The sequence below is a fragment of the Cinclus cinclus genome, chromosome 10, assembly GCF_963662255.1.
Source record: "Cinclus cinclus chromosome 10, bCinCin1.1, whole genome shotgun sequence".
In the NCBI taxonomy this organism is placed as follows: domain Eukaryota; kingdom Metazoa; phylum Chordata; class Aves; order Passeriformes; family Cinclidae; genus Cinclus; species Cinclus cinclus.
The window spans coordinates 15,938,649-16,063,271 of NC_085055.1; the positions used below are offsets into that span (position 1 = coordinate 15,938,649).

General features: G+C 40.0%; 3 protein-coding genes across 3 annotated transcripts; 1 reads left to right on the forward strand and 2 right to left on the reverse strand.

Moving 5' to 3' along the window:
• Positions 1–27,539: 27,539 nt before the first annotated feature.
• On the forward strand, positions 27,540–71,446 carry SPHKAP (SPHK1 interactor, AKAP domain containing). Its single transcript, XM_062499336.1, has 10 exons — positions 27,540–27,623; positions 33,737–33,847; positions 52,823–52,882; positions 55,714–55,848; positions 58,253–58,508; positions 58,777–62,503; positions 65,711–65,989; positions 68,960–69,012; positions 69,097–69,281; positions 71,303–71,446. The coding sequence occupies exons 1-10, from the start codon at positions 27,540–27,542 to the stop codon at positions 71,444–71,446; spliced, it is 5,034 nt and encodes a 1,677-aa protein (XP_062355320.1).
• An 8,142-nt stretch (positions 71,447–79,588) lies between these two features.
• On the reverse strand, positions 79,589–97,378 carry DAW1 (dynein assembly factor with WD repeats 1). Its single transcript, XM_062499268.1, has 13 exons — positions 97,339–97,378; positions 95,858–95,930; positions 94,515–94,659; positions 91,241–91,299; positions 90,460–90,582; positions 88,801–88,900; positions 86,931–87,038; positions 86,121–86,227; positions 83,702–83,804; positions 83,224–83,338; positions 82,039–82,115; positions 79,986–80,148; positions 79,589–79,623 (listed from the first exon to the last, which is right to left on the reverse strand). The coding sequence occupies exons 1-13, from the start codon at positions 97,376–97,378 to the stop codon at positions 79,589–79,591; spliced, it is 1,248 nt and encodes a 415-aa protein (XP_062355252.1).
• A 10,727-nt stretch (positions 97,379–108,105) lies between these two features.
• CCL20 (C-C motif chemokine ligand 20) lies at positions 108,106–109,823 on the reverse strand. The gene is made up of 4 exons (XM_062499460.1): positions 109,653–109,823; positions 109,308–109,422; positions 108,509–108,586; positions 108,106–108,235 (listed from the first exon to the last, which is right to left on the reverse strand). Exons 1-4 carry the CDS (start codon positions 109,732–109,734, stop codon positions 108,208–108,210), a joined length of 303 nt encoding a protein of 100 aa, XP_062355444.1. The 5' UTR covers positions 109,735–109,823; the 3' UTR covers positions 108,106–108,207.
• Positions 109,824–124,623: the final 14,800 nt, after the last annotated feature.

Genomic DNA, 124,623 nt, shown 5'->3' on the forward strand with positions numbered 1-124,623 from the left:
AACCAGCACTCCCTGCACATGCTGGGCACAGAGTCTGGGCTCTGTAGATCTCTGTACCTAGATATAATACTATATATCTAACTCTATATCTAACATTGCCATGCATCAAACACATTCTGCATGGACTAATCAAGTGCATGGTGCATTTTCAGTTACCAAAATCTTTCCCCACCCTGTGTGGCTTCCAGCATGGGCACTGCAGGAAGACCTGGGGGTTTCAGCAGTCAGGGGCCACAGGGGAGCTCAACACAGCAGTTCTTGTTGGACTGAAAGCCCAATATACAGAGATACTGGACAAATGGTGAATCCACACAGAATTAACAGTCTGGGGAGAGTCCAAGGAAAAAATCATTAACACACACATCTAGAAATGACTCCTGACAATGCTCCAGGGGAACCAACCACCCATTTGACTGGTTTCACTTTCACCTGATCTATTCAGGCACCTTTCACACTTTTCTGACAAAGGACTCAGACAGAGGAAGTTGTGCACAGCTTCCTCCAAGTGAACAGGTGGCTGTTAACTCAGCTACACACCTAATGGGTAAAGGTTATCAAACGAGGGTGATCTTTGAATATATAGTCTGCTAATTAGAACAGTAATACAGAAAATTAAAAAACAGGGTCTAATATGCTTCACTAGGCTCAGAGCCATAAAAGGTGATGCTTCTGTCACCTCAGACAGCCTCAGATAGCAAACCCCATATTCCAATGCTGAAGTTACTCTATTGTGTGTAAGATTTTAAGAATCAATGACATACAAAAATACCAGAAAGGGAACAAAATTCACCTGAGAAAATACAGCCTTCACTGCACTCCATACTCCCAAGCTAATTATCCACTTTGTTCAAAGGATGTTTCTATTTACATATTGTATCTTTGAGCCTCCAGTTATAAATCTATGAGGCCAAGTAATGAATTTTCAATTAAATTCAATTTATCAAGATTTAAATTTAGTACTACACCAAATATGCGCACAAACATACTCCAAATGCAAAACAACCTGTAAATATTAGCTTTGCAGAGCAGTTTTCTGTATGAAACCATATAACTGGCAGACAAAATTTTACTACACCACAAAATATGAACTATAGCTTAAAAGCCACAAAATGCCATCTCCTGATTTTCACATTGGAATATCATAATCAAAACAGTGTAAGAAATATATTTTTATAATTTAATAGTTTAGTAACAGAGATCCTTTAACCAGAATTGAAATTTAATAGCATTATTCACCTGGATCAATTTTTAACATAACACCTACACAGAAAGGGCCCAATCCTTCCTTCACATTAGTTTACTGTACAATGTCAGAACCAAACTCTTAATTTATAGCAGCACAAGAAGTTAATCTCATGGGAGAACTCACTGAAGTGTGATCTGCTGTTCTGCTAATATAGTTGGGGTTTGTTGGTGTTTTTCTTCAAATAAACAAAATTAATTTCCATTTTTTTCACATTGCATACAGCAACTGGTACTGGCAAAAACCTAAAGAACTCAGCAGGTTCATATTGTAGTATCAGTGTAATTAATACACTCATTCAGTGTAGCTAAAGTCATTCCTTACTGATGGCTTCCCAGCCACTCCCAAGAGTATCCTGTGATCCCACAGTAATTTTCAGTGACTGACTATCTATAAATTTCCAGCTGTTATCTAAACCAAATTTCTTAAGACTCTGAGAACCCCTAAGTACTGTGGTCTGCAAGGACAGCAGACCTTCATAATGCTTTAAATGTAACCACAAATAAAAAATACGAAAATAGAAAATTAGACCTAGAAAACCCCTAGCCATCACCAAACTAGGACTCATTAAATATTTACTGCATGTTTGCTCATTCTGGGTGTGCTTAACCATGCCAGAAATATTTGTAATTTTGTCCTCCACAAATTCCCAAAATACACCATGAACAAAATATCTCTCAAACTATTACAACTTGCCTTCTAAAAGCCCTCCAAAAAGCTGGGGGGTGAGAATAATTTTTCAAAATTTTTCATTAAAGGGAGAAAAGGGTTTTTTTTACCTACTCCTCTTCCAATCATGAGCAATTCATCCAATTCAAGTGAAGTTGCATGGCGTATCCACATGAAACACTCACTTATTTCTCAAATATGATGATTCCCTAGATGAATCTTCAATTACCTTTTTAAATGAGGCATCTCTCTGACTCCAGCTAATTGTGCTTTTAGGAATTAGAAGTCAGACACATAGCAGAAGTACATGTAGCTTGCTTCATTTTTATTACATTTTATTTCTATTTCCTATATCAAAATGTAAATAACCTAAACACTGAAGTGCAAATTCACTGACATAAGTCAAAAAGCATATCATGAAAAACAGATTTATGGAATGAAATGCCTGCCTTCACACGCAGTTATATGATCGTAATTTTAATTTTTTCTCATAAATCTGAAAATTATTTCTGGATGTCATCAAGCTCTAAACACTCCCATCTTCTCCCCAAATCAAGATATGCTCTTTCTGTTCAGAACTATAAATGAAATTGCCTTTGCCTGCTTGAAACCTTTCCAAAGTGTGCCTTATTGCTAGTTATCTGTCTTTTTCCTGGGTTTCCCTACTAACAAAATTTCATTCAAAAGTGCTTCTGCCCTTACAGATTTAGGCTCTGATGCAGTCCTGGTCTCATGGATATCTCAAAAATTTATCATGCAACTTTAACAAGCCTACTGAGAAAATACAGTGGATTATAGGTGTGGTGGTCATGTTATTTAAATTTCCTCAGAACACAGAGTAGGTCTGAACTATGATAAAAGGGCAGTGCAGAGGGGCTTTCATGCCTGTGTACCTATTAGAGTGGAAATACACATTTCAGTTTAACAACTGGTATTTATGATTCTGGAAATACCATTAGCTACTATGGTGATGAAAATTGATTTCACGGTAATTTTGAAACTTTTAACTCCATAGGATTTTGTACGTGACTGTAGGCATCTGTTTACAGCCTCCCCTCCTGCAGCTATTTAAACAACTGTACATGGTAATTTAGCAGCCTAAAGTATGAAAAACATGAAAGGTCAGACTTCCACATTTATTTAAGTCCTTCTGATTTGTAAAAAGGTAGTTAGCTTTTTGTTATTCTCTTGCAAATTCAGCCAGAGATGTTCAAAATGAGATTGAAGGACTGAAGATATTTTTATTTTTTTTACCAATAGTAACTGTCTTGCTCTTTTCATACACCTGTATTTTATTGTCAGCACATCCTGTCATTTATTCAAATATATTGCATGACAAATTTCTCACATTGCATCTCATGAATATATAATCCACTCAGAAAACTAGCACACAGCAGTTGGCATACTCTTAGATGAAAAATCTACCAAAAAAGTAAAGCTTTTTACTCCTTTGCATTTTAATTGTATGTTCATACCACCTATGCAATTTTTATGCTTCAATAGCAATCTTACAAGGCACAGAACACTATAGCTACAGACAGCCCTATCAAATAAAACATTTTGCATTATCAGTTACGTTGGTACTTGAATTTTATTTTTCAGACTCTTTTTTGACCTCTTTCATATTTTCTTTTCTACCTGCCTATTGACATGAAGGAAAAATGGATAGTTGTTATTGATAGCTACTACAAGATCTGTTTAGTAAGTCTTTTGACTTGACCTCTTTTTCGAGGGACATACAAAATATATTACCTATTTAAAGTCTAACTGCTCTCAGCACTTGAAAATTTCACCCAGGAGAACAGCCAAAAATAAGAAGCCTGAGGGAAACACTACATTGGAGGATGGCAGCTAGAATTTAGATAAAAATTTCCAAAAATAATTTAGCAATGAAAAATGCCGGTGATTTTCAGGAAGATTCAGAATTCCAGATCATATTTTCATTACTTATTCAGAATAATCTAAAAATTCTACATGTATTCTGAAAACAGAGCTGAGCCTTATGACCACAGCCTTTTAAGTGAGCAGCAGCATTCCGAACAACCTCTGGAGCTGCAGGAAGGGCCAAGAGCAATCACATAGCAGTTTTACAGTATATTCTCTCAGCTCATGGGACATTAGGTTTGGATGCTCAGAGAACAGGGGAAGCAAAATCATTTTTTTCATCTTTTTCAAAAAACCCAGGGCAGTATAGATGAACTCAAAGAGTGTGTTTGGGAATGTGTCACCTTCTGTCTACTCTACATGCATCATCACCTTCAGATGCCTAAAAGATTTCAGTTAATGCTCACATGATGGCTCATTGCCTACCAGCTGGTTATTATTACCAGCTTCTAGCCCTGTTCTGAATAAAATGAGTTCATTACTTTTGACCTAAGAGGAACTGCATGGCTCAGTTTATGGAATAATACAGTTGAGATCAGCTGGAACACTCAGTTATAGCAGCTCTCTAGTTTACTGGAATGAGAGGGACAACAAACTATTCAGAATTTCAAAAATATGTGATCAACTTACTATTCTTGATTTATCTTTCAGAATTTAAATGCTATCTCCTAGTCTTTTCACTTCCCTCATCTTATCCAGGCACGCAGGTAGGCTGAAAATAGAGTGAAGGTTGAGAGCTAGAGAGAGATGGGCAGACAGACAAGGTTTAAATATTAAACTTGCCTTTTAACTCAAAAAAATGAGGTTATCTTCAGAAAAAATTCTCTTTGTAGTTGCAGATATGTACACAGATGAAAAATAAATCATCTCGCACCCACGCCCTATGGCAATGAGCTGCATCTATTAAATGGGGAGCTGTGTCACCAGTCTGGAGTGAAGCAACAAACAACTGTTCATTCTCTTGACTACATTCAACAACTGTCTTGGCCAGACCATCTTTCTCTAAAGCTCCTGGCCATTGTCAGTAAGAATCTTGTCGGCCAGATCTGTCCTGATATAAATTAAAGTAAGTCATGCTACTTACTTGTTGCAACACATTATGACACCGGTTGTGGTTTGTTGACTGAGGGCGCTTTAGACACAGCCCAAGTACCCATCTCAAAGGGAACAGGACTTTGACAGAAAAAAACTTTGCAACTGTAAAAAACTCCAAATCTAAATCAAATCAAAGCAACAAACAAAACAAACAAGGTACTGGACAACAAACATTGTCTGAAACACTAACATACAAAAGGTAACAACATAATCCTCAATGCAGTCAATTTAACCAGTGCAATTCTACAAGCAAAACGCACCTGGAATTTTGGGTAAAAGAGGTGTCCCTCTATAGTGTCAGTGCTCAACCAATCTACTAAGCAACAACACAAAGAGAATTATGCAACCTCATCAATAACCTGACTGCACAAGGTCATTGTTTATGCACAATAATCAAACACAGCCAACTGCAATATCCATTTTGGTAAACAAACATCTAGTAGACAAATATAAACCATGTTAGGTGGCTTATATTTTTAAAACTTTTCAGTAAGTACAGGACAACCATGTAGACCCCTTTAGTAGTCATTGGAAAAGGGATATAGTTTAATTGTAAAGGACTAACTAAACATCCATCAAAGCAGTAACCTGTGTGCACACACCAACTGCACAGCAAACATGGATGCGGAGGATACACAGAGGTTCACCCTAAAATACTTCTTGATTAACACTAGTGTCCAAAGTATTAGGTGCTCCTTGTCCTAACTGCATCAATTTTTTTTTTTTATTATCGAAAAGAGATGGTCCCTGTACTCAGGACTTGACAACATTGTATTTATTCTGGAAATATTATGCTTATACCTAGAAAATGCCAAAATGCAGACAGGTTTTTGATCCTGCTTTTGCAACATGCTAAGCTTTCCACCTCTGTGCTTTTAATTAGGAGAGTTTTGTACAAGGCAGCTAAAGGACAAGTAAAGAGAAGTGGAAAGAAAAATGCTGTTTCCTCCAGTCTCCTACAATATCGATCTATTCCTGAAAATACCATCCACTTACAGGGTCAGTACAGAGTTGTAGAGTTCCTGAGACAAACCGAGTCATTCATAAGCAGATTTTTTGGGGAGAGTTTTTCACAACAACATAACATCAAATCGGCTAAAGCACAGAATCTTAGAAAGCACGGAATCTTCTGAGCTGGAAGAGATCTCTTGAGAGCACTTAGTTCTGCTCAGCAGTGTCAGCTAGAGCAGGTTGTGCAGGACCATGTCCAGATGGGGTTTGGAATATCTCACAGAATGGCTGAAATCTAATCAAAGTCCTAGTATAAGTTTGGCTCCTGATTTTCAGGAGTTAACTGACATATTTTCTTAGGAGACAGTTTAGTTTGGTGCTATTGTTTCACAGTTTCTGTCAGTTCAAACTAACAGCTGTGCAGCAGTTTCTTCTGATTCTTTTCCCAACAGAAGGGCTGACTAATTATTTTTAAGCAGCCCTATGGGTTTTTATAAAAGTTGAAATCAGCAAAATCTTAACTGGAATAGTCTGAACCCTTAAAACATAAAAATATTGTATTCTCTGGCCATAACCTTCTGTCATCAAGTATGGGAACAGTGTCCTAGGCTGACACATAAAAGACAGCTAACTAAAATGCCACAGTATTCTCTTCCTGTTGTCAATTTATATCTAAAAGCTGAGAGAAAAATACACTCCTAGTGACAGCTTTGAAACGAGTCAATGTGTGACAGTAATCAGTTCTCTTCTGTCAAGTTGGATTCCAGGAAAAAGAATAGGTTTTTTTAGGCTATGTGCCAACATTGTCAAGGAATAAGAACAAAGGCACAAAGCAGTACTTGGCTAAATCACTCAGAAATAAAGACTATTGGCTTTCAGTGAAGAGGGGTGCTGGCTACCTGAGAAAAGGATAATTCTGGTAGATTGTGAAGAAGTCAAGTTGTAATGGCTGGCTCAAAGAAGGGCTCTGAAATGGAAGCAGCCATAGAAGAACATATGTCTGTGCAACAGGTTTGTGGGGTTTTTGCAGGATGACAGAAACAGAAAAGAAAAATTTACTAATGCAAAAACAAACAAAAAAAAAGAGAATAAATTAAATTATGTGGGGAAAATCAGAGGGCTCCACATCATCTACAAGGATATGATAAAAATCAAACAGAGAAGCAGTACATTGGTAATGTCAGTGCTATCTGCTGGAGTGAGTGAGCATTGAATGGCAGGGTCTATGATAGAAAAATGAGGCAAAAACCTCTCCTATCTTTTCCTGTCTCAGAGCCCTTCCCTTTTGTCAAATCCCAAGAGCAAGAAATCTGAAATTAGAGAGTAGAAAACCTGTTTTAAACTTCTGGAGTGACAACATCACTGAGAGAAAATGGTAATTTCCTTTCTTAGTGCCCTAGTGAAGGTCTGTCTGCCCTTCCCCTTCACAACAGAAGCAAAACATTTTAACCATACTGAAGAAGCTGTTCTGCAAACCCAGGCATATGAGTGTGAAAACCATATTTGTCAAGCAAATTGATGGGCTTTAATCCGTAACCAAAATGCAGCCTAAGAGACAGGTGTCTCTTCAGCAGCTTCACAGAAATCCAAGACCTCTGGAGACCATCAAGTCCAACCCCCCTGCTGGGCTGTTGAGTCTCTATTGCCTCAGCTTCTCTACATTTGAAACCCAACACTTCTCTTTGCTTTGATTCACCTTTAACTTTAGTGAGCATGATGTAGCTGTTAGCCTTTCTGTCTCTTATGTCACTTCACGTGTTGGCAGAAGGTGCAACCCATATCCTTAGCACAAAATCTTGAGATATTTGAAAATTAAGATGAAACTTCTCCCCCTTGGTTATGGGGAAGTCACCAAAAACAAACCCTTCAGGTTTCAGGTAGCTTTTCTTCACAACAAAAAGTGTTGATTCGGTCAGTAAATGATGCTGTGCCTCTGGCCAAAGTTGGTTAAGAAATTTCTGCACTATAAATTGGAACAGAGAACAAAACCTGATTTTATATATAAAATAATTCTCTCCGCATGCCCCAGGCCCTTCCAAAACTCACTAAACTGCACAATTTGATGATGATGTGCCAGCTAAAGGGAATAGCAAGGTGTAGAAAAGGCAAAGGAATTATGTATTTACAGAAACACTGAATCTTTATTGCAGAAAAAAATAAAAATGTGTCCCAAATACGGATTTACTGTCCTTGCTCCCTGCCCTTCCTCTTTGTCTTTGAATTCACACAAAAAAACCTGAATAGGGCATTGACTAAAGAGCAGGGAATCACCATACATGAGGCAAGCTTTCAGCAGCATTTGTAGATTTGTATAAAATGTTCTTGCCATAGTTTTACTGCTGAATTCCTGTTGAGCAGTTTGCTCAGTAACCAACACAAGCACGATACTCATCAACTAACAGGACAGGGCAGACCTTGGGCTTTGACTTTGAGACTAATCTTCCTGAAAACAAATCTCAGCAGAAGTGGAATCTTGCCAGCAACTACAAGGCAATGCCAGTTGTCTCCAGCCCTCCAACTTTCACACCTGAGGCAAAAGGACTCCTGCCAAACGCAGGAGGCTCTGAGTTCAAAACAATCTTTGCACCGCGCATCTATCACTTAGGATTCAAGTACTTCTAAACGCTCCTTTAATGACTAGAGACCAATGCTAATCATTTGCACTGCGCAGATTCTCTGTCATGGTTTTCCAAACATGACAGATACCGAGCCTGAACGCACTCTGCATTTTCCTGGAAAGAAAAAGCAAACAAACCAGGAAAAGTTTGCTGCAAGTAACCAAATAAAATAGTCTGAATGAGCTCAAAACAAGACGTAAGTTGTAGTTAACTCGAGGCTTCTTCTCTAAGTGCTCGAGTGTCACATCTGACAAGTCAGAAAGAAACCCCCGTCATTTCAATCACATGGTTTACGGGGCTGGGGCGCCAGGAGCATCCTGACATTCCTAAGGAGGATTCGGCAAGGATCGCCCGCGTCTCTCGGGAGTCAACGAGCAGTGCTCCTCGCTGTCACGTCCGTTCCCACACCGCAGCCAGAGCACAACGCCAGCAACTTCTGCAGCCGTCCTGAACTCCGGCAGCCGCCGCCTCCATCTCTCCGGCGAACAGCTCCCGACCGCCCGCGCCTCCCGCATGTCCCGGCCGGGCACCGCCTGCCAGGCAGCGGCTCGCAGGTGCGAGGAGCGCCGGGCACGGCGCTGCCCCGCGGGGGGGGGGGGGGGGGGGGACGGGACGGCGCTCGCCGGGGCTCCCGGGGCCCGAGGCACCGCGCGGAGCCCCGCACCGCCCCGGGGAGCGCAGGGCCCCGCGGGGCCCGGCCGCGAGGGAGGGCCGGGGGAGGCGGCGGGGCGGGCGTGGGGAGGAGTGAGGCGGAGGGCAGGGCCGGGAGGCGCCGCAGCGCCGTGGGACGCGCCGTGGCTGCCCCGACACGGCCGGAGCGGAGGGTCCCGCTGCCTTCGCCGCCGCCATGGCCGGGCGCCCCCCGCCCGCCGCCCCCAGGTAGGGCCCGCGCCCCTCCCCGCGCGCCGCCGCCTGCGCGCTCCGGGCCGCGCCGCTCGGGGCCGCGCCGCCGCCGGGGCCGCCGGGTGAGTATCGGCGCCGAGCGCCCCGCCCGGGATCTCCGCGGCGCGGGAGCCCCCGGCCTGAGAACGGTCGCGGAGGAGCCGCGCTTGGGGTGTGCGGTGCCCGCGGCGGAGCGGAGCCGCCGCCGGGCGCGGACGGGCTCCGGGAATTCGCGTGCGGCTGCGGAAGGGCGGGCGGCACGCTGCACCTGCCTGGAGGTGGTCGGTCACCCGTGCCGCTTTGCCCCTACCCTAAAGCAGGTATTAGAGGGCTTTTCTTACGACAGAGAGACAAAATAGACATTGTCATCTAAATGTGCTCTGACAGCTGCTTTTCATGCCGTAGCATCTCGAGAGAGTCGGTAAGTTAATTAGTGCTAATGATACCTTTAGGATGTTGTGCTTAAATCACTTCGACGCGCGTCCACTACCAGGTAAATCAGATTGTTTCACGATGAAAGGAAAACCTTAAATATATATATATATATATGTATATATATCACTGTATTTCTGTTATCCTGGCTCCACCAAACGTGCATTTATAGCGGTCATGAACAGCCGATTAGCACAAAACTTCCTGCAAGACGGAAATGGATGCACGCGTAGCAGGAGCCTACCGGAGATGCAAGATGCGGTTAAGCATAATTTTCAACAATCACAAGTAAATTGCATTTTGATAGAAGCAGGCAGACAGAAGTATTATAGAAATGGTACCATTTAATGCTATCATAGATAAAAACCATGTGTTGTCGATTATTACAAGTCGTTTTGGTTTAGTTGCTCCCAGTACAATATCTAAATGAGTTGCAAAAAAACAATAGAAATAAAGTTTAGAGAACGCACAGCCTTAAAAGAGATAGGGTGAAACGATGTATAACGACCTAAACAGGCAAGAGCAACTACTTTGGGGGAGGGAGAGACAATGACACCTGAGTGGGTGATAATTACTTTTAGAAGAAATTGCTTCTATTTACTAGAAGGAAACAAAAAGCTTTAAAGGAATCCCTTAGAGAGACTGGATTGAATAGTGTTTCATATCAATAAATATTTACTGACCAAAGCTTAATAATGATTTTGCATTTTGATCTGAATTGTCTGATCTAGAAATAGTCCTTCCCAATTTTTCCCTGTAGCATTTTAGAGTGAAATGAAAAGATTTTAGCTTTGTATTTTTTGCTATTAAACATGGCAAGTAATTTTTAAATGCAGTTTTTACACTGTGAAAAACAAAGATTAGAGTAACTTTAGTATTTTATGGGAAGTCACAATCTGAGAGACTTTTAAGTTATCTGATACAACGTCTTGTATTTCACACTCTACAAAAATTGGGCAGAATGCTGTCTTTACCGCAAGATAAACAGACATTCCAACAAGATAGTCTTCAAGGTATCAAGAACTGGACAAGCTGCTGCTTTCCTTGCCTATAGTCTTGTTCTCATTGTTACAGATTTACCTTCTCATATGCCTGCAGCCGTCTTCCAACTCTGCCATTATTGCTAAGCTTTTTGTCACTGTGTTTAGGAACTGAGGAAACCAGTCCTACTCCGTTTCCAGAGCTCTACCATCTGGTCATCTCTTCACCTCTGCTATAGGCCTATTAACCCAGATAGAATTGCCTATTTCTGTAGCAAGGCAAAGGCTAATCTTATTTATGTGAGCAAGGTACCTCTTTCATCTTCCTGTGGAGTGATTCTCTCTTCAGAGCTTAAGCAGGTCAGACTTCCCTACACCAAGAACTACTTTTCTCTCTTTCTTACCTCCTGAGGCTCACTGTTGACAGCTGCTTGTTATTTGTTAGTCAAGGTAACCCTTTCTTTGCTGAAGCTTTAATTTTAACCTTTCTCCCTGTGAATAAGGATCACAGGGCTCCAGGAAGGGTGACCAGAACAGCTAGTAGTTTATTCAGTTATTCCCATCTTCACCAGGAAACCTTGGGGGGGGGGGGGGGGGGGGGAAAGCACGTCTGGGAAGCCACAGGACAGGTAACTTATCATACAACTTCAGCTCATTATGCCCACTACACAATACTTAGGCAACTTTTAATTGAGATTTAGTTAGAGCAGCTGTTGAGAAATACAAACTTGGAATGTCAGCATTTAGGAGTTAGCTTTACTGACCTCACCAAAGAAAGTCTTCACCATCAAACTATTATAAATCAAAGGTATTTTTCATTTTCTTTACAGAATCACTTGAGGCATTAACCTGTTTCTGTGGCTGTTTATGCCTTATCTTAGTCACCTACACACATCTTCCTAAATCAAGGGCACAGCTCTGCCCACTTGCTGACTGTTACGCATCACCATCACTCCCAGAGTTCAACAAAATCTCAGGGTGCACATCAATTCCTGCTCAGTACCTTCCCTTCCTTTGGCTTCCATAGCAAAAGGCAAAACCATAAGCCCTGGGTTGGGGTGCCAGCAGTCACTGCAGAGCAGAGCAGGCAAGTGGCCTTCAGGCTTCCACTGATAATTTAGCATTTGCAGCAGCAGCTTCTTGCAGTGAACACTTAGCCTGGGAGTCAGATGAGCAGCTGCAGAGAACTGCACAGAACTGGCCACTTTTTCTTCAAGCAGCTAAAAGACATTTTGGATGCATGTTCCAGCTGGGAAGCTGGAAATGTATAAGGATTTGTTATTTGGGGGTTTTGTTTGTTTGTGGTGGCTGGTTTTTGTTTGGTGGGTTTTTTTTAGGGAGGAGGATAAAACACCCCCACGTTAAAAACTTAAATATACCAGCTTGCACTTTGCCTCATCGGGTGAGAAATGGAAGGAAAATCCTTGAACTTTTTACATATGAGGCAGGAACTTCCTCATTTCTGGCCCCCTGTGTTAGTGACTGCTGCACAGCTGCTTAAGGGCATACAACCACCCCCTTCAGTAAAACTGCAGTTTCTCTGCTCAAGCTTACAAAACCAAACCTATAAACATATGCAGTTTTTGGCTAATTGTGTCTCTGAAAGAAATCTTGGCTGCCAAATAAGTGTCTTCCAACATGTCTTTTGGACTGGCACCTGCTTTCAACCCACCTTTTGTGTAAATACTAGAAAGACATGGAGGAATTAAAAGTGCTCTTCAATTCAGAATCGAAAACAGCAGTGGAGCTCAGAAGCAACATTAGACTAAATAGTAATTCAGATAAATTAAAGTGCCTGTACACTCAACAGAGATGAGAAGTAGCAGGTTTTAAAATTTAAAAAGTGAAAAGACAAGCCCAAAGGAAATCTGGCTATTTCTGAGAGCTTGCTCTGTGCGTAATGAAAAAAAACATTGTATCACCAACGCAAAATGACGTTTGGTACATCTCTGAAATACCTGGTGCAACACGTAGTGCAAGAAGAATGGCTAGGAAAAGCCTTTCTAGTTTTACAGGATCCTGATGGGAAATGAAGCACTGTTTACATTTGATGAACATGCTAGGGCTGGCCACAGATATAAAGAGGTAAGTTAAAATAGTTAAAGCTGAGAAGACATCCAAGAGCAGTGGCTGTATCAGAGCTTCCTTACAGGCAGCAGGTATGTGGCACACACTCAGTGCCACTGGAACATACACAGTGATACTGTCAGAGACAGAGCTGGCAGCTGCTCTTATGCTCCAGCAAAGCAGCCCGGATCTTGTATAACAGAGAAAACAGATTTGGTGGCTTGGAACTAAGATGCTTTTAGGAATTAGTGAAATAAAACTTTTGCCCTTTAAGGAGACAAGGTTGCAGGCAAAAATCTTCACAACAACCATGGACTAAGCTACAGATAATTAATTTGAATAAATCATTAAAGATAAGAGAACACCAACAAAAATAAACAGAAAGGCAAAACACAAATGGAAATAAATACAGAAAATTTATTCTGAAAAATTATGAGTGATGAGTGAAGTTGTATAAGTGAAGAGGAACAATAGCAATGTTTGGTGGAACTGACCACATAGACCACATCTTACAGGTCTATTCTCCGCATTTTTTCACCTTTATGAGTAGAGGAAAACCAAATGAATGACAAATCTTATTTAAAAGAAAGAGAGCAAATAAAGCCTGTGAACAATTGAGTAATGTCAGAGCTCCCATTATCAGGAAACTACATGCATTAGAGCAGCAGCTGGCATCACATATGAGGATGAAATTTATTTTTCTGCACTCATGCAGAACTAGTGCTGCAGCCCAACCAGAGGAATCTGTTTAATACATGCTGGGTATGCTTTTTATTTGCAAGTTAGCAGATGATTGTACCAGATATTATGAGTGGAGCAGCCAGAAAAATTACCTGGTAAGTCTCAATATTTACTAACTTCTTCCAATGCTAGTTTGAGTCTCAGTGGTTGGAATTCCTGAAATGACATGCTGTGCCCTGTTTTTATGGGCAGTTACTAGAAGCAGTTCACTCACCTGGCTAACCTGTGTTGTCAAACATAGGCAAAATTCTCAGAGATGCTTTTCTTCCCTGAGGTCAGGGGAGAAAAACAATCAGCAAAAACCATAAGGAACCTAAAATTCTCAAAGGTCATAGGATTGTGCATGAGGAATCTAATCCCTTGAGGAATGGGACTGAAGGTGAAGGGAGGAGGGAGACTTTTAGAAGTAGTAAAGAACTTCACTATAGAATTTCCATGCTTTGTTTCACTAACCCACTTGCACACTACAGTGACCAAACCACACTGCTTATGTCCAGGCTCAGTATCTCCACTTCTTCCTTATTTAACCAATTCCATCTGTTTTGAACTCTTTAATCCTGCCTACCCTAGCCTCCCGCATAAATTTATCACTGTTTTCCTGAAAATATCCATTAATCTCCTCATTCAGCTCTGACTCTAATCCTGTGCATCCCTTCTCCCCTTTGTGACTGCAGTAGTTGCAGTAGTGTCAGTCTCTCTGTTCACAGTCTGCCTGTGCATACCAACCCTTCTTTCAGTCCTCTCCTTCTCCAGTCAGACTTGAGAAATACTAACAACTATCAGTGATAATTTGGAACATCCATATTCTGTAGCTATGCTGCTCATTTTTTATATGATTTAGGTTATGACCTCCTCCCAGTAATCATTGTAGGCAGACTCACTAACTCATTAGGGTTTTGTCATCTCCTTCCTCAGCCCTACATTAATCACTTTACTCCTTCTCGCTAACTAGCTGAGAAAGCAGGGAGCAGGAAGGCATAGACTCTTGAGAACCTTTAATTGCACTATGGATAATGAACCCTGGTCACTCCTCATGCAGCTCTCCTACCCTAAACTTGAGTGTAGGAACACCCTCTAAAGAACAGTATTTTAAGCTATGATTGGCACCTGAACAGCCAGAAGTCACATATGCGGACAGCAGTGAGGTGTGCCAGAGGTGCTGATGAGCAGGAACAGGCTGAGAGGAAAGCTGAGAGGGCTCCCTCCTCTGAGGATACCAGCCTGGGATGGCAGGATCCCAGCAGTGTTCTCTCCAGGCTCACTGCCCTGTATTACACTCACTGCAGCCACTCTCAAACACAGTATTGACTTATTTCAGTGGAGAAGTGGCTTCAACATGAAGGACCAGGCATGCAAGCACTAACAGCCATGTAATTTCGAGCATTCACGCAGAAGTCCAGCAGGCAGCTTTAGTTTTTTCTCAGAAGAAGGAAAATTAATTAAACTTCTACATCAAAACAATAGGTTTAATTGGCAACTCACTGGATAAATGCAGCAGCAGCTCCTCTTCTCCTGGTGTGTTGTACAGGCTCTTGGCTGTGCTCTCTGGGGAGAAGCAGGCAGGGGAAGCCTGCCTGGCACTCACAGGGATGAGGCACTTTGAAAAGATTCACATCTCTCAGGATCCCAGTGCCAGAAATTTGTGGGGGTTGCTTCCCAATTTTTTAACAATTTTGCTTATCAGTGGATTTATCAGTGCTTCAGACTACACACACAGTACAGCTTTCCTTCCTCTGCTTCACTGAAACAGACAGAAAAAGATCATATGGTGTATTTCTGGCTTTCTTTTAACCAGAACTACGGAGTTAGCATGTGCAGATTAACATTACAATATCTGGGATTTATTTGCTTCCTAGAATAAATTTTAAAACTTTTTTTCAGTCTTGTCAACCTTTGGATTGTTGTCATTAATCTCTTTAGTTTCTCTCAGTAATTTTCTTCACTTGAAGACATGCCTGGTTGTTATTATTAAGTATCTGGCTACTGCAAGTGTCCACAAAACACAATAGGTAGACAGTTTTTTGTGGTAATTATGTTGAGACGGACATAACTGACACCATCACCAGTCTTTTGTTAAAAACTTTTCATGCCTTCTTTCAGGAAACTGACTCCTTTTCTTACAAGCAGCTCCACACACCACTGACTCCTTCCCTCCTCTCTGCAAGTTTCCTTCTACCTGACTGGCTAACCCCAACCCACCCCTTACCCAGCCACCTAACCCTGTCTGTCCCTCACACAGCATCTCCTCACCTCATCTGTCCCTTGTACAGACACGTCCCTTCCTCCCCATGGCACAGCCAGCACACTCCATCCCAAACTGCAGCAGGCTCTGAGTCTCAAGCTCCAGCTGCAACTTGTGGCCAGCTACCCCACTCTTTTATAACAGCCACCCTCACTGGGCAGGCAAGGCTGTTTCTACTCCTTGGTAATCAGTACAGCTGCAATTCATTGTGAAAAATTGCCTTCTGCACTATCCTTACAAACTATTCTCCTACACTTATAAGCTATTCTCCTACAGTTTCTATCAAAGTTGTGTTTCCTCTTGGTAGTGTGGTACTCATGTAGTCCCTGTGGGATTGCATAGTTACCAGAGTTTCAAATACAGGCATTCTGTCAGCAGTGGAGCTGAGTGGTTCTTCAGAATATTAACGGGAGAAAGTAATGGTGTCTCCTAGTTTCCAGAACTGTGTTTAAATTAGGTTCCAATCCGTTTCCCCTAAGATGCATTTATAACCATCTGTGCTATTTCAGTTTGAAAAGGGAAGAGATCAAATCAGCAGGGTAATGTTTCAACAACAGACTTAGAGTTGTTCCTCTTCTATGTTGTCAGGGCAGTGTCCTCCTTCTCAGTGAAAAATGTGTATTACCACCGTAGACACCTAATAAAAATGAACAGGTCATTTATTTTTAAAAGTAAAACATTTGCGTGCTGCGGTGTTGAAATGAAAACCTGTTATCCTCACATAAACTCTGGAATAAGGCCTTCACCCTCAACTGGGGGAAAAAATTGCTTCTTGAGTGTTTAAAAATACAGAAGTAATAGCACAGCTCTTAGGGAGCTTAGTTATATGATCACATTGTATCTGCCAAGACCTTCAATCCTAAACATAATACATACCATAAATTCAGTGAAATCCAATGGGTCACATTATTCACATGCCCAAAGGTAGCATACCTGTATCAGTGTTTGCATGACGTAATTTAAATGTTAGTATAGCTGTTAAATACAGAGTTTTGGTACTCTTACAAATATACCCATACTTCTCAGGTTTTAGAAATCTGTGCATTATGGAACATTGCAGTGCACATGACTAGAAGAGAGAGGTGTCCCTTGGTACTAGCAACAGCAGCATATTTTTGTTTCATAAAAGAAAAATTAACTCATGGGTAAGTAGGTATTTGTTGAGTGCAACAGGTGATTTTCTGATTCAGAAGGAAAGGCTTTTAAGGCATCACATATAAGAAAAATGACTACTGAAAAAACATAGTGACAGACCATAAACAAGTAATACAAACACAAATACTAGCCCTAGTCCAGTAATGAAACAAACAAAGAGGCTGTAGGGCTGGGTTTACTTTGCATAGGTTGTTTTTGCATACACAGAATCAGACCTCTGTGTTACCTGTGTTCTTGTGTAGCTGCAGTCATTACAGTGACCCCCACTAATGAAACAGTAGGAATTGGGCGAAACCTGGATTTCAGAGAATACTTCTGGTTTTGTTCTGCTGAATTGAAAGAGCTTAGTGTTGATCAGAATAAAATTTAAACACACCCAAAGGCATGAAGCAAGTGGCAACCTCTGCTCTTAATGAAGTTAATAGGAAGAGCTGGTTTATATTTTTTTTTTCTTTAGGCGTAAGTGAAGGAATACTTATTTGGCAAGTACTCACCAAATCACGCTGCAGGCAGTGATAAAGTTGTCTGAGAGCTTAACCTCAGTTCAGTCTATGGTGTAGATGGTCCTGCTGGACCTTGTGCATCCCAGTGGGAACAAGTCAACTGTGTCAAGCCCAGGTATCACAGCAGTTTCATAATTCATCTGAAGTTCATTGCAAAGCAGTGGCAGTTTATCTACATCATGTCACCAAGGAATTAATTAAATTAATAACACATTGACCTGATTCACTGTTAGACTCCCAAAGATCATGTCCCATGTTCACTATAGAGAGTATGAAAGGTTGTAGATTTTAGAGGGTAGAAAGAAGTATTCATCTTGCCAAAAAAGCTCAATCAGAGTTTCTTGCATGAAATCTCATGCTTTTTTTAAGCTGGTGTAAGTGAGGAAAAAGTTGTGAATGTTGCCTTCACCTACTGCCCAATCCCCTTAATCACATTACAGTACATGGAAAAAAGAAAGTTTCACAAACTGAAGCAAGTTAAACCAAATACAATGTTCTCAGAATCTTGACAGCATGGCACAAAAGCATATTTTATCATATTAAAAGCCAAGTTGATTAGAAGCAGCTTTATTTTGTTCACATCTCTGACAATGTTATCATGCTTTTTAAAAAAAAAAAACTTTTAAGTGGATGAGTTTTGAGACTTTTTCTGTCTGATCACAGATTGTACTCATTGACATACTCATACAGCATCAAAATTGAAAAGGTTTGTCTTTGGGATATTAGTAGAAAATCTGAATTGTTCAAGAATATTTCAAGTATGTAAAATACGCTAAAATAAGATTTGTTGTGAATAAGCAAAGACAAAATGTATTCTTTGGCATTAAAATAAGCAGAATGTACCCTGACATTTTAACTAGATAAGTTTATGCATATAACTGCAGGTGGTCATAGAAACAATACTGGATTAAAGAGATTAGGAAATTTCTGTGAATATTTCAGATGAAAACACTTATTTTTAGACTGTTGTTTTACTTTTCTAGTATCATTAGTCAAGGTAAAAACATATTGTTTTCTGAACTCTATTATAATCCTAGACAATGTTTTAGAAGGTTTAGAAGGAATCTAACCAACTTGGCTTTCATGCAAATTAAAAAGGGCTGGGAAACAGAAAGGAGTTAAAGAAATAAGTACATGCACTAGAAAAAATACATGTGCTGGATAGGTACTTTTGAATGTACTTTATATACTGTTAAGGTAAAATATTTGCAATTATCAAATTGAGTTTAGTAGGGACCAATATCATGACTACATAGAGTGATTTTGACCAGTTATTTTTTTAATGTATGGATATGTTGGTATAGGTGCTTGACCAAAGGAGCTAATTACAACAGGCTACAAATCTCCTTCATTTTACAGCTGTAGAAATGATGTTACAAGTGGACAGTGTTATTACTGAGAACAGAGGAAGAAGAGCAGACTCTCCTTAGCAGAATATCAGCCAAATCTCCCGGCCTTGCCTACAACAGCAAAATCTTGGTTCTCTTGTAACCACAAGAGAAGAAGGGATGAATTCAAGCACTTGGGTTCAGAACACCTCCTTAAATCTTTTCTGCCAAACAGAAGAACGAAATGTCTGGTGGCTTCCAAAATACCTGCAAGCACCATTGTGTTGAGGGTGAGACTAATCTGGCTTTTTCACTTGAAGCCCTCCCTGCTTCATGACTGAGCATTCACACAGACTGACCTGGTTATTTATTTGCTGGTAGGAGGGATTGCTCTGCAGTGTCACTGTCCCTGTGTCATAAAAGGCATGGTATGACACTGGTTCAGTCAGTGCATGCCTTACAGATGCCTGATAATAGGAATTCCTGAATTCCTGATCACCTCACCATATTTATCTCCCTCTGCTTTGATTGACTTAGGTCACAGAAATGCTTCTCTCCCCTATCTGCCCCCCCCACCCCCCCCAAAAAAAAAAGTTGTCATGCTTTACTGATCAGTTCTGTGGCTTCCCAGTGTGGAGTCTTCAGGCTTTTGGAATAAATATTTTGTTATAGTTTCCTATAGTACTCAGAGACATTAACTTCTGTGATATGGAAAGGTGCAGCTTCACTACACTGAAGTAAATTCTCATGGTTTGTAATAAAGAACACTGTACATCATGATACTATAAGCACATGGCTTATCATATGCATACTTTTCTGTTTCCAAGACCTCAAGCTGTTCCATAATTCAAATTCTGTGTTGAAAAATCTGGTTTTCTGGTATCAGTAGTCCATTTTCACTAACAGTTTTGCCCTTTATGTTTTTAAAAGTAGCTGAAAATGATACTACAAAAGTGGGAAATTCCCAAGCTCCTATCTTAAATATCTGTATTTAGGTACCGACAGGACCCTTTTCTTAATCTCTTAATTCCAAAGCCAGATTTATTATTTCTCTGGAGAGATGGTACAAAGAATTTCAGAAAGTCTGCTGAATATTAGGAAAATGCCATTCAAAAGATGAAAGTGATGTTCACCTTCTGATCATGTGCATAATCCTGACTACCTACCACATTTCAATTATGCTTGTACAGTCTATTTGATTTGTAATCAATCTAAAAAGGAAACCACACGAATAGCTAGCACGTTGTGATTAGCTACACGCATTTTCTATTCAAATAAAATCATGACATAGGCATTTACTTCTAAGTTATGAATGTCTTCATCCCATTACTCTTCCCTTCAGAAATATTCAATATCTGTCTTGAATATAATCGCTGAAAAGCTTTTATAAATTAAATCTGAGATCTTTAGAGGATTGCCTTTAGAAAAAGTTCTCAGACAGTGAAATACTTGTTTGCATGTGCTGTGCTTTGAGGCTTGTTTTGTCAGTATTTTACTGTTGTTGCTCTGATGCTCCAAATGAGAATCACATTTGTTGGTGACAAAAGCTGGTTGAGAAGCTTGACTGTGATGTTTGGCTATATAATATAAATGGGATGCCTAAAATACTTAATTAATGAGTTAAGGCAAGATTTACATCCTCCACATAAAAACAGTTGTGTCTTCCTGTGTCGTGTTGCACTGCTTGTCCTGAAATGCCCAGCTGACAGTTTGTGCACAGCAAAAGGATGAGAGGAGCAGGCAGTGAACACAAGTAATTTGTTAGATACAAGAAAAATACAAAACAGGCTGTGAAAAATTACCCAGCGATTTATGGCATGAAAGCCTAATTTTCAATGTCTTTGATTTTATCCTGAAAAGTGCTGAGAATTTCTATTTCTAGTTGAAATCTGTGGGAGCTGCTTGCACATTTGTTATGTATTTAAATTGGACCAAATTTCACCAGTTTCCAGCTGTGTCACAATGTTTTTTTCTGGTCTTCTTAAAGGAGAATCAGATAACATCATAGATTTGCACTATTACATTGTGCTGCACTAACAACATATCCTATATTAAGATGGCATTGCCATCAAAATTGCAGAAATAATATAAATTTCTTAATAAATACACAGTCATGAACATTTTTGCTAGAATGGAAAAACAATTATTTCCTCTTTTGTTCTCCTTTCCACAGCACAAGGACTAGTAACATTGTACAGTACACCTCCATATGCTAAGTGAATAAGGATTTTTTTTTGTGGGACATCTTTTTAAGAATATTTCAGATTTTATGTTGGTCTTTTTCTGACTTAGTACACTTAAATAGTAGCAATTCCACTGCCTTGCTGTAGAGGAGATGAGACTGCCTTATTCTGATGTTTCTGTGGTTCCTGTGCCTATATCTCTCTAAAATCGTGTTCCCAATCAGCACTGCTCACTTAAGTTTTTTGTGTACAGACTAATTGCTCAAAGAATCCTTCCTTTAACAAGACTTCTTATCTTTCCTGCAGTCAAACCCTCAGCAGAGCCTTAGTTTCCCACTGGCTGGCACTCCAGACCTGAGTACAGACTCCCTGCTTTTGGGGCAGAAAAGCTTTCTCAGTTGTCTTTCAGTCCATCTCCATAAGGTAAAGTCCTTTAGCCTTCCTTGCATTTAAGCGTCTGTTCCTTAATCTTTTCCAAGTCAGTCATTCTTCTTCATCAGACCTTGCTGGTCCCCAGTTGTTGATCCAGGTTGTCTTTTCATACCTTCTAGAACACCCTCCACCTCCAGAACTCAGCAGAAGTTCCTGTTAGCTGTGGGCATTTCCCACCAGAAGAGATCTCACAATTCCTCCTGTTCTTTCCTGTAGTTTCCTCTGACTAAGATCCAAGGCTGTTCTTTCTGGAAGGTTTCCTTAGTAAGCAGCTATTCTTAACAGCATAACAAAGGTCCATCTAGAATTGTCTTAAAGCCATGTCACATCCAGGTAGAGGTGGGGACAAAAAAGGCAGGATGCCTGTCAGCTGTGTGCAAAAGCCAGTTTTATATTGGGTTGACTCTCTGTCAGTAAATTACTGAAATACAGTTAACCATCAAAACCCACCAGCCCAATCATCTGTCATTCAGCTCCTGAGTGCCAACTCTTTGATTTGATTGTCAGCTCTCTGAACTGAATATATCCTGCCATAGCTATTGGATGTGGAGGAGTTTGGCAGATTTGTACATAGAGCCTTGTTATTTTATCTTTAGTAATTCAGTCAGTAAACTCAGGAAGGAAGGAATATTTCTAAGTAGATCATAAAAAATTAGTCAGTTTTGTTTACATGTATTCTTCAGTAAAACTTGTCTGTTCTTTTATTATTTTTTAAAAACATGATCTGAAGGCTGATGATTGCTACTGCTTACAGAGACTTACAGATTTATTTACTGGTTTAATTTGGAGCAGAATAAAGGTCATTCAGGGCTCTTTGGGCATTGTGAAGTGTACCCCAGCATGGGTTGTCTTTTCTCTGCATCTGTTTTTCATCAGCATGTAGTTAAAGACCTGGTCTTTTGGCAGTTGTATCACTGATAGAAATGAAATGTAAATCAAGAGGGCCCAACAGACACTATGAAATGAGCAATCTGAATATAAAGCATTTAAACTTCCAGTCTTTTTAGTGTGCTGATCTGTAAAACCCAATCCTGTACCTGTCAGATTGCACAGACAGTGAAGGGAAGTATTCAGTATTTTTGTTTCCAGAGAAGCCAATAGCAACCGTGGGAGACTGAAACAAGTTTGTGAATACCTTACATGATGTGGTCCTGATATTGCCAGTGATTATATTCTGTGCTTGAACTCCAAATCCATAACAAAATCAGAAAGACATTTGTTTGAGGTATTTATAGAGAGTCTGTTTGACTAACCATCTGTGATCTGATTGAAGTATACACATTGTCCAGACTGAATGAAAACCATTTATATGGATTAGAATGGTAATTTTGACACTCTTACATATAAAGACTTTGCTCCTAGTGACTTTACTGACCTGTTTACTTGCAAAGGTAAATTTTATAACTGCAAAATTTGAAAGCATGAGGAAAGAGTATGACTAGTCTGTCCACTTCAAAAAGGCTTTGAAGGTAAGAGATGCTGTTTGAACACTGCATGCCTTTCAAAACTGCTTCTTGCTTAGGGTGTGGATTAAGCTGGCTGCCTTCCTCAGTTGCTTAGTAGCTTTTGGGTTTATTTGGGAAGGTAGAAGTAAGAAGATGCTAAGGTACTTTGCTCTGCTTTCACTTCTCTTATATTTCTATTTCAAAATGAGTTTCATCCTTGTTTTGTTGTTCATGATGTTCACTACAAATATTAGCAGAACACCAGAAATGTAGCTCACTGTAGTCTGGCGTTAATTACACTGAGAAACCTCGCTGTGTTCATTCATTTGCTTCCTTCAAGATTATTCTTTTCATGGGTCAGTACATTTTCTGTTCAAAATGCCAAGATTAGGAGTCATAATGAAAAGAGGAAAAGCAGCAGGCTGTAGTATGATTGATTAAATATATATATATGTAATGGTCACTTATTATTTATTGAGATTGCTCCTTAGGAATGATTATTGAAAAGCAAGTTTTGGGAAGCTGGCAGTGCTTGTTCAAGATGGCAGGAAATTGAAGTTTCTGATATTGTTTCACAAGATTAATTTTCTTTAGTGATAACCTGGGGAATTCTTTAAATTACCTCATCTTAGTTGATGTAGCACCATCTGCCACATCTGCAATGGAGATAATTATTTTTAGGAGCAGATGTGGGTTTTTTGATTAAGTCTTGAGTCATCGAGGTCAGTATTTTTGAATTATTTAACATAGGAAAGATGAAGCAATTCGTTTGCGTTTTGGACAGTAATACACGATGTGTTATTATGACAGTGATATAAATCTCATAGCTATTTACTACAGTCCTCTAATTTCCAGGAAACTTTTTTGTATACTTTGCGAATGCATATAGCTTGTAGGAAAAAAATTATCAGTTACAATTCATGAATCAGTAAGACAGCACCTGGTGACACGAGTGTGGAGACTTTGTTAATGTAAAGGCCAAAGTGAAAATGGTGCACTTAGCACTGCATCTTAGGTCCAGGTTACCAACTTCAGTTTCAAAAGCTGAATTATAGATTAGGATCTTTCACACCAAAAGAAAACTCTCAAAATGAGCCATCCCTTAACAGAGATTGCTTGCTGTGCCTGTGACTTTTTGTGATACCTCCTCAGATGAGCACATCTAGCATTTTCCTTGACATTCTAAACAAGGGAGCCAAGAAGACTTGAGAACTGAGACCTAAAAACTCCAACAGCTTTCTTTATCTTGTAGTGAAAAGGCTCCAATCTGTGCCAGATTTCCTGAAAGTCCAGCACTTGTGTAAGCTTTTAATGTGAAGTAAGGAGCACAGTATGTGAATGCAGATCTGTCACTTGATGATGAGCTGGCTACATCTCTGCAAGTTTCTCTCTGTTTCCTGCTATTGAGGAACTAATGAGAGCAGAAGCTTCTCAAAGCCAGAATAGTTTTATCTCTGGAGAGGTAATGAAAAATAGGTTTATATTACTGCCTTTGCTACAGAGGATGGCAGAGCTGTATGGCCTGAGGAGGGTCTCTTGAGAAAACACCTGTTGAAAATGAAAGCTTAGAAAGGGTACCCATGGGATAAAACGAGGAAACTTTGTCCTAACTGAGAGTTGAGATAATTGAAAAAGAGATGTTGAAAAGCTAAATCCGTGTTCCATGTTGGAAGAAAGACTGGTGCCCCTGAAGGTATCTATGCAGCACCTCATACTGCACCTCCCTGAGTTATGGAAGACTCACATTTGTGGTACTGAATTCCCAGCCTGCAGAAGCACAGCTGGGGGCTCATTTTCCCATCAGTTTGCATTGCTGCAAATGTCCTTTGTGCCACTCCTAGGGGGGTTCATGTACCTGACTGACCAGAAGGAGCGGGTTTCCCTACGCTGCTTCTAGAAACTATGTAGCCGTAAACTCCATAAGGAAGAGCCTGTGGAGTCTAAAACTGAATGTAGCTCTCCTACTCTGACACTTCTTTGTTAAAATTTTTCGGCATTCCAGTGACTGAACCCTAACCCTGAAGCTGTTTGCAGGCGGTGGGAGCCCAGAGTTCCTGTCCCTGGCACAATTCAGGAGTTGAACTGCAGTGCAGCATGAGAATAGTTCTGCTCTACAGTTACCAAACAGGAGATGGGAACCCAAGACAAAAAGAGAAGCTCTGAAAGTGTTAGAGATACTTGTAAATGTATTGTGCCTTGTCCTGTGAAACATGGTTGCTGATTTTTTCCTGTGCTCCAAGTAATCAGCTGGATGTGAAATACAACTCTGAGGACTGGGATAGGTGATGAGAGGATTTAGGTTTACCAAATTTTGGGAACACCAAAGGCTGTTGGGTTTCCAGTCTGAACTTTAGTCTCAGTGGGAGCCTAGTCTCATGTAAAATATTTAATGGCATTTATTTCAGTTGTCATGTGTTTTTAACAAGTATTTCTATATTTGCCAATGAAAAGTGGGCTTATTTTGAAAAGAACACAGATTTTAAGGGATTAAGAAGCTTTTACAGATCATTTCACTTTCCGCATGACTTGGAGGAGAGCTTTACTTCTGTATGGGACATGTCATGTGCTAGCCCTTGCTGAAATACTGTCCAGAGATACCACAGATTTCTTGATACTCCAGAATGTGACTCTTCAGCTCTATGCGTTAATGTGATATTCTGTTTCTACTGTTAAATTAAGTTCCAAAGAAGGCCTTCAGGTAGTTGTCAAATTATCTTTCTTGCTGTTAGACTCGGCAACACTCGGGCACCGAAGTTCAGTTCCCTGCAGACCGTGGAACTGAGAGCAGATAGTCATCATCAGCCCATCAGCTCCCTGTGGCAGGGCCCCTCAGTCTCGGCAGTACAACAGGCCTTGTACTCCAACCTGCAGGTCAGCCTTGATTGCAGAGGTGATGCACCTTATAAACAGAGGCAGTGCACAGCTTCTGCTGGGAGTGGTGAGTTCTACCTCGTCCAAAGGCTGCATCTCAATGTGGGCTTATCAAGGAGGATACTTAACTTACATAAGATTTCACCATCTGAATATGAGGTTCCTACTTTAAATGGAGATAGAAAGCCAAAATTTACTTCATGTGTTTAATTTCCCTCATTCTGTTACAGAACTCAGTATAAGGCTTATAAAATGTCATTTTGCTGTGTCAAATGCCAGAATTACTGCCCAGAAATATTACTGTGTATCTCTATCATCTGAGCAATGAAGCAGAGTTTTGTAAACAGGCAAAAGTCTTCTTTCTAAGTACAAGTGATGCTGGTATCTTCCAGAATACCAAGTAAGACACTTTCCAAGCGAAGTCAATTAACCCTCTGGTCTCTCTTGTCCATCTGTATTCAGTCCTCCCATGTGATCCATGAACCTTCCCCCCCAGCTAGCAATTAACAAGTCCTAAATTAGTTTTATATATTTTGTTCAGTTTTCGAGTTCCAGCACATCTAGATACTTACAGAACTTAAAGTTCCTTTCCAGTGGAAATGCATATATTCATAGGTAGTCCTAAGCAGTATCAGGTGAAAGGTGCATGCCTGAATCTTTAAGGGAAAGGTAGCCTTAATCATGCTTGGCTCTGAATTCCAGAAAAAAAGTAAGTGTGAATGGCCTCCTTTTAACATACTGGTTTAAGGTGACTGAGGAAAACTACTTTAGGTTTGGGCACAGCAGGAGGTTGCACGTGGGCTGTTGTCCCATTGGAACCAATGAGAGATTATTACTTGAGCCATGGTGACCTTGTCACTCTATGGTCCATCGCAACATGTTCCATCTATCCCCATAGGTGACTTGCAATAATTAAAAGCACTCCAAAGACCCAGTCTGGGAAGCAGAACATGATTGTGTAGGATACTTTAGCCCTAGTACGTTCCCAGATAAATCGTCCTTTAGCACATGTGGCCTTTAACTGTGATCATGTCATGACGAGAAGGAGAAGCTTCATTAATTCTGGACCAATGTAATTATTATACAATGGAAGATCTTTGAAGACTGGCCTGAACTGTTCCAAAAGAAAAGTGTGAGGGTTGGTTCTTGCTGTGTGTGCAAATAATTTGGCTGGAGGAACTAGTTTTTATGGTTTTGTGCTTTGTGTCTGCGCAGTCCCAAAGTAAATATATTTGTTGTGTACCACTGAACCACAAAACAGAATATGTGCATGACTTACCTTAGCCCTGAACCTACAGTGTATAGAGCTGTTCCATCTGGATTACAGAATGCTGCCTCTCCTGTTGTGTTCTTTACTTTGTAATCATTGCCCCTTTACTTCTGTCCTGGCAGGTAAAAATGCAGCAAATATTTCTGTTGTTTACCAAGCAGAATTGATGCAGCAAGTATTTAATTTGCTGCTCCAAGCTGCCTGCTTGTGAAAACAGGCTAGTACCACTTTTTACAGTGGCATTCAAGACAGACAGGTCTGGTTGTAGGCAGGTCTGGTTTTATGCTTTCCTCTAGTCTTCAAAAGACATCAGTCTGTTATTTTATATCCAAAGTGTGTAGCTCAGGATATTCTTCCAAAAACTGAAAACTAAAAATAAATAGACTAATAACATCAGCTAGGAGAATACAAATAGCATCTAGTATTCTAAGTTACATCTCTTTACTGACCTGTGTTTTGGTGTTGAGTTATTTATGTAGCTGAGTCACTGGAAAGATTTTTGGGGGCTTGTTTCTTTTTTGTTCTTCAGCAACTTTGAATCTCCACTGATGCATGAAGTCCCAGAGCGCCAAGGCAGCAGCACAGACAGCTCTGCAAGCAGTTTGGGAAGCTCTGTCACAGCATGTAAGAAGGTAACTTTTAAGTTTATCTTATATTCAAAGTCTAGTATATATATATATAGCTTTGCTTTTTAGCTTTCAACTTTAGTGAGGAATATAAAATTTAAGTGATACTTAGAAAAGGTTTGATACAGAAAAATAACTTAATGGTGGTGTTATAGTATCTTGCAAGTTTTGTCTGCCTGGTCTATACTTGTCTGGTCCCAAAATACATTATACATATTTTGGAGGTAAACTCCCATTGAACATTTCTAATTTACCTCATTATCTGACATTTCAGTATATGAAATAAAAGCAGTGCATAGCACAAATACCTTCAGGACTGCTCTGGAATAAATGACAAGTTTCTGGGACCCAGACAGAACTTTGCATCTCTCAGTCAATGCAATGGAGGGTCCTTCATGAAAAAACTTTGACTGGAATGGTTTCTACAAAAAGAGATGGTACAGACTGCTATTATTGTTTTCTAAAACAAGGAAACAGGTTTATATGTAATAATTTAATTTAGAGCATGTGGAGGGAATAAAGTGACACATCTCTGTGTATGTATGTCATTAGGAGAGGTTGAATGTCATTTTGTGCATGTAGCTAATTTCAGTACAACTGATAATACAAAGGTGAAGACCTTTTTATGGCAGTACAGTCTGAGGGAAGGGGACACTACCAGAGACTACTGAAGAGGACAGGCTGTCTTCCACATCTCACTTTGCATTAAACCTCAGAGCTCTACTGTCTCACACAGGCATAATTCTAGAGCTGAAAATAGCATTCTTTTAAACTTTTACAGTTCATTCAGTCCTCTCATAATTCTGACTTTTAATAATGCTTTCCTTCTGGGTTTGGAGTTTTTTTGTTTGTTATATGTAAGAAGAGTGAAGGATAAAACATGTAGATGTTAAAGATTTATTTTCCTTATACTGAAAACTGCACACAGAAATTTTGTTAGATATAATATCATTGATACAGAAAGAGAACTCGATAAGACATGTATGCTGGGACTGGGCTTCCTCACCCCAACATGGCTAAAAGATAAAGTGTCAATATTTCATTTGATCAAAGTGTTCATTTGCAAAATAATACTTGGTTTTTAAAAATGCTGCTGACTGTAATTGGAATCCTCATATAGGCAGAAAATTACTGTGTGGGAAAACATTTTAAATTTTTATTTAATCTCAGAGTTGTTTACATTATGTAAGAGTGAAGGACAGTGGCACAGCACTAAGTCCCACCACTGCCTTTACAAAAAAAAGGCTCCTGCTTGGTCATGTTCAGAAGTATCACTTTATTTTAAAGGGTAGCCTGTATCACATGGTTGAGAGCTGCTTCACCTGTCCAATCCCATACATTTGAGCTGTTCATTTTAAAATAAGTCCATTTTATGATTGTCAGCACTCTAAAAGAAGTTGTTCTCTTCTGACAATAGTTCTGACAAACAGCAGGATGTTTTGGACTTCTTTACACCACTGTCAGAGAAAGTTTACTTTTTGTGTGTGTGGAAAAGGGTGAAGAATTCTCTTCTAGCCTGTGTTAGGTGATTTTGAAGTTAAATGTGTAATTGGTGGTGGAGTGAAATGCTGTGGGGTCCTGCTGCAAGGGAACAGTTTAAGCAGTTGACTTGCGGGTTTGAGTAATTATATTTGGCATGAATAGCTCCTGTCAGAAACCATATGAGATGTAGCCTGTTACTACACAGACCAACCTAAACAAATGCAGAAGATGTGCCCCTTGATATCTCGTTTTATTCTGTATGTCCCACTTTCCTATCTTTTTTTGATGAGTAGTAATTAACCAAAGCAATTAAGATGTTCAGTCACGAAGACACAGATGTTTCATTTGTGGAGCAGAGCCTTTTTAATGCTGTCTCCGTTATAGATATTTACTGTATTTTAATGCCTTGTGATCTAAATCAGGGAGCAGGAAGCTGTTACACTAAACTCATATGCAGTATTTTCCTCTGGGAAAGAGTGACTTTTCTAATACACACTCTGCTAGAGACTGATTTAGTTCATTGATTCACAACACACTGAGTAATGCTGACGGCTGAGTCTCTAGATGAGAGTGGGAAACTTTTTTTTAGAACCATGAATTACTGCTGATTTCACATTTAGTGCATGATGCAGATTCATCCTGAATTATTTTCTGAGTGTGATGATCCTGCTCCAAACCAGATATACAGCAGTATAGTGTGTGTGCAGCTGTCACATGAGTATGGTCAATGAATCAAATTCTGCTTTCAGTTTTCAGATGATAGCAAAAATCTTAACAATGTGTCAGTGGGATTGGCCCTGCACTTGTCTTAATTAAATAAGAATGAAGAATGAAGAGAAGTACAGGACAGGAAGATAAAAATTTGGCAAGTGATACTGTTTGCCTTAAAGTGCAGGACTGCAGACTGACAGCTCAAGAAGAGGGTTAGTTTTCTTGCCATTTGGGACAGATCACCTCAGTGTATTTTGAAAAAATGTTTAAATGCAAGAATGGCAGTGGTAATATGCTGGTAGAGATACAAAGAACACCAGTTCTCACATTGCTTTTGATTAATTAACTAGCTCTGTTAATTTAGATTGACTCCTTCAAGCTCATACACTTTTGATCATAGCAGTCATATATTATTTTACTATAAGAAGTTAAGTATGTTCTTTTAAAAGCATGAATATACCATCAAATTTTCATGCATGTGCAAACTCCCACTTTGTCTAAACACATGAACCTGTTTAACAGGGAGAATTGCCTCACAATAGCAAGAGGCTGTAAGAAGTATTCCATTTATTCTTACCATATATGTGTCTTTGTCCACAATAATACTGTCTGTTACCAAAGAAATATGCCCAAAAGTTCACATGGCTTCTAGAGATACATTTTTGCACAGCAGGTGTGTGTAACCCTACCTGTTACCAGCATTGCAGGGTGGCCCAAATTATCTTTCCTCCACAGAAGTAAAACGGGAAAGCTCTGAACAGTATCACGTCTAGAATGGTCCTAATGCAAGAACTTGTGTTTCATAAGATGGAGTTTAACCTGATCCAAGGTTTACCCCTCACTCCTGCCACCACTGACTCAAACCTCCATCTCCTGAGCACCACTCAGACCTGCGTAAAACCAGACCATGTGCAAGACACCTCTGGCACACATTCCTGCATTCCCCCATTCCCACGGAACTCTTTTCAGAGTAGTTTCTGGGGCCATTTCCGTATGATTTTGAGCCAACCTCTGTTCCTTAGATCTGACCAGCTGACCTCTGCCAGCTTCTGCTGTGTGGACTCAAGCATATCTGGTTCTATTTTTCACCTGTCTTGTACAAATCCAAATTGTCGTGAATTATTTTCCGCAGCCTACAGTATTAAAAATGTTACACCTATTCACCCCTCTTTGCACTTCTGGATACATCCTCAAGTGTGTGTGCAGAGCTCCTCACACACAGGAGAGCAGAGTCTGGCCCAGGGAAAATGTAATCCTACCAATGGTGTTCATCTGCTTGAGGTTGCTTGGAAACCACATGCTGTGCAAAACTTCCATGTAGTAATTTCTACCCCTGACTTCAAAGTCTGTTATGAAAAGATGCATACAAAAATTTAAATGCAATATAAAGCCTTGGAACTTATAAACCACCCTGGAGTGACTCAAGCTTGGCAATTGTGACCTGACCTGACCAGACCAAGACATTTGGTCAGGAGAGTTATTCCTCTGCTGCTGCTTTACCAGTATTTGCTTCCTGATAAAAACATTCTCTGAAAGGAAGTTAGAGCTACCAAAGTGGGTGAAGTGTGGACTTCCCATCTCATTTCATGGGTTTATCATGCACAATATACATCTGCTATGATCGAGCTGCTCCAAAATGCACACCAGACAAAGACAAGTAGCACCAAGGATATCTGCAGCTTGTTTCTGCATGACAAATTTCTGCCTATCACAGTTTCTTAGAAACTGTCAGAATTTTGGGAAAGAAAGATCCAAAGTGATTAAGGTTGAAGAAAAATTCACTGTGATCTTTAAGGAAATGAAACAAGATTGCTTGTTACAGCAAAAGCTGTTTGAGCTAAAAAGACCTCTTTCTTGTGTATGCAAAATTTTAACAGGTTATTAGAACTTCAGCCCTTGAGGATGAGAATGTCTAGAATCTAATTAAATCTGAAATCACATATGTATGTGAGTGTGTTGTGTGGTTTTGTATATGTTCAATTCTATGTTGTCTTCATAAAGCTCAGAGAATGGTAATTTTTCAGAAAGAGCAAAATAATGCTGTATTCTAGATTTTGCCAATCTGTTCATAATGCTCCAAGATTTCCTCAAAAAAAAAAAACCAAACCCACACAACAGTTTATTACACTAACAGGAAATTGTTTCTTTGGGATATGAAGTATATTATTTTCCCCATCTAATCTCAGAGTTAGTTACGATGGCAGGAATGTTTTTGCACTGAGATGGGAGGTTATAAAATTTATTGAGTGCAGAGTGGTTGCATTGGTAAGCAAGATTAGCTAGCAGCCCCCAGGAAGATGCTGGTGTTCATGTGAAGCATTCATGAGCCTTTGGCATTCTCAGAAGAAAGTCTTTGGGCACAGTACTTCCTCTGAGTATTTTGTGAACCTTAAATTTGAATTTTAAAGCTCTTTGGAAGAAAACCCATGGTTAGGCTGATGTACTGAGAAACAACCACAAAGGTGGAAAGTCTCCATGGAGAGCACCAGAGAAGGGCACTGAAGCAATCCAAGCTCAGGGATTGCAGTGTTCCCCATTACCTCCTCATCCTCCCCTGCTGACTTTCATTCAGCAATCAGTATAATACAGGGAGTGAAATATTAGCAGTGTAACTGACTTTCTACCAGAACGATAAAAATGAGACTGGGTGTTAGTTTGTGGGTGGTAATAAGCTTCTGGATGCCCTCAAGTATTAGGAAACTGTGTCAACTGGCCAGATGAGCTTTCCACAGTCATTCATCTTCCCTGAGAAGTGAGAAGGCCCCACAAGTTCTTCTCACTTCCCTTGCTAAGGAAGGGATCTAGGCTTAGAGATCAGGTGTTCTTGAAGTAGGACAAATGTGTGTCAATACCAAATATGCAGTCAAGTAAAGGAAAGTACTGTAGATAGATTTTCTTTCCCTAGGTATAGCAACAATTTTATATTTTTAAATATCGTTATTAAAAGTGCAAAAATTAGAGTTCAGGCTGTTTCTATGTAATACAAGAATTGCAAGAAGTAAAAATATAAAATACACATCTATTTCACTAGCATACTTCTTAACATTGCTGCCTAGGGAAGATGATAAGCTATAGAAAATGTTCTGTAAGTAGCACCAATGGTGCACCAATATTTTTCCTGCTGTTCCCTAGCTGCTTTAAAGATACTAATGGTCTCTCTTCTTCATGGTAGAATATTAGTACAGAGGCAGAAAGTAAAGAATTCAGTTTAATGTTAGCAGGAGATTCACAGACTGGCTTTGCCTCTTTAAAGTCTGCAGATCTCTGTAGCCCCATTTTGGTTTTGTTTGAGTGGAGGCTGTGGCACAAGCTCTAGGGCTAAGTCAAGACAGAGATTAAACACAAAGGTTTGGTCTCAGGGTGCTGACTGGCATCAGGACTCATTACAGAAGGCCCAAAGTACTCCAGCTTCTCAGAAAACAGAAAAATTTGTTTTAGAAGGAGTTTGGAGCCTTGGAAGTCCCAGAAATGAGGCTGCTGACAGACTGAATAGTGCTGATCTGCTGTGGGGAGAGATACAGTCAGTCATAAAGGCTGCAAATTTGTGTATTCTGGTGTAATTGAATAATTAGTTTTCCTAAAATGTCTGTTTATCACTTTAACACAGAACAAAACTCATAGCAATATTTTCCAATAAAAATACTGGATTTGGGCATTTCCTTCGAGTGTCTATCTCCAAAGAGTCCCAGTTCTGGAAGAAAATAGGCTCGTACTTTAGGGGATATGTAAGTGATGTGACTAAAGGTGCAGTAAATGGACCAAACCAAACAGGTCTGTCTCGTCCATCTTTCTCCCCCCACCCTGTTCCAAACAATTTTGTCAAGAAAATTTCCGTTGAGTTACAACAGTAAGATTCAGGCCCCCAAAGCACAATAGCACTCAGAAAGAACTGTAATTATTTTAACTGTTTTTAACTATTTTAACAGATTCTCTGCAGCAACAGTCTGCTAGAATCAACAGACTACTGGCTGCAGAATCAGAGGACACCATGCCAAATTGGCTTTGTAGAAGACAAGTTGGAAAGCAACTGTACATCAGTAAGTACTCACTGCCATCTCCTCTGGAGAAAAGTTCCTTCAGATTTACTTGGGTAGGGTGTGGGGCTGACAACAGTACATGTTAAACTAAGAAAAGTCTGTAATTTCCAGTTTTCTTTTAAAAGCAAACATATAAACTAAAAATACAGACTTCTATACAGAGTGCATTAATAAAGACTACTGCAGAGGTTTCCCCACATTTGGCTTTCACACTTTGGTGGCTCTCTATATTTTTTTATTTTCATAATCTGCAACTCTCAAGAAAAAAAAATAAACCAAAGAGAAAATTATTCCAAACCATAACTTGTTAAGTGGCAGGTAAAGAGCAGATGTTTAAAAGGCTGCTCAATGTTCCTGGAAGCAGAGAGACACAATTAAGGAGAAAAAGCTTTTTCCATGTTAGATGAGGGGAAGCTGCTGAAGAGCTCAAACAGAATTGTTTTGCACTTGAAATTAAATTCCAGTCTCATTATTGTGGGTTATAATGCTATTAAGACCAGGTTTTGTTTAACAATGTGCATGAAGAAATAGGAGTTATGTTGCTTTATAAACTGTCTACATGAAACTGGATGGAAATATATGGCTATGTTTTTAATAGTTTTTTACTTGATGGAGGACTCAGAAGAGCAGATCTTTCCTCAGAATGCTATTCTCTGGTCTCAGTGAGAAAGAAGGGCTTTAGAAAAGATCAGCTTTATCTCAAACACACTGCCTGTGCTGCACACAGCCTAAAGACCAGCTGAGGGCTCTCATGGAGTCATCTGGGATTCCCTCAAGGACATGGACATTCAGGCCCAGCTGATGAAGCCAGACTGCTGCTGCCAGGAAACTGAACCTCCATCCCATGGTGGCTTCATGCCTGGGGTGATGCAGAGTGCCTGAGAGCAGCAGGAGTGACATCTAGGTCAGAGGTTATTTGGCTTAGTTCAGTCATACTTAGCGCCGGTCTATCAGTTTCCACAAAACAAAGTGAGCAAAACACACAACCCACTCCCAGTGTGCAAGCGAGCAACCTTACAAGGTGAGAACCTGAACAGGTTCTTAACCAGAGCAGGTTCATCAGGCAGGTAATCTGTGGTATCCTTGTTTTTTCATATAGGAAGGGATTACTTTTAATGCAAAACATACTTACTACAGTCACTTGATTTTACTATTTAGTATTTAATATTCTAAAAATAAGGCTTATTTCCTCTGAGGAAATTATTACCTCAAATAATAATATAAGAATTAATTATGGCTTGCTTTTTGACCTGTTGAGCTTTGACTTTTTTGCTCAATTTTGCATAGAATCTTAGAGGAAATTATCTCTGATAGGCTGGACATACCAAGCAAAGCTAAGTCGTTACAGAAAGACGATGCCATTGCTAACTTCTTTATTTCAGGCAACATTTTCTGATTTTACCATGCTGTCTGCTTTAAAATGTTAAACTGCCTCAAAGAGCTTTTTCCTCTGCACCATCATTATTATAAGGGTTTTTTTTAATCTTTGGAGGATATGTGTCTAATTGCTACACATTTCATTAAACTTACTTCAATTAACAGTGGTACTGTTTAGCAGCAGTTTACCACTGAGATTAGGATACATAGTTTCCTGCTAATATGATCAGGTAGTATTTTGAAAGTAGTTTAATTATGCATGTCTTGTTTTGTTTGTTTCTACAGAATGAGAGCTTAATCAAAATCCACCTAATAGAATAAAATGCATGGATTTGTGAGACATAATCATGCATAAGCTCCACAAACTGATTTATAAATGCAATTAAAATTTCTGTAATGTGACATTCTTCTTACCCCATGGAGTGACCTCACAAAATAACAGTAGTTTCACATAAAAATATATTTTTGCTTAGTTCACTATTTATAGTTTTTTTCTAGCACTGGACTCTCCTAAAGCACAGTCTCTTCATCTTGCACTCAGAAATGTCAATTATGATTTTATCTTAGCAGTTGCTAAGATTTAACACTTTTCTTCGCAATATTTCTACAGTATCTCCTTGTTTAAGGTGGTATTGCCACACTGCTAAAGATGTATCTTAATTTTCTTTTAGGAATTCCTCACGAACATGGTCATGAAACTGTTATTTAGGAAAAAAACAGGATACAAAACTAAATGAAGGGGGAATAAAAGGTGGTATAGTCCTGCAGGATATTTGGCATTAATTTGGTTCAAGATTCTCGTAAGTGAATTTTCAATAAATTCTCCAGCCTTTCATGCTCCAGGCCAGCAAAAAGCCATTAGAAATTATATTTGCACTGAAAAAAAAATTCTCTCAAAATGGACCCAGACTTCAGTGATCTCCTCACAAAATCATCACACCCCAGTGGCTCTTTGTATGACCATCCTTTCCCAGTATGGGGACTGGGAGAAAGACATTCCCACTCCACAAAGCCTAACACGGAATTGTCCTTGAGAAGCACTGATGCAGGAAGGTAGAACCTCTCCTTCCCAACCAGCGTGCCTTTTTAAAAGGGACAGTGGATTTCCAGACTGGCAAAAATCCTACAAACTGCTTGTCAAATATCTTGGAATAGCAGGAACTTTGCACCCCTAAATGGCAGTGATGGATATGGAAGGTGGAAAATACCTGCTGTTCAATTAAAACAAAGCACTAAGAAACAGTGCTCATTTCTTACTTAGCATAACAAGATAACACCTCTTAAAGAGTAAGGATGTGGCAAGGGCTCATTTTGAATTGTTTTATATCTTCTTAAAGCTGAGCAAAAAAACTGGATTTGCAGGCAGATGGATGAGAGAACAGTTTCAATAAAGTGTTAAATGTTTTGAAATATTTTTGAAATAGTCCAGCAGCTTTTCCATTTGCAAGTGCTCCTACTCTGTAACTACAGAAATGCTCACTCAGGAATGTTCCTAATGCATGCTGTATGTATAGATATAGGCAGTGGGATATTGGTTAGATCCAGCCCAAGGGAGCAGTGGGAATACATGGCCAGAGCAGAGGGAAAGGACAAGGACAGCAGCCCAAACTTCAGTCGCATTCAGCCATGGCAAAACACCTCTAATTGTTGGCTGCTTTTTTGTGCCCCTGTGCCATTGGCGCTTTTTGGGAAGTGGTCTGTTGATGATGGTGATGAAGGCACAAAGGAGAGTGGAAGACTGTGACTGAGGGAGTGGGACAGTGGAGACAGAAGCAACCACTAGGTGGGCTTATGCCACTAGGAAAAACCCTAATCCATCTGCAGCGCAGAAGGAGAAATAATTACAGTTGAGGGTTGTAATCTGGTTATTTTAGTGCAGGAGAACATACCCAGCCTAGGAGACAAACTTGAGCTTTTCAAAGAATGCTTCACCTTAGTGAAGTGACAAGTGAGAGAGAAACCAGATCATTACCAAAGCAAAGAAGTGACGTGATGATGGATCATATGGTGTGGGTGTCTCTCACTAACATAGTGAAGAATGTCACTTTGCTATCAGAGCAGCTGGATTTTCAGAACCAGTTGCTTGCCTTGCAACTGCATGGCTTTGCTGTCCTAGCAGGTATTTCAGCATTATCACTTTCATTGCAGTTTAGCCATCAAGCTTTCAAACTTCAGGAGGAGGTTAAGGATGCCATTATGCACTAATTTGAGCTGGTCAAATCAGGGCTTCTGTGGTCTCACCTCCTCCTCCAGCTCCTGCTTCATCTCATTTACTGCCCTGGCATTTGTACAAATGCACGGTAAATAATTTCAGAGAGAAAAGTAACTGTGAAATTAAGAAATTAGTTTTTCTAGCCAAGTCTTCCTTGAATCATCTCACCACATTGTGAGATAAATGCCAGTGCTCACTCAAGGGATGGAACAAAAACATCCAGGAAACAGTTCCCACAAATTAATTCAAACTGAATGATAACATATGCAGAAAGGAAAAATCTCTGGCAAGGTGTATTTTGATGATACAAAGGACAGCAGCTTTCACTTGAATTAAAATAGATTATGAGTAGTTTTCAATCCTTTCTTCACCAAGTCTTTTTAAAGATATGGCACTACATGTCTTTTGATGCTTAGGTACAAATACACAGATTTTATTTTTTTTTTTGCATTAATCCTTGATACTAGATTACATCCTTGCTAACAATACCTTGCTAACAATAGTGCAGATACTGTGTCAGGAACATTTTCTATCCCTTAGTCAGGGCCCCTGTATCCCATATGTTCTTCAGAGTGTCCAAAGAATGAGAGCATGCACTCACTGAAGAGTGATGGTGTAGTCTTACAGGAGCTCAGAAAGAAGGCTTATTCCCAGGGCCAGTAGTAGTCAACAAGGCTTTTTACTCAGGTAAGTACAGAAGTGCAATATTGAATCCCAAAGGAAGAGATTTTTGTTTGTTGGCTCGTTTTAAAACAAAGCCATGTTCCTGAATAGTGACCATGCACAGCTGAAACAGGTGCTGTGTTTTACTGTGTTTGAGTGAAGTTTTACAGTTCCTAGCTAACATAGCAAAGTCCTACTTTCCTGCCTAAAACCACCAGACCTACGTACTAAGACCTTTTTCCTCCCTCAGGAGATTGCTTGCACACCCCAGCACTATGTCATAGACAGGGAATTACAAGGGTGTTTATTTTACCTTTCACTTCGTAATTATTCAACCATCTTCAGGAACAGCATTGTCTCTTTCAGAAATCAAAATCTATTTGTTGCTTTCCAGATCTAAACCATAATTACTGGAGATATTTTAGGCTTAAGTCTCATCTCCCTATTCAGCTTGACGTTACCTTAATTACATCCTGACGAGGTGCAGGAATCAACAGCAGCAGGCTAAATTGTGGCATTGAGTTGTAGTCCTTCCTCAGGCATGTGTGGGTGTTCATGCTGCTGTGGTAAGGAGTTGTACCTTCCAGAGAGCCCCTCTCTGGCTAGCACAGGGAAATAAAACCCCTCCTCTTCACCAGTGGCTCTCTACCTTATGGAGCTCAGTGCAGGCAGACTGAGTACTTGCTTAAAAGGCCACTGAAAGGATTACTTGTATAATCTGTAAAACATGTTTTTCATTTTCTGCTCTTGTACATGGCTCTGAAAAATACATCTTCACATATGAGCTAATGTTAAGACAGAATTAAAATATGCCCTTAAAGGGTTGCACTTCCACATTTTCAGTACCACACGTATATCCTACAGCAGTCAAAAGCTGCCTCATGAATTCCAGAATGTGGAAGACTAACAATAGATTTTCTTCTCTTTCCTGTCACTTCAGGCTTGTGACAGTCTTTAATCTTCGGTCTAGATCTGTCCTCTTCTTTCCTGTCCCTCCGTGGTAGTCTCACACTGCAGTGTTTTTTTATCTGTGCTTAAGAGAAGCGGATGCTTAACCTTAGTCTGACAAAACTATAAATAAGCACTGGGAGGATCAAGCATGGCATTGCAGCTGTATCCTCTCCAGCATTCCACTCTAGCTTATTCTCAGTGCCTCCATGACCTGCTTTATCAAGAAATGAGATTCTTACACTGCCTCCAGAGTGGACATCTGTGACTGTGCTGCTGTTACAACCACAGGCTCCCTCTAATATGAATTGCAGGCTGAGGTTCACAGAAATTTGTTAAACATTAAGTATACAGGGCACTGGAGAGAGTAGATGGTGCATGTGGCATAAATATTTATTGGAATATTTTCTCTAAGTCATAAGTGGCAATTAATTACATGAAACCCAAAGGAATAAGCTTTAATGGGAAGAAAATATTCACAGCTGGTTTTGAAGCAATGGATTATGAAGAGATAACTTGGGAAGATTCATTAATGCAGCCCAGCCATTAAAATAGGGATAGTCTCTAAAATATCAAGAACCATAAATCTACCAAGTCATTTGTGATAAGCACTTTCTGAAGAATAATTTGAACTAAATTTCAAACACATTATTGCTAAAAATGCTCGAAGGAGAGGAGTGCAACATATCCTTCTGACAACATATAAGGTGTACCTAAAAGAGAATTACGCTGGGCTGGGGAGACAAGGGAAAGTCATGTCAGGACCTTATTTAGGTGAGTTTCAGTGGCTCATACAGGAGATGCACTCAGTTGTCTCCTTTGGAAACATTCCATTAGGGCCTGCAAGAAGAGTGATTGGAAACCTTTTCTCATGTTAGATAGCAATTGTGCAGCTCACAGGAGAGGCTTTTACATGAAAACTGAAAGGAGTAATGTGGCTTTTGTGACCATCCCAATGAAAATATAGGGCAAGAATGGGAAATAGACTTCCTCCATTCCTCCACTCACAGCTAGAGATGGAAATTGCCTCTCTCAATCATGCAAAGGACCACACAACAGAAGGAAAGCTCAGATCTCATTTCAAATTAATGTTTCCTCAACCTGCCTTGCATCCTGTTGTAATTTTGGGCAGAGAAACTGTCAGTAGAGTTCCATGGTCCTACTTCAGCACAAATGGATTTTTTGATGGTAGGCTGATGACTTTGGTGAGATAAGGAAGGTACCTTATACCACTGTACACCACTGAGAGATACCTGTCATGAAGTTTTTTGAGTTATTTGCAGTACAGAAGATGGGCCTGAGCTGCTTCATACTCTGAGGTTACCACTGTGTGCAGTGCTGGAAGTAATTTCATTCACAGTGGCTAGTGTGGGGCTATGTTCTGGATTTCTTCTGAACACAGGGTTGATAATAGAGAGATGCTTTTGCTATTCCTGAGCAGGGCTTGCACATAATTAAGTCCTTTTCCCTTGTAATGCCCCCACCAGTGAGTTCACTTGGGTGCAGAGCAGGCTGGGACAGCAGACCCCCACTGGCCCAAGGGATGTTCCCTAGATGTGACATCATGCTCAGCACAGAAAGCAGGGGGGACAAGGAGAAAGAGGGGACAGAAATTCTCCCACCTGTATAATAGTGCTGCTTCACATTTTCATTCATGCAAATCCTTTTGCAAGCAGCTAGAGGGCATATCTAGTAGTTCCAAACTAATATTTTAATTTCTACATTTCACAGCTGGTTCGTCAGCCGCAATCATTTTGGCAAGATGGAAATTAATGCAAGACAAGCACTGCATCCAAATGCTAATGGATGATTAGCTCTGTCTTCTAAAAACTTTTTTTTTTAATTCTGAGTCACTATCAGGCTATTTCAAACATCTCATATAAGACCTATTCCAGCTCAAGATCCTCTTTAACCATTTAAATACAAAAGTCACATTTTACAGTGCATGGAGGAGAGAGCTGCATCTCTCATTCCAAGTCTCCTATCTACTAAAAATGTGCACTCTGCATATTAGTGATAACTACTAATGACCCCAAAAGAAGTGATGAGAGTCAATGGCAGTGAAAATAAGTCATCAGAATTTGTTCAGTGGAGGAAAGGAAATTGTAATCTAAAAACAAATACCTGCAACAGAAAAGCAACAATTTCCTTATTTCATAAAAATATTGCAGATCTTCACAAAAATATGTCAATCCTTAAAGCTATATACACAGTATATATATATATATATATATATATTTATATTTATATGTATGCTATATACACAGTATATACTTCTTCAGTAGATACTTACCTGTATGCTCAAGAAAAGGAGACATTTTCGGAAGTTCCCTCACTGCATTCTTACATCCCAAGACAGCACACCAATTCAATAGCAAGGCATGAAACAAAATCCTGCCTGCTTCCCAAAACTACTCCGAGGTGCAGTAATAGAAGGCAAAATAATAGTAATGATTAAATAACAAAAAAGGTAGGAAGAACACTCTGGAGGAACACTCTGAATATTATTACCTGAAACCCACACATTTCAGCTAGAAGTTTGGTAATGGTTGATATCTCTCTTTCCCAGAAATTACAGGAAAGTGTCTTTTCCATTACATGCTTTGTAATGGCAGTGTCACAAGCCTCACTGCTCTGCATGAAGGCATTTTAAAGACTACTATAAAACCAGAAGGAAGGTGAATAAAGCTGACACGTTGGGCATTATGAAACCATATGCAAAAAAAAAGCCACATGCACGTTCCTGCTTCAGATAATCCTCATCTTCATGTGTGTGTGTGTGTGTGTGTGTGTGTGACTGCACAGTTACATCTTTAAATAGCTGAGAAATCTGAGTGGGTGCAGGAGCTGTGTGCCCCCAGGCAGGGTTTCTAATTGCTCTGCTCCAGCTGAGGCTGCTGCTGGCTGTGGCAGCAGAGCTCCTGAGTGAAATGAGCAGTTGTTTATCACACAGATAAACACACAAGCCCGGTGACAGAGTGAGAGCTTGAAGAGCATAGCAGGTTGGAAGTTGTTCTGCACAGCTTTGTGCTCTCAGTGTGGAACCTTAGATTCCACTGTAGGTTGCACCTAACTGCAGCTGAGTGTTTTGCCACAGGTGTTCTCTTCTCCAAAGAGCTTCTGTTGGGACCTTGTGTAGACAAAGGGTGTGTCATGTGCCCTGTGAACTGAAAGATGCACTGCAGCTGTCCATACAACATCTGTAAGTTAGAGAGCTAACAGAAATCACCACCCATTTCAGGGTCACTGAAATTACCAAAAACACCCCTCCTTATTGTACTGCAGGAACCTAGCTCAGGCTGAGATTTCCAGGTCCATTTCCAAAAAGATCCAACCCAATCCTCAAGCAGATGCCAATATTTCTCATCTCTTTGGTCTTTTGCAAACAGACTGGAAACTATGGAAGCCCAGCCTTGAATCATCAGCCTTGAAGTCATATTTTTAAAGTAATTTTTTGTAAGTATATGGGAAGAATTTGTATCAAATTCACCAAATTAATTTTTCCAGTTAAAATCCCTTTATTTACTATGAGACTTTAAAGAATTTCCCCATTTGCTTCTTGAACAGTGTATTTGGCTAAGCAAAGTCCTTCCAGATCCACACATGCACCTGCACCCTTTTTGTTTTTTAGTTCCCTTAAAGTGCTTGAAGAACTCCGTGAGAGGAAATTATATAGCTTTACTATTTTATACTGGATTGAGGAATTCAGTAAAACAGACCTCAACTGGGGAAAGACCTAAATCTGTCCAAAAATACATGTGATTAGGCATTCTCCCAAAGCAGCTGTGGGTTTGTGTCAATAAAGTAATTTGACAAACTCGTTGAGTTAGATTTAAATTAGTTTAATTTTTCTAAAGAATCAAGAGAACACCTGCGATTACAGCCTAAGTATAGATGCATTATTATGGTTTCTCATTGCCTGTTTACCAACAAAAATAATTTCAGGCTCAAATAAAATAGTAAAATAAAACTTTTGAGCTTACTGGTTCCTACAGGTTTTATGAATAGAGATGAAACTGAGGAACTGTAAGGGTGTGAACTCAAACCTTTCTTACACAACAGAGAAAGCAGACAGAGCTACACTTTTAATAAAGTCTACTGAGAGGAGAGTGGCAGTGGCAGAGCTTACACATCAATATGCTGAAAAGTTAGCCTTAAAATGGTAACAAGCAGATAAGCAGACTTTTCTAATCTCAGCACTCACACAGCCAGTCAGACAAACAGCTGTTTTCCAGACTGAATCATAAGCACAAGAACCTGTACCATTCCTTCTTTTTCAAGTATTCTTGCTGCCTTAGAGCTCTATCTATTTATAAACTGTCTAACTGCTGGGGCAGAGATGCCCTGAAATTTGTAGAGCATGCATGAGCAGACAGATGCTGTGCACGTCCAGTGCAGGAGAAATGGGGGTCAGTCCCAAAAGGTTTGATTAAAAATGACAGAAACCATCAGTGTCACCAAACTGTATCCATCACAAAGCTGTAATTTCTGTTGCTTGTAACAGTGGTCAGCAGTAGCTCGAGATTTTGTATGCTGAATATAAATTCTGTGAATGGAAGGGTGAAACAATTCTTTTCAAGGGGAGAAAACACGATGGTATTGGTATAAAAATTTAATTTTATGAGCCAGGAAGCAGGAAAGAGGACTGGGGCCAGGATGGGCCTGGTGAAGAAAAGGAAGAGCTGAGGAAATTACCCGGATCAGTTAGATTTTGCAGTCCTAATTTCTTATGGTGTATAATGGTGCATATTTATCATACAAGTGAGCTCAATCAAAACCCATCATCAGACCTGCATGCTTCCTCCCTTAATTCTCACCCCATCCTCTGAAAAGCAGAGAGAACTTACAGAATTATCTGCTTTTAGTGAAGAATTTTTTAATCAGAGGAGAAAAGGGACCTGTTTATAATCTAGAGACAATAGTTTCTGATCTACTGGATACAGTCCTGAAATCCCTTCACAGAAAGCTTTGAGTAGAGATTTATCAGGAAGAGATTCATAAGGTGTGACAACCATGGAGCTGCTGACTTTCCCTGCTGTCCTGCAAAGTGCCACCTCCCTGTTCCTCCTTCCCCCAAATGTATTCCATAATAAAAGGCACCTAAGCCTGGGAGACTGCAAAATACATCAGACCTATCCCACTGTGTGAAAAACAGAACACAAATGAGATACATGGTCTGAACTATTATTCATACTAACATTTCACATTAAAAGATGGGGATGGAACATGCTGTGTATTATAATGAAATGATAAGTATAATTAGAGTAGTAGAGGCAAGTGAGGAAGAACTAGCTCAGTTTAAAAACTCAAAACCAAATACACTGTTCCAGATATTGGTGTTTTAGCCACTGATCTGAGACCTGAATCTGGTTGTATAATGCACAATTGACTTTTTCTATCTGCTGACAGCTCCACTTACACCTTGGTAATTCCTGCTCATCCTGACACCCCAGAGACCTGGAGCAGGCAGAACCTGAGTCTGATCCGTCTCTCACAGGCACTGCTATGGCGTATTTTCACTTGACATCTTTGTTTAGCAAAATCATTTGCATTTTTTAATTAGGCTTAGCCACACTGACTTCCTCATCTTTCTCAAGTACTGAAAAATCCTGTAGAGCATCACAGAACAGTTTGCTGTGCACAGATAAGCAGAATGGATTTAAGTGCTTATAATGCTTTAATCTTGTTTTGTGCTTCTGCATGTCACATAAATGTCTTTGAGAAAAATAATTGATTTTTATAGTAGTTCAGAGCAATGCTGTACCAAATAAAAGTATCTAGGTGTGTTAAAGACATTAAACAAATACTCAACTGTCCCAGAAATTTGAGCATTCATTTAGTAATGTACCATCAGTGTTCTCTTTTCTGTAAATCAAACATCATCATAATTTCCTGCTTTAGTTGCTTACAGGATTAAAGAATTCATCTGTTTGTCTCTGTAACCTGCAGGCAGTTGTATTTCTTGGTTTACCAAAACCAGCCTGGGCAGAGACTGCCAAGACAATCAGAATTTGGGGCTGCAGGGAGTCAGCCTTCCACCTTGGTTTCATTGTTAAATGGCTTGTTTTTTGAAACCATCAAATAGTTTATATTCTTTGGTGCCTTTGGTACAGTGTTTTTAGCCAGTGATGGTTTCAGTCATTTTAAACAAGACCTTTTGGGATTTCCCTCTGTTTCTGCTGAGTTATTTAGCAGAGTCTGGCCTATAATTAACCACAACAGTTAAAACTTTATTGCATCATTGCATTTTGGCAGTTTAAAGTTTCAACAGTTTCTATGAAATCTTTTCCCTGGAAGCGTCTAAAATTCGGAAGTCCTGTTTTACGACGTTTTGTCCTTTTTTTTCTGGAGCAGCCTGGTCACTGACACATGTCTGCAGACTGTGCTTGTGTTTCAGTAACAGGCCCACCCTGCTGAGCAGGAGGGCAGAGGAGGCAGGAAAAGGATAAGGTGCAGGGCTGGCTTCTGAGCAACCCACAAACTGATTTCAAGTTACTACTTATTATTTTGCTCATGAACAAATTCTCCTTTAAAAATACATTGCACTTCCTGCAACAGTCTGATGGAACCATAATTTTTCCATACCAACAATTTTCAAATTAAGGAAATGGAAAAAAGTCAATATTAACTTGAACAAAGCTAAATGATGGTATCAATTATGGTTTATTGGTTTATATTAATCTTTTTTTTTTATTTGGACTGGCCTTGAAATCAGATCTGTTAACTGTCACAGTTATATTATCTAGTCCTCTGAGATTCTATTTAACGTTTAAATGGAAACAGAAAGAAAATAAATAAGCATAAGACCTATCAAAAATATTAAGAAGATTAATGCAGGCATATAAGGTTGTACAGAAATGTACATTAACTCTTTAGTCTTGCACAAGCAGCAATAATTTCTATTCATTCTGCAATAAAAATTCCTTTTGATGCCAGTCTATAAATAAAAGTGGTGACAGGAAAAAAATTAACTTTGTAATGGTAATGGGGAGACAAGCAAAGGGTAGAAATATTAGGCTGGTTGTTGTTCCTGGCTTTGATGGGTGCAAAGTGATTTCTGTGAAGGAAGTTTTACACCCAACATGTGCATATTCATTGGGGCAGTCAGAGAGTGGTCGATAGCAAGATTCCCATCAAATGCAGTGAATTTGACCAAGAGCACAAATGTCTGAGGATGCAGTGTAGGGAGACTTGTACTCTTCAAAGCCTGAGTCACAGAGAAAACCTGACAGCACCTTTTCAGCACATGAATCAGAACTATATTGTAGAATTTATACTGAGAGCTGGAGCCATAGAGGCTTCAAATATCAGTTATGAAAGTTTTCTTTTAGTAAATAATTGTGGTGAAGTGACCAAAGCCACAAGCTTCCAAAAAAAGTTTGCAGTCAGCCTCCTTTCACACAAGTCCTACCAGACATAGATGATAAAAAACTGCTCAGATCTTCAAAACTATTAGATTGATTCCTTATTAGCTAATAGATGATTTTATGCGACATTTTAGAACATTTATATAGAAACCATCATTTCACAGGTATTTGGTTTTTATCTTTCTAAAAAAATGGTGCTTGAAACTCTGTTGGAATTACAAGAGTTAAGAAATTGCAATTTTAAAGAACAGAGACGTCAGCGATTAGGGGACCTTACAGACAGTACACGTGTATGTACTATCAATTAAATATGTATATATCTACACACAGGTTTATATCCATATATCACAAGTAGTCCAAGGTTTTTTATTTAGCCATCACATTAGCATAAATAAGACAAGTGAAAATAAATGCAAAGTTCTATTTGGGAGCTTTGCAGATCAGCATTTTGCTAGCCATCAAAACAAATGCTCCTGTCACACTAACTGGCTGTGTGGATACAATCTGCTGGAAAAGACATTTTTTGCCATCCTAATACAAGTCAAAAATACATGAGTGATTCGGGTCATTTTCAAAGAGACAAAGCTCACAGCAGATTTCTGGACAGAATCTGGCATGCTGCCACTCCTTTGATATTTTCTGTGGGTTACAGTTTACTTTGGCTCACAAGTACAGGGTAAAACAATATTTTTTCCTCAGGCTTTTGCTGACTTCAGCTCCTGAGGGAGCCCATCATGCACCTGTAGGTTCTCTGAAATAGTCATCATTTCAGTGAGCAATGCCTTGGAGCAGCTCTATTCTGTTATTGTGCTGTGGGGAAATTACAGTGATCTAACCTTTCTAGAGCCAGGAGACTCAGATTAGGTCTAATAGAAGTTTAGAGCAACTGTATTGTTTTTCTACTTTGCAGAGATGAAATTAGGATGAGAATAGGCTCAGAATTAGAAGTCTGCCATCCTATCACAGAGTTATTGCTAAGAGCAGAAATTATTGTGGTCAAAGATTCCATTAAATCTTTAAAACAGCTGTCACAGCAATCACAGTTGATGTAAAATTCAATCACCCCCTTCACAAACTGTACCTTCACAGTCCTACATTTAAAAAGGGATAAAGTGTTCTGAATAATAGTGTATAAGAAACAGCACACACCCTGAGAATAAACAATATCTAACCAAAATATGGAGGGAAAACAACATGGAAGTAAAATGCCAAGCCTTTAGTATTTCAAAGGATAATGCTAAGTAATAATCATAATGTCATTGCACTGGTGTAAGATGCATGTCACTCACAAGCAACAAGGCAAGATGCAAAGAAGTGCAGCAAGGTGCATGTTAATTTAAAAGTGGCACTGGGAGAACTGCATACCTGGTCACCCAGACCAGGACAGAGAGGGCACAGCTGGCTGTCCTGACACACAGCTGCCTTCTGCTCCTGCCACTGCATTCTGGTCAGCAACAGAGGGTAACATTTAAAGGGGACAAAATCACTGCTGAGGGCATGGGAGGAGCTCTGACTGCGAGGGAAGCACAGTCTGATGCTGCCTCTCCTGCTCTGGAGCTGCAGTTGCTGCTGCAGTTCTCTGCCTGAGGACTGCATTCCCACCAGCACTTAGCAGCTGGTTTTTCAAATAAGAACTACCTTCAGTCCTGGGCTCAGCAGTGGCTCACCTTCTCATATCAGTTGTATCCTGCACATCCTCAGGTTTAGGCATTTACACTGTTTTAACTTGGCACCCAGAAACTGCCTGCTCAGAACTACTTTCTCCTGAGATCTCTCCTGGGACCTTTTTCACTTCTGTTTGTAGGAAATTAAACATGAGTTTTATGGGCAGATAGAAGAGCAGTCCCAAAAATGTTCTCCCTCTAAGTGTCTCGTGGGGTGTCTGAATTGGCACCTGGCATGAATTAACTCAGTGATGTGTCCAGAGGAGGATGGGAAAAGCAGAACAGCACACTCTGGGAGATAGAGATTCTATAAGCTCATTTTCTAGACAGCATTTACATCCTGGCATACCAACCAGGACAGCACAGAGCATGGAGAGTTCTACACAGTTCTGCTGCAAATCCAAACATCTGCACAGACATTTAGCCTCTCTGAGGTGTATGGCACCAAAGCCAGCCTGCTGGTGACACCTAGGCCAAAGCTGAGGATCAGATGGATGGGGGCAGTGGTGGAATGACAGGGATGAAGCAGTTTGTGTCACCCGCATAAAGTCCTGCTACCACTTTGATAGTCTATTTAACTGTGTTGTCCTAATCCAGCTATTGATGGATTAGAAACTAAGAAACTGTGTTTAGGAGTGTTCTCTAGGTTATAAAGTCATGGGCTCACATGTTAGAAAATGGCAGATACAAAGGACTCTGATTCTACATAATTTTCCCCCTTTTTGCAGCTTTCTATTCACGGAATCAGGCAGGAATACTGCATTGCATAAATGTGGACATAGGAGGTAAAATTCAGGTTGCACAAGCCATCTGTATATAGTTCTCATTTTTGAGTCTTGTCTCTTCATTTTAACTTCCTTTCTTTTAAAATAGATACTGAAATTTTTGGGAGGGTGGTATAATGTTGATGTATTTGATTTTATGGGGGAAAAAAGCCCACCTCCTGCAGCACTTCAAGCAAGTGTTGACCGTAGTCCTTCACAGCATGGAACACAGGACTGTGGCTCTCACTTTGCTTGCCAGGTTAACTATATCCTAAGGCCATTTGTCAGTGAGGAAAATAAACTGTGTTTACTTTACATCCTTAAATACTTTATAAAAAAGAATTTCTTAATATATAGTTCTTTAAGAAGTGAGGTGTCTGCATAATTTCTACGCCAACTCAAGAGCAGATGGTCAGGAGTTCACTGATGTATAGAATTTACCCCATGCACTTCTTACCAGTCATAGAAATTATCATGCAAAATACAGAAGAAAAGCCACGAACAAAGTTTCTCTATTTTCTTATTATACGATCCTGAAAAGTAAAGACTTCTTCAAGAGCTCAGCAAGTTAGTGTTTATAACCTGCCTGGAGCTATCCTAGTAGAAATGCCTGGAGGGTTTGATGAGAGGAAGTTTGGGGGTCACACCCAGATCTGTGCTATTGATACAAGAATCTGCATAGTGCAGAAGTTGCTATTAACAGTGTGCCTGTACATTAAATGGTTTAGGAACATGTAGCATCCTGCTTTGTTCTACATTTCAGTGCATTGGTACATTTTCACCAAAAGAACAGCACTTTTCTCTCTTGAGCAAATGGGGTTTCTAAACTTGGAAAAACTACTGAACCAAAAGTAGATACTGGCATCTACCCGGGTTGTGGGTGACTATCTCGCTGTGTAAAGCCTGAATTTGGGTGGTGGCATGTTTCCTTTTTGTATTACGCAACACCATTTAAATTTTGTTGTTTTCTCCCTCCAAAATAAGTATTGCCTAAGACAGAAAAAAAGGTGATGATATGAAGTTTCTCTATGGTTTTCAGACAGTAGATCAGTGTAAGTGGAAAGCAGACACATTTTTGGAACTGAAAAGGTGTTTGTGGGAAGTCAAGGATGTGAAGTGTAAAGAAGTGGCTGGGAAAGGATTGACATTTAAAGATACCTTGATGAGGAGAACGTTGGGTTACAGCTAAACTAAGCTGCATCTGACAAAAAGAAAAAAAAAAAATCAGAATTACACTGAGGTTAGCAAATCCTGACCTGAACTTGGCTCTTCCTTCATAATTTATGCAGTATTTCCATCCTAAAGATTATTAATTGTTCTCTAGTGTTGTTTTGCCTTGTTTTGATGGAGGTGTCCCTGATAATTACTAGAAGTTAATCAAGCAATGCAAGCTAATGAGAGCTTAAAACTTGTATCATGTAAGCAGAAAACAGGGAGAGATTTTTCATAATAGATCATTTTGTCTTTGAGCACCATTGTGAAGTACCTCCAACAAAAATATCCTACAGTGAACTTCCTAGAAGGAAACAGTAGTGCAGAGCAGGCCAGGATGGAACTGTAGAGATAATTTATGGTTACAGTACCTCCCCATCTAGTCCTGCCCCCTGCTCACAGCAAAGGGAAAAAATAGATGAGTTTGTCAGTGTCATTCACCACTGTAAAACTGTTTTTGTTTAAAACTGCCTCTAATTAAAACTACAAAATACACAGAACAGGAAATGCTAAAAGACTGCATTGGAAGCGTAATAAATCAATATCAATGGAATTTGACAAATGTGTTTGGAAACAGGATTCAGTACTGCTGCAGGTTTTATAGTGCAAGTTCATTTGGTTCTGAAAATCAAATTAAAAAATTTAAAAAGAAAGAAAGATAATGTGACTTAAAATACTAGATATTCCTGCTTGTCCTGAGGTTTCTTCTGTTGAGGTATTAGTGAGTTACGTGCCATATACACCTGAGATGATGATTGTTTTGGCTGCTTGGAGAGGGCCTGGCTTTAGGATGGCAGTCAGTGTCGCTGGTAGCAGTGCCAGTGCTCATCACAGCAAAGACATGAGCCCTCATCCCATGGAGGCAGCAAACCAAGGTTTATCAGAGAATCAGGTGTTTGGCTGGAACGTCCCTGAAGACACAACTGCTCCTGTGTAGTTTTTTCACAACACTCCTCAGTAACAGCTCTACCTTCAACATCGGGTGACCATGCTGGAGAGGACTTGAAACTGGCCCCAGATGTCCTACACTCTTGCCCTGGTGTCTAATTAATGGTTCCCTAAGCAAACACACCTCCATGCAGACTCATACCTCATATTGTGGGCAAGTTCATGTGCAAATCAAGAGTGCAATTTTTTAATGCTTTTTGGTAACTACCTATTGTTGGTATGTGAAATGCTTACATGTGGAAACCCAGTAGAAAGTCAGAGAAGTGTTTGTCTAGTCAACTGTAATGTGTTTAGGACATTACATAACCACCATACTACGGTGCTAGAGGGTATTTTTAATATTTTGCAGCTTAGAAATTTTTATAACTATTTCTTTTAAGTTCAGCGGGTGATAGTGGCATATTCTGATTGTTAACATTATCAGGCACAGAAGTATTTTTACTAAAATTGTAAAAGGGCTGGAAAATATGTTTGTAAGTTCATGTAAAGATGACATTAAACTATTTAAAAGGGCAAAAAGCTTTCTTCTTCACTGGGTTTTGGTTTTGTTTTTTGGGTTTTATTTTGGTTTGGTTTTTTTTTTTTTGTTTTTTTTTGGTTTATAATGGGAGCACTGGCTAGATCTTTCCATCTGCTGTGCTGGCTGTTACTGCAGATGGCCATAATCTGTACATATGGCATGTGCATATATAAACTGAAATCAGGGTTGTCTTGGTGTAAAAGCAGGCACACAAGAGGAGCTTGGGTGCCTAACACAACAGTGTTGAAGGGGATAATTTAGAGCATTTTCTATGGGATATTTACATGGAATTAGGGCAAGTATTTCCTCTCCACTGAAAATGAAGCAAAAAAAATATCACTCAGCTCTTATATTAAATTTTGGATCTGCATCTTGTTTGGAATCAGGTGTTGGTTTCAGCTGCGCCTTGAATTTGTGTTAGGTTTTGGGTGAGATGAGGACAAGGCCAAACGCTCATAAACTTCACAGTCAGCCTAGTTTTGGAGTCCCTGCTTCTAACTCAGAGGTGAAGGAGGGATTTCCTCATTAGAAAATGGCCTTCCAGTAAGCATGTAATAAAATATAAGTCTTCAGATATTAAATGGTCTTTAGATCTGAAGTTTCTGTTGAAATCAATCTCACTACTATTAAAGAGTCTCTGAAACTCAGAATAATGAAAGAAGTGGCAAAAACCCTTGTCATCAAAGGTAGAACTTTCTGGTGAATCAGGTGCTCACCAGGCAGGGAAGCTGTTCTGCATCTGTGGTTCCCAGTTAGCAGTGCTCAAAACTGAATACTGGCTCACAAACCAAGTTTAAAAAATTATTTTCATAAAGTTTTAAACTTCTCATAGACATTCTGGAAAGTTAGGAAGAATACTGCAATATTTATGTGGTGTGCAGCAAAACTGTAAAAGCAACTCACAATTGCACTTAGAAAACATTTAGCAACAAGTGCCTGAAAAGAAGTCATCATTGGAAAAGCAAGTTATGAAGAATTTATTAGATATATAATCAAATGTATTTTTAACATTTCCTCTACCATAACTAATACCCTCTGTATTACAGTTTAGTTGCAGCATTTGCTCCTGTATCAGACAATCCAATTATCAGCACAGATAAAGTAAAGACTCATTCCCTTTTCCCCTCCTTTCTTAGCATCTACTCTGCTGTTCTCTTTTCTAACATTTCTGCCTTTCTTGTACTAGGAAACAGCTTCACAGATTCAGCTACAAGGCTAGAAAATGAAAGTATAGTGACTTTAAAAGGGTTGCTGCTACAGCTTTATAAAGTGTTTTTTTTTCCTTTTCCTCTCATTACAGGTTTGTTTTGTGAATTTAGATGCCAACAGAGATGATTGCAGTGATGAGCGAGTGAAACAGGTAACTGTTTAGGTCCTAAAATCATGCACAATGGATCTATTTAGGCCCACCAGTAAAAATACAGATTAAAATTCTATTAAAAAATCAAAGCCAACCCTAGATTTTCAAATGCTACAGAGAACAATGCATAAGGAATTGGAAATTGTCTCAACACTGAACTATGCTACCTAGCATTTCTTATTCCCATCCCAGAAGTTTGTAATGGATTGTTGCAGTCTGAATTCACAACAGTTATATGAGTAGATTTCTTGCTTTTATCAGAGAAGTGAACATGGACATGCCATACATCTTCTTTTTTTTTTTTTTTAATTTGGTATAATACTACATAAAAAGAGTTTCTGGTGTCCTGCTCTGCCACCAGGTTCTGACTTATGTCCTACTGCCAAAAGCCTCTGAGAATCTTCCACTTATCTAGGTCTTGTTCAGCTGAGCTGTCTTAGTCAAACTACACATTATGTGCTCTTCAGTAGGAGGGCTAGAATTGAAGGTATGTTTGATCTAACTGAAAGTTACAAGGGTAGGAAAAAAAGAAATTTTTTAAAAGCAATAAAAACCTAGGTTATTTTACAAGTACTGAAACAAAGTACATCATAATATGATATTTAAAACATACCATTCCAGAAGAAGAAAAAAAACAAACTTAAATCTGCAGAAGTCACATTTTAAAGAAAGAGCTTGGTGTCAGTTTTGTGCTTACATCTTCCTTTACCAGCTCCTTTTCATCATCCTGGCTCAGTGCCCATGTTTGACACACCAGTACAGAAGAAATATGTAGTGGGTGAACACAGGTAGGATCTCCTGACAGTACCCAGGGAGTTCCTGGGTTAAACCATTAGAGTTCATTTGCTGGAAACACTTTTAGCTCATAGAACAACCAGTACTGGCACCTTGATGCCTCCTGCAAGTCGTTTGTTAGCAAGGAACAGTTTTTTGATGCAGTTTTCTGCATCCTGGATCTGTGAAAATTCAGTTGTCAAAAATAAATATGGCATTTTACAGCAAAATTATTTTTCTCTTGAATCAGCAGGTTAACTGTGCAGAACAGCTTGAGAGGTTTTACATTACTGAAGCCACAGAAGCGCTGGTTGTTTTCTAAAATGCTGTGGTTTTGTTCTTGTTTACAGTTTTTGTTGAAAAACAAAAGCTATAACTGGAAACACCATAAGTTTCTCCCTCAGTCTTAGAACTAGACATCTGTTCTTACTTTTCAATGTACGTAATAAAAATTCCCTACTAGCACAGGTGCTTTGCATTTATTCTTTTTTCCAAGAGGAAACTCCCTCATCCCTATTTTTGTATGTATTAAGCAGGTTTTGTAAATTAGCATTGAGTGGTATGGAATTTTATACAATACACTGGTGTGGTGGAAATATTTCTTAGAAGAATTTTGAAGATGTTAGCACAGTTGTTGTTCATATGAAATATATAACTATTTACCAGCAGGTACTTAATTTACTAATAGGTACTGTTAGGATTTTGTATTACTGATTGAACCTTGGAATGGGTTAAATTGGGGGATTTGTGTAAAATAACTATGCTTCCAGACTTTTTTTTTTCCTGAAGAAAAGGTAAAGAAGTGAAGTAAAAGATATATAAAATGCCATAATTTCCTACCTAAGAAATCTGATAAAATGTGGCAATTTTGGCAGTAGAAAAATAGATACTTCAGGACATATTTGTGATAACAGAAAGGTTATAATTTGAAAAAAAAAAAAGACATCTTTTTTATGCTACAGTGAAACATCAAACTGAATTGAACCACTGAATTCAATTATGTCACATAAAAATACTTAGTCTCATCTGAAGATCAGTCCCTTGAAAAGTGAACAGTTTCCCAATATTGATTGACCTTTTCTATGCCAGAAAGTTTTATTGTATCTAATTCAATCCAAGGAAAAATAACAGTACCGCAAGCTTAGTATTTTGAGGATGGAAAGGAAAAACAGCAAAGTGTTGTTGCCTTGGTTAGTAACTAAAGCAGATGGCTGGGTACCCAAATCTGCACTCCCTCAAGGGCTTTGCCACATGTTCTGCACTAACACATGGGCCATGGTGGTGCAGAAAATGGAGGTAGTATTTACTCTGCTCCTGCTCTAAGGGGTCAAGCCGTGGTTCTCTGTTCACAGAGCAAGGACACCAAGATCCTTGGCAGAGAGAGCTGCACTCTCAGAGCAGGTGTTGTCTTTTTGGCCTGGCCTTTGTACACAAAGGAGCACAAATGTCCCCCGCATGTGCTGGGGACAGTACAGATCTTTTCTATAGCATCACTGATGCTGTGACTATTACTGCTTTTGCCTCTAATAAATACATAACATGTAGGGAGTGACAGTCTCATTACAAATGGAAGGTTGTGAAGGTATGCAGTGTAACATCAAAGAAAGGTACATTTCATGTATCTCCAATATTTTTACTGTTCCATGTTTAGCATCGCATTGATTTGGTTGGCAGTTTCCAGGTAACTTCCACTGTTTTTTTCTAGTCATATGCCTGGAGGAAAACAGGAAGATTTGCCCTGTTAATTACCATACCTACTGAAGCTTTTATGTTTCAGACCATGAGAGAGACACTGCTTTCACAGTCTAATTAACTCATATGTAATAGGAAGTATTTAGATGCACCATCCAATCAAAATATTTAGCATGTGGCAATGTGAGGGATGGCAGATTGTCCTGCTGGACACTTGAGCAAAAGTTTACACTGTCATCCTTGTCCTGTCTGGTATCTCAGAGTAAGCTTTCTAAAAGATGCGTATAAGTGATATACCATTTAATATTTATGAGTATAACTGCAACTTCATTACCTGAGAGCAAAATCTCTTTTTCATACTACAGAAGTTGATCAGTGTCTCACCCAATCTCCCCAAACTCATCAGTTCGATGAATGTGCAGCCACCAAAGGAAAATGAAATAGTCCTGCTGAGTGGATTGACATCAGGAAACCTGCAGGCCGATTATGAGGTTCCCCAGGTAGGAGTCAAACTTGTCTTTAAGATCACATGAAGGATATGAAGGATGGAATTTGGAAAATGGGAAGAGGACCCTGAAAGATCTAAGATCAGTCTGAGATGAGTGGAAGTTGCAGACATACAAACAACAGCCTTTGTCAGACAGATTGAAGTGTGTGGTGCATGGTGGGGGGACACACACCATGTACACAAAGATAGCTGAGAGATCCTGGTATTCCATCTGGATCCTGCAGATGTCTGGGTTGCAGTTTGTAATGCTTTAGGGCACATTAGCACTTGATCCTTCAGGGGAGACAGGAATTGGTAGCAGAGATGACTGATTTGTAAGCCCAGATTTCAAGGACAGCAGAGGGAGAAAGGAAAGAGGTGACACTTCTGTTCGTAGAGCTGGGCCAGGGCACAGCTCCTACAGACTCCTAGTGATCTTGCCACTTCCCACTTTCATTCCCAATTCATCTTCACCTCTCAACTTCATTGAAACTGCAGAGTTACCCTGGAGTACAAAACTGTCTCAACAAATTTAAAATGTGGACCGGTATTTCCAGGTTTGTCTGCTGCAGATAAGGAAAACAGGAAACTTTTTTTTTCACTGAAATTACCTTGTTTACAAAAGCTTTATTGAAGCAGACCCTGTGACAGCCATATGGCAAAGATCACTGAATTTTATGGTGTACCAATAAACTGATCATTATTACCTGGTTAGTGAGCTTTCTTGCCACTCACAACCAATGGCTGAATTTAGAAATGTTTAACAAATGCAAGCACAAGGCTGTGGTGGGAGCGATGGAGCTCCAAACCCCACATCCCAAGATGTTGCAATACACACAGGGATGGTCTGAGACCCAAACAAGGTAACTGAAATACCCAAGTCACCCCCATCTCCACAAGCCTACAGACACTGAGACTGGCAGCCCTCTCATAGAGAGTGGAGGCAAGAGACAATCGGGAACTAAATAAATTTCTGTTGAGTAAAGCTTTGCATTGAGACTGGATGAGATTTATTGGCCAGATATGCCAGAGTTATCCTATTGTTTGGCTTTCAGACAAAATAATTTGTAAGGTGACTGGCAGAGTTTTTGTAAAAGAATTTTTATGCTGCTCCCCCTCAAGCCGTTTTCACAAGTACAACCCCACAAACTGTGGACTGGGGAAAAAACAGGGGAATGTCTGATCTAAGGCTGCATCTGTTTTTCTTAACATTTTTCACAATACGGTGCATGCTCAAGCCTCATTCAATTTCATAGCAGCTATCTAATCTATCATTTCTGTTTTAACTCACTAATTTATCTGGTTTTCTGTTCAGACACATTTTTTAGGTGGAAAGAAAGAGCAAGATAATAAACATGTTAATCTAGCATAACACTCATCCCACTCTTTATTAGTAGATCTTTGGTTTGCATTCACAGTCAAAGACAAAAGGTCCAGGATGGGGTCACCTTCCTATGTTAGATGCTGTGCAAATGCCCAGGGGGTCCAGGGTATCTTCTGCACAGAGTAAAGCTTCTGCCTCAATCCAATCCAAAGTTGGTCCCACCCAAGCTGGTTCTTTCCTGGGAGCCTGAGTTCAAAGCACAACAACACAAGCTGCAAATTTGGCTTTAGTTCAGGGTACATCCATACAAGCATGGTCCCATGCAGAGACATCAACTCATCTCTGTTGTATAAATGTCCAACTGTTTTAATATCAGTAAAATGAAGATAACAAGAGTTCTTCCTCTCAGTTTCTGTGCAGCTTTCAACTCAATTGTACAGCTCCTCTAGAGAAGGCAGTTTTATATAAAGGCTGAGCACACTGTGCGCTGGAGCCCCATTTCCAGTGGGAGCTTGTATCAATTGCCTGAGATAATGGGGCTTTGGACAAAGAGGGAATGAGAGGAAGAGCAGCAAAGAAACAAAATAAAACACTATTTAAAAATGGTCTGTTGGAACATCTAACGGTGACCTGCTCTTCACAGTCTTATCAGCTAGCATTTACATGTCTGTCTTCAAACAAGCATTGCAACAGAAATGACCCTGAGAAGGAATTCATGCCCACAAACAATTCCCTCCAGAGAGGTAATACCAGGTAGTGTGAGGCCATTAATAACAGCATGCCAGATGACTAACATCAAATAAGTGTCTTTCATTAAAACAACAAATTGATTGGAAACAAACAAATTTCCACAAAATTGCCAAGTATTGCCTGTGGTACAGCTAGGTTTTCTACTAAAACACTTGTATAACAAAAGCTGTCAGTCCAAGAAGTCTTATTTTGGCATACATGTAACTGCACGCTGTTACTAACATTGAAATGACAAATCATGTTGCATCTTCGCAACAGAACATTCCCGAGATATTTATAGACAGGGGAGCTTAAAATAAGTTTTATTTTTTAATTTAATAACTGTGATTCTTTTCCCCTCCAGTGTCCTTGGTTGGCAGATGTCTGCTTGGTTCAGTGTGCGAGGGGGGACAGGAGGAACAGTGCAAGCTGCATCATTTTTGAAATAAACAAGTTTCTGATTGGACTTGAGCTCGTTCAGGAAAGGCAGCTGCAGACAGAAACTCGTGTCCTAAAGCCTGAGGATGACACAAACTGCTCTGTGTCCTCAATAGAAGAAGATTTCCTCACAGCCTCCGAGCACCTTGAGGATGACAACGAGGCTGATGAATATAAAACTGGTAAAAGCAGGGGGACTGAGCATCATTCTGCTGTTATTCATACTGCAAAACAGCTATAGCAGTGCTCACAGAAATTGCACTTAGTGTTACTTCAAGCATATGTAATTTAGAAAATGAACAGCCATTCATATTTTTAAATTTTTGTTCAAAGACAAGATATATGGCTGTGCAGTACTTTCACAGAGCAGTAATGGAGTACAAAGTCGCACAGCTCTTTTAAAAGTCACAAGTTATTTGGCAAAAGCTAATTTTTTCTTTTCCTCAACAGGTCATGAAAAATTAAATGTTTCAGAAGCATCTTCAGATGTCAAAAAAAATAAAGGAAAGGGATTTGAAAACATTCACTATAGAAAAGCTAGGTTGCCATTCATTCTTGAAGGGAACTGCATTAGTAAAGATAATACAGCTACTCAGGTCTCTGAAACTGTAAGTGTTGTGTCTGAAGATGGTATCTCACAACCTGAAGATAAGTCAGACCAGGAAATACTGTGGCGGAAGGAATTAGCTGAAAAAGGTACTTCATCATTTAGTACTACTAATTTGACTGGTGGGGTTGAAAACTCAGCGCTCATGTTAGAAGATGTATATGTAACCAAAATGGCTAAAGAGGAGCTGGAACCTCAGGGTGACCCCACAACAAAACACAGCAGCAAGACAGACGGGGAGGACTGTGAAGGTATCAGGAAAACTGATGCTCCCTCCCAGAATGAGCAGGCAACCACAGGTCAGTACGCCACAAATTTAGCAGAATCTGTTCTGCAGGATGCATTCATTAGACTGTCACAGTCTCGACCCAGTTTCAGTGAGGAGGCTGCAGTCAGCATCTCTGTAGGAAGCTCCTGTAAGTCAGAAGATGGATCTGGTTCCCGATCATGGAATGAACTTCCAAAGATCGTCATAGTGCAAAGTCCAGACAGTTCTGAGAATGTACCTGACTGGCCAGGGTCTGCCTTCCCCAGCCTGAGCCACTGGGCTGAGGCAGAAAGCCCTGCTGAAGTTTCAGATGACTTTGAGGAAGAACATTCAAACGGACATGACCAAAGTGCCCTGGAAGTGGCTCTGGCTTGTGCAGCCACTGTCATTGGAACCATTTCCAGCCCCCAGGCTGCAGAAAAATTCCGCCAGAACCAGGAAGTCACAGACTCGAGAAGTGGAGTGGTTGCTAATGAAGAGGTGCACACAGCATCCTCCCAGCTCCTTGATGACTGTACTGGCACGGAATACTCGTTCCCATCTGCGCTCTGTGGCATGACTCAAGTAGCAAGTGCTGTAGCCATCTGTGGCCTGGGGGAAACTAAGGAGGAGAAGTACCCTGCAGCTTCCAGTGGACTTCTGTCTGCTGCTCAGGCCTCTGCAGCCATTACTCTGCATTGCAGCTTAGCTGTTGGAAGCAGCATGGAGAAGCTGAATGAGAGCATTGCGGAGGCGCTTCTCAAAGAGGCATCTGTAATTCTGACAAAACCCAACACATACAAAAATGTAGGGCATTTTATGGAATGTATAAATGGGAAAATTATTGAAACAGCAGCAAAACCACGTGTTCCACGCACTGATGGAATAATCAGGGATGAACTTGCACAAAACTTATCCAATATTATTCTACGTCATTCTATGGAAGAGGTTAGGAAGAAGAGACGGCTACAAGCCCATTCAGAGGATGGCTCAAGTACACAAGATATTTTCACAGAGACTGCAAACGAGTTGCTTTTTAATGTAATGTATTTCACTTGCAAGAAGATGAACGACATAAGGCAAGTTGAAGAGTGTTCTCCTCTCTTTTCTGAGGGCACAAAAGCAGAGAAAGTAACAAGAGCAGAAGGATGGCCAACACTGGCAACAGCATGTGAAACTTCACACAGCCCCCTTGATCCTTCTGCTGCTAAGCCATTTGGTACATCCTACAGCAGCAGTACGAGCAAAGATCTTGAAAAGGTCACAAGCACTTGTGAGAGTAATATCAAAGACGTCAGTAGCAATGAAGGTTCCACACTGAATTCAGAACCAAGTGGAGATACAGAGCATTACACACTTGGTGCAAAAACATCTCCCAAGAAGAGATACCTGAAAAGAACTGCACGAGACTGTTACAAATCCCAAAATCAGAGTAACAACTATCAGAAGAAAGACTACAAATCATTTTCAGACAGAGAAAATACCTTTGCAAACAGTGAATGCAGGCACGGTGTTCAAGAACAGCTGTCTTCCAGTGCCACCATAAATACAGAAAATCAAGCCAAGATTAAGTGTGATTCTGTGCTAAATAATGATATTCAACTTAGCTTGTCTTTGTTAGGAAACCATGTCTTGCTTCCTTCTCAGCCTGTGCTACAGGTGAAAAATTCAAGGGACAAATATTGTATAACAGATTTTGCAGAAGAATTGGCAGAAACAGTTGTCTCTATGGCAACAGAAATAGCTGCCATTTGTCTAGAAAATTCAAATGGCAAGCAACCCTGGTTCTGTGCATGGAAGAGAGGCAATGAGTATCTGGTGACTCAGAGTTTATCATGCAGAACCATGAAAAGGAAGAAGGAAACCCACACCAATGGTTCTGTGGTTCGGAAGCACAGGGCACCTCGGCTTAGTGAGATCAAAAGGAAAACAGATGAGCATCCTGAGCTAAAGGAAAAATTGATGAATCGGGTAGTGGATGAATCTATAAGCCTTGAGGATGCACCAGATTCGGTCAACCTCTTTGCGAATGAAGTGGCTGCCAAGATCATGAACCTCACTGAACTCTCCATGGTCGATAGCATCTGGCAAGGTCCAAACCACCCCAGGAACAGACTGCACTGTGAAAGGTGGAGCCGAGCCAAGGCCTCAAGCTGTGAGAGCATACCAGAGGAGGACTCAGATTCCAAAGCCTCTTTCAATACCCTCGGCCTCATGAACAGCTTTGGTCACTCTCTGAGCCAGACAAGTTCTGTCTCAAAGCAGTCTAGTTGTGAAAGCATTACAGATGAATTTTCAAGATTTATGGTGAACCAGATGGAAAACGAAGGAAGAGGTTTTGATTTATTACTGGATTATTATGCAGGAAAAAATGCAAACAATATCTTAACTTCTGCCTTGCAGCAGGTAGCCAAGAAAAATGGCCATCTTAATGTACGACCAAGTTGCCCATCCAAACAGTCCAGCACAGAAAGTATAACAGAAGAGTTTTATAGGTATATGCTAAGAGAAATCGAAAAGGAAAATAAAGATAATCCATCATCTCGGAATTCAAAGGACTGGTGTGGCAGCTTGCTGGCACCCTCTCTACGGTCACCTTTCTGCTTTAGGCAGTCGTCGATGCCAGACAGTAGATCCTCAGGCTCTAGGCTCACAGTGAACGTCCCAATTAAAGCAAATTCCTTAGATGGGTTTGCCCACCATCGCCAGGATTCCTTAAGTGTGCAGCCTGTCAGTACCGTGGCTTCTGCAGGGCTCTGCAAGTCTGACTCGTGCCTGTACCAGAGAGGCAAGACTGACCAGATCACAGACATGCTGATCCACGAGACGTGGGCCAGCTCTATTGAGTCTCTGATGCGCAAGAACAAAATCATAGCAGATGAGGCAGAGGCTCCAGAGGCGGACCAGTTTTACAGTGATTCTCCACCACATGTGGAACAATATGCAAAAAGACTGGCTGCAAATATTGTTGAAAGTGGTAAAAGTTTAATTGTTGTCCAGCAGGACTCCTTTGATTATACAAGCCGAGAGCATGTGCTGGAAAGCAAACATCCCCAAAGCACAACCCAGATACAGCCCAAACCCAAAATGGAGGAAGTAAATTTGGATGAGAAAAAAGAGCACGTGAAGAGCTCTGGAAGCCTCCCTGCAGGACAACTCAGGGAAGTGCCTTTAATTCAGATAGAAACTGATCAACGAGATGAGCCAGATAAAGATTCAGAGTCAGCTTCATGTGGCCCATTGGGAAAGGGGCATCAAAGCAAAGAAAAGCCTCCAGAAGCTTTGGATGGGAAACAGATGGTTTCCAGTTCCCCAGTAAATAGGTAAGTGACAAAACAGCAAATCAGCACACTGCTTTGGTCTTTGGTTTATTTTCCGAGCAAAAGTTATTTTGATGAAGAAGGTAAGAGTGGTACTTTTAAAGAAACAAGCAGACTAAGTTTCGACAAGTTTTCTTTTGGCATAAAATCACCCAATCGTGTCACAGTGCTACTTTCTGGAGAAAATTATATTGAATATCAATGGCATCCTAGTTTTAAGATTTAAATCTAATACTGCACAGACAAGTTCTATCTCTACAGACATTTAAGTCTCCCATAAGACAGGAAAGATGGACAAAAGCTTAAATTTTATTTAGCACAGGCTGATATCTGAACTAAAAAAATAGATAAATAAAAATCAGTGTTAGTGTATAACAGAAGATAGCAGGATTTGACCTGTTCTTTGCTATGCTTGTTGCAAGTAACCTTTTGTGTACCTGGAAACAAGACCAGACTTCTGAGAGCTTGAAGCTTAACTTTGTGTTTACAGTCTAGAGCTACAAGTAAAAAATCTTTAGTGAAGGAAATAAAAGAATAAAAGTATCCCTAACCTCTTAGTTCAAGACTTCTCTGGGAGAGTTTAGATAAGGAAAAGAAGAGCATTTTATTTTAATGTCATTTCATGGAGTTTACATCACAGCTTACCACCCTCTCCTTACAGCTGTACTCCTTTTGTAAGGCTTGCTTTTGTCAAGATAAAGTGTGAGCCAGCATGAGAGTGCACTGCAAATGTAGAGGATCCTGTAGGTGCTCTGAGGTGAAGGGAATGCTTCAGGGCATTGCCTGTTTATCACTACTTCATTGTATCTGTTACTTTAGTGGTATCTGAACTGCCAGGCTCTTGGAGCACTGCAGCACCCCGTGATCTCAGAGTGGCAGAAAGAGTACAGGTGCTGGTGTTAGAAACTATTTTGTAGCTCATTTTATTCTAGGCAGTGCTGTGTTTCAGCATTTGACAAAGCTCTTCTTGAAGTGATAAAGCACAAGTGCTTTCTTGCTTGAAGTGAGAAAGTAGATTGTAAGTACTTCCCTGTGTATGGCAGCAATTAGTTGGATAATTACTGTGGTGTCACTAATCTTTCCTACTGACTCCTCCCCCACTGCCTTCCTCTTCCTTAAAATGCAACCTGCTTTTAGTAAGATAAATTTAGAAATACACCTATTTGGAATCTTGACTGTTTGAAAATGAAGTTATTTTTGCAGTTTACAAGGCCTTTCATATTTTTTCCTCTGCCTTTGAAGCATGCCTTTCCAACCATGGCTGTGACATTTAAAGCAATAGGTTTGGAAGGGCAGAATTAGTAAGCAGAGGCTACACCTGCATGAGCATCTTGGCTCAGCAATGCCATGCAGTTCTGGTTCAACTTGCCTCTATTTCTGTGCTTCAGCCTCATTTGCAGCATGAACTGCAGAGTTCTTCCTAAGCAATCTCAAATAGAATCTGCTCAAATGCTCTCCAGATGTGCTCGTATCCCCGCTGGGAAGGCAGAGCCTCTAGAGGTTCTTCACACAGATCTGAACCATTTGTGGCATGGCTGTCTGGACTAAGTCTTGGCTGAAGTGAAAACCTAAAAATATATATAATATAGCTATAAAAGCATCAGTAGAAATTACTTTGATCCATTCCTACTGCATGAAATTACTTGCTAGTTCAGATACAGGTACATAGGAGTCCAGGCAGAATATCAAGCAGACATAGAGTCAGTTAAGGAAAAAAAAAAAGTGCCATCCAGGCCTTCAGCGATGAAAAAAAAAGCTGTTTCTTATATGTAGGCAGTGCAACAGAGCCAGTCCTGTCACAGTTACACAGAAACTGTTCCAAGTGACTGTTCACAAGTGTGGAACTGTCAGTTCAAGCATCACTGGTGTGAGATGTAATTGCATAATCAACCAAACAAAACCCAAAATGCCAAGAAATATCACCCACACAGATCTCTAGCGTTTTGGACCAAGTATCAGGAGCTGCCTGTCCTGTAGTAAGAGTTAACACCTCTGCCCTGTGGCCTGGCTGCTCAGTGCCCATGTGTCAGAGAGTGCAGGGGCAGAGTCCTGAGGCTCAGGGCACAGGGGTTTGGCAGAGCTGACTGCTAGGGGGACCAGAGCCCCAGGCAAGCAAGTCCCATTCTCCCTGCTCAGGCTGCATCTCTGTCATCAGCATTAATGCAGCAACTTCTGAGAGTGAGAGCTTGGCAAAAAGAGATACAATGATATTGTCTCCGTTTTTGCCTAATCAAGGTAATTACTCAGGAGCAGGAGAATTTCTGATGCGATCTCCTGCTTTAACTGAAGGCAGGTGCCTTAACCATAACTACAGATAAAGATCTGAAAGCAAGAACTTCTCTAGAGAGATCCTGCAGAGGATTGTCAGTAGAGAACACACTATTGCTTTAATCCCTAAATTGTAAATGCAGAATATCCAGTGGAACTACAGTTTTGCTTTACATGTCATTCTGGCACTACAGTGAGATAATTGTTGGAGGGATTGGTGGTTATTTTTCTTTGCATCGAAAGCCCAGTTTAGCTCTAAAAACTTTGGGGATTTTTTTGCAAAAGTGTAGTTTCTTTTTTTTGTTCCTATATGTGTTTGTGAGAACGTGCGTACATATATATGGCATACACACGTGACATACGTCAAGTGTGCAGAATTAAAAAGCATTTTTCACTTAACCCTGTACTTTCTAAATTCAATCTGGCTCCCATCTTCAGTCTGGTTTCTGACTGTTGCAATATTTTGTCCTTCCCCAGCCTAAGCAGTGAAGGTCCTAAGTACACAGCACACTCAGAATCGTTAGTGATTCACAGCCCACAGTGCTTCCCTATTTTCACTTCTTTTGGATCTACAATTCTAACAAAATAAAAAACACTGTCAAGAAACTTATTCACCCACTAGCAGGACAGGGATTTAGCAGCAATATATATTTCCAAGAAATGCCGTCATTCTGCAGTACTGCATACCACATATTTCAACCACTGCTTGACTGAGGTGCATTAAGCAATAAACCTTTACAGTGATCAGATTTCTTTATACACGCTAAATCTTTTTGTACAGGCTAAAACTTTTCTATGCATGCTTAAATCTAGGGTTTGTGTTTATTTATAGCAGTCATAAGAAAGTCATTTTTTTAAGAGCATCTCAGGCCATATGTTCTACTGGACTCTCTGCATAAATTATAAGCTTGTCTAATCTTTTGCATGTCTATAATTCTGCAGCTTGGTTGACTTTAATGAGCAGCATTGGCTGAATATTAGTGGCAGTAGTTTGTCTGCCTATATTACAATATCAATGTGCCTTCCCTATCACCCTGCCAGCACCAGTCCTCAGAGCAGATCGAATGCTGAAATCATAGAAGAGACGAAAGCAGCTGAAGAATTTCCAGCCCATCTCAGCAGCAGTGAAGAAAGCACTGGCAGCTGGTCCCAGCTTGCCAACGATGAGGACAATCCTGATGACACCAGCAGCTACCTGCAGCTCAGTGAGCGCTCCCTGAGGTACCCACGTTGTGTCTCCTCACTGTACAGTGTGGTCTGCCCACCAAGCCTACCCTGCATCAGCAGGGAGAAGCAACATGTTGCTCGAGATTTACTCAGAATGCTGTAAAGAATGTCTAATGGTAGACTTTATATCTCTATCTTTTAATAAGGGAAAAAACGTCACCCAAGTTCTGATTCTCAGCCAGGTCTTTTTATTATTGGTGGCTAGCTTGATTTGGACAAAGGAAAAACCTCCTGGCACCACTGAAGTGTCTATGTCCTACAGCAAAAAGGCCACTGGACAAGTTAATTGCTACAGTCTTTTTTATTTATTTGCTGTTGTTTGCATAATGTTAATTTTGGCACCTCCTTAGCCAAGATTGACAAGAACACCATTCCTACCAGAAATCTATGCACTGAGAACAAAAGATTGAGCCCTGATCTGCTTAGACTGGCACAGGGACACAAATTAACAGCGGATGACAAATTTTTCCCTGACTAGACATAAATTCAAGAGCTCCTACTGCTGTGTTCTGATTTTGTTCCAATTCAAGTCAGGACAAATGTTTGAAAATGTTACTTAGTCTTTAGAGTTCATATAGAGTGATGGTAGTTTGATTTCAGCCCTTTCACAGCATCAAACTGAGTAAGGTTTTTCCTTCACATGCTCTTTTTAAAGACTATGTTTTAAAATACTATAAAGTCATTACATCTTTCTCTTGAGTATTAGGATGACAAGGAGGGAAGACATTATGGTAATGGAGCAGGGGAAAAAAAAGAGTCTCTGTCAGAGAAGCATTGTTGGCTGGCTGAAATTACTGAACAAAACATGGCTGTCAGTGCAGCTGAACATTCTTCCTGTTGTTACAGTACCAACCTTTAACAAAGTCCTTGATCTGAGCTGAAATATTGCACCTTTCAGCTCTGCACTGGAACAGAAATTGCTACAGCAAGTCTGAATGCATGGCATATTGACAATGTCTCAGAACACCCTGATGGGGAAAGGAATTGTCTAATCAATCCTTCCAATGTAGGGGAAAATACTATAAGTTGTTTTTTTCAGTAAAAATTAAGTGGCTCACTGTGACTTGCCACATAGAATTTGTTCATGGTAATTGACTTGCAACCAGCAAATTCACAACCTGTCCATGAGACTATTACAATATCTGCATAAACATTCACTGTCACATTTATAATGATGTTATAAAGTGAACTGGTAATATTTTTCCCAAATATCTTCAAGTTTGCTGCTTCATCCGTGTGATGAAGCTGAAGAGAATACTTCTGTGTATTTTTGGTCCCAACAAGCATTGGCTTTCATTAAAATCTCAGTCTTTCAGAGTAGTCAGAAACACGTTGGGCCGTCTCTGTACCTGTGGGTTCCATCAGATCCCAAACAGTATTTGGGGTATGATTTAATACACTGACACTGCTGCTGGTTACCCAGGTGGACTCACCCTACAGGTAAGTGTATGATGGGCAGCCAGTGCCTTGCTTAACTCCCCGTATTCAGAGGGGGCTGGATCTTTGCAGGTTTCTTGCAGGACATCTCTGTACCTGCTAGCCCTTCTTTCCAAGGACTCAGGCAGACTCGGTTTTTGAGGCCAAGTGTTCATTGCAGAAGCCATTCACAAGAAGAGTCCACTTTTTCCCCCTCCAATTTACAACATCTTGATGCACTTGATACATGCTCAATCTAGAACTATTTGAATAAAAACCTCATTACTTTGAGCAGACCAGTGTGCTTCATTCAGGGAACCACTTGCTGAGTGCAATTGATTTTTATGGAACAGGGCTCCTCCCCACTTTGTTTTGTACAGAAATAAATTTTTAGAAGATGTATGGAGACATGTTCAGCACAGCTTGGCACTAATACTTAAACTTTTGCTTTGTCAGCAATGGCAACAGCAGTACAACTAGCAGTCTTGGCATTATGGACCTGGAAATTTATCAGGAGAACGTGGCATCTTCTCCTATGATTAAGTAAGTAGTCACTGAAGTGAGACTTGATGTTTAGTCCAATTTTAATTGCAAATCATTTACGCCACTAAAACCGTGCCAAGCCCTGCTTTGCACCTGGTGCTGTGCCTGCCCATGGTTTCAGAAAAAAGCACATGCAGGTGTCTGTGCAGAGTGAGGGCACCAGACAGTGAAAAACTACAGGAAAACCCAGTCAGGTGGATCTCTTGAGAACCCAGACCTATCAGCCATCCTGTCTAGAAGACAGGTCTCTGTGGTATCAGTTTTCTATCTTTGAACCTTCTTTTCTGAATAACTTCAGATATTATCAAAACTCTACTGCAATTCCAAGGAAGGTCAAACAAATAAGGATTAATTAAATGCAATTTTAAAAAAGCCCAACAGCATTCTTTCCAATAATAATAACAGTAATAATTTGGCCCACAGTACATCTTACCTATTTCTGGGAATTTTTCTACTGAACACACAATTTAATTATCAAGAGATGTGCAAGTACATCCTGCCTCAAGATCCTGGTACAACCTGCCAGCTGGTGAATGTCATTATGCAGCCAGGGCACAGCCACTGCACAAACATACAGACTGTACATCCCATCCTGAACATGGCAACTTCCTGAAGTCAGTGACATCAGAAAATTCTCACAGCAAAATGCAGACATTGGAAATTCAGCATTTCCACCCAGGTTATGAGACTTGCTGTGTCTTACCATAATGTCGTTTGCTTGTCATTTTATGAACTGTAAAGATACACAGATCCTGGTGAAACTTAATACATGACATAACTAATACAAGTACTTCATCCTGGTACAGAAAAATGCTGCAGTAATTTTTTTCCTGATTCACAGATTAAATAATGAAATATATTCAGCATTTTGTTGTTTCATCCTATTAACCTTCTTCTTCCAGTTTTCTAGGTCTTGCATTGAGGGAGAAGTTTATTCATCATGAAGCAATGTTGTAGGCTGTTCCTAAGTATGACTAATAAGCTTTGTTGTTGTTTGTTTCTAAGTGAATTAGTAGAAGAAAAGGTTTTCCTTAAAGAACAGACAGAAAACACTGAGGGTAAGTTGAACCATATCAATTAAAATATATAGTTTGAAGATAACACAAGTAATTGCACAGTAACTGGTGGGATTGTTTTTCCAGAAAGTACTTCTGAGCTTTCAGTGGGAACAGCCAACTGTCAAAAGGACCTCCTGGTGATAAACTTTGATCTGGAACCAGAGTGCCCCGACGTGGAGCTGCGAGCCACCCTGCAGTGGATAGCTGCTTCTGAACTTGGAATTCCAACTATCTATTTTAAGAAATCTCAGGAAAACAGAATTGGAAAGGTAGTGTTTGCAGAACTGGGCATACTATTAATGTCTACATAACTGTAGCAGTTATGGTTTATTGAAGTTATTGAGCTTAAAAGCAGATGCAAAAACATCTTCATTACAGCAAGATGGCAATGCTACTGTATATGAGAGAAAGGAATGAGAGCACAGGTATCAGAACTTAAGGTATGTGAAATACGTAGTAGATTGTCTATGGCATAAGAAAATGTCACCATGAGACCTTCTCCAAAGTCTCTATAGCATGCTTTGACAAATCTGTTCACTTTTTCATATCAATACTAATTAAATACTAATGCCCAGGCAGAATTAACAGTCCTTTATGTGGCTGCATTTGAAAGGCTGCACATCAAGTTTAAGTACAAAGGGTCAAAAAATAAAAATGAAAAACATTTGTGTGTAGTCATCACATGTACAGTGTTCTGCTACTTGGTCACTATAATGTGAGACATTGTTTGGACTCAAGATTTTCAGTCCTTATGCTGGTTCTGCCTTGCCCATAACACCAATTACAGCAGCCTCAGGTCAGTCTGAACTTGTGCCTGGCTGCTCATAAATTGCTCCAGCTGGGGATACAGCTTGTGAGAGCTGAAGTCTCTTTCCAGAGGAAGTGGACAGACACAGATCACTGAGAAATCCCCTGAGGTGTTAGTCCAGGCCAGAGCCAGGAGCAACACTGAAGTCCTAAACAGCCACAAGAAGTCCAAACTCTTTCTATTCCTGAATGATCAGCTGCTGCTCCTTTGTAGACCCCACCAAGTACCAATGACAGCATTTCAGGAAAGACCAAAAGAGACCCATTGCCAAGTTCAGCAAGTCAGCTTAAGCTTTAAGACTTAAAAGTATGTTAGTATTTAAGTAAATTAATGAAAAAAGTATTACAAATCAGTATTTTGGTCTCTTATGGGAAGATCATTTTGAGTAGCAGAGATATTGTTTGATTTTCTTGAGTACATGCATTTTGGAATCATAAACATAATTTAAAATGCATTCAACAGCAACAGTCCAAATTGCATCTAATTAAAGAAACAGCTGTCAGCTTTACCCATGTGCTTTGGCAAACAGTTAATTCAATTGCAAAAATACACTAGAGAATAATGAAGCACATCCTGCCTACAACAGTGTTCATGGAAATCACGTGCCTATTAAGTATCATTAAAATACATATTAAAAGTTTAGGCTGCAGTATGTAAATAGCAAACAGTTACACTAACTAGAGACACAATCTTTTATGCTTTAAAACTAAAAACAGAAGGAGCAAACTAATTATTGTGAAATTCAAAGAAGTGAAAAGCTTTGATTTTCATTTGTGTTTCAAAAGAAAAAGGCACCAGATGGATGACCCTGTGAAGCCCATTATTAAGTACCAAGTGGACAAAACTCAGGATTTTTTTTTTTTTACAGCTGCTTAAGAATATATATTTGAACTCTGGTTTCTCTGGAAATTAAAAAAAGGGCAAATACAGATACTATGTTTAAAACACAACTGTGATAAATGTCTTCATGTGACAAAATTTTACACAAAATTTCCTCTCACCAGTACTATTTGAATATCTAAAATACTATGGGATGTATATATGGAAATACAGAAAACTAAATATGAAGTAAAATACAGCTAGTGGTAATGCAAAAATATTTTTTAAGATGGATAATCACACATCAGTTATTTTGACAATGAGTTGTTGATGACATGGCGAATAGTGATCCTTTATCAAACTGACTTCGTCTGTTTTTACTTTCATTGCAATAAATAAGAAATAATTGACAGAAGCAGTTAATTTAGAAAATGTCATGAGAGCCCATCAGTTTTTGGGGAGCTATGGAACTTGAGAAATGAAGTTTTTATAAATAGTAAGAACATTGATGTTGCTGTGCACTGAATGGTGTCCACTGCCTCATAGAGCTGTGCATTTACAAAGAGCAGGCCAACAGGAGTTTGTGTGTATGCATTCCACAAAACCTTAGGAAACGTTCACCAAATCCCACGTGTATTTCATTGTGGTTTTTTTTTAATTTAGTTTCTAGATGTCGTGCAGTTAGTGCAGCGGAAGTCCTGGAAAGTGGGGGACATCTTCCAAGCCGTGGTGCAATACTGCAAGCTCAGCGAGGAGCACAGAGAGAGCACACCCAGCTTGTTTGACTGGCTGCTTGAATTGGGTTAACAAGGTTCCCTGGTTCAGCCTCTCTGGTTTATTCCAGTTTAAATAAGCAGTGGTTTGTGTAATGCTCTGATTTCTGAACATCACTGAATAAAGTGTGCAAAGATGTACAAACTCTACAAGAACAGCACAAGTCCGTGCCACAACTGACCCAGGAGCAAAGTGAACCCGAATTTATTGTGTCTTTCTGTGTCGTGAGGGACTCTTGACATGTTGTGCTATAGGATGCACTGTACTATGAGGGGATGGATTTTTAGCCTTCTGAATTAATGATCTACACAGCAGAGGCTTAATTATCTAATATATTCCATTTTCATCAATTTGATTAGGGTAAAATGAGATAGTACCCTAGCATTCAGTTTTTAAAAAACACTGGTATTTGTTCAGTTTAACTGTTAGAAGCAGAGTGTGTTTCAGAATGCCTAGTGACACCTTGTCCCTAGATAAGTGGTATTGATGGGTTTTTGAGATCCCCATAATATGCTAAGGGGTAAAAGCTTTTGAACACTTAACACCTTTGCAGTTAGACAACACAATAAAAAGCTGCTGAAAACACATTTTAATTTCTTCCCATGTGTTTATTTCTCTTCCATAGCTGTTCCTGATTCCTGCAACCTTCCCAAAGAAATAAAATCCAGTCTCTGTTACTTTCCTAAAGAACTGATTCCTTTTCCGTGGGAAGCAGTGCAGTTCAGGACAGCTACACCAGCTAGATTCCTGCACACAGCTCTGTGAGCCAGGGCAGCAGTTCTCAAGCCCTGTCCCACCCCAGCCCTGTGACCTTGGGCGAGTCATTTCACCTCTGTGCCTCAGTGTCCCTGCCTGGCAAAAGGGAATCATGATAGTACAGTTGTTACTTAAAGTGCTGCTGCTGAAAGCACTTTGTAACATCCTACACATCAGTTAAAAGCAGTGAAAAAGTACCATTTTAATTTTAGTGTAATTGAATAAACTGTTAATGAGATGAAGAAATGCATATCTGAAAAGAACACCATCTTGTCCTAAGAATCTCAGTGTTAATTTTTGTAACTTACAAGAAAGCAAAATGTTTGTTAAAATTTCAGCAGACGTGTTCATTTTGAAGATAATTGTTGGACTATATGTGAGAGTTCACATTCCTTTAACATTTCTATAATTGTTTGATAAGATGTACTCTGCTATCGTCCTGTTGAGATCATCTGTTGGTATCATGCACTTAGTAATACATTCTCTTGACTCTGCCAAAGAGACTGGGTGTGAATTTAAAGGTAAAAACAACTTATGACATCACAGCTCTTCTGCAATTTGTTATTTTGAGAATACTTTTCATCTCTTCTACCCAAATAGTGGAATACCTGCCTGCTTTTCCCAAAAAAAAAAAATATATATATATTTAAGAGAAGTTTTATTTTCCGTAAAACAGTATATGCTTCTGTAATATTTCTTGAAAAAAACCCTATCCTTTTGCACTAAGTATTTTTGAAAATTTTGAAGTAGTTTTAAATAATTTATTAAAAAGAGCCATATTCTCAGTTTTATCTTTAAAACCATTACAAAACTTGCATGAATGCATCACTCATTTGTTACAAAATGCAAATTGTTCGTGAGTCAAAATCTAATGTGGAACATTAAATAACATGAGTAATTCTCAATCTACTCTGCCATATAAACAGAACAGGAGAGATCACTTTAGACTCAAAGGTCAATTTATTGCAAACACTGAGCATAACTGGAGTCACTGGGGCAACCCCTAAGAACTGCTGAGCATCTGTAACTCCCGCTAACATGAGTGGCAAATGAGAATGCTCAGCATTTCTGAGGCTGAGAGCTAATGAAAAGCACCAAGAATTATAGACTTAAAGTGCTTTGTTTGAGTTAATAAATGGGAAAGTGTATTTATTTTTAAACCAAATACAGTTAGTTGTCAGTATACATTTTTTTTGTTGTGATAGAATAAATGTTTACAAAGCACAAATATCATGACAGAATTGTAACAGTGTGATGCAGTTTATCTGTACAGTAGTTCTTAATGTTGCAGTTTACTCAGAAATAAATTTATGTTATGATGTGTGTCCTCTTTGCCTTCCTAAAAGGTTCACAAATGAGCTATGGATTTTTTGACCTATGAAATATTTGCCTGCCGCCCCTGAAGCTTCTCAAACTTTGCTTCGCAATGACAAATCTGATCCATGGCTCTGACCAAAACAAGCCAGAGCAAGGTCCAGGTCCTGCCTCAGTGCCAAAGCTACTCAGGTTCCACAATTCGTTTAAGAGATAAAAGGCTAAACATAATATTCTTAGTATCACAATAAAATAAAAGAGAAATTATACCCTAATTGCCCAGAATAACTCCCAATGTACAAACCTCTATTAGTGCTCACTCTGGCTGATTTCAGTACCTGCAAAAGGGAGCAGAAGGGTGGGGAGACAGAAGTTCAGGAGTTTCCTCTCCTTGTGTGTGTGTGAGTTCACAGGGACAGTTACTGAAATATTGCCTAGATACCACAGGTATTTCTACTGCTACACAGAAAAGGAAACCATCACTTCACTGGCTAAATCAGAAAAGCATTTGCCCATTCTTAATATTTTTCAGTTTTTTAAAAGTGGGTATTAAATACACTTAAATGAGAACAACATACAGCCATAGGTAAAAATCTCCCTCTACATGAGCATGATGCAGGTTTTTAACAACACTGGGGGTGGTTGCTCACTATCTTTCTTGATAAAAACTAGGATACAACAAATTAAAATCATACGAACCAGATTGAAAGTAAACAACAAGAGAAGTTATCAAATGAGAAGATGCAAGACTTTTACACAAGTTCAAGTGGGAGCTGGAGAGTTCTGGCAGGAGATGTCTGGGGGATGCCCTGGCCATCAGAGGCCCCCCACAGGAGCAGCAGCCACAGCTGCAGTGCTCCCCTTCCTGGAGGCAGCTTCAAGGGAAGGCGCTTTGCCACGCCAGGGTTGATTCTACCACCCACATAATGAAGAGGTATAGATCTGATACTCTTCAAAAAGGAATTCCACTGTATTTTAATTAGATATTTTAAAACTTCATTTTTAATGTTGCGTTTGTGTAGTGTTGAGGTTACTAGAAGATGAAAAACTATACCTCAATTTTCTTCATACCTCTTAAGATTTTTATTGTCTTCAAGTAAATCAACCATTTATAGTCTGTGATAAAAATAGTCACCTGTTGGATTCAGTAGGTAACTTTTCTGAAGAGGCCGGTTTTACAGTTGCTCTTGTCCTGTTTCATGCAGGGCTGCATTACAGAAAAGCGTAGGAATGTCACTGTGAATCCTGAACTTTTCAAAACAGAGGGGAAAAAGCCACCAGTCCATCGAAATAAAGAACCCAGATGGCCTACTTAAATAAACTAAATTGCAGCTCAGAAGGAAAGCACATCCATACTTAACCAATTTAAGAAGTTGAGTCAAAGCGATTCCTGAGCCTTTGCCACATATGAGCAAACCTGTAACACCACTATTCTGGTTTTCCCAACCCACTCTGAACCCAGTCATCACAAGGAACAGGCCCTCAGAAGGCAACTTGCAACTGTGCAGTATTTGGTAAAACAGACAGTTATATTAGACAGCTGGACTATCAGACCAATCAAAACAATTTGTTGCTGGCTGTGTCCTCCTCCCAGCTTCAGCTGAGAAGTAGACAGTAAAGTGCAGCAAATCAGAAAACAGAAGCAGGATATATCTCTGCATTCTTTCACTAACTACCCAGGAAATTGTGAGTGATCCCACTGAAGGAGACAAAAAATGAAATTCATTCAAAATGCCACCTTTAAAATATAAGTGGGAGTGAGTATTACTGTCATCACCTATTCAGGAAGAATTTGAGTCTCACATGTCACAAATCCAAGTACTCATCATGTAAATGATGGAAATCCATTCATGGATTTCATGGAAATACCCAATACATGGAAATCCCCAATACATGGAAATCCCCATCCTTGTGAAATGTATGTTCTGTCCTTGAGCCGTTACATGACACAAACTTCTTTCCCAGAAAAACAGAATTGCATATTCACAGACGTTTATTCTGAAAGTATTTCAAAGGTCTAAAGGACAGAAAGAATACAGGAGATATGATTTCTACAGTGACAAGCCTTATTAAAGCACTTCAGGGCTCTCCTGAGGTAAGGCTCTCTTTCCTTTTCAGTAAAGTCACAGGAAACCAAATTTGCCAGCATTTCAGGGTAATGCTGAAAGCTGCATCTCACTCCAACCACACAGTGACTAAAGTAGCACTTGGATAGTATAAGGTAGGCAGATTTTAGAAGTTCCAGGTAATAGAGGTAGAACATACATATTCACCATTTTGGCTGAGGGACTAAAGTGGAATCAAAGGGATAAAGCTGCTGCCAGACCCACAGAATGGTTCCAGGAAGATACATTTGTGTGATATATTCCTAATGCATACCTCTATAATTTATTAAATCCACATATGGGTAAACCAAGGTGCAGAGAACCTAACATCAAAGCATTCACAGAGAGTATCCAGAGTACTACTGAAGTTCTTAGAAGGCACCAAGCCAGCACCCTTTCCAGCAGTGCTGTGAACCACACCAGATGTGAAACATATTTCACATATGAGCCAGAAACTTAGATAACAGCCTGAGAAGCAGTTCTACACACTTAATCTAGGAAAAATCAGAAATAGAACCCAGATGGCCTGCCAGTCCAATGCTTACTGTATGAAACCTCAACTCTGTATGAGTATTTTTGCAAAATTAGGATGAGAGCTTGAAGCCAAAAGCTATTACAGACATCTGATTCACTAGCATAGTATAAGGAAAAAATCAGAACTAAAGAGGCAACAGGAAGAAAATAAAATTAAAAGATTAAGGGTTTGGGGTCAGAATATAGTTCTTAATCACAGTCCAAAGAATATTTTGTACTTTGTGATAGTTCACAGCAAGTCAAATTTCAGTTTTTAACTATGCAGCAGTAGTTGCATACATCTCATTATAGTAGTTCTCCTCCATTTTTGTCAGCTGGAAATCTCCCAAGTCTCAGGTGCCATCAATATAGGGACACTGGGCAATTCTAAACCAACATGTAACAGCACTGCACTTCCTGGCCCTTTCAATTCCAGCATACTGAGAGACATTTTGGACATCCAAAGGTTTTGCACAAAAACGCGGGAAGCACCACAGGCATTACTGAGATTTGTGTCAGCCACTTTGCTAACTGGTGAAATTCCATTTTAAATTATCTTTAAAATTATTTTTACAATTCCATTTTAAATTATCTGCAACTCTCTGCTCACTTCTCCCACAGCACAGCACTACTTGAAATAACCAGGAAATCTGCCAAGTGATGACAGGCACTTTTGTTTCTTCATTTACACACAAGGGTGCTGGCAAGCACTCAGAGGTAGTCACAACACATCAGCTTTAGTAACTTTCTACTAAATTTAACAACACTTAGAATTCCACAACCAGAGATACAGAATATAAACAAAATATCTCTAAGTTCATTCTCTGCTGTCCACTTACTTTCTCCCTCTTTGCCTCTTCATCCTTCTTTCAAGTCGGCTGGAGATGAGTCAGTTCTGCTCCTTCACTATGCCTGCAAAGAGCAACTGCACTTCCAAGTGCTCTCAGGAAGTGGAGCCAGCTCTGCACAGGTGGAACCTATTGATAATTTCTGGGGGAGTGTAACGGTTTAAGGTTTGTCAATTGTAATACATTTATCTTTTGTTGTGAAATATGATTAGGAGTAAAACTAAAGTAGGCTTAAAACTTTAAAAGGGAATAAAGAAAAAAAAAACTTTATTAACAACACAAAGAATAATAATAAATTTAGAACAGATTTTTAGACCAGTTCCTCTTTCCTCCTTTGTTACAGCTTAACAACATACAGGGACACTTCAGTCAATTCCTTACTTAAATAATCTTTTTCAGTTCACTTTTGGGAAAGGAGTTTCTTTTTGTTTAGCTATAAGGATCTTTTACAAAGAGAGGAAATAGCCAGTTCTTGACTCTACTTTTTTATGATTAACAGCTGCCTGGGATCTGCTATCATGAATTTCCTCCTACTTTATTTTTTAAAACTGAGTTGCCGGCCATGTTAAAAAAGTCATGGGGTATTACTTTTAAGGATGAGTTACTCAAAGGCAAAAGTTCTCTTTAGTTTACTTCTCTTTGTTCATACTTTGTTTCCAGGAAGAGAGATCCCCCTCTTTTTTTCCGGGCATAGGATTTTTCAAACACTTTACACCTTGCTTCACCCCCCATGCCTTTCTTTTTTGTCATGGTTTAAAGGATTTTTTTCGTGAAGTACAGTTCACCCCTATAACTTACAAAAAGATATTTTAGCCAACCTTCATGGCATCTCCTCATTCGCCTTCCATTTAGAAACTTAGCTTTTACTTCATTGACTTTGGTGTATCCTTTCTGTTCTTCTCCCTCTCACCCAAGGAAAGATGAAAGTCTGTAAGCCTTATCTGAGCATTGGGGAAAAAAAATTAAAATCTCAGACAGAAGTTTCAGGGCTGGGCCAGGCCCTGCTGGAGCTGTGTCAGGAGCTCAGGCCGTCCAGGCCACGCTGGGGGAGCCGGATGAAAACTGCAAAGTCTGTCCAGAGGAGAAATGGGTGCCAAGGCTGTGTCTCCATGGCTTTCTGCCAGCTCCAGCCACAGCCCGGGGGTTCTCCCTCTGCCCTGCCCAGCACACAAAGCCCTGGGGGCTCTCCCGAACCGGGTCCGGCTGCCTCCCCCCAGCCCGTGAGGGCGGCCGGGCAGGGCCCCCCGAGCCGCGGGAACACCGGGAAAGGGAGAGAATCCCAGCAATGGGCTCTGCTCCCCTTGGCCACTGGGACCCCTGGTTAAAGATGGGGCCCAGCAGCCTCCGGAGCTGCTCCCGCCTGGGCCGCATTGGAAAAGGGCCCGAGCCAGGTCAGTGTACTTCATAGACGGCCAGAAATGAAAGAGACCTTTCCCGGAGTTTGCTTGTTTCAAATGGGATTCACGGAGCAAACAGACTTTTCCAATTGGTTTTTCAGGCTGCCAACAAGTGAACCAGCCTCCAATTGGTCCCATCAATCCACAGAGGAAGTTTTCATGGAGAAAAAAATTCCTAGTGTGCCCTCTCCCCAAGGTAAAACCAGCACAGGGAGGTAAGCCTGGCTAAAACCTCAATGTATCCTGGTAAATTACTTGCAGGAGTTTCTCATCCACTTCTCAGTTTATGTCAGGATCCTTGGCTTCCAGTCACTGGTAAGCAGAGTTTCTTCATACTGGACTTAATCACTGGGCCAGGATTCCAAGTTTAAGTCATCACTGATATTATTTTTTTACCTCAGTTCAAAACAGGACAATGAGGACTAAGCCGAATGGAATGGATTGAATGGAAAGTGGGCAAGAATGAGAGGGGAATTTAACTGCAGCATGCACGCAATAGCTAATAACAAGGCAGTGTGTAAATGGCTGGTGGTTTTCTCTGGAACTATGAATGGGGCATTGTATTACAAAAGCCAAGCTAGCATTTTAATTTAATATTTTATTACACACACACACAAAAATAATACAAAAGTCCTCAAAGCAAGTGCATACCAACACTCTTTCCACAACTGAGATTACTATCATGCTCTATTGGCTTTTTTTTTTTATTTTAAAAGTTACAAGCTGAAAATTACACAAAGAAATTGAGGTATCCTATGCATTCATTCTCATTAATCATGATTTCTCTCTGGTCTCTGAAATAACAGACCAGATTCTTCTCAGTGCTACTCAGCAAAGAGGCAAGATGCACTAATTGAAATACAAGGAACTATTCCATTTAAATGTAAGAGGGGAAAAAACCCTACTTCTCTTCTTTACTATGCACGTGATCAAATACTAAGCAGGTTGTGGAGAGAAGCTGTGGAGTGTTCATCCCTCATCAGTCCTGGGCAGCCTGCTTGGATGACAGGGCTCTGAGCAGGGCAGGCTGTTGTACTAGGTGATCTCCAGTGGTCCCTTCCAACTTCTGCAATTCTGCGATGCCATTTCTAAGTCAAATCTATCAAATCTAGATAACTGTTCTACTTCAACAGAGGGTGAACAAAGAGAGTAAAAGAAAACAGATCAGAAAGGCAGAGTTTATTGATTCTGAAACTCACAAAGTGGGGAGGCATACGTTAAACTGGATCCTTCCTTTCCTTGTCAGTGCCAGATTCTACAGGAGTTATCCTTGCTCCCTAGTAATAAACACACATTGTGAAGGAATCATTTAGGTATATCACACAGTCTATTCATTTTTGTTAATACCTTTGCCTTTGTTCATCCACACCTCCCTCATAGCAATGCATTGTGAGAAAATGGCTTAGTCACTGTTCTGGTGCTGGTATGTACCCACTGGAGAGATGGGAAGGCATGCCCATGCCTTTGCACAAATTTGTTCATGGCCATATTCTCTTAAATCTCAGTGACTATTGTAAGTCACTGCTGGTACCTGCATTTGGGCCCAGGAAAGTTTTCAGACTAGTTTTGTTTTGCTGCAGCAAGATTTCAGATGTCTCTCAAAAAAAAAGCAGAAAGAAAACCAGAATATATTAGTTACCTGTGATGATTGTATCACCTTTGTAGTTAAAAGCACAGGAGAAGATCTCATCAGCATGACCCTCTAATATCTGAAGGCAGTGTCCAGTAGCAGCATCCCAGAGCCGAGCTGTTTTATCAGAACTGGCTGTTAGTATGCAATTGCCTTTAGGGTTGAAACACACCTTTTAAAAATACAGAAATGAGTTTTTGTTACTTAGCAAGTCAGTATGCCTAGAGAAAGCAGCATATCAAAGTGAATGAAAGATTAAAATAGAAAGCAGCAACTCTTGCATCCAGTTTTTTAGTTAAAATCAAGGGTAGTATTCCACTAGAGTCATGCTGGCAAACTTCTGAAAACTTTGTGTATTTACAAAGGCCTTATATACCATGACCTTACTACAGGATCATAATTTCGAAGTATCAAGCACCAAAATCAGAATTGGTAGCAAAAGTAGCAGCTTTATTTAAATGTTATAATTACTCCAATGTAAAATTTATGCATATTTTATAGAGTTCTACATTAAATAATATACATCTCTGTACTATCAGAATCTGCTCTGGAAAAAATTAATTTTATAGTAAGCCTACATATTTGTCAAACATTCACTGCCATAACTGCATGGATTTCCAGATAATCAGGTACATTTTTGAAGCACTAACCAGACAATACCGGTTTATTAAGTAATTCAAAAGTGCTTAATCACTGAGAGCAAAATGTCTGCTCCCCAGAAATGAAATTTCCAAGTAATAACATTCCTAAGTGGTCACATCTCCATAGAATATCTGCAGAAATACATGGCCTTTTCCACATGCTCCCAGAGCAGCAGATTGTCTCCTCCAGCACTGAAATGATGCCAGCACTAAGACCCTGATGGAAGAACAGGGGCTCAGATTGTCCTCAGTGGGTCTACACTGAGTGTGAGATACTGCAGTGACTTCAGGAACTGAGGAAAGACCAATCCTTCTGAACTTACTATTCTCTCAGCAAAATTATTATATAGACAAATCAATAGAATGAAAGCATTTAAGTCTTGTTCATTAAGAGCCATCCTAGATTGAAAATATTAATATTTCAATGTCAAAATACATCAAAAAAGCAGCACAAACATAGCACGCTAGCTTGGAAGCTAGGGAGATAATCTATTTGAAAGAATAATGAAAATAATGTTGGTTAGTTAAGCAACTAAATATATCTGAAACAGAACCCTGGTGTTCAAAATTGAGCCAGATAAGCAAAGCACATGAGCACACTCCTCATGACCAAGTGAGTCTTGAAACAGACTTTGTATTTCCAAATCTCTTAAGCACTTTTGAAAATAAGATTCTCCGTGTATTTTTCCACAGAAATATGGTTTTTCTGTTTCATTCCATAAATCAGGTATGCAGAGAAATGACAAAGAGTAAAGAGGAACACATCTGGTAGAAGCAAGGAATAGGGGTGATGGTAAAAGCCTTAGAGGCAACAGCTTTAAGATGTCAACAAGAGATTAAAAACCTGGTGCTTATTCTGTCAAAGAATGTGGGACTCCAATGGCACAATAATACAGGCACAGTTTAGGCCAGGTCAGACAGGAGCTCTGTTATAACAATGATTGCACTGAAAGAACACTTAGAGAGCATCTCCCTCTCTGCTCCCCTGTTCTTTATCAAGTGGGTGTGCAGACCCAACAGATAAACTCCTTCAGGAAAAGGAAAGAGCTAAGGAAAACCAGTCACTTCAATGGTAACAAAACCAAGTGTCCACCCCTTGGAGGGATGGACTTAAGGAGCTGTCATCATTCTAAGGAATCAAATCTAAAGATATGATAATACAGAGAGGTGGCTCTTGGAACCCATAGGAGTAGCACACCCAGTATTGTCTTTGCTCAGAATGGGGGAATTGGTAAACAGTCATTGTCTGACAGCCCTTAGCCAAAAGGAATGTTCTTTTAGTAAAGTTAACTTCTTAGCCAGGCCTATCATTCTTAATATTAAAGAATGTGGTGGCATAATGATTAACAGTATTCCTGCATCATGGAATAACTGATGGATTGGATGTCACACACAGTCAAATTTTAAAAGGCACAACTTACCTTTGCAATTTCATCTTCATGCCCTTCCAGCTTTGCAATGCACTGTTTTGTTCCTGCATTATAGACTCTTGCTGACCCTGTTGCAGTAGGAGCCATATGTGATTGTTATGTTTAACCCTCATTTCAGTAAGTACATTTCAATAAGGTCAGAAGGAACTCATCCTCAGGTTTAATTTTAGAAGAAATAGAAGGCAAATCTCACATAGTTTCCTCCAAGGGTAAAGTATGTTAAAAAGAATCTGCAATATAGTTGGAAAAGATTGACTTCCTTTCCAACCAGAAATGGTTTCTCCTGGAATTATGTAAAAATACAAATACAAAGGTCCACATAGAGCACAGCTTACTGAAGCCTGTTGTGTCAGAATGCATGTACAATATATATAAGACACTTTCTTTATAATTCAGATATTAATTTTATTTAATAATATATTCATTATATTTAATAAGATCTTGATTAAATACCAGGAAACTTTTTACATTGTCATTTGTCTTAATATAGCAAGTACAGGAATACAGATCCAAATAGTCAGCCCCATCCAGTCTGGCATCCTGTTTCCAGAATTGTGTATCTAAAACTAATACAGTGTTGTCATTATGAAGTATAATATAAATAACTGGGCAGGTAAATACAGAAAACCATTTATTGTAACTCCTAGACAAAGAATAAACAAGCAAAACTTCTGCATACCAATAACAAAACAAAATTAGTTATTTCACTACCTCTTTATTGTGTATTTTCCTGCTGTGCATTAGAAAAGCCTGATAGCAAATTCACCAGTAAAATTCCAACTACATTTTTCATTTAAGCCTACATCTGAGCCACCAAATCAAACCCTTCCAGAGCTATTTACGTACACATTTAAAATGTATTTCCAGCTACAAATGAAATATTTCCTTACAAGTTTGAAGTTAAAGGGGAAAGATGTTGAGTTGAAGTATGAGTATGAAGTATGAGTTAAAGTATTGAAGTATGAAAATAATTTGTCACTGGAGGAAACTTTTAAAGTTTAACACCCAATTTCTGTAATGCAACAAACATTGCTTGATCTGTAGTTTTGAATCAAGTCCTCCTCTTCATCAAGCTACACTGAAAGCAGAGCCAAAGGGAAGGGAGCAAGGTGTTTGATGCTGCAGTTCATCAGCTGTTTGAGGCAGCTCCCCCAGCAGTGGCAGCCCCTCACTCACCATCAGCAGAGGCTGTTGCAATGCGCTGCCCGGCGTAGTCGAAGCACACGTCCAGCACCTCCTTGCTGTGCCCTGCCAGCGTGGCTATGTGTGTCCCTGTCACAGCATTCCACAGCTGCACACACAAACAGCACTGCATTGCTGCTTTGCACTAATTTACTTTATAGATATCTAGTTGATTGAGAAAACTGGTAGTAGAAGCCCTTCCTGATGTTTGACATGTAATAACATGAAAGCTGAATACAAATCAATAATGACTCTTCAGTTAGTTTAATGAAGTCCTACACATTTTTTAGTTCAGTGTATTGATTAAGCAAGACTTAACTAGGCTTCACTGAAATGAGTAAGATTATAGGTTTTACATTTAGTTTTAAATTCTCTAATTCATTATATGTGCTACTTTATAATAATGTTCCTCTAAAAAAGATACATTTTATATGTCAAGTAGCTGTATTCTCTACCTACTCAGCCAGCTTACCATGCATGTTTTGTCCATTGATCCAGTGACAATGAGAGAACAGTCCCAGTTGAACTGGGCACTGCTAATCTCTCCTCGGTGGCCTATTAAAGTATGTAACAACCTACCAAAAAAAAAATGAAAGATAATCATTTACATTTATAATGTGTATTTTATATACACATATAAATTATAAGTTTTGAAAATGGTATAGTTAAGGTGTCAAGTCTTCACCATTAAAGCAATTAAATTGAGTGGTGCAGCTCATTTAGGATTCCAGCATCATATCAATTCCATTTCTCTCTTTGGCAAAAAATAGGTAGTAAGGAATAAAATCGAAAATTCCTCCCTTCTCTTTAAAAATATTTTAGTGAAATGTGATGATTTCCAGTACCAGCAACAGATTCCTTGTATTAATCTACATGCTAAGCATATACAGCATGTTTTTCCACATTACTCTCCCATTATCCTACTTCAATGAACTGTAAACAGTACATCTTTAAAACTCCATATAATCTAAACCTTTTATAAAATCCACTGAAGATCAAATGGAAGTTAATCAGGTACTTAATGTGAGCATGTTCCCACATAACAGGCAAATGACAGCCCAACTGAAATAGGATTTCTAATCCTCATTAATCCTGAATGTCTTGTTGCACAAGACTGGCAATACAAGTCCCATTAAATTTTTCAGCTTTATCTGAGTAGAGAGGTTACAATTAACCAATACTGCTTCCTAATAATTAATGGCCTATAAGGCAACAAAGCCTGAAAAAGATTAATTGAGATATATATGTATTAAAGGATTAGTAAATTGGGTTATCATCACAATGCTAATATCACTGCATCGTAAACAGAAGCAGACTGTACATAACAGATAAACTAAACTAGAAAAACAACTAAATTAGTTTAAGTGACTAAAATGTTTTTATTCATTGCACAAGATATATAAGGGTAGCTAAATTAATATATGTGCTAAATAAAGAGCAAAGAACATTTCCTGAGCATTTGAATTTGTTTATAATAACAGAAAATTCATTACATTCTTAGCATTTTACAGAATTACTCCCTTTACTTTCTAACACTGTGAAGTCTACACTATTGGAATCGTGCAGATTTTTTTACAGTAAAACCAAAAATAATCAACCAGATAACAGAGAAAAACTTAATTTTATAAACAAATTATTTGGCCATCAAGACTGCTGTTACTGTAATACCTAATGCCCAAAATACCTAGTAATACCAAGAAAAAAGTTTTAATTGAAAATCTAAGAGCTTAAACTTCCACTTTACAAAAAGGCAGTATATTTTTACGGCAAGCTTTGACTTAAAATTCTGATCAATAAACAGAATAAATAATGTTGAGAGCATCTTGCAGAAACCATTATAAGATACACAGAAAGAACACAGAAGAGAGGCTTATGAAGTGCCATAAAAATTCCATTTCAGTTATTTATTAAAAGCAATCAGCTTTAGCCATGACAGTATTTCCTGAGCCTTCAGTTTCCAAGTGAAATTTGATCTATGGATGCTCTTCCATTTGACTACAATTGCAAATGAGAAACTGCCTCTCTCAGCACGCTGGTGTCCGCACCCCCGACCCAAGATACAGGACCAGGCTGTTGATTTGCCAAATGAAGCTCTGCAGACACCTTCAACTGAACTACAAAGGACTGTATCTGCCATGGAAATACAGAGCTGGATTAGAAAAGTGTGTTTACCCCTTCACCCCTTTTTTCTTTTTAATCACAGTATTTTATGAAGAAAATCTCAAACTTCATTCAGATTTCTTGTCCCTACATCAGCTTCCCTCAGGGCAGTTCAGGGCACCTACTCAGAATAAAACTCAGGGATATGTGTGCTCAGCAGGGTCAGCCAGCAAAATCAGAAGAAAACTCAAATTTGGAAAGCTGTACACCTCATGTAATTCACATGGTGTAAAACAAGCACACAAAACCTCACCTACAAGATTTTTGAAAATCTACCTGAACCTGTCGACGGCAAATTATGATTTGCTTATAATCTATCTGACTGCAATTTTCCATTATTCCAAAATGTATTCATGCCCAAATGCCATCTGAAAGGCTGAGTGCTGGCCTTGGAACAATTCTATTGCCCACTAGCTAATCACCAGAGCCACCAGTGAGAATATTCTCCTTCATATTCCTGATATACTGAAGTCTGTATTGATTTCATAGAAAAAAAAAAATGCGACATGAAAATCCCCAGACTTTGATTTCACTGTAGGCTCAGACAATAAGCTGGAAAAAAGTTGTTTTCTAACAAAAATACTTGCAAGAACATCAGCCTGAAGGAAGTTGAATTCAATGGTCAATTTGCTGAATGAAATACAAGCTCTATAAGGTGTAGCTCAACATTTTCTATTTAATTTGTCCTGAAATCATGCAAAGTAAAATTATATTTATTACTGCTTTATTACCTGCCAGTGCAAACATCCCATACTGCTACTGTATGGTCAAAGGAGCCAGTGATGATCCTGTCTCCAGAGGTATTGAAAGACAGAGCAATAATTTCTGCTGAGTGCCCCTGAGAGAATTTTTTAAAAAGAGTATCAGAATACAAATTATTACTTTTCCACTAATATAGTATAATACGTAATCTTTTTTCAGCAGCATAATCCTTCCATAACTGATCACTATCTTATTTACTGTTTTGTCCAGTATATCACAATCTTGACAGAATTATCTGCCCAACTGTGGAATTGTCAATATCCCAACAACTACAAAAACTCAGGCACACCACTTCAGCAGGAAGCTTCACTACATACAGTGTAGGATTTATGTGAGAGAAATGCATTGAAGCAGCAGAGGCCAATCTGACCCTCGGGAATGCCAGCAAGCCATGCAGAGCAAAGAGAGATGGCAATCTAGAGGTAACTGGATGGCTGTCCTCTGCTCATGGTTACCTCCTCCATACAGAGGAGGTCACAACTAACAGTAGCTGCAGGTTTTAACAAGTGATGGAAGGGATTCTAATCTATGGCAGTAGTGTCACTGCAATGAGAAAATCTGACATTTGATAAATAGGACTCATAAAATACTACAGCTTTCTCATTCCCTTCAAGTTTTCTTATTCTGTTTTGTAACTGGAGTCACTATGGGATCACCTGGTAAAAAAAAAAAACAAAACTGCACAGTTTGAAACAGTTGTAATGATTACACTGTTGTTCATCTCATCTAGAAAACTAAGCAAGGAACACCTCTGAAAAACATAGGGAATGCAAACATACATTTAAAGTGGCTACTTCTTCTCCTTTCTCTAGATCCCATAATTTGGCAGTGGTATCCATGCTTCCAGTTGCCAATAATGTGCTCTGAGGATTAAATGATAAACATACCTGTAGCAAGGAACATTGGATAGGAAAAGTTTAAAGAAGTCGATTTATATATATACTTACTAAAAAAAATAAAATAAAACAAGGATCGGATTAATATTTTTAAATAAGACAAAGGTCTGATATTATTTTATGGCATACAGAAAACTTGCAGAATTCCACAGCTCACTAGAACAGTAACATATCCTTACCACATAACTCTGAATAAGTACTCAAACCAAGTGGACTCCTTGCAAGCACATGCTTTGTTTTCTTTATTTCAAATTTCTCTTTGAAATTCTCCAATTACTGTCCAGTCTGACAGTCCTCCCTAGCACTATCATTTGGTAAGTTTTCTCTGTTACTTGATGAGACTGGGGCAAAGATCATCCAAACAGTTCTGTGAACCCACAAACACAATCTGTGCACTCTTACTCTACCAGGAGTCATTATCAATGTCATTTGCCAAGGGCATTGCCACAACATCGTACTTAAGAAAAAGCAAGAACAAAAGCTCAGCAACTACTTTAATTCATTTTTCATATTAAAAAAATCATGTAGTCATTCTCTCTAATTATTCAGTGTGATTGCTCTGCAAATAAAGAATAGCAGGTGCCATGATAAAAGGAAAAGAGTAGCTCAGTTTCTTCATCCTGAGTTACTATGGGCATGCTCTTTCCAGCAATGTATTGGATGCGATAATGGCCTTTCAGAAACAGGTCTGATTCAGAGCAACACATCATTTCCTGCTGGCAATTATCTTCTAATTACTTGTCAGCACAACTCATAACACTCTGGGTCTAATCTAACCCCTAAGAAGTCGGAAGAAATGGAGAGGCCTTCAAACATTCATCTGACTGATTTGTGGAAGCAAAATCACTGCAGCCTTTCTCAATCAGCAAACATGTTCTCTGTTGTAAGGAGTCACTCAGAGTATAAAAAACACATGAAACAAACCCCAAATTCCAATATTGTAAACCACCATTTTCTTGCTCTAGTTAAAGCCTCTCAATCTACACTTAAATTAATTTTTTTCAGAAATAATTTTCAGCAATATTTCATTGAACAGTGATTCTACAGCTATTTTTTTAAATAAAAAACCCTCAAACCATTCATCGTTGAAATTCAGAGTTTTAATGTATTTGGCTGGATCTTTTCAACTGAAATTTGTCCATTGAGATACTTGCTGTTGAGGATAGGGGTCCTAGTGCATAGGAGAGGAAACCAAGCATTTTTAAGCTTAAACTGCTTTAATTTCACAGATCTTTGACATTTCAGCATCCCACATATTCCCAGTTAACACACTTTACATTTCAGAAATTCATTCCTCTACAGCTCCAGTTGGTTCTGTACACAAAGTACAGATCTCTGTGTGAAAGACAACAACCCAAACAATGATGTTCTTGTATATTTAGTTCTGCAAATATGAGAAGCAATACAAGATAGCTAGAAAAACATGTGATATGTAATCAAACAAAAAGTATGTAAAATAAACTGAAAATTCCAATTGCTATGTTATTTTTCAATGTTTGAACATTTAGCAAGCAAGAGAAATAGGAACAAAGTAAAAATAAAATTTCAAACTCTGTATGAAGGTTTATTCTATCTCAAGAACTGTCACACCATCTTCCCTTGCAGTGCAGAAATGTTAACAGGAGCTGGATGTATGAATAGATGTGCTGCAATAAATGTGCCTTCCAGTGGGAGCTCACAAGGAGCTGGAACTCACAGTCATCAACAGTGGTGCAAGGAAACAAAGGAATAAGAAACATCCATCACTACTCACTATTTCTGCACTATGTCCTCTGAAGGTATGATAACATTGTCCTGTTTCTGTACTCCACAGTTTGCAGGTTTTATCAAAAGATCCAGTGGCAATCTTGTCACTAAATAGAAAAAGAATCCTATCATTTTTATGTAGAAAAACCCTCTGACTCCAGAGAGAGCAGAATCCAGAGAAACAGCACCCAGCCTTGGAAGCTCCCATGCACTTTGCATGGGAGGATTTCACTAACACAAGTTAGACCAAGGTAAAAAATTAGCAGACACAGTGAGTTTCTAAGAGAGCTACTGTGCCAATCTCTCAGCACAGGAGTGTTCATAACTGACAACTGACCTACTTTAGGGATGATGTTATGCTGCACTTACAGATTTATTAAGAAGTTATATCATTTCATCAGATAACACCTGTTGATCAACAATCATAATTGCAGTTCACCTAAATTTCAGAAGTTGAACTCTGCTCCCACTGAAGTCAGTGGAAGTGTTGTGACCATCTGCAGTTAGAACAAGATTATAGTGAAGTTTCCAGAAAATGTACCAAGGGACATTGTACCAAAACCTAAAGAGTAGCAGAAAAAAAAGGTTTTTTATCATATTTTTAATTTTAAAAAGTAGTTCAAAGTTCTCATCATGGTTTGTCTTGTTGTATGTTGCTTCTCCACTTCTATGTTACAGTTTAATTATTGATCTTTGCACAGATTTTTGTCATTAGTTTCACCAAGCTACATAAATGAACTTCATTAAATGCTTTCCTAAAGTAAAGAATAATATCAGAATATAAGACATTGACACAGAAGGGCCTAAGTTTTCATATAGAAGAAAGAGATGAAGTACGTAAGAAGAAATAGTGTAAGAACAAATCTTTTAGCATTTATTTCTTTATGTTAATTGTGTATTGTTCAATTGATAAATAGGACATCTGACAGTGATGTGATTCAACAGAAAAATGGGAATTAATTTATCTTACTTTAAAGAAAAAAAATGGTTTTCTCACACATGACAGCTTCCTCAGGAAGCAAACTACAATGAAACTTCAGTAGCTAACATGTAATTCCCTTCACCTAACAGCTGGCAATTCCAACCTAGGGCAAACAATTACTGGAGAAAACAAAAGGTGCATAAATCAGTATCTGATGTTCACACAGCAACACCTTGTGGATTTTACAAAAATTACTCAAAAGCCGTGACATTTCTAAAATCATGTCCTAAATAATATTGGATTTATAATGGAAAATGAGATATCCACTTCTTTCTCCTTAACTGAAGCAACACATAGTGTCGTAAGTACTTATACCTCACATAATATACAACTACATGAAGGCAGAACAGTATGATCAATATTCAGAACACATGTAGATATTACTGAAATAAACTGTTTCAATATATTCAACTGACTCATTTATATTTTTTCAAGACTGAATACCTAATTAAATTTGTCGTTAGTATTTCTAAATTTATATTTTAAAAATGATAGCAGAAAACACGTTTGAATGGATCTCTTGTACAAATAATGACAGTGTTATCCCACAGGGATCACTTATAGCTGAACTCTACAAATTCAGAAGTTGAATTCTTTCAATTTGAAACAGTCTAATTTTTGTTAGAGTATTTGCAAAATAACATCATTAGTAATTATGAGGAGTCTCAGAGGAAAATTATTTACCCATAGGGGTTATTGAAAGCTATTGCATAGACAACGTTTCTGTGTCCCTCCAGAGAATGCAGCTCTTCTCCCGATGCTGTATCCCACACTTTGCAGGTTCTATCATAGCTTCCCGTGATAAAGCTAAAGCAAAGATAAATTGATTTAGAAATTAATATCTTAGTGGTCCCAATGCACAACCAAGTTATTTATTTCCACAGATTTTAGTTAGCTAGATTTTTTTTAGTTAGGTTTTAGTTAGATCTCCTCTTTCTTTCAAAAATACAGATTTATGACCATAGAGGTTCCTTTTCTTCTTTCTTTTTAACATCTTATTCATAAAAACACCTTTTTCTAATCTTTGTAGTATTTCAAGTAGAAAGCATGCTTTCAAGACCTGAAGGAAAAAATAAGACATATGTCCACAGCGGAATCAATTAACATGAAAGCTATACTTTCACTACAGTGACACTCCCAAATGAGTTTATATCAAAGACTCATTTAGCTTTTATCAATATTTAGTTTATTGCCATAATACGTAATATGGTAATTGTCAACAGACTATGGCTGTGGAAGAAAAAAATGACATAAATTGAATCTCACCTGCTACTTTTTTGCATCTCTCATTGGTTTTCCCAGAGGCCTGAAATATAATCCCCAATTACACCTGAAGCTGCTTATAAGCAGCACAGTTGAATTTCTTTTGCAGCAAGATAAGAGCACTGAAGTTTCCTTGCCATTTAATTTACAAGTACAAAACTTCAATTACTGATTACATACTTTGACTTTGAAAGCAACTTACCGGGAACCAGATTTGTTAAATGCGACATTAGTCAGGGGCAATATGTGTGTTCTAAGCACCTGAAATAGAAGTGGGGGCAGTGAAAGGAAAAACATTTGATTCGAACAAAATAAAATAAAATGGTCCAAAATATTCAACAGATGAAATTTTTCTCCTCCTACTGTTAGAGAAGAAGAAATCCCACATTAATCATCAGGTGATCACTGAAGATTTTATATCATATTGATTTCAATTTTATAATTTACTGAATGAACTTGTTCTTTCCACCATTTTTGCATTTTCTTCACCTTCTCTGGGACCAGAAGAGCAACCCTAGACCACAGCTGAATGGGCAAAACAAAAGAGGAGACCATGACTGTGAGATCACTGATAAAAGAAATCTCAACTAATATTAAGCTTCATCTAGCGAACCAAGAAATCCAGTTAAATTTGAGACTTTTAGGGTATGGGATGCTTCCAGCTGGCACTTGACTTCGTTATACAAAACAGGAAGAAGAGATACAAGCTACAGCTCTGTCCTGTGAGGTCATGACAAGGTGTGCAAAACCATAACAAGGTACTCAGCAAGACAAAATTTCAATACAGAATTTCAAATTTAATGTCTGCACGTGTTTTTTAGATTATGGAGGGCACTGTTTTCTAACATTGTTTGTAACGTGCTTTAATCAGACAGTATAGGATCATTTATGTGAATGAGCCATGGCCATAATAACACATACTAATGTTTATTAAACAGAGAGGAAAACAGTTTCAGATACTGCTATGGAAGACACCATGCCATGATACTTTAAAAGGAACCAAAAAAAAAATATAATCTGGTTGGTGTTTGAATAAATTGGCTGCTGTAAAACACGGTTTGCACCTGAATAATTTTCACCTATTACAAGCTGCCCTCTCCTCAAGTCTAAAGCACAATAAAATCATAAACTGGGAAATCAGAGCAATTGCTGAAAGTGAAGTAAAGGAATGTTAAAAATACCCCAGTGGCTCACTAGGTATTTTCTGTAGTGTAAGAATGAAGAAGAAACCAGAGAGATTTAATCACTGACTTATTACCAGAGATTCAACTTCTTTTTCTTATCTCAAGTTTTCCAAGCTGCCTGTCTCCAAAAGGAAAATGAGGAAGGCTCATAGATCTTCTACTCTGAAGAGTAGGGACTCGTCAAAATGGAAATAACAATTGACACGTGAAGGACTGAGAGGGAGAGAGAAACAAAAAATGTGTTTTATGTTACAGAAACAGCAATTTCTGCTCTCTAGAGAAAGCAAAACTGAAGTTGTACTTTCAGCTACAGAAGTAGGAATGAGCAATCAACATGTGGAAATGACAAAAATATTGTGTTTTTTAAAGAGAGCCACGATATCCATATGCATGTGAGAATCAATAATTATGGAAATTCATGGAAATTTCACCCATAACATTTTAGGACTACATGCAGAAAGCTCTGAACAACAAAAGTATTTTTAATTATGAAAAAGGGGAGGAAAACAAGATGGAGTTTTATGTAATTTCAGATTATGAGATTAATTCTGTTCTTCCAATGCCCAGTGCTGCAGTTGCTTCATCCACAGAACTCTGGGCCACCAAGAATTGCCTGTGCAAATGATACAATAATCAAACCCTAAGGCAATACTAGAAAAAATATACCCCAGTTCTGCAAAATCTGCTACTGCTGTACCTAAGATAAAAATCTGCAAATCACTACAGCATCCCATGCCATGGAATAGTTTAAAATCTGAGATATTGCTATAAAAGCTCATTTATCTGCAGGTTGTCTAACACACTACCATCACTACAATTACTGGAAATAACAAAAAGATGAGTTTATATACTTGCTTCATATTATACTCCAATGCAACAGGAATAAAAACCATTCATTTCCAAACAATGCACACATGGAATATTTTTTTAAGGGGAAAAAAAAAATCTCACTCCCATCCATCTCTTATATTTTATTAGTATCTCAGAAGAACCTGGTACTTGTGTTTCATTTAGAAGCCTCAAATAAAACTGAAACATAAAAAAAAAGTTATTTTCACACACTTCTAACCACTCTTGAGTGAAGGAAATAAGCCAGCACTGATTTGATCTGCCTGCTTCTATTATATCCAAATACAGAAGCTCAGACACAGCACTAGACCAAACAATGAACAAATACATTTTTACACATAATACATGTTTACACTCAAGTTTGAACAAGCATTTGAAGACTTGTCAGTCTCTGTGATGAACAAACAATTTTAAAGCTTTTGAAAAGCAAGGCATTATCTCAGTTGAGAGCATAACTTGGAAGAGAAACTTTTTAAATTTAAGATGCCTTGCAACATAGCTCTGTTTTCAAGGTTAAATACATATATCTTTGCAGAATTCACCCAGATGAGTATTGCTGGTCAAAAGAACCAAAGTGATACCTAGAAACATGCAAGGGTTTTTTTAGCTGAACAAACCAACACAAAAATTCTTTTTCTCCTTTAATTTAAGGTAACAATGAACACCATGGCGCTGACAAACATTGCTTAACAGCTACACATTGCCATCTGCTGGCACAATAAAGATACAACGTTTAACTATTTCAGATTGCAGCATGCAATCTCTGGAAGTCCCATTTCCACAATTAAATACAATTAAATCTATTCTCCTCTGACAGACTCAGTCCTGGATTGGGAGCTCTGAACCGTCTCTGTAATCACTGTTCTTAAAAATCCTATTTGTTTGAAATATTTGAAGTGCTGTCTGTAAACCAAAGAACAATTTATCAATATTCAAAGATAATAGTAATGACAGAAAGTAATGAAAACCAGTATTTGTAATGATACCTTCATGTAGCATGATACCCCATAAAATAATAGCATAAGTCCCACAATTTTCACAAAGTGAAGAACAATCAGATACGTGTATGAAAATATTTTTGTCCTTTCACAACAGCTAATTTACTTGGGGTTTATTTACAGGATTTGTTCAAATGTAACTTGGGTGTTGCTGGCCCACAGACTTATTCAACAAATAAAAGATTAATTTCTCTCCATCCAAAACACACCCTAGTGCATAAGTCTGTGTAAACAATGTCTAGGAACAGTTGTACTTCTCAGCTTTTTTCAGGGAATTCCTGGCAGAAATTCCAGGCCAGACTCAGTTGGTCTAAAAGTGCAGAGAGGATTGAAATATGCCAATAAATCAGTTATATAGCACAATACACAGCAATAAAAACTTACTCACAGTACCACAACTTAAACTCCCACAAATGCCCAAAATTATTTTAAAGATGCCTCTGACCTTAAAAAGAGAGAATTTGTGATTCTGTTTTTCCCCCAGCTTCTCCTGCAATCTTTGTACTAGATGTATGACATGTTCAATGCAGGAAGCTGTGATGAGAGGCTCTCTTTTTTGGATTTCTTCTACTAAGGCTGTAACATCTGTGCTAATTATGAGAAAAGAATGAAAAATTCAAGAAGTACCCCACATACAAACCCAACACATTCCATCCTCTGGCAATAACTATTAATTTAAACCCAAGAATATTATTTACTTGCAGAGAAGCTGAAGTAAGCAATTAAATGCTTTGCATTTATCTCATTCTGTAAAGACCTAAAGAAATAAGGATAAATCTTTCTTGGTTTTTATACTTCCTTCCCTCTCTTACTGAAGTTGTACACTAAAATTCAACTTCTAAAAAACTGTAGCTTGGCAAGAAATTTATCTTTTCAAATGATTTCCATGGAGGATCAGGCATGGGAGATGTGCATTCCAAATTGTCAGTTTAAATATCTGAATTAAACTGAATTCTATAAATTCCAAACAAATTGCCCATGAAGTAGTAACAAGATAAATTCGATACGCAAAGTCTTAAATTTATCTCTGTCTGTGGCTTCAGAAATCTATGGCTGGTTCTACAACTCTTAGTTGTGACAGTAACTAACACATGGTCCAGTGTACTGATGTCCCTGGAGCCCCTGCAAGGGGGTCCCAGCTGGTCTGTGGAACTGGGTCATCTTTCCATGTCATCAGATGACTACTGATTTCTGGCTTTCTTAGTGAGACACTAAGGGTTGACAATACCCAGCAGCCAAATCACAATCACAAATGACTCTTAAAATCAGTTTAGCAAGAAAGCCAAGCATTTCCATTAGTATGGGCATTATTCAAGTCTAAAGGGGATTTTCTGCATCAGTCTTCTGAATGGGAGCCACTACATCCCATAAATTAGTATCCTCTCAGTGTTTATACTCCTGTTCAGTAACACCAGACAACTGGACAGTCCCAGGTAGCCAAAACTCAGTAATTTTTAAATTGGGATTTTTTCATCCTGCATATCCAGTTTACACTGTCTGCTGTCTTGGGCTTACATGCAAGGCCTCTTCCATATCAATGCTGGTATTAAGACAATTATATTACTTCACGTTTTTCTGCCTAATAAAGTCCATGGATTTGGGCAACTTTATTTAATGGTGACACTTTGTTATTTTTCTGAAGCCCTTACTCTCAGAGCTGACTAAGTAGAGCAAGTAGGCTCGACATAATAGCTGATCTCAATTATGTCTAATACAGTCAAGTAGGGTTGTACATTAACATGCTATAAAAAGGTAGAGTGCTACTATCTGAAGAAATACCATACTTACTCAGGTCTAAGGTCGAGCAGATCTATTGATCTGGTCTTTGACTCACCACCTTCTACATACTCCAGAATAATTCCTTTAAAAACAAGTGATAAACAGGTCATGATTAGACTTCCGGAATTTTATAACGTGCACTGTAGACAGCAACACTTCCATTTTTATAGCTCCACTGACTTCAGGAGACCCAATTCCAGTTCTTGGAGCTGGAAGGTTAGCTGTTCTTGCTGAGAGTAAGCATGGTGATGGACAACTCTGATGTGCTTATATGAAAAAAAGATATTAATATTATTTCTGAGTTTTTTTCTATTCTGGAAATGAACAAGCTCTTTTTGCATCATTTAATCAGTGTTAATATCAAAGAAGCTGTCCTGAAGATATTTGCTGTAGTATGTGTCCCAAGAAGCCTGGAAAACACATTGTACAAAACCCATTATATTTATTCTAGTGTTTGCAAAGGCTTGAGTGCAGTAATGTATCAAAAATCGTAACACACTTTACATTTCCATGTTTGCTCTGGCACCTCTGCAACTTCCACTGAGCTTGAGTATTAAAATGTTTAACCACATGGCTTCCTGTTTTGAAACAGCTGATAAAGGGCTTCGCAAATCCATGAATTGCAGTGGGAAAGGATAATTTAGATGAACCTTTGTGTCATTCTGCATTTTACAAAGTTCCTCAGAAAAGCATTTAATTTGAAAGTAAAATCTGTTTTTCCAATACACTTCCTGAGCTGGCCATCTCCAGTTTGTTACAGTTCTGAAATTTCATTGAGTCACCTGAGTACAGGATAAACATTACAGTCTGCCAGCACTGCTTTTCCAAGCATGGCTCTGCTCAGAAAATTCATAAATCAAGGACAAAAAATACGAATTATTGTCAGTTAGGTTGGAGAAGGCATCAGAGATCATTAAGTCCAACCCATGAGTGAACATCACCTTGTCATCCAAACCCCAGCATGAGTGCCAGTCCTTAAACACCTCCGTGATGGCGACTCCACCACCTCCCTGGGATGCCTTTCCAAGGTCTGATCATTGTTTCTGTGAAGAATTTCTTCCTAATATACAATCCAAACCTCTCCTGGCACAGCTAGACTGTGTCCTCTCATCCTCTCGCTGGGTGCCTGGCAGAAGAGACCGACCTTCACCCGGCTCCAGCCTCCTTTCAGGTAGCTGCAGAGTGGCAGCGTCACCTACAGTCACTGTTGGCTTTTTAAACCCCTCGCTGTGATGAGGGTACGAGTGCCCTGACTTTGCAGTAAGTCACTAACTAGAGCCGCGACGGGCGATGAGCCGCAGCCAGCTGCAGCCTCTCAGCCGGGCACCGGGGCAAGCACCGGCACCTCCGCCCCAGCCCCCGCCGGGCTGAGGGGACCCGCCGTGACGGGCGGTCCGCACGCCCCGCAGGGCCCCGCCGCTCCCCCCGGCAGCACCCGGAGCCCCCCGGCAGCACCCGGAGCCCCCCGGCCGCCCCGCCCCGCTCCGCACCCGGCGGGAAGTAGCGCAGCAGGAGCCGCCTCAGCGCCATCGCCGCCGCCCCGGCCCCGCGCGTCCGCCCGCAGCCATGGCAACGGCCCGGGGCGCCGCGCGGCTGAGGGCGCCGGGCCCGCCATGGCGGAGCGCCGGGAGCGCGGCCGGCCCTGCGGTGTCACCGCCCCGGGGCTGGCACTGCGCCGTCCGTACAGAGCTGCCGCGGCTCTGGGCTGCGCGCCCAGAGCGAGAGCGGCTCGCTTTCTGCAACCTAGAAAGGAGAGCGATAAAAAGATGTATCAAAGTCGGCGTGCCAAAGAGCGGCTAGTGACGGCTCTTTGTAAGCGAATGTATGAAAGCTTTTTGGAAAGTGAATAGTTGCTAAAGAAAGAGGGCAAAGATTAATTAATTGTTAAAAAATTTAAACCTAATCCGTTTAAATTTTTTAAAGAGATTCTCAGAATTGAAGCACAACTATGAAAATACAGTTTAGAATCACAGAATCATTAAGGCTGGAAAAGGCCTTGAAATAGAGACCAACCATTAACCCAGCACCGTCGTGTTCACCACCAAACCGTGTCCCCAAGGGACAGGGGACGCCTTTGGAACACTGCCGGGAATGGTGATTCCACCAATTTCCCCCAGCAGTTCTTAGTATCCAGTCTAAAGCATGGCTTGGCACAGCTTGAGGCTGCTTCCTCTCATCCTGTCACTTGTTACTGGGGAGAAGAGACCGACCCCACCCCGCTATGCCCTCCTTTTAGGGAGCTGGAGGTGATAATGTCCCCTCGGTGTCCTTGACCCCAAATAAACACCCCCAGCTCCCTCAGCTGCTCCTCACAGTCTAGGCCTCCAGACCTTGCATCAGTTTTGCCGCCTTTGGATGTGCATTTCATCAAAATGCAAAGAAAAAATGTAATTGAAAAGAGATAACCAACATGGAATCATTGGAAAATAATGCATTAATAGCACAAAACATCTGAGTCAAGAGTTATGCTGAAATGGCTTTAGAGCATCAACAGGGGGAAGCAGTAAACACATTCTCATTCGCAAAGCCCACATTGTTGACAACGGAATACAAGACAGTCCCACTCAGTGTTTAACAATACATGACTTCCAGAACCACCCATATGGCTCCCTACAGCTTCACTTTGAAGACAGTCCTTTGTTTTTTGAAAGCCAGGAAATAAAATACAATGGCCAATTCCAAACTTACTTTAGGACATGGCTGGGGGGACAAAGTGATCTCTGAGTTTTTCATTCCCATTTGTTTGTTTCAAGTCTTTTGACTTGTTTGTATATGAAAAGTCTTGAGGCAGATAAGAAATATTTTTATTGAAAACAATCCAAACAGCTTTCCAACTGAATTGACTTACTTGGACCAACCCTATTCCAAAATATCTTTTTGAACAAACGCAAATCTTGGTGGTCTCTAGTTTCTTACAACTTTTCACTTTTGTTTAGCATAATACTTATCCAACCAGATTATAAATTCAGAATATAAATCTTTTTCTGTTCTTTGAACTTAAATGACATGAACAACCATGGCATGAATACTGCTTCTTACCTTAAAACTTAATTTGTTCATCATAAACACAGATTCATGCAGCCTTTCTGGTACCTTCAGTATTACTTAACAGCAACTGGAAGTACTGCATTTAATCATTTAAACACTTCATTTAAGCCATATTTAAACAAAACAGTCAAAACAGGGGAAGCAAAGTGGAAAGATTGCAAACCTCCATGACGTCAGTACCTGTTGATCAGTACATTTTCCCCTCACTTTCATGCTCCAAATCTTCATCTGAACATAGACACCTTACAGTTTGTCATTGCCTGTTACTGGGATGTGATAATGACACTGGAAAGATGATAAATCAGGCCTCAGCTGTCACCTCTTTCCTTGATTCTAAGCACAAGATTAGGGAGCAGTGGAGTCATGGCAGAAGTTGATCCCTCTAAGCCCTGTGCTCACTCTCCAGGCCGACCCTGAGAGGCACTGGGGTCATGGCCTTGTTTGCTGCCCTCCTGCACAGTCACTAGAAAAAACTGCAGACCTGAGAGGGGACAAGGAGCTAACACTGCCCAGACAAAGCTTTTCCCACAGTGCTACTCAGGACATGCCTGGGTGCAAAATACATGTATAGTGATGACAGTCTGTCCTTCTGACAAAACAGAACCAGAGCTGTAGCACAGGTAAGATTACCTGAGGAGGCTTTAGGCAGAAAAGGGGAAAACTGTGGGGAGGGAGTGAATGGAAGGACTTGCTATTCAGCCTCTGAGTCATGAAAGGCCAGCTTCAAAGAACGCACGCTGTAGGGAGCTCGGAAATGTCTACACTGGAAAGAAAAATTAAATGCTGAGACATCCAGGATGAGATAATCGGCTTTTATGTACAGGGATCAAAAGTATTGATGATACCACCCTGTAAAGATAATTTATATATCAGTTGCTCCCTGTGCATTTTTTGCTTATGTCAGCAGCTTCCAGGAGAGGCAGAGAGATACTATAAAAATCAGTGGTCTATATTCAAGAGGCTTTGAAAGGCTTCAGTGTAGATTTATCTACAGTGCTGAAGGGAACTGTGTCAGACAATGTGAAGCAAAATCAGTGCAGTTACAATGAAGAACTTCCTTTGGAGAACCCTGGGTTCTTCCTGCCAACACAGGTTCTGAAAAATCATCTCTTGAGCCAATGTACCATCCTTAGGATAAGATGAAGGACGTGTTTCTGACTCAAACATGCTTGCAGAGAAGAGTGGGGTTTAGGCTTTCTGGTTTAAAGCTGCATCATGACCCACTTGTTCTGAAGTAGGTCAGCTTGTGGTATGCTGAACTCAATCAGAAAGGCCAGCCCAAGAGTAGTCTGAGTTGAGGAAAAGATGTAGAAAGCCACTTCCTATTTCTGTTATGCCAGTAGTGGGTGAAGTGAATTTTTACTAAGGGGAGTTTTTGTGTGCTGTCCTATCTCATAATTGTTCAGGTCTGTAGAACTCAGAACAGTTCTCTGATAGTTCCTTGTTTCTACTTGGTGAATTAAAGGGATTTACATGATTTTTTTTTTCCCCAAGGTTGTTTAATTCTGGCATATTCTGCTTCCTCTTACCCAGACTCAATGCATTGCTAGAGCTCCTTCTCACTTCCACTGCATTATTTCCAATGCTAATCATGACACCACCGCCATGAAAAATGTTAAAACTATTACTTATATGAGGGGCATTATGTTCTGGGAGTTTGCCCTTTGCTAGGTAAGAGCTGTTCTAGGAGAAAGAAGTGACAGTGCATTGTAGAACAGTGTTCTCTTTCCCAAGGATTGTTCTTCCTCTTTACACAGCTGTTTGCATAAATTTAAAAATCTAAAATAAAAAAAATTACTAATTGCAATTTGCCAAGAAAGTGTCACCCACAAATTTCTGTTCACACAAATAATTGCTTGTGATGTTCACTTACAGTGAGATAATAAGTAGCAGAAAGGAACAGTAGTTCTCTTCCTTTCTCTTCCAAAGTGAGAAACTGCTTGCATATCCCATGCAGTTAGGGAATTCCATACATCCTTACTTTGATCAAATTTTCACTTAGCTGAAAAAAAAAAACTTTCCTTGCTGTCCACTTTTTATGACTTTCCTCTTAACCTTGCCAAGTTTATGATTTGAACTGACAACAAAAAAATCCTTGGTGCAAAAAGCCCAGTGAGATATATTTATCTTGCCACTTCTGAGAACTCAGAAATGCCTTTAATCTTTCTTTCCATGGCCCAGACCATGGGGGCTGAAAACCTTTATGTTGAGCTCCACATCATCCCATCAAGACAGTGAAGCTGATGGTGTCAGGTAATAATGCAAGTGTTCTGTGGTCAGTGAGTTTTCCAGACGCACCCAGCGAGGAAAAGAGGAGCTCTTCTACATATACGTAGTGCACAATTGGGTCAAACCATGAGTCAAGAGGCAGCAAAAACTCCTGACAAACAACAAAATTTCTTGTAAGTCTACAATAGAACTGGAAAATATAAGTAATGAAAGCCAATTCATTTAGAAAAAAATTACTTCACCGACGTAAAACTGTGTTCATCTCACCATTGTTTGTAATAATTTTTTTAAAAGCCAAAATAATTAAGTTGTGATTTCATATTTGTTATTTATAATTCTGAAATGTATTAAGCACTTCACTTAAGCAGTTCTTTTTTCCATACCTGTTTCAAGGCCAGGTTGGGTAGGGTTGGATGGATCTTTGAGCAACCTGGTCTAGTGGAAGGTATCCCTGCCCATGTCAAGGGGGTTTGAAATGGAATGATCTTTAAGATTCCTTCCAAGCCAAACCATTCTATAATTCTATATTCCTTCATTAGATGTGGTAGTCCTACTACACTGTCTTCTCTTCTTTACCATCATTTTGATATTCTTCATATGGATGTGCCAAACAAGGTGCAAGTATATCAACCATTAATTATTGTTAATGTAATACAGCACTGGCCTCTTTATATTCATGAAACATGGTTGCCTACTCTGGTATCAATTTGGGGAATGCTATAGAGTGAGCAAGTCTTTGAGATTTGCAGGTATCTCAGATATCTGAGATTTGCATCATCTCTGAAAGACATTTTGACCATTTATTCCTAGTCGTAACAAGAGGAAACATTCAGATGCTCACAGGAAGACACAATCATCTCTTTGAAACAGTTCTATTAAATATACATTTGAAAAAAGAAGAAAACACTGTAGTAGCACTTATAGTAGAAACATAATTCAGGTATGCATGACAAACTTTTATGTGAGCATTTTGATTTGCATTCACTAAACACAGATGTATAACAATTCTTATTCATACATGAGATACAATTCATACGTGAGTGAACAATTGAAGCCACTCTATACACTGACCACTTTGCAGCTCTGATTTACCTATTTACCATATTAAATTTGTCATTCTCAGTTTCCCATTTGCCTACTTTGAATGTTTACAGAGTTATCACTGGCTTTGTGCCTGACCAATGATGCTGCAAGGATATTGAACTACTAGTTTAATCTTGACACCATAGTTGACAATTTCGCTGCCACTTGGACCACTTACTTGAACCCATCTCCACTGGCACACTCGAAGCAGGTGGCTTGATCAGTCAGTGCATAGCTGCCTGCTCCCCCACTGGTCTGAGGCTGTAGCTCCTAACAGATTTGTAGTGTTTCTCTGCCCTTGGCATCTAATGATGCTATCTGCTGGCACCTCCATATTTGTGTAAATCAGTTCTTGGTACAGAGTTTATCCCCTTGCAAGTCAAGCTCCTTCAAAAGCAATGTATATTTTGATTAAATTTTATTACCCAAAAGATATAGAAAGAGTCAAGTACTTGTACTAGACCATCCTACACATAACATCTCTGCCTACACATAAGTGTTTTGCCTTGGCTTGTGGGCATGTGGCCAGGAGACAAGACAGCTATAATTTGAATTGCTGTACCTGAAGGTTGGATAAGAAATTAAAAATATTTTGTGCTGTTTTAAACACTTTGGTACATGCCTTCACTAACCATGGATCCCAAGCTACACAATTTCAATGTTCCACGTTTCCTGAGTTTCCCGAGCCTTATCTCTTAGCTATTTATTAAATGGATCCTATCATTCAGGTTTTCTCACCAAGGAAACCCAAGTGGGCCCAGATGGGCCACCCTGCTCCCATTTCCAGAAGCTGGTTTCTATGTTTGTTTGTCTGTCTCTCCTTATCATGGTCACATCCCTTAACCAAATGTTGTCTAACAGAAAGCATATCTGATATTACAACTACCCCAGTGTGTGTCCTCTCCAACACTGTGACACGGAGACAGCTAATGATAGCCTGGGTGTGCTGAACTGCCTCTAAAGGCCGTGAGCCATTCCACCCCTCTCTAGCAGTAAAGAACCCTATAAACCAAACAGATAGAAAGAACATACACACCTTCAGCCTCAGCTAGAACAGCCATTGTTTTCACTGAAAAAGGGGCTCAAGATCATAATTTCTGGTAACTGGAAGTCGTGTTCACTGAAAGAAACATGGCAATGATCTTCCTGTTAAATTTCACTACTGCAGCTGCTACACAAAAACATGAGTTGGGTATTGAAACATCATGCAACTAGCTTGGGTGCAAAAAGCTGTTGAGATGTTCTTTGTTTTCCAGTATTTTGCCTGGGTTAATTTTGAGGACTAGAAAACAGTAATCATTACGAGGCTTAGATTGTAAGGTAAATCAAGATACTTCAGGAGAAGGATTATAATGAAAGCCTGGTACGCTGAAATGCATTGGATATAAACAAATTTAATCAAGGGGTTGGGTTTTTAAATTTATATGTGTGGTAATTAATTACATATTTAATGAGCCTGAGTTGATTGCATCTCATGAATATTAAGAATTGGGAAGGAACCAAATTTAACATAACCTGCGATACGACTTTTTATCTGTAGAGAAACTTCCAGTACAAAGTCAACTCCCACTTGCATCAGCCACCACTTCTGAGAATAGGGGTAGCTCATTCTCCTTGGATGATCATATCCCTTTACTGGCAGTATCAGTCTAGGACAAAGTGCCATGTGCAATCTCTCTCTCCTCACTTTTGTACATCACCTGTGTGGCCACAATGGTGGATAAAATCCCTTCCATATAGGACATGCCTTGTAAGTATCTCCAGCATGTTCCATATTTGGACACTATCTAAAATATCTATTTTCTCAGGGAGTTCCAATTACAAATTTTCTCCTTGATACAAAGAGAGTGTAAAAAAATTAAGAGTTTTCAGTTTAAAGTTCAGGAGCAGGAAAATTTCAGGAACATGGAAATGCAAATGCAAATGCAGGTACATGCAAGGCTTTATTTTGGGGGTATGAATGAAGTCATGGAAGCAAAACTATAGAAATGCTGTTGTACATTTAAAAACAAAAATTAAAATCAGTATTTTAGGCTGTATTTTTGCTGTGGCATATTTGCTTTTTACCCATACAATATTCTAAATTTCATCTGCTGCTTTTACATTTGATATGTATTTTTTTTGCATGATTTTTGAATAATAATAGAAATTCAAAAAAGCTATAACACTACTAAATGAGTGCCTGGGTTTATTTGCAGTGGTAGGTCTATGAGCAATACTCTATGGCTAATGTAGCCACAGATAACAGCAGGCACAGGATTGCAGCTATTGTATATCACATTTAAATGTTCTAACACCAGCAGCTCTGGGAGGGCTTTGGCTGGAAGCTATCTGCACCTGACAGCACAGAAAGAACAAAAACAGCAATTCGAAAGTCTTTACAGCCTTAGGACTGCAACACTGCTCAGTTAAGGCTGGCACCTCCCAGAATAGAGCAACCACAAGACCATGGGAGCAATAAATCATGGTTTTCATTTATATACAGTCATACAGCTACAATCACTTTGTAAACTTAGCATACACAATGCAGTGTGTTTGTTCTGAAGATTAAAAGCTTCTTTTATGATTCATTTTTTGGCAGAGAATGTTGCCTGTAGACTGATATTTGGAGCAAGACTTCCAGGGTGTAACACAGCTGAACTCAGCACACAGAAGGTTTGTTACAATGCATCCATTTCTATTGTTTTGATGTTTGTCCAGCTGGGTGGATGCCATTAGAACCAAGTGACAGTGTCACAAGCTTAAATCCCTTTGCAGTTCTTGAGTTCCCCGATTCAATTCTCAACAAAATTGCAGCTGAATGGTGAATTCCAGTTCAGCAGGAGTGCAGTTAGGCTGCACATGGGCTCGTTGGTAATTGAAAATAAGTGACCAGTTATCCACATCCCTATGAAGGGGCTGAAAGCGTCATTGTCACTAAGCATACTCAGGAAAGCTTGAAATATATAGATATATATATTCCTATATGAATATACTTCATATCCTTATATTAAATATATAGGTGTATATTTCAGATATACTTGAAAGCTGCACACTGCAGGACAAGGCCATTCACCCATTTGTCCATTGGATTTGCAGGGGCTTTACAACCCCCCTTTGTGCTTTTCCCCTTTTGGTGGAAAAACTGAGAGACAAGGAAGGAATAAAACAGTCTTCAACTAATGGAAGCTACCATCAACTGAAGAGAAGTGCCATGAATAACTTGTTAGTACTTCTCCAGCAGATGAAATGTGGCGGGTTTTATATTTTAACAGCAAAATTAAATCATCAGAAGATTTACTATTCCCTACAAAAATTTCTGACCATGCAATGCTAAGGTATTTTGTTGCCTTGTGCTTGAGTGTGACTTTAAAAATATTAGAAATTAGTAAATCTAATTATGATTCCATATGTGGACAGAAATTTTTCTGTCGAAGATTTTAACACAACAAAAGGCTTCAATTTGGAAAGGTGTGAGATTGCTTTATGGTAAAAAAAGGAATTTAAAAAGTAGCGAAAAGAATTATTAAAAAACACCAACAATGAAAAGCGCGCAGAAGGAATATACACAAATAGAATTTAGTAATAATACTGCAGCTATCACAAGAATCACTGAGGACTGGTTTCAACACAGAGAAGGCAGGACACTTTGATGTATACAGTGCTCAAATTATTCAAAAACTTGCACAGGCTAAATTAGGAGCTGGAAGCCAAAGATAGAGAAGAGGCAAAAACTTACCTGCTCACATGCAGAACAGGTCCACCAAAGTAATCAGGATTCAGGTTTTTCTAGAAAGGCTAGTGATTTACAGGGCTATCAGAACTTCTAACTGACCACTTAAGGTTGCATACAAAAACATGCTTCTGCTCTGATGATTTTGGAGTCACAGCACTCAGTTATAATAACTGTTTGTATCCCCAGGAGGGACATGCTGTATCTGCACAGACTTTCTTACCAATAACAATGACCTCAGCAATTTCTGATATTGAGTATAAAAGCCAATATTTTCAGTACCTTTTTTCTTCCCAAGGGGCTGGCTATAAAAAAATTTACCCAGAATAAGAGGAACTAAAAAGAAATCCCTCAAGTCATAGCTCTGTGGATGAAGCACTTGAGGTTTTGTAGCAATGGAACCAGGGAAGACCAGATTAAGTGTGAGTTACAGAAGCAATACGAAACTTTAAAGAGGCCTGGAGTAAAGAGCCACCCACAGAGATCCATACATTGGTCTTCACTTCCTTATTTTTCTCCCGTGCTTTGAATTTAACCATTGGACTCCAGGCTCTTCTGCACCAAGTTCCTTACAGCTCTGGTTCCCAACAGAAATTTCCAGGGCAGGCCAGGGGAACCTCCCCCTCCAACACTTTTAACACAAACCCGTTCACCGTGGCTGTACCATTTTTTGGTACCTGATTTAGCCTATGAATTCTTTGAGCCCAAACACCCCATACCACTGCTAGCAGGTATGAGACAGAGCTCTGAACTTCTGCCTAGAAGTTAGGGGAATGCCCAGGGAAAAGCTGGGTAATTACTTCTCCCTGGAGAATACATTATGTTCTCACTATCAGGAATCCACCTGAAGGAAATTAAAGCTAATTAATTTTGCTCCTTTAGATACCTTGCTCATTGGGAGTTTCAGCCACAGGGAACTAATAGTTCCCAGGTTTGTAGAGCCACAAGCAGATTTTTCAAGTTCTAACAGGTGTTGAAAGCAGAAAATAACAGCCTTACACTCATGAGCACCATTTTAAAAACCCACTATCTCTCAGATCTTCTCTCAAGGGCACCAAAAATACTTTGCATATAAGTTAAAATTAAAATTAGTGCTGGTATTTCTATGACTAAAAGGCAAGGTGTAAACTTATCCATAACACTCTGGTGCTGACAGTGAGAGGACTTCACCTGCACACTCTACATGGTTGCATCCCTGAAGTCCACATGGGCCATGTAATAGTGCATAAAAAGCTGAACAGTCTTCTCCAGCCCACCTGCACCCATCTCTTCCATGAGGTGTCATTATTTTATTAGGCATCCCTGACCTCTATCAAGAGCTCCTGCATCAGGAAAACCTCATTATGCTGGAAGCCATAGGATACCATAGGCAAACACAAAAAGGGGAGGAAAGCACTGCAAGTTTCTTCTCTAGAGAAAGCCCTTTAAGCTGAGAGCAGACTATATTACCTCAATGAATCCTCCTTGGTGAATAAGCTAGAAGCTTGCACAGTATCAACATGCAAGGTTTCTCCTGAATAAATAGAGGAACTGGCAAAAGGAGTTCTCTCAAGTCTGATTAAGATTAAGGTAAGACTTCATGCTGGAAAAAACTTGATATATAGCAGCTGTCTTGGGTGAGGAAGGAATTACATCCTATGGAGGTCATAGTTACCCCTAGGGCAAACAAAGTGAGCAAGGTAGAAAATGGCTTTAACAGGTGTCAACACACCTGTGCAATTGTTTCAGCTGGAGGCTCTTAAAAAAGGGATTAATTTCAAGGGCAAGTCACATTTTTAATTAAAAAGAAATAAACATATCACAGAGAGTGCCGATTTTAACATTTTTTTAAATCTCAAATTACCTTTTTTTTCCTACAAACATGTTAAACCATAGTTCAAGAGGTATTATAATGCTTAACTACATCTTAAAGGAAACATTTTGGCACAAGACAACAACAAAATAAACAGAATAAATAACCCGCTTTACACATGCTTAAGAAAACAAAAACAACATTCAATAAACTTAATAAAATTCACACTCTGTACAACAGCTCAAGGTAGACCTTACAAAACAGTATTCATGTCCTATCAGTAACATACACATATTGTAAAAATAGAAACTTGAACAGCCTGCTTAGCTCAAGGAGAACAGTGATGCAATATGAATCAACTCGAGTTCATTGATTCCAAAGAAGCTGGAGTTGAAGGGGAGTGAGCACACAACAGTGTAGAAACCATCTCAGCCGAGAGCCTTAGCCCAGGGCTCTTCAACCATGTCTGTGCTTAGCTCCTTGCTGGAAACCACGTCAGGCTGACATCTTCCTGAGCTTGTGGCTGTTCAGAGGAAGAGAGGACATGCATAAATAATGACCTCAGTTACAGGTTTCTCTTCTTCCATGAGCGAATAGCTCAGGTGGAAGAAGGGACACGTGCCATGACTATCCCTGAGAAGATAGCAGAAAGGAGTAGCTAAGTCTGACAGGAGACAGAAAGACAAATGTGTTTGCCAGTGCTATCAAAAGTGGCATTTGGGAGATGTAAGAGACAGGCTTTCATACATGCCCTGTTTTCATCAGCCTGGTGTTAATTAAAAGTCTCAATTCCTACCTCAGGAAAAGGAGATGTTTCTTCACCCAGCCTTCCTTAGGATTTACACAGGCTTTCAGCCCACTGGCAGTGTGGAAACTGGAAAAGAAATAACGATAAACAAATCAGAAATCCCTGCCAATAATTGCTGTGGAGAGTACGGTTACTCTCTAGAATGATCAATAGAAACTGCTTTTGTAAACATCAGTTAGACATAGAATGTCCCAAATTCTTCCAGTATTATATGAAGAAAAAGAAAATTACATGTAATAGCTACTTCCTTCTCAGGGATCACTTTTTGCACCATAAAATTTTGTTCAATTTATTTGATCTGTTAAGGCAAACACTTTTGCTGGATGCCAGAAAAATTTGTAAAATCAAGGAGAATAGCTGCTGTCAAGCTAAGGTAACAGATCAACATCTAGGCCAAAACCTTGTAAGAAAAAATCTGATCCCTGTGAATTTGAAGAAATCTTGTCACTTATGTGTCTTTTTACAGGTTTTGGCAAGGGAGCACTCTGTGTTGGCCAGAGTCGCCCTTAGCTGGAGACAAAACCTGTCTTTGTTTGCACAGCTGATTCCTAAAGAGTCATATTTATTATTTACATTGTATGACTGTTCTTGGGTTAGCAGTCCCTATCAACTAAAGGTTGTACATCTTGTTTACAGGTGTGATATAAAATTTATTCCATTAATTTAACTTCCTGAAAGGGCAGGAAAAATCATGCTTATAACATTCAAATCCTTGTTTTAACCCAAACAGACATCCCAAGGTTAACACGTGTCACAAAAAACAGCGGAAATTCAGAAAGTAACTTACATGATGGCAGGGATGTCACAGACCTCACTGGAGAGCTGCTCAGTGTAACCCTTCAGGGCCCACCGAGGCAGACGCACTTTGGTGTAGGACAGGCAGCAATCCTGGTTGCTTTGTGCTGGAGTGAAGAACAACAACCAAGTAAATAAACCCCATTTGGTCCACGCTGCCCTGCTGTCTACTGCACTCACTGTTTAACCCCAGCCATCCAGCTCCCTCGTGACAGAAGAGGGGGATGAGAGAGCACATTTTGCTGAAACCATTCCCTTCCAGCTCAGCCTCATCCTGCTACCAGCTGTGAGCAGTGCCAGGAGCCCTTCCCAGAGCACAACAGCCGAAGTCACTCACCCTCCGAGGTGCCCCACAGGAGCAGTGCCAGGAGCCCCAGCAGGGAAAGCAGGACCATGCTCTTGCTGCTGCAGCCAGTCATTCCCTCTCCAGACGCAGCTGTGTTCCAGTCAGTGCCTGGCTGCTGCCTGCTGCTCCTGCCAGCCTTGCCGCACCTCCACCTGCTTATAAAGGGGTGGCAGGAGCCACGGGAATTCACACACGGGCGGGTTCCACTGTCATCAGCGGGTTTCCCCACAGCAAATTCCATCGTGCCCCATTTGGCCCCAGCACTCCTTCCGGGTACTACAACCAGAGATAACAGTGCGCTGGGGAATATTTTCTGGTTTTTTTTTTTTTTTTAAGTCACATAAAAGATTCAGTCTAGAAGAAAAGGAAATAAAAGGCTATGAGGTAATGGTTCTGTGGGTGAAGCATATGTAGTTTTAGGGGTAGGAGTGTGGGTTGTGAAATGAGGAAAGTCAAACGTACATAACTTTTGTTACCTACAGAAACTATGTGTCTGCTGAGGTCTGGTTTAATAAACCCAGCCTGGGGGCAGAGGTAGGTGGGCTGAGCCAGCCAGATTCATTTCAGTGTGGCAAACTCACAGGAGCTGGGTCACAAGCTGCACCAACACCAAAATACTACAGTAATATTCCTTGGTTGGCCAACACAGTAACATGGGGCTTTCCAGATTACTGCTTTCCGAGCTCTGGACTGTAGTATTGGCAAGGACACATGGGCAACATTGAGTATTCATGGAAACGGGTTTATTTAGTTTCCTTAACTATTTATTCACTGCCATGACTTCCTGCCCGTTTGTTACACATCTGAACTATTTAATCTGAAACAGTGAGCTTAAAAGAAACTTGAAATGGGACCTTATATTCTCTAAATCTGTGCTTTCTAGAATGCAATAATGTGCTTCATGAACAATAGCTGTAGTTTGTTGCTTTCCCAAGTTGTACCAGAGTATTGTGACTCCTGAACATTCAACAAAAATACACACAATCTTAAAATTGCCTTGCACCAGGGAGGGGCTCTGTCACCACTCCAAGTACATTGTTTGAACTGCTACTGAAGGATGGCACTTTCCCATGCTGTTCAGGGATCTATGTGAAACGACTGTGATGGCTGCAGGCCATGTCCTGGCCAGCCAGTGTACAGAGGAGCTGCTGCCAGCTCCAGGTGCTCAGAGTAATCTGAGGTGCTTACAGAGTAACCTGAGCTTTAAGTGGTTTCTCTTAAGGTAGAGCTCATGGACAGTCATAGATAGTGCATAACTACCTGCCTTCTATCCTTCACAGTGCCAGTACCTTTCTCAAAGGGTGAGTTCCTATTATTTCTTTGTAGAAATGGAAACATCTTGAACTCTAGAACAGATTGTTATTCAGAGAAGTTAATTTCTCCAAGTAATAGCAAGAATTGAGGGAATTTCATACTGCTGAGATATACGTGAACAACCTTGCAGTGTTCATGGCATCACATATACTGGACATGTTTCTCTGCAGAGCCACAGCTACTGGCCAAAGGATGGGGAGGAGGCAACAAAGTACCCATGCCCTAATGTATGTGGCTCTTTGTTTTATGGATCATAAGGAAATGCCACAAAAGATAACAAAAAGATCAATGCTCTCAGTATGCAGCTATCTCTGCACTGCTTTAAAGATCATGCCAGCATTAGGCAATGCCTCAAGCTAACTGACTAGAATGGTAGTTTTTTTCTTTAACATAGAGATTTCATTGATCCCAATTCTATTTACACCTATACTCAACTTGGCATTTTGTAAACCATCTCCTAGGCCATACTGTTATCCAGATAGAGGTGGCCTTGCACCTCAAGCCCTCCTTGTGACTTCTACAGCTTTGTTTCTTCTCCATTCAGTGTATCTTGGACAGAATCTTCTCATCTGAGCTTTGACCCTTCTACCTCAGTACCAGCAGTTTGGATACCCAGAGCAATGACACTACTCAGGGAGTGCTCATGCTGTAGTCCTGCCTTCAGGCAGTTCTCATCACACCAGTGGTTCCCACACCTGACCATGGCTGGCAATGTGCCATGTCACAGCTGGATTCATGATCATAGTGCTCCTTTTATCTCATATTTTGTTTGATTTAGGAAATTAGTTTAAGACTTATATTTAGAACAGCAGCATCAAGGAGGACCCCAATTTCAAGTGCTCATTTTTTTGTACTTGGTGTGTGCAAAGTACCTTCAGTTTATTGAAGAAAGATCTGCTGGTTGTGACATGACACATAACTGTTTCTTATCAGTCTTTACCTTCATAAACCCCGAATGCAAATGGAAGACAAAAATATATAAAAACAGAAAGGTGCTTATGTGTTCCAGGGAAGTGTTTTTCATTACTCCCCTGGGAATGAGGGGACAGTGACTGTTATCCACCCTGACCTAACCAAACCTTCGACCTGGTTTCCTTTGGCACCTGTGTGAGCAAGTGGGGCCATGTGGGCTGGCCAGGGACTGCCACACAGCCAAGAGCTGAGGCTGCCAGGCCCCAGGGTGGCCAGTGGCACCTCCAAACCTGTTCCTGGGTCAGTTGCAGGTACCATATAAATGTGTTTAATGTCTCAACACTACTGCAGATCAAAGGTTACACACTGAGGGGGCCACCAGGTCAAGGGAGGCCATCATCTCCCTGCCCTGGGACCTGCATAGGGAGAGCTGTGCCCAGAGTCTCCTCAGAGGCTACAACCAAAGCATGAGAGGTATCAGCCACAAGCTGTGGAAAGGGAAATTCCCACCAGACATACGGAAGCCCCCTCCCCATAGCAAGGGGCTGAGGAAGATCTGGGACAAGTTGCCCAGGATGGGATGTGAAAGCCTAGTTTGAATACCCTTACAGATACTCAAATTCAAGCTGGATGTGGTCCTTTCCTAAGCATGGTCTTAAACTTGGGTTCCTTCCCAAGCCACAATTAACCCTACATTATTTTTTTCTGGGTTTTTCACATTTAGCTGTTTGTTTCTTATTTTAGTTTCCTGACTTATTACTCTTCCTAATTTGACATTGCTGTAAGCTTCTCAGCTTCCCTCCCTCCTGTTGTCTCTCATCACATCCCCTCACAGCCACTGTAGTCATAGTAAGGCAGAGCAGCAAAACACAGATTGACAAAGTATTCATCCTCTCCTAAGCTTCCTTTCCCATTGTTCCAGAGGCCAGAAAAAACAGGCTCAAACCCCTCCTGTGCGTATAACAAAACATGAGGCAGAGACAGCCTGTGTGCCAGTGCTGCAGAGCTATCCAGTCAGACCTGTGGAAGAAGAAATGCATCAGGGAAAACTGAGCCTTTCCCCAAGTAATACTGGGGAACAGACAGCTCTAAGCAGTCTGGGGATGCTAAAGAGGAGAGCTGGGGAGTCAAACTGCTCTCATCACACCATCTGCAAAGCTACAGCCAGAGGCAACTTTCTCTGGTCACCAAGTGATGCATCCTGATAATATACCTCTTCTCTTATATCCCAGAGGATTTTTACTCACAGAAATACCTGCTGAAAGTCTGAAGTGTTGAAGAGGACTCAATAGCTCAACCTTGATAAACACCAGGCAAAAAATTTGGGAGGGGAGAGGGGGTGGACTTACCACATCATTCTCGGCATCATGGAAAAGCACAGGAGCAGTCCACCTGGTTTCCATGCGAAGGTTAAAAATACTTCATGGACTTTTGATGAGAAAGACAGAGAAGGAATTTTATAATCATCAACCATTTGATTATTATCCCTTTATGGGTTTAGGTCTAACATGAAACATGAAAGATTAAAATAAAGAGCTTGAATGTCAGACACTGTCAGTATCTTTACCTGTGCCCTACAATAAGAAGAAAAACATACTGACAGTTGTTCATCAACTGGCAGTTAACAACAGCTTCCATGTTTTTCATCCTCACAAAGAGATATCGTTTTATTGCATATTAGTACCTTTTCTGAATTGATGTAAATAAAGCCTTACAGCAATACAGCTGATCGTCCAGGAAACACAGAACCAGAGGGGGGAAATTCCCTTCCGTAATTTCCAAAGGTTTAGGACTCCTTTGATAAAGCAAAGTGCATGAGAAGGCAGTAGCTGAAAGGAGCATGGCCAAATACAGGGATTTAGTAATTGCATAATCTCTGATGAGTAAATGCATAGTAAGTCCCAAACACAAAAGTTCCAGAGGTAACTTGCTCAATCGCTCTGGAGTTTTAGAGGCTGTGATGCAACCCAGTGATTTCAGGCAATTCAATGTTTGCATGACTGACAAAAATTTTTATCTGAGGAAGAAGACAATTTTCACTAATTATAGGTTGCACTTCATAAGTTACAGATCTAGAAACACCATTGAATGACATTGCTTTGATGTCATTATGGACAAGACATGAGCCTGTTGGGAGACATTAACTTCCCATCAATCAAAAGTGCAGATTATGAGAAGACCTGCCATGAACATCCTGGCAGCCATCCCAGCACTGCTGATTGCTTCCTGCTACCTACACACAGAAGTTAAATATCTAATATTCTGAGGGTATTGAGAGTAGAATTAACTCTGCAAAGTTAATTCTACTCTGTCTACAGTCCCTTGGGGTAGCCAACCACCTTTTCACAGAAATGGACCTCTCAAATGTGATGGCAAAGCCTATAACTGGAGAGAAGAATGAAAAAAACACTCTTCATTGGATGTGTGTGGCAGGGTTTTGGTAGTGGGTAGCTACCAGTAGTGGATTCTCGGCTGGAGTCTTCTCCCATGTTTGGCAGAGCCAATGCCAGCTGGCTCCAAGGAAGGACTCAGTGGACAAGACTGAGCCCATCACTGACAGTGGTATCATCTCTGGGATAATGTATTTAGGAAGGGAGAAAATACCCTGTGCAACTGCAGCCAGAGAGAAGAATGAATATATGGAGGATGGATATATGAAACCACTCTGCAGACCCCAAGGTCAGTGCAGAAGGAGGGGCAGGACCTGCTCCAGGTGCCAGAGCAGAGCTTCCCCTGCAGCCCAAAGTGCAGCCTGTGGTGAGGCAGCTGTGCCCCTGCAGTCCCTGGGGGAGCACAGATCCACCTGCAGCCCCTGGGGGAGCCCAGGTCAGAGCAGGTGGATGTCCAAGGGATGCTGTGGCCCCTTGGGAAGCCCACACTGTAGCGGGATCCTGGCAGGACCTGTGGCCCCATGGAGAGAGGAGCCCATGCTGGAGGAAGGAGATTGTGTGAGGAGTTCTCTCCCTGAGGAGGAAGGAGCAGCAGAGGTTACATGTGGTGAACTGACCAAAACCTCCTTTTTGCTACCCCTGGACTGCTGGGGGAAGGAGGTACAGAAAATCAGGAGTAAAATTAAGCCTGGGAAGAAGGAGGTGTGGGGGGAAGATGTTTTAATAATTGATCTTACCTGTCATTATCCTACCTTGATTTCATTGCTAAAAAAATGTAACAAATTTCCTCAATGAATCTGTTTTGCTTGTGTTGGCAATGGGTGAGTAGTCTCTCCATGCCCTTATTTTGATCTCTGAGCCTTTCCTTATCTACCTCTCCTCTGCCTAGCTAAGGAGGAGAGTGATAGAGGAGCTTTGGTGGGCACCTGGCATCCAGCCAGGGTCAACATACCATGTAGTCAAAAGAGGGAAATTTAAAAGAAGTTAAAAGCTGTCTGCCAAGCTGGGCTCTAAGTCACATCATATTTGCTTTTTTACAGCCCTATTTCTCTTCCAGTTTAAATTTGTATTTGCCTTTTGGCATAGTAAACACAACAGCATGTTTGTACTAATTTTTACTAATACATTTATGATCCTTAAAGTAGTCCAGAAGTGCAGATTTCCTGAAAAACTTCTACAAAGGTGGGAAGAAAGGAAGGAATCACTAGACAAGATTTTACACTGTCTCCTGCAAGGAACAGAGACCACCAAGTGTCATTTGCAGACAAAAAGAAACCTGATTACAAAACATAGCAATGTGATTGATTAATTAATCAATGTAATTAATTAATGTAATGCAAGGATGTTAAACGCATGTTTAAACATGTCTGTACATGTTTATCATCCCAAAATCTTCACCAAGGAAAGTTATCAGCAACTTCTAAGCACTAGAGTCATCATACAGCCACGCTGAAACTGAGCCTGACCCTCACCACTTCTACACAAGTCAGTGCTTCTCCACTACTTCAGTCTGGCTGAGAATTTCCCCAAGATGCATAGATCCCAAAGAAGATTTGGAAAGGGAAAATTGCTGGAACCAAAATCCACAGCCTGAACATGAAAATACATTCCAATACTAAAACTATGAGAACTTGCACTTTCAAAATATTTAATTCAGAAAGAGGTGAAAAAGATACTATGCTTGCCAATTATGAAAGAGAAATAAGTGACATTTTCTGAATCTTGAAAGTAAAAGACAAGAACAGAAGTAGGGAGGGGAAAAAAAAATCTGTGACTTAAATTTTCATTAAAATGCAGTTTTAGGTTGGCTGAAACTGTTCATTAATTCAATTAAAACATGGTTTTGCATAAAATTAGAAGAGAACTATTTAGAAAATGGGAAGCTGTTTTTTTTGTGTGTTCTGTTTGCTTCCTCAGGAAGACCTAGAACAAATAATCCAAACCTTATAAGGAAAAGAGAAAAAAGAACTAAATAACATGAAGTGGTGAAGTTGTAAGTTGACCAAGAACTAAATAACATGAAGTGGTGAAGTTGTAAGTTGACCAAGAGAACTCATGAAGGTTTTACTAAATCATACTTGACATATAGAACATGTGATTACTTGGACTAATTAATACATTATTAACACAGCCAGAGTTTTGTCATGTTACTGGAAGACCAGCTTAAAAATACCCAACTATACCTGCTTATTTAGGATTGCCAAACAAACACCAATCAAGATTGTTTTAAATAGCTGTTAGTTAATGCTGTGGGGTGGCTGGGTCATGAAGCCTGGCAGAGCAGCTGTGGACACAGGCCCTCTCAAGGCAAGTGCTGCAATCACTGCAGCTTTTCAGCACTCCAAGGTTACGTTACAGGGACTTTCCTGTGAGGAGCTTTAAACCACAATTGCCCAAACCAGCTGCCCTGGACTTCCCTCTTTCCAAGAGGGCTGCTCTTTTCCCAAGGAAACCACACCACCACATCCCTTCCGTCCTGACTATTACAGGATCTTTTGCATAATACAACTGAGATCACTGTCTTTCTTACCCTCCTACACCCCTTTTCTGGACCTTGGTTATCACCTCTTGATTTCTGCAAGCAGCATATGGAGACCCTAGAAAGGGCAGCCTTGCCCTAGCTCCTGTTTAGAAAGTCATCTGCCAGGGTAATTTTTCCTCTCTTTCTGCAGGGTTCCCTTGGCTGCTTCAAGCATTCCCTCACTTGTCCCCATGTCCACATTTTCAGAGTCTTTCTTGCTTATTGCTAGTCCAGACAACTCCAGCCAGCCCCAGGAGTGCCCTGTTGGTTAGGCTCTTGACTAGGACTTTGAGGAGGGTGCTGTTTCCAACCACTCAAGCCTGCTTACAACCACCAGGGACTCCTGTAAACCAGACAAGAACCAGAGACAGAAAAAGTGTTTTAAGGACAGAAAATGTGTTTTAAGTCAACCAATCTGGGTTTGACAGAAATCTCCTATTCCAAAGTGAACTGTGTTTTACAACAGCATCTCAAGTAATTAGGCTCAGCCTTCCTCAGATGAAAGACTGGATCTTTTTCTATTTGTGTTTGTACCTAATCTAGGACATGGAGTGATATGGGAACCAGGGCCAGAGCTCTGGGGTACAAACACATACACTGTAACTACTCTGCCTTTGAAAGAATTCACAGGAAGGTGAAGGCACATGGAGAAAAACTTGGACCACATTAAAAAAAAATAATTCCTCATGAAAGGGATAAAACCTAACACACTGTTGATGAAAAAACAACCAATCAAACCAAAACAAAACCCCTAAGGATTTTAATAACTCTATGATCAAACCTCTTTGGACCTGGCAAGAAAACAAGGTATTAGAAGAACTCAGGACATTTTAAGTGCAAGAATTCTTACATTTAAGCAAACACTAGCAGCATAGTGGATTTATTTTAAGTCTGTTCCAATTGTCATTAAAGGTTTAGCATTAAATTAAGCAGCCAGCTTGTTATGAGCACTTGTGAAAATGCGACAAATGCTCTTCCAGGACTTCACACTACTTGGGCTGTTGCAATGATTGAAAGTCTCCCATGACGTCTGTAATGAGATGCACCTTGAGGATAAAAAAATGTAGAGAGGAGGTGCTGGGCTGAAACTTCCTACACACGCAGGTTGGGCAATTGTAAATGTGCACCTCTGAAATGAGATGTCCGTCTGTGACAACAGGACAGTATCTGCCACTAGTGGGAGGTCCATGGAATAAGTCTACACGGGAACACACCCTGGAAAGTGATCTTTCAACATGGAAAGTGCCTTAGAAATCCCTTCAGGTTTTTCCTCTCATTTCTCTTTGGCAAAAGTTAAGTGAGCATTAGTCACTACAAGTCTTAACCAATTCAGATGAGATTTCTTTGACTTTTATATCACTTCCCTTTTGTTAATTAACTGGAGATTTTAAAAGTATGCAATCCAGGAAAGACTAAAGCACAAGCATTGAATTGGATTGCATGGCATTACTAAAAAAATTACAAATAAGACATCAAAGTCACCAGGCCAATCATCAAGTAGCAAACTTGGAGATAGGGGAGGTTTATTTTGGTGCTGGGATAAGCATCTTACATACATCTATTTCTAATTGTAGTTAGAAATTCTAAAGGTGAAGCTTAATGGAGTCTTTTATATTCAGCATCTCCTAAAAGCAATGTTTTTTTCTCATTTTTTGTTACCACCTGCCATTTCTTTTCTCACCAGAATAATTTTTCCCCACTTCATTGAGAAACAAAAAATTGCTGTTCTTGCTTTAAATACTGATGGTTTCTATGCCATTCAAAGAGGTGACAGACAGTGTAGGGGACAGAGGGACACCAGAGCCCAGAGCTCAGTGCACCCAGCCAGTCAGCACTTGCACAAAAGTCAGCTGCAAACCTACAGCTCATTACCTCATAACATTTTATTAGAAAGGAAAATCCTCAGAGAATTCCATTGATAAAGGAGTAGCTCCTGCTCTCTATTGATCCAGAAGAAAAATATAAGAAAAATCTAAAGGACCTACTTAAGGTGTAACCTGTTCTCCTGTAAGTCTTCCTATTCTTCCGTTATGTTCATTGAATGCAACAGGAAGATTTTCTCCACCTTCCAACACCTCCCTGCTTTGCTCCCCTCAGCTGGGGGAGCAGTGTGTGCTTTCTACCAGTAAAAGTGAGAAAGTAAAACTTGTTCAACCAACCCAGTCCTCAGACAACCAAACCCAGTCCTCAGATTGTGGGAAACACCTTAATTTGGAAACCTCCCAAAGTCTCAGAGATTTTTGCAAGAGGCACAGAGGAAATCAGAGCTGCAATGCAGGTCACTGCCATGCAAATAAGGTTGCCTGTAAAGCCTCAGCAATACTTCCAATTACCCACTGTAATTGGATGATGCTCCTTGCCCAGCCTCCTACAACTATATCAGGGATCACCTACAATGAATTCAGCAATGAAACTGTAACCAAAAGGAAACAAACCAGCCAGTGACTTATATTGCAGAAAGGTAATGCAACTTAACTTTCCCTGGCCAATAAGAGGAGATTAAGAGGGTAAATCACTCCCTTCAAACCAGCACTTGCCCAGACTTCACTGTGTACAAAAGGCACATAAACCATGGCTCTGCAGGCCAAAGTAGGTTCAACCAGTCTTTATAAACTCATCACAAGACTTCTATGTGCTCCATACCATGTTGGTAGCACATTATAACAAGAGGTCCAGGCCTTGTTTTTGCAAAAATGCTGCCTGTAAGAAAAAAGAATTAACCCCCCTTCAAAATGTCTCAGAGCGGTGATTAATGGCACAGCTGTTTGTTCCATCTCCTGCACTGCTACCAGCAGCCACTACACCTTGCACAGTGCCAGTAGCAATGGGAACTCCAGTGACAAGAGTTATGAAGAGTGAATAGATAAAAAGGATGGGCATTATCCTTAGGTAAGTACAACATAGTGAAAGATAGCCTTACAGCATTACATTTTAGTAAGGAAGCAGATGTAAGTATACATTTAAACCAAGTACCTGAAACGTTAGTTTGGTTGAATGTATTTCCCAACCTACCCCTTGGAGTAATCCCTTAGTACATTCTAGCTAAATCTCCCAAACTAAACTTTTCATATTCAGTTTTGTGTCTCAGATGAAAAGCAGCTGAACCTAGGGTGTGCATGTCTTGCCACCTTAGGAACCAGGGCAAGATTCAGCTGAAAAGCAAGTTTTGGAAATCTTTGCTCAAACACCATGGGATTCAGGGCCAGACTGGAAAAAGCAGATCATTGCCAAAGTGAGAATACTGTACATGAGAAAAGATAAAGATCACCTCATCCATAAATCAGAAAGTGAAGTTGTTAATTTGTGAGCTGAAAGTCAGTGTACAACCAGACAGAGAGATACCTCATGCTGCCAACATGAGTCTTTCAGCCTTGGTGCCATCCTGTGAAGCATCAGAGTTTATATCCGGATTGAGTCCAAGAGGCAGCAGAGGCAGGAGACAGTATCAGGATGACAAAGGTTTGCAGTCTTGCTCTTTTACTGCCTTCCTTCCCCTCTCAGAATTTTCCTATCTCCTTGATTCCTTATAGACCATATTAAATTAACTCTTCAGGATATACTACTACCCTAAAACTCACCTTTCCTCCACGCTTTCAGAATCTTCCTTTTCCCAGCTGAACAGAACTGGGATGTCAGCTAGAAGCAGATCCCCCAGCCCACCCTCCAGGCAGGAAAACACTTCTGCATCTGACTACACTTTGTGAAAACCCCTTCAAACCCAGCAGCCAAGCTCTGCTGCAGGCAGCTTATGGCATAGGGCTCAAGTTAACCAAAAACTTGCATAAGCTCATCACAGTCTTACAGTTTTCCATTTGGTATTCAGAAGTGAATGAGCATGAAATTTTAACTACAAATAAGATGGATTGGAGACTATGGGAAAGAAGAGATAATAAAGGATAAAAGAGGATCTGAAAGCAGAGAAACCAAACATCAATGCCTGAAAGTTACTTAAATCATTCTTTCTCATTATTGCATTACAGGAAAAGCAGAATTTTGCAGTTTTTCTCAGTGTCAAGAAATTTGAGTTGGATTCTTCAGTAAGTCAGGGCAAACCCCAAATTACACATTTTCCCTCAAGAGTTCTCTGCATTTTAGCCAGAGTTTGTGAGAATAAAACCAAAAGCAGGTATATTTAGTATTCTCTCAGACGTGCTGCCACCTCCTATAGCTACAGGGCCAATAGAACAGGCTATCTCTGGGATCAGCCTTAGACAATGACTGATGACTGGGAAAGGGCCCAAAGGAATTATGACATTCCTTCCATGCATTAGTGTTATGTACACTACAGAAGCTGCCAGCATTTGAGGAGTGTCTGGATGATGCACCATGAGTCACATGGATCAGTTTGAGATAGTCCTGTGAGAAGGAGGGAGTGGGACATGATGATCCCTATGGTTCCTTCCCAGTTCAAGATGTTCTGTGACTCTGTAAGTGCACAGCACTGCTCCAGGCAGGAGGAGATAGTTTTTGATGCCTGGAGAGGCTACCTAGAGCAGAGGCTAGACAGAGTTAAAGGAATAAAGTAAGTATTTATTAAAAAGGCCTTCAAAGGATACACCTTGAGCAGTACAAAAACCTGGCTGTGGCTCCCCCCAAGATGGATGGCGTGTCACCAGTTTTCACACTTTTATAAGTTTTGGCCCGTTTACAAATTGGGGTTAATTGCCCAATTACAGCTTCAGGTTATGAAGTCCCATCCTCCCAGATCACTCTCCTCAATTCACTGTTGTTTACACTTCTTGGGCCTGAAGCTGCAAGGGTGTCCTTGGTTCTCAGGCTGGAAAAGGATTGTTTTGTCTAAGTAAACTGTGAAGAGAACTTGCTAACACTTCATATGAAGTTCAGAGTTATGTACTAAGACAGTACAGAACCTGGAAAATATGAAAGCTAAAACTTCAGGCATCAGTTTCATGGAGAAAGGCTAGCAAACAAGTTATAAAGGCAAGAGGCAGGGATGGCCCCTCTAACATCACTAAACCTGTAATATTGACTGTTGGGGGTGGAAGGCAAAGGCTGCAAAGTCTGACTAAGAGTGAAGGCAAAGGTGGCTGACCTGAGACACTCCTCTGACCCAGCAAGGAATGTCATACCTTTTTCATATTCATTTACATAAAGTTACTGTTCCATTTTACTGTGTTTGAACCAAGTTACTGCCTTACCCTGGTTGGATAATTCACTGTTATCTACAAATATTTACAAATTTTCCTGCTCTATTGGTCATATTCCCAAATAATTATTACATCCCTCACTCCAGACCTACATGCTGTGGGACCAGGGTGGGAGTGGATCTAGATTTGTGTACATACTTTTAGTGAAAATCTGTATATTTCACAGAGTATACTCTGCCGTTGTAAATCCCACAGAATCTTCTGAAGCTGGCTATAGGACAGCTATCCCCATCTTCAGCATCACTGTGAGAACCTGTCTAAGCAAAAGTTCTGACAAATTTGCCAGCAAATAAGTCAAGAGGAAGCAGGGTGTTTTAATTTTTACCTTTTATATTTTTCAGAATAGTTTGAAACCCCATGTAAGTGGTGTGGATACATTCCAACCTTACAGCAGTGGTATTTGCTCACCCTCACCTCTGTAACTACCCACGCACAGCTACTGCTCCCTCTTTAATACAGGCCAGTTTGAGGCACAGATGTCTCCCAAGCCACATATCCTATCAAATAGACCCAAAATTATTCAGGAACAGAACTACCTCTATTGATTTTATGCCAGTCAGGCACTAAACTGTAGTTGGGGTCTTGATTCACTGCTGCCTTGGGGCAAAGACAAGCCAGGATTGTCTGGCTGCTCCTTTAAGGGTGCTGAAAGAAAGCCAGCTGGAAGCCATTCCAAAGGAGGTGTCAGAGCAAGCTGTAATACCAGAAGGACAGGAAAAGCACAAAACCCAGAGTCCAGTAGCTGCAATACACACGGGGCAACCAGAAGTAAGATTGGGAACACTAAAAGGAGGTTTTTCCCTTGGAATAAGAAAGGAAGAGCTCCAGCACAGAAGGTATGATTATATATAAACTTTAGAAATATGAAATTCTGCAATGACAAGGGAAAGTGGGAGGAAAGAAGAGAACAATCCAATGGGGAGCTGGGGGCTGTGTTAAGCTATGTGCAGAAGAGCAGACAGCTCTGACACGTAGAATTGCTGAAGGAAAGAAGAAACAGAGAATTGTTTAGTTGCAGAACACCACCAAGGTATCCTAAAATCTCTTCAAATGTGAACAAGAACCTAGATTTATAAAAGACAAATTGACCACGTGGCATGACTGAGCTGGAAATAGATTGGATCCTTCCCCCTCAAGAACCAAGGCAGAGCTCTGGTTGTCAGAGGTTTGTGGTTATGAATGCAGAAAGGAGGGCTTGTACAGCAGCTGCAGAGCTGGAGGGGGTTCACTGCTAGCCAAGGGCTGAGGTGTGAGTGGAACACAAACCCCAGGGCAGGTGAGGTGACGCCATCTCCCACTCCCCAAGGGCAGAGTGGGCTGCCCCTGAGAGCCCTCAGCCCACTGCCCTTCCCAGCTCTGTACCAGTGACAGGGTCTTTTTCTGCACAGCTCCTTATATCAAGTGGGAAACTTGTTACCTGACTTTGCCTACTAGCCTGACCCTGGCACCTCAAGGAGTAAAAGTGCAGATTAGAGGTACAGGTCTAGCCCAAAACCCTAAACAGTGCACATGCTGGCACTGTAGGGATACAGTGATCCAGGGCACACCTGAAGTTCTTCTGTGTACAGGTGAAACCATGAATTCCTGCACAGGATGGCAGAACCCTGCCACCCATGGGCAGCATCCGAGGGGCAGCACAAGCACCCTGCGAGCCCTGCAGAGGCAGCAGATTGTCCCACTCACCTCCCAAGGCGTGGGACATTTTGACAGGCTACATGAGACTCGCTGCCCTTGTGTCACACAGCCTGCTGGGGGTTGAGCAAACACGGCAAGCCTGAAGCATACCAGAGCAGAGAACCTAGGCTGGGAAGGGAAAAATACGCCCTGGCTACGTCCCAGAGATGACTTATACAAATGTTTCTCATTGCAGTGCTAGACATGCTCTCCGCCCCACTCTTCCCAATGCCTTTCTCAGAATCACTCGAAGCATTCCCATGGCACTGGGGCGCTGAATGATTTTAATGATTACCACGTAAGAGGACAGCCAGGGGATGTCATGGTGACTCAGTGAGCACGATCCTGGGCAGAGCCCAAACTGGTCCTGCCAAAGCCACGTTTGCAGCAGACTGATGTTACAACAGCCGGGGAGGAAGGAGGGCAGAAATTCTTCCTTCCTGCAGCACTCAGTGTCTCACAGCCCTGCCGAGCTCCTTTTGCCTTGCTGGGGTCACCTTGCCATCTAGTGGTTCACACTGCAGAGCTGACACAGCTGGGCTCGTATCGGGTGGAAATCCTGTCGTGCCCATGCTTTCGGCTGTTATGCAGCAAAAGAATTCAAATTCCCTTTGATCTGCGCCCGTATCTTAGTGGTCAGGATGTCAGTAAAATGTGCTGTCATAGCATGAAGTTAGAAAATAAAAGAAGATGCATAATGCCTACTGCCATATACATATCACATCCTATAAAAAAGGATCCTCTGCCCATCCAACCTGGAGTGATGTACTCATCAGGACATGACTAGTTTGGGCTGAATAGACCTTCCTTCAGCTTTTACAAAAAATTATGGGGAAAAAAATAATTAATTTTTAAGATTTTTATAAGATTCATTTTTTTGCCCAATAAAAAGAAAGTTATCAGGAGCGAAGTAGATAAAAGTCAAAAGCAGAGTGACAGAAATCCCATATGCTAATAGGTAAATTCCAAAGGGCTCCAAAAGA

What these genes read in the sequence shown, in the direction of transcription:
- DAW1 (XM_062499268.1), bottom strand. Translation starts at nt 97,378, where the DNA reads ATGGCGCTGAGGCGGCTCCTGCTGCGCTACTTCCCGCCGG. An exon ending in CTGCTCGACCTTAGACCTGA is followed by an intron (nt 94,660 to 95,857) that starts GTAAGTATGGTA and finishes TCTCATAATTAG; the next exon opens with CACAGATGTTACAGCCTTAG. An exon ending in TGCAACAGCCTCTGCTGATG is followed by an intron (nt 82,116 to 83,223) that starts GTGAGTGAGGGG and finishes CTACTGCAACAG; the next exon opens with GGTCAGCAAGAGTCTATAAT.
- SPHKAP (XM_062499336.1), top strand. Translation starts at nt 27,540, where the DNA reads ATGCATGAAGTCCCAGAGCGCCAAGGCAGCAGCACAGACAGCTCTGCA. An exon ending in CTGTCACAGCATGTAAGAAG is followed by an intron (nt 27,624 to 33,736) that starts GTAACTTTTAAG and finishes CTATTTTAACAG; the next exon opens with ATTCTCTGCAGCAACAGTCT. An exon ending in CCGATTATGAGGTTCCCCAG is followed by an intron (nt 55,849 to 58,252) that starts GTAGGAGTCAAA and finishes TTTCCCCTCCAG; the next exon opens with TGTCCTTGGTTGGCAGATGT.
- CCL20 (XM_062499460.1), bottom strand. Translation starts at nt 109,734, where the DNA reads ATGACTGGCTGCAGCAGCAAGAGCATGGTCCTGCTTTCCCTGCTGGGG. An exon ending in CCTGTGGGGCACCTCGGAGG is followed by an intron (nt 109,423 to 109,652) that starts GTGAGTGACTTC and finishes TCTTCACTCCAG; the next exon opens with CACAAAGCAACCAGGATTGC. An exon ending in AAACATCTCCTTTTCCTGAG is followed by an intron (nt 108,236 to 108,508) that starts GTAGGAATTGAG and finishes TCCTCTGAACAG; the next exon opens with CCACAAGCTCAGGAAGATGT.